At 41.1% G+C, this 144,179-nt stretch overlaps 3 protein-coding genes and 4 long non-coding RNA genes across 7 annotated transcripts; 1 reads left to right on the plus strand and 6 right to left on the minus strand.

Annotated features, from left to right (window-relative positions):
• Window positions 1-11,021: 11,021 nt before the first annotated feature.
• LOC134624214 (uncharacterized) lies at window positions 11,022-19,714 on the minus strand. The gene is made up of 4 exons (XR_010093481.1): window positions 19,617-19,714; window positions 18,648-18,753; window positions 14,080-14,839; window positions 11,022-11,948 (listed from the first exon to the last, which is right to left on the minus strand). It is a non-coding gene; the product is annotated as an uncharacterized LOC134624214 (long non-coding RNA).
• An 8,202-nt stretch (window positions 19,715-27,916) lies between these two features.
• On the minus strand, window positions 27,917-39,143 carry LOC135932612 (protein NLRC3-like). The gene is made up of 6 exons (XM_065470098.1): window positions 38,967-39,143; window positions 36,396-36,516; window positions 36,210-36,311; window positions 34,376-34,477; window positions 29,863-30,080; window positions 27,917-29,718 (listed from the first exon to the last, which is right to left on the minus strand). The coding sequence occupies exons 2-6, from the start codon at window positions 36,482-36,484 to the stop codon at window positions 27,917-27,919; spliced, it is 2,313 nt and encodes a 770-aa protein (XP_065326170.1). The 5' UTR covers window positions 36,485-36,516; window positions 38,967-39,143.
• A 7,832-nt stretch (window positions 39,144-46,975) lies between these two features.
• LOC134620340 (NACHT, LRR and PYD domains-containing protein 3-like) lies at window positions 46,976-70,891 on the minus strand. The gene is made up of 11 exons (XM_065470057.1): window positions 70,693-70,891; window positions 70,474-70,608; window positions 65,471-65,596; window positions 64,651-64,729; window positions 64,287-64,491; window positions 62,344-64,144; window positions 60,270-60,443; window positions 52,599-52,772; window positions 52,160-52,327; window positions 49,347-49,393; window positions 46,976-49,198 (listed from the first exon to the last, which is right to left on the minus strand). Exons 1-11 carry the CDS (start codon window positions 70,779-70,781, stop codon window positions 48,660-48,662), a joined length of 3,537 nt encoding a protein of 1,178 aa, XP_065326129.1. The 5' UTR covers window positions 70,782-70,891; the 3' UTR covers window positions 46,976-48,659.
• Window positions 70,892-86,511: 15,620 nt separating this feature from the next.
• LOC134624224 (uncharacterized) lies at window positions 86,512-87,823 on the minus strand. The gene is made up of 3 exons (XR_010093492.1): window positions 87,792-87,823; window positions 87,629-87,699; window positions 86,512-86,832 (listed from the first exon to the last, which is right to left on the minus strand). It is a non-coding gene; the product is annotated as an uncharacterized LOC134624224 (long non-coding RNA).
• Window positions 87,824-88,777: 954 nt separating this feature from the next.
• On the minus strand, window positions 88,778-90,014 carry LOC134624212 (uncharacterized). Its single transcript, XR_010093479.2, has 3 exons — window positions 89,938-90,014; window positions 89,449-89,633; window positions 88,778-88,988 (listed from the first exon to the last, which is right to left on the minus strand). It is a non-coding gene; the product is annotated as an uncharacterized LOC134624212 (long non-coding RNA).
• Window positions 90,015-90,120: 106 nt separating this feature from the next.
• Window positions 90,121-91,632, minus strand: LOC134624211 (uncharacterized). Its single transcript, XR_010093478.1, has 4 exons — window positions 91,524-91,632; window positions 90,749-90,860; window positions 90,349-90,437; window positions 90,121-90,235 (listed from the first exon to the last, which is right to left on the minus strand). It is a non-coding gene; the product is annotated as an uncharacterized LOC134624211 (long non-coding RNA).
• A 24,103-nt stretch (window positions 91,633-115,735) lies between these two features.
• Window positions 115,736-118,236, plus strand: LOC134620347 (neoverrucotoxin subunit alpha-like). Its single transcript, XM_063466487.1, has 2 exons — window positions 115,736-115,739; window positions 117,379-118,236. The coding sequence occupies exons 1-2, from the start codon at window positions 115,736-115,738 to the stop codon at window positions 117,966-117,968; spliced, it is 594 nt and encodes a 197-aa protein (XP_063322557.1). The 3' UTR covers window positions 117,969-118,236.
• Window positions 118,237-144,179: the final 25,943 nt, after the last annotated feature.

Consider the following 144,179-nt stretch of genomic DNA (forward strand, 5'->3'; position numbering starts at 1 on the left):
TCAGACAGCTGTGTAGATGCTTTTCCCCGATACTCTCTATACTACATGTTCAGATGTACACCACATGTTTGTATGTTGTTGCTAACAGATGGCACATTACTATTAAAAACACTAATTATTTATTGATTACTGATCAGCACTGACATCTCTACTCAGAGAGAAGTCAGCTTCACAATGTTTTCATGCTAAGGAGAAGTGCCTCAGTGTTTGTGTCAGGAAGAGCAGTTTTATATATCTGACATCAAATCTGTACCAAATACAACATGTGGCTGCATCTGTTTGTCACGGTCCTGGGTCATGTGACCCAGCATTTTGAGTTTATTGCTGGATTTGTGATTTCTAAGGTATGTTTAAAGGATGTTAAGTTTTAGTATTGTTAACAAGTTGCCTTCAAGTCTAGTTTAGGTTATTCTCTGTATTCTTAGTTATGAGACTGTTCTAGTATATTACATGGTCTGTCTTGTCCTCAGTGTTTCAGGATGTCTGTAAAGCTCCTTTTCAAGAAATTATTTTCTGCCTGGTCTTGTGTCTCTGTGTTTCTGTAACATCATTCAGAACTTAATAACAAGCTGACATTTTCCTCCTGACACCAACGATCAGCTCGACAGACCCTCATTCTACCTGCATACACTCTGCTCACCTGTCAGCTGGTTAACACCTGCTGCTGATTGAGGAAACACACAGGTTACCTGGTGATAGTTTAATGTGGGCAGCTGCTTTTCAGTATACCACCATCACAATATTGTGCACAAAATAAGTAAATGTAGTTTGTTTCCTGAGCTTAGAGCTGCTGGAACTTGTGTTTCCCTCAGAGTGACTGACCCGAGTCGAAGATGATAAACAGGATTTAAAATGAGGAGCAATGAACACTGAGCAGCAGATCAGCCTACAAGAAACACATGATTTCATCCAGGTTCCTTAAACCTGTATCCAATCTGACTCATCTAATGCTAAGTGCTTTATTTATCAGTGTGAGATGTACGTGTCTTTGAGACAATCATTGTACTTGATTAATTATTATTTATTAATTTATAATTAATTAATTAATTAATTATGATTGATTAAGGTAAAGATGAGAAGTATATTTATTGTTTGAGGTGTCTGTAATGAACTCTCACTCTCAGGATTAAATTTAATTAAATTTAATTAATTTAATTTAATTTTATATTTATTTAAATTTAATTAAAATTAAATTCTTGGCACCCTGAACTAATTTATTATTTTAAGCTATAATAAAACATTACAAATACAAAGTGGTGACGTTTGATATTGACCAGAACACCTGAGATTGATTTTTTAAGATGATTCATTTTTCACAATATCCATCAACTGTCTGCGACCATCACCAGTTAATCTGAGTTAAATAAAATAATTGTTGTGTGAAGAACATAATGATATGTGTCTGCATTTGCACTGGCACAAACTGGAAAGCTTTGTTTGCCAAGGTCTTTAATCAAATATCAGATACACTGACAAACGGAGACAAACGTTCAATGAAAATGAGGAATCTGCAGAGCCGACATCTGGAACACAGAGAGTGAGAAACATGAACAAATGGAACCAGTTCACATAAAAACCAGTTAACATGAAACACTGGTTTGTCTGGTGCAGCAGCTTTTTACTAGTTGATAATTCACTGACAACCAAAACTAAATGAATACTGGCACAAACTGACTCTGAGGCTGTTTCTCAATATGTGGACTTGTGATAATGTCATTCACCCTCAGCTTCCTCACCATGTATGTGGAGGCGTGGCCGTGTTGTTTTCTTGGCTCTCCTGTCTCCTTTGTTTCGACAGTGTTCAGAACCAGCTTGTTGTTTCCACACCATCTGATTAGATGTTGGACGTCCTCTCTGTAGTGAGACTCGTCTGATATCCTTCCCACTATTGTAGTGTCATCACCAAACTTCACTATGGTGTTACAAGAGGACTGGAGGGGTTTGCAGTCGTGTGTAAATACGGTGAAAAGAGCTGGACTGAGAACGCAGCCCTGTGGTACTCCTGTGTTAATGGTGATAGCAGATGATGTAAGGTTGCCCACCCTGACCTTCTGTGGCCTGTTTGTGAGGAAATCCAAGATCCATGAGACAAGTGTGGTGGTTAGTCCCGGGTCATTCAGCTTGTTTACAAGTTTGTAGGGCACAATGGTGTTAAATGGCGAGCTGAAGTCTAAAATACACATATAGCACACAGATAGCATCCTAACATATGTATTGGGATGCTCCAGATGAGTAAGGCTGGTGTGAAGTGTGACTGAGACTCCATCCTCTGTTGATCTGTTCCTGCAGTGAGCAAACTGTAGGCTGTCCAGGTCAGGAGGGATGTTGGTCTTGATGTGTGAAAGAACGAGTCAAAAGACTTCATGATCATTGGTGTCAGAGCGACCGGGCGACAGTCATTCAGACATTTTACTGACTGTCTTTTGGGTACAGGAATGATGGTAGTTGATGTGAGGCATGTTGGGACTGCAGCCTGCTGCAGAGACAGATTGAAGATGTTGGTGAACACCCCCACCAGCTGGTCGGCACATGACTTCAGCGTGGGTCCTGAACCCTGTCTGGTCCTTTCATGATCTGTTCTATTTTAAACAGCTGACGCTTGTTGAGATGAAATTATTTGAAGTGCCTCAATTCTCTGCTTTATATGAACTAAAATGACACGTAACCATATATTGTAGTATTAAGTGGACACGGCCCTGAAAATAAAGGCATTGGACGACGTGTCCTTGGGGGGTAGAAGGATGTAGACTCTCGCTTGCCTGGGAGAAAGTAGATAACAGGGAACCATCTTCTAGTGGAACGTTACTGAGACACGGTTGTTTAGACTAGAATAAGAGAGCTGGTAAAACAAACTGTTAGGGGTGTGTCACCATGTTGAGATCAGCGGCATCGTGTCATGCAGGACGCATCTCCCTTCTAGAAATAATTTGGTGAGAGAATAAAGTGTGAAATGGTCGACTGAGCAGTGTTTTGTCTTCCATCGGATGAAGAATCAAAAAAACTCAGTGAAGTGTTGATATTTAACACTCTTGCATTTAAGAGGAAACATTTCAGCGGGTGTTAATACGTGGAGATCCTGAATGCTGCTCTAAAAATGATCAGATTATGTTCAATATTTGTTCTCTTCCAAACCCCTGCTGTCTATTGTCAGCTTGATTGTCTACTCAAATAAAAATCAAAGTCTTCTAACATCTGTTTGTTTTTATTCAGGCACACATGTGTAACAGGGTTTCTATGCTATTATTGCCACAAATGTCAGTGCAATGGGGGAAACAGCGCCCCCTGTTGGTGTGGCCAGTTATTCGAGGCTGGCTGCAGAAATGACTGTCAGTCTGCTGAAGCTCCACCAGAGTGTGCTGTGCGGAGTGGTGAAGCCATTTATACTGACCCCACACTGTTATATTTCCACTCAGGAAATAAATCTGCACAGATTCTTGCGTTGTTTAAAAATACAACAACGCAGAGCTGAGGAGTTTATTTGGGCCTGTTACAGTCGGGTGAAGCACAAACTGCTTACACATGTGACCATTTTTTGTGTGAACTTGTGAAGTACTGACTAGTGTAACTGTATATTGAAAAAGAGCCGCGTCAGTAAATCCAGAAGCTTTTTACTCTCTAAAGAAGTCTTTGTGCTGCTGCGGACGTCAGTAAATCTGACCCTAAATGTTTCTAACTCAAAGCTGATGTTTCACAGGCTGCTCTCCTTTGAATGACCTGCAGAAATCAGCAGGGTTACAACATGTGCTGAATGAAGATTCAATGAAGAGGTTACTGCTAGAAGACACGAGGTTCAGCCTGTGTTTGAAGCACAAAGGAGACGCCTACAGACACTCTTCACTACACAAACACCTCCTACAACATCCACTCTTTCCACTCTGACTGCTGTGTGTGTGGAAACACTCCAACACACACCGCTGCACATATGAACATGTGTGTGAAGCAGAGCTGACATTAAACATGATGGAGGATTTATTCACAAACACACAACAACATTTACACACACATTACCTCTGCAGGACGACACACGCCTGATTTAATTATTTTAATTTACTGCTGTTTCTGTACAAAGCAACACTTTGTTTCTATTCTGAGTTGGTTACTTTGTTGGATTTCAGTCGGTTTCTGCTTTAATTCACGTTAGAATCAAATGTTTTTATATGTTTCACTTCCTGTTTGCTGAAGTGGATTTTCAGCTGTTTCCAAACCAAAGGCTTGTTTTAAAGAGACAGTTTCACTGGGATTGAGGGAACGACGTGTTTGCAGTTTCTATCCAACAACATCAAGCAGTTAAAGAGTTCATGTTATTAACAGCTCAGCGCTCTGCAGCAGACACAGGCTGGACTTTAAAATCAATGGGACCGTCTGCAGACCAGGTCCAGCAGGTCTTCCACAGATCCTGTTAGAAAAATCTGCTTTTCATTTGCTGCAGCCATAGAAGCTGATTTCAAATATCTCCATCATCCCAAAGAAAAACTGGTTTGCAGGCTGAGCACAAGGAGAAGGAAACTCCAAACTAGTCCAGTCATTTCCAGTGTGCAGGATTATTGATGGTCCTACTGGGAGCAGCACCAGTGTTCCACATGTTTTATAGGATAAAGGAATTCCTCTGGGTCAGTGGAAGAGAAGGCTGCAGATGAAGCTGCTTACAGCTCATGGACTCAATCATTAGATAGATTTAGATTATATTAGCTGAAACTTTATTTATCCCTCGGGTGGGTTACTCTGGGAGATTCAGTTTCCACAGCAGCCACAGAAGAATGTGAGCGAGAGACGCATAAATACATATAACAGGGATAAATCTGTGAATCATTCACAGAGAGCTCGGACCAGAGTCTAGATTTGCAGGAGCAGTTTGTAACTGAATCCTTCAAATAAAAGACGAGTGTGACAACATCAAACACTTCAGTCTGTTGGTTTATGGGAAGTAGAAGACACAGAAATATACCCACAGTTTCCAGAGCACATTCATTTATGACTTACAATCCAAGGATAGACAAAAACAGAAATAAATCTGTCTCCCGTCCACTTCAGATTTAGTTTGATCCTGATCTGTGTCAGCAACAAGTTCAGCCTGAAGGAACTGATCCAGGCTAACCTTCAGCTGCAGCTCTGATCAATACAGTTTCACTCATTTCTAATATCTCAGTATAATTCAAATTGATCCAGTTTATTGTTGAATATTATTGTTGTTTATTCCAAACGAACAGGGACCAAACCAGTCAGAAGTGAGGAATTAAGGGAAATTCTCTGTTATTTTCTCCATAATCTAACTGCACACTCTCTATAGGCTGATGTAAAGCTGAGGACCAAAGAGTTTCATTACAGTTAAATGTGGCTGCTCTGTTTATCTGTTCATCACAATAAAAGCTGAAACTTGAAGCTTTGCTGAGCACCAAAGTCTTTGGACTGTCACTGATATCAGTGCTGTTACTGTTTTACAGGAAAATGTATTGAACATGTTAAAGAGCTAAAGCCTGACGTCACAGATGAAGCAAACAATCAGTCCAGACTGAGCTCTTCATCGTTGGTACCATTGCTTTGTTTTTAGGCAGCAGCAGTGAAACCTGAAGAAAACAAAGTGTAAATGTTGATGAAGGTTAAACTTTGCCAGCACGTCTCCTCTGCTGCAAACGATGCAGAGAGATGTTAGTGAAGTTTAGACCTTTGACCCACAGGAAGGTTTTAAAGACACAATGATCAGGTTAGTGAAGGTGAGCATGATAAACTGAGCTGATCAGTCATTGTTCAGGTTTTTGTCAAACATCAGACTGATTTGTGTTTGTGTTGGATTGAAACATTTGTGAGTCCTCAGAGGTCACAGTGTGACACGCTTGCATCCACTTCCTGTTTGTGTCCAACACGTCACACAGACCTGCAGCTGCCTTACAAATAAGCTTTACTGTGTTCAGGATGTCAGCAGGAGAATCCGTCAGTCTGTAACTGTTGGAGGATCAACATCAGAGATTAATGACATGAAAGTGCTGACAGGTGATCTGCCAGCAGGTGTGAACAGGTGAACCTGTGAGCTTCAGATTTCTGTGTTTTCATCACTCGAGTCTGTTTAAAAAGCTGAAACTCTGATTTATTGCTGCAGTAAAACTCTGAGTATTAAAGTAAAGACGAGCTGCTTGAAGAACAACTTGAGCTCATATTAATATTATACTGTGTACACAGTATAATATTAATATGAGCTGTGCTTCTTATTAACATGAAGCACAGCTCATATTAATATTATACTGTGTACACAGTATAATATTAATATGAGCTGTGCTTCTTATTAACATGAAGCACAGCTCATATTAATGAGCGTGCAGCCTCTACATGTACACATATGTGATCTTATGTGTTCAGTGTGGATGAGCACAGATACTGAATGCTTTCTTTCCTCCATCCTGCTCACTGAGCAGTGATGATGCATATTTGGAATAAGTGCACATCTAAAGTTCACAAACAGTGAAGCTGTGAACTCTGCAGTCACTCCATCATCTAAAGACACTGTGGATGTGACACAGAGAGGACACTCAGCTTTTCTTCCTGCTCTTTGTCTCACTTCACTTTCCTGTTAAACTCTGGAAGCACAAATCAAAGACAGTCAGAGGAACTCAGCCAGACCAGCTGCTGCTCCATCTACAGGTGGAGAGCACCACCCACGTGTCTGTGGGAGAACCAGAGTCACAAAGTAACAGAGTGAAGAGCAGCAGATGAAGCACAGAGGACACAAAAAGGAAGCAAAGAAGGAAACAAGGTCCATCTGTGTCCTTTCAAACAAGCATCAAGGTTTCATATCTATGAATATAAAGCTGGAAACACACAGTTCATACAGAAGTGATTTTATCACAATATATATATCAGGAAATCATTCAGTCTTCATGGATCCACATTGATGACATGGCACAGTTACTTCCTGGTGTCACTGGTGTGTCGGGTTCCTGGTGTTCGCCCAGTGTTTGCACTTGTTTCATGTTTATTCACATTTCCTGTTTTCATGTTTGCTTCCTGTGTGTTATTAGTTCAGTTCTGTTCAGCTGTGTGTCCCTAATCATCATCATCATCAGTGTATTTAAACCCTCAGTGTCTCTCTGCTCAGCGTCATTGTTGATGTTAATGTGCTCGACTCTGTACGTGTGTTCGCTTCAGTCGTTTCAGCTCAGCCAGTCATCCTGTGTTCCTGATAATAAACACCTCGGCTACATTTCTGCTGAGTCAGAGTTTCTATCAGATTTCTCCACCCTGAGGTCAGAGGTCAGCTCTGTCTTACACTCAGCACAAACCACCAGCATCACTCAGTCTGCAGGTGTCACATTAGTCGACTGGTAGTGACGGTTGTGCCGATACAGTGGATTTACCACATGTGAACTTACTGCAGTATTTAGACACAGATGTGCATTCAGATCCAGCTGAGCCTGTCTTGGATCAGCACCACGAGCAGCCCTCTAACATCACACCTCAGCCTGTGCAATATTCACCTGTTAGTACTGAGCTGGAGATAAACTGAGCCTGTCAGCCACAGAGCAGGATCACTGAACTGAAGAGGAAACTGACGAGGAAGCCAAGGATCTTCTTCAGCTCCTCCGAGCCGGGTCCTCTTTGTCCAGGCCAGCATTGGCCAGGTAGCCCTCCAACGTCGCTGGATGGCAGACAGTGGAAAACCTGGAGGAGTAGGAGAGAAACAGCAGCTTGGAGTCTTTATACTGTTTAGTTTTTAGAGCCACAGACTTCTTTTAATGTCATTGCTCAGGATCTATGACTGATTATGTATTTATTGTATTTCTCCATGACTGTGTGACACCAAGTGGAAAAGATCAGCTTTACCTTTGTTGATATGCTTGTAATTTTAATACTGATTAAATTACCCATGAAATAATAGAAAGCTCATATATGAAAATGTATTTTAAAAAAGAAATAATCTGAATACAAAGGAGTACACTCACCTTCTGGTAGATGGAGGTGTAGCGAGCGCTGGTGAACATCCAGACCTCCTCGTAGAACTGATCACTGATTGGATCCAAAACATCGATGGAGGATCTGTGTAAGCGCTGAGGATCGTCCTGATGGACACAGAACAGGAGGAGGGACAAGTGAAGATATATTAAACAACACTGTGAAATGAACTGACCCACACAGAGTTTGATTCAGAGGTGATTGACACTTTATTTGACCACAAGCCATCTTTTCTGGTTTGACGCCGTCTTTGTAGCCAGAAACCAGCTCTCTCCTCGGCTTCCTGCACTACACGCTTCGCCCACGCCAGTCTCCTCAGTCACTATAAAGGGGAGAGTCATGAGTTCCATCACCCTCACCTGTGCCGTCCAACGTCCCGCCACCACCCTCCACTGCAGCAGGCCAGAGACCACGCCCCTGCCACAATAAGTAAAAGTATATCCTTGCTGTACCCTTAATGCTAAATATGCTAAATTAACCACTCCCCTTGCCCCTTTGGGATTACTCTTATGTCACTGGGATGTTGACCTTTGACCTTCACATTAGAGAGATGGGCAGACATAATTAGTGTATGAATTTTAAAGTAACAGGTAATAAAGAGAGTGCAGCAAATGTAGTCAGGTTTATTACTCTGTATCACACATGAGTGCCCGAGGGAGGCACGGCTGACTGGGGAGACACGGGGAACATGGAGACAGGGTGACTCCACATGAAACGATGAAACGTGGGACACGGGAACAGAAACTAAACACTGAGGCAGGGAGAACTTCAGGTTCAGCTCTCCAGCCTGGCATTTGGTTAAGCATGATTCAAAAATTAGATTTTTAAATCGTTTTATTTTGTTTAACTGGTTTTAATTGTCAATTACTTTTTGTGAAGATTTGTTGCGACATTTAAAAAAACATCATTTATTTTCAAAAAGGAAATTTAAAAAATTATTTTTCAAACTTTTATTTGATTTAGAGCATCATATTTGACCAACGTAAATTTTTTAATTTCATATAAAATAACTGAAACAGTGAACTAAATATCTGAAATCTTTCCTTCCTTAAAAGTTATAATCCTACTTAAGTTATAGTGCAAACGCTTAAGCAACAAATATACTTAATGCTAATTAATTAATATTTCACTTTAACGTTGCAACTATGCGGTCACTTCTGTCTTTAAACAAAATAATATTTTCCAGTTACAGAAATCATGAAATCCAAACTAAAGTGTTACTGATGCTATATGCATTTTATATAAATAATCGATGATGGTACTGACATGAAGGAAGAGAAAGTTGCAGGTTTCATCCTTTGACTTTGTCTCTGTGCCTTTGGGCGATTTTCAGAAGGACAGATGTTTCTGTTCTATTCTTAAATCCATTTTTTTCAAACACAAACACTATTTTAAAGCTTCTAGAGAGTAAAATAATAATGATTATAATAACAGTAATAAAAAAGCTCTCAGATCCATCAAACCAAGCAGCAGAAAGAACAATAAGAGAAGAGAAAACTTTAACCTTGTAGACTTCATTATGTTCCAGCTGCTCTACAGACGCTGTGACCTCGAACTTAAGCAGGTCGTAAAGTATGTGCAGCTCAATAACTTCATAATTAGACCCTGTGGTATTTAGGCAGCAGAACAACTAAGAATAACAACTACAAATAATGTTTTTAGGTTTCTGTTGTACTGCAAGGTTCTGTACAGGAGAACCAAACCAAGAGCAAATATTACGTCTCATTTACACAAGAGCCATCAAAATTTATCAAATTGAATCATCTTTGTTTAGATGTAAGAAGAATCATATAGAAATGAAAAAGTATAAATGTAAATCCAGAGCAAAGGTATCCTCTAAATCAGTCTCGTCGCTGTTGCAGATTTTTCTCTCGCTGTTCTGGCTCACAGCGTTGCAAGCAGAAAAATAAATATCGCCAAAGGTGTGAAAGGGAACTAATTAGTAAGAGTATTGTTACTCTCCCCAGGAGTAGTCCAGCAGTAGAAATCAGTCCAATAACGAGGTGTGTAACATCTAGCAGGGTGACAGAAAAGCCCAGGGTAACTTCTAAGGACCTCAACGTCTCTCTCACATTGCGTTTTTTAAACATGTTTCCATTTGTCACTTCAGTCTTTACTCTGAAATACAGGAAGAGAAATCATGGCTGAAACGATTTCTCATGAAACCAGGGCTGTGGTCCAACAGTCAGTTTTGGTGAGGAAGGTTCCTGAGAGAAGTGACCCAGAAGTATCTGTGTAGGAGCCACAATGAATCACGACCATGAGCTTTAACTGATCAAAGTCTATTCTTTCATCTTCTGTATTATTCAGTTTGCATTGGTAAAGCCCATTATTGTAATGCTTTTTTAAGATGATCAAAACTTTATGTTACTTTGGCTTAGCTGGGATAAGTGATGGATGGAGGGAATTTTACTTCAGCCACAGAAATCCTAAACAGGAAGGAGGAGCAGAGTTACAGTGGATCACTATCCAGCAGGGAAACAAGATTTATTTCAATTTCTTGGCTATGAGTGAGATTTACTAAGTGGGCAAATTAGGGTGATGACACCGTTCCAGAGTGATCTCTTAATAGTGCACCAGTTTACATTCAGAGATGAATGCAGCCAGTTCAACCAGGAGACTCAGTGACTCAGTCGTATAAGGGATAAATCTTCTGACCAAACCTGCTGGACTGTGTGAGGTCCTGAGAGTAAGGATTTATCCACAGGAGAGCTGCATTCTTACAAACCACCCCACTGTGTAAACCTGACATCTGTGGAGCAGCTGAGCTGTATGATGTGTACAAGGACACAAAACATTATTGACCATCAGATCCCGAGCCCTCCATGTGTTAATCAAGACACTGCTGCTGTGCTACATCCATAAATAATGAATAAATTAGGAGCTAAAGCTAAAAGGACAGTTTATTTGTACCATCTTCATGTGAACACATTCAAGAACATCACAGATGAAAGAGACATTAAAAACTTCCACACTACATGAAGCAAGAAAAATAGTTTTTCTTTCAGGTGGTTTCAGAAAAACAAAAACATCAAACAGCTCCAAGAGTCTCTTTGAAAGAACTAAAAACCTTTATTCTCCAATCATAAGTGAACTCCCCGATGAAGCCTTGTGTGCTAAAACATGTCAGAGATTTAAAGGTTAAACATGAGTTTCCAAAACGTTTTACTGGAGAACAATGAACTATTTGACTGAGTTTCAATTATTTACAGACGAGCAAAACCAGGACAGAGAAAAAAGGACAAAACTGACTCAGTAAAACGACAGAAAATAAGATCCCATGTAAATCTGTATTATGTAGAAGTTCAGCCCAGCAACCAGTTCAGTTCAACACAAGTTTAAATGATTCTATCTGAACTCTGTGGAGCCTGATCTCAAGCTTTTTGAGTCTGACACTGAAACCAGAGGATCTTTCTGTCTCTTCAGATTCACTGTGATGGGAGTGATTTCAGCCCTGAGTGATCACGCTGATGTTTGCACAGAGCAGACAATGAGGTGAATGTTTGGGCACATTGGTAACAGTGAAACAGTTTATTAGTAACGTGGGATCGTTTGTGTTTGGAGTATGAACTGAGATTCCTGAAGCTCTTGTCACACTGGTCACAGCTGTAGTTTCCTTCCACGTGTGCACGTTCATGATCGTTACGACCATTTGAGTGTGAGAAGCTTTTGTCACAGTGTCTGCACTTGTACGGTTTCTCTCCTGTGTGGACTCGTTTGTGTGTTTTAAGCCCCCACGCAGTGGTGAAGGATGACCCACACTGATCACAGAGGTGCTTTTTAACCCCACTGTGAATCAGTTCATGTTTTTTTAAGTCACGTGATGTGGTGAAGCTTCTCCCACATTCTTTGCAGTATTTCAGTTTGTCTCCAGTGTGTCTACGTTGATGTATTTTTAGGCCGGCTTGCTGACTGAAAGTTTTTCCACAGATGTCACAACGAAAGTCTTTCCCACCACCACAGCGATGACAGGGTTGTGAACTGGATCCATCTGTGTCGCTCTGCTTCTAAACAAAGACACAAACACAGTGTAAGTCAGTCCTTCAACATTTTTATCCTGAACGTCGCCTGAAATAAAGAGCATCTCTGCAGACGTCCAGTTACATTTTACTGTTTCAGTTGAAACACTCAGTTCACTGGGCTGCAATAACTACAATACTACCACCATAATACTACAGTAATACTAAAATCATAACTGACATGAAAATCTGAATAATCACCAGTGATGGGAATAACGGCGTTACATGTAACGGCGTTACTAACGGCGTTACTTTTTTCAGTAACGAGTAATCTAACTAATTACTATTCCTATCGTTACAACGGCGTTACAGTTACTAACAAGGAAACGCGGTCCGTTACTATTTTTCAACAAACAGACGGTTGAAGCTGTGTTCAGCTTACCGCATCTTCTGGACGCTACAGCTTTAAGCAGCTGCGCGCTCCCGCGGACGCTAATCACGAACACTGTCCAGCACAACACCTGGAGCTCAGGAGGCAAAACAATCGCATGAGTGCTGCTGTTTGACTGAGGAAGAATAAAGTAGTCGTGGTAAGTCAATCACATGACCACTTAAAGGCAAAGCAACAAGGTGATATATACCAGTTTTTAAATTGTGTCGATAGGCCACGTAAAACCAGAGTCGTGATAAACAATATATACGCTGCGTTTTTTCCTCAATAGTTTCGCCACGTTAGCGCTAGCAAGCACTCTCTGCTAATGAGCAAAAAACAAAACAAAACAAAACAGGGGAAGTTTTAGGAGTGACGGAGAGAGAGAGAGAGAGAGAGAGCAGGAAAAGAGAGAGAGAGTTTTGAGATGTGAGATTTGTGACGTTTAGCGTGTTTGAAGTGTGTAGTTAATGTGTTGTCTTGTGTAGTTAGTGTGTAGTGTTGTGGATAGTTTTGTGTTGTGTGTCAGAACAATGAGGCGACTGCTGTCTCCAGGTAGAAACAGCAGTGATACACCTGCTGCTGTCAGACCTGCAGGTATCAGGCTGTGATGTTTTCCTTTATAGTGGACAGAAATGATTTTTTTGGAGTGGCACAAATAATTTGTGCGGCATCTTATTGAAGAACAGCTGATTGTTCTGTAAATAGTTTGAAATGGTTATTTAAAAAGGGTAAAAGGTAAATGGATGCAAATAACTTTGTTGTTTGCAAAACTTGTGCATAAGATTTTAAAATTGACAATTAATATTTGCATTTGAAGTTATGAAATATGATTCATTAAACATGTTTATCGTTGTTACAGTAAAAAATATAACCTTTTCTACTCTGATTTTATGTTTTTTGTCTGATTTTAGATCAATTCTGGTTGTACAGTATGACAAAATGAGAACATAACTGTAAATTCAGGCACGTGAGGTTGCGCTAAAAAGAATGATACCAAACAAGGCAAAGTAAATAGTTTTTAAAGGTAAAATGTGGAGAGAAAATCAAGAGTAGTAAAAAAATGGCCAATTATACCCTGGACGCCAGAGGGTTAAACGTTCTTTGTTTTTGTTTTTTAAGTAACGCAATAGTGAATAGTGAACGGCGCAAATCCGATATTTTCAAATCCGATCTGGGTCACTTTCGTATGTGGTACTGAATCCGATACTTATCCGATGTTTTAGAAAGCGACTGCTATGTGAACGGTCATGTCGCATTAAATCCGTCTTTTACTTCACGGACACAAGACAGACGCCAATTATCAGCGCCGGAGAAGACATCGCGAACGCTTCCTGGCCATCCAGTGTAGATGTCAGTGAAACTGTTGGGAAGACAACGTTGGAGAAACGTGAACAGTCCGAAAGTCCGAAGTCTTTATATTAAGGGCCATCAGTCAAACAATATTGTTTGCTCTGGGTCTAAACAGAGCGCGTTGTGTGTGACGTCTTCTTTTGCGCATGCGGGCCGCTTTGAGCGTTCACACTAGAGCGCGTTTGCTGTCGCATTTTATTTGTAGTGTGAACAAGCAGACAAAAAAATCGGATTTGATCGAAAAATCGAAATTGAGCATTAAGACCTGCAGTGTGAACGTAGCCTTAGAGCTGCTTTTCCATGCAGTAGAATTGCTAACATGCTAACACAGTTTAATGAGCAGAGTTGTTCCAAACAGTCAGGCTAACATGACAAGATAACAATATAAATACAAACCTCACAGTAGCACTTGTAGAGTCTCTTTCTGGTGTGGATCTGTTGGTGTCGTCTCAGGGAATGTGGAGATTTAAAAGTCTTCTCACACAGGTCACATTTATAAGGTCGTCCCTCAGTGTGGGTAAACGTGTCGTTGTAACTGTGTGTCTGTAGCAAAGTATTTGCCACACTGATCACAGCAGTACACATCATGTCTGCTGTGAATGCGTCGGTGTATATTTCGGTTTCCTCTCTTGCTGAAAGTTTTTCCACAAATGTCACAGCTGTATGCCTTAATTCCAGAGTGGGTAACTAGATGATTCTGTAAGCTCCCACTTTGAGTAAAAGCTCTGCCACACTGATCACAGCTGTACGCTTTAACTCCACTGTGGATGAGTTGGTGGTTTTTTAGGGAACCCTTCCTGGAAAAAGACTTTCCACACAAGTCACAGCTGAACGGTCTCTCTCCAGTGTGGATGACCTGATGATGTTTTAGTGAAGCCTTCTCAGTAAACTCCTTCCCACACTCATCACAGCTGTATGCCTTAATTCCAGAGTGGGTAACTAGATGCCTCTGTAAGCTACCACTTTGAGTAAAAGCTCTGCCACACTGATCACAGCTGTACGCTTTAACTCCACTGTGGATGAGTTGGTGGTTTTTTAGAGAACCCTTCCTGGAAAAAGACTTTCCACACAAGTCACAGGTGTGTTTTTTCTCTCTCTTTCTTCTGTGAGGTTTGTCGGCCTCCTGAGAGCGCTGACTTCTCGCTCCATGTTGGTCCTGCAGTGACAGAGATACAAACAGAGGCACTGAGTGAAATGCAGTCGTGGAACAAACTGAACCTTCAAACTCCCTCCATTAACACTAGTTTTAAACCTGAAGGTGGAGTGTGGCACCAAACACCTTAACGGTCTCTTATCCCCACCTGCTGGTAGCTCTAACACATTACATCCAACCTGGTGCTAAAAATAATTCATGACTGTTTAAACACTAAAATCATGCCCATCCCTCCTGATTACACACACACACACACACACACACACACACACTTATATGATTTTATAATTTATATTATTTTGTTGTTTCCCATTTCCTATTTCTATATTTTGTTATAGTTTTATATATAATCATTTACTGATAATAAATCCTATGTTTGTTGATTTGTTTATAAAAGGAACCCCATTAGCTTCCCAACAGAGGTTACTCGTCTTCTGTCAAATACAATCACATAAAATATTACACAATAAAGTGGATTCAAGATATCCACATAATTTGGCTCTTACATCCACAGTGAGGTTTCACAATTGTTAAAATATAAGCAATCAATAATAATAATAATTTAATAATAATATCAATAACACTGAAGCACATTACACAAATTTCAAAACAACTAAAAGCTCTGTAAATCGGCTTTTAAGTGTTCATTGAAGTTTTGAATAGTTGCTAATTCTCTAATTTTATAAGGTAATTTATTCCACTTAAAAGTTGCTCTAAATATAACAGTTTTACAAAAAGTTACTTTTAACTTGAGCATTTACTAAATTGCAGTTTGTTGAAAATCGTGTAATATGATTATGTATTTCATCTGGATACTGCAGCTGAGCAGAAATAAATGTGGTGTGTTGAACAGAATTGCTTTCTTTATAACTACAAGTAAGCCGTAGAATAGCTGGTCAGGATCCAGCTGGTCGACCTTAATCTTACAGAGAATGTGATGATTTTGTGGATAATTAAAGTCAGTCATATATCCACAAACACAACAAGCTGAAAGTCAGTGATGCTGCTCGGTTTGCAGTCCTGAATATCACGGCACAAGCAGGATTCACTGCACTGTTAATGTTAGCTATGTTATATTGCTGCCTCTGTTCGGTGGTGTCGAGCCAAACGGACTTTAACGTGTGTTTGAACGAGCTGACGGTTCACTCGTTAAGCTGAAAGAAAGATGCTTTAATCACAGGAGTCACACATGTGTCCACTGGACCATCTGGAACTCTTCTTGTTTAGCACTCGTAATAACACAAACACTAAATCCTCCTTCTCTTGTGCTGTTTTGTAGCAGTGTATACACCTGAGACTGTCACCTGTCTGTCTGTCCTGCTCTCTCTCTCTGTTTCTTTCTCTCTGATTGTGGAATAAAAGTATGAACATGTGTTTATAAGTTACACTTGTGTTTGAATCCTGCAGCTTATCACACATTTGATTTCCATGTGTGACAACTGCAAGTGTCCAGAGTGAGGACAGGCTGAGGGACCCACTGCTGCACATCATCTGTGAGGCTTTGCACCCCTGATGATCCACCAGGACAAACTCAGCAGTGTGTGAGGAAGAGGAGGAGGAAGAGCCAGCAGCAGCTGACAGATGGAGAGAATAGACAGACTGTTCCCTGTTTGTGAAGGACTGCTAGGAAAGTTTAACATAACTAATTGTCTGTCCTGAATCAGTCTTATTAGGTAATGTTCAAATAATGTTATCATCCCAGTGTTTTCAGTGTGGGAGAAAGTACTCAGGGCCTTCAAGTTACACACTATGAAAGGCAGAAACAAGTTTAATATTCAGAAACCTAAAGTATGTATCAGCAGCAGAATGGAGCTAAAAATAAATGTTTGTTTCAGTTCTATGAAGCTTTGAGTATTTTGGATTAGTAGCACTGCTGTGTTTGTTGCATCATATTGCTGTAATTGTTTATACGCTTTATATATTCTGAGCTAAGTTGATCTATAGTGTTACATCATATTCTATAAGGATGTTATGTGTTTGGATGCTTTCTGCCCAGTTTGACCCATTTAGCAGAAGTCAGCCTGTTTAAGGCTCTGATATCTATTCTGTATGACTTAAAGCAGTTATGACATGGTCTGATTTTCTCACCCAATAAAGGAATATTTCATATATCAGTCTACTCTTCATTCTATCAGAAACAGTTATCACAGCTTGTACATTTTCTTTTTACACATATATGTAAGCATTGAGCCAAATGTAATAATGCCAACATATTAGATGAACAATATTTGTCTCTTATGTATAATACATCTATATATACACTGTCAGAGATACTTGAGTGTCTTTGAGTGAAGATTTAAGGTGATAGGAAATATAAATAACTGCAACTTTAATCTTTGACCGAGAGTTCAAGCTCACTGCTGTAATATGTCCTGTAAAATATATGTATGTATATATATATGTATATATATATGTATGTGTGTGTGTGTGTGTGTGTGTGTGTGTGTGTGTGTGTGTGTGTATACCATAATAATCTGACAATACATATAATATTGGCCATTTTATAGTTACATTACCACAGTGAGATGATTTTAGTCTCATGAACAACATTAGCTAATTGTTATTTACTAGCTAATCTTAAAATGACTGTTCAGTACAGAAATGAAGCCCAACTATCATGTTTTACAGTCCTGTGGTCTCAGCCTCAGATACTTGTTAAATCACACAAAGCTCGTGTAGAAACAAATGAACAAAATATGTTCTCCTTCATTTCTGTCAAAAAAAGCTGTATGAGACGTTTTCAGCTGTTAGTATCATGGTTGCTAGGCAACCTGGGCAGCATGATGGAGGCTAGACCGTCCCATTTCACAAGCCTCGTACTTCCGGCCTTAGCGGTCTTTGAGTACGCGGCCCTTGAGGACCGTTGAGGCTGCGTACTTTAAGGCTGCAGAACCTGAATTGGGATACAGGCATGATGATCTCCAGCCTTGTGCTCGTCAACATTCTCACCTGAGTTAAGAAGACGATTACTGAAATGGTCTCAGCAGGTCCTTTAATGACAGCAATGAAATGCAGTGGTAAGGGTTTTTGGGGATTAAGTTCATTTTCATGGCAAAGAAGGACGATGCAATTCATCTGATCACTCTTCAGAACATTCTGGAGTGAATGCAAATTGCTATTAGAAAAACTTAAGCAGCAACTTTTCCAATTTCTAATATTTATGCAATTCTCAAAACCTGTATAGCCTCTTTTTAGGTTTTGTGGATATTATACATGGTTGTGCTCAGGATGTGTCGGCCAATTTCCACTGGAAATGCCTTTTATATATTTATTTTATTTTTACTCTATTTAATTTGTAAAATATGTATATACACACTCACACACACACACACACGTAGACATACATATTAAGTATACACATTCAGTAATATGCATACACTCTTATATTGTACATATATTTATTCATATAATTCTCAGATTTAGCCATCCTTATATCTGCTTGTTTCATATTATTGTATTTTTGCACACCTCTGTTGCTTGTGAAGCTCACACAGAAGAATTTCACTCACATGTGCTGTACCAGTGTACCTGCACATGTGACGTGACAATAAAAGTGATTTGATTTGATTTTACTTAAACTGTCAGCAAGCAATTTGCATTTGCACTGTTAAATTTTTATATAACTTTAATGCATATAAAAAACAGCTGCTTGTTGAAGTGAAAATACATTGATGGATTTTTTATAAAGTTGTGGAGTTGTAAAGTATTTTGTCTCGTGTCAATTATATCGTCAGTTATATTGTTATCACAAATTTTCAATTGTATATGGTGATAAATATTTTTGGTCATATCGCCCTGCTCTGTCTGTCACCTTCTGTGTTGAGCTCATTGTTTCCTCTGTAGTGGCTGAGCTGAGTCCAAGTAGCTGAAAATGTTCCTCTGCTGCTCCGTCAGACTCTTCTCCTCCTGCTGATCAGCTGGGACACAAAACACATCTTTGTTAGGCTCCACACTGAACTGAAGAGTCAAAATATGTTCACCTGACAAGTAAAAGAACACATTTTTGCTTCCCGAGGTGGGAAACTTATTGGAAAGAAACACAAAAGCTTTGAGCACTGATACCTGGCATTGCTGGCATTGAAAGATGCAATGCCAGCAATGAGGATTGTCAAGACTAAAACCAATCATTAAGCAAAGACAACTAACCCCCACCACGATTTTTGGATACGGGCAACCGCCCGTGTCGACCGTATCAAAAACCGCTGCTGTGTGTGTCACAAGTCAGTCTGGCTGTAGGCTATGGTACTTGGCCAGAGGTGGCGCTGGTTGACTCGACTCCATTTGAGTGCACACAAAGTAAATTGCACGCTTTAGTTGTGCAACGAAAATGAAAATCGCCCGTATCAAAAACAGCTACTGCCAATACTACTGTGCTGTGATGTCGCTCGTAAGGGTGAAACTCATTGTGAAACGTTTGAGAACCACTGCTACAGAACAATGGAGATTTCCCTTATATGGTAACACCTGCAACTCACGTGACAATACTGATGCTTGAGAGCGCGCGTGTGATGCAAGTATGTGCGAGTGTTAAGCGCGTGATCAGTGGTGAGAAAAACAACTCACGAAACTTGACCTTTCTATACTCGTGGCTCACTTGCACTTCTAATCTATTCGTTTGCACACTTACACACACACAGCTGTGGTTTCCTGTTTTGCTACACTCTGGAGAGCCTCGCCTTTAACGGTCTTCTCTCACAGAGAGCAACAGAAAACTCCATTCAGAAAACTTAGAAAAACTCAAGATTGACTGAACTCAGTTCAAAGTTACCTTGGCACTTACCTTTAGATGTGAGAGGTAGTGATGGTCCACTTGAAGCTGATGCTCCGGTGCGTGTGTCAAAAAGATCAACTGCTTCAGAAGCACTGTGTCGAGGCTTGATTCGTTTGGCAAGAGTCACGTGATTAGTGACGTCTGAAGCTTCGTTTAGAACGTACCTTTTTTTTAAATTGAACTTTATTGAAACACAATGAGTATACAACATACAAACAGATGAAATTTACAAAAGAACAGAACATGAACATACAAAATCAGGGGTAAAAAAATTATCTTATGAGTACGCGCAAAAATCAACATATATATATTGTTCTGAGAGGCTTTTTGTTGGTTGAGTCTGAAATTGATTGTATGTACAATTCCATATCCTTATAAAAAGGCAGAGAAATGGTGTTTTATTAATAAACTTACATTTATGGATAAAAAATTTAGCTAAAAGTATTAACAAATTTATTATAAAAAACATTTATCATTCTTCCTGGAGAACTTAAAGAAACAGAATAAAACATTTTCCATCATTAAGAAAACTCCCTTAAAATATGGACAATAACAAAACTGCTAAATTCCTTCCAGAATCTCCGTGTAGAGGAACAGTACCAGAAAAGATGTGTCACAGTTTCTGGATTATCCCCACAGAAAGTTCAATTAGTATTTATGTCTCTTTTAAATTTTACATATAGTGACTGGCTGGGTAACATTTATGAAGAATTTTACATGAGATTTCCTTCACCTTGTTTACAATTAGATATTTATGGGCTCATCCAGGTGTCTTCCGGGTGATATCTGGAACATATCGGTTCCAGTAAGATATTATATATATGGGAGAGATACGATATCTTCTTGGAATAAACTAAGTATTCTCTTATTGCTGTTACCAAGTTCCTGTAAATAGCAGATTTTTCCCATTGAGGTAGATATTGAACTGTCAGTGTTTTTATATAATATTAAAGTACCTGAGGGTATGGCACCAAGCACCATTGAGAATTCCCGTACACTGACTGGAAAATTATATAGTGTAAGGAATTCATTGTAAGTAAGCAGTACACCCTCTTTATTAACCAGCTGAGCCACCAATAGGATCCCATTTTGGACCCAAGTTTCCAGGAAAAGTTAGTTATTTTTAAATAAAATATCTCTGTTGTTATGGTTTTTCCATATAAAATTAAAGTGCATGCGGTCAATATCATAATTTTCTTATCCAGATGTAAGGAGAGAGCAGAATATGCCAGTCGGGATATCCCTTCAGCTTTAATAATTAACACTCTACCTTTCAGAGATAAATCCCTTTGCAACCACTGGTTGAACTTTTTTCATGTTTTTTGTATAATCGGAGTGAAGTTTGACGAGCATCTTGACTTTTGGTCTTTGGATATCTAGTAATTCATATTTTTTAGATTTAGACATAAACCAGATGCCTCAGAGAAATCACTAATCACACTAAGGGCTAGACGGATTTGATTTGCATTCTTCAAGAAGAGTGGTGTCATCAGCTAGCTGGCTGATGATGAGCTCCTTATCAGCTATGGTGATTCCTTGTATAACAGGTTTTGATAGCTTTATAGAAAAATGCCAAATTTGTTCAAAGAGTGGAAAATAAATTGATGTTCAATTGTATCAAAAGCCTTTTAAAAATCCAGGAAGAGAATGAAGCTATTGTCAGATACCAAATCAGAGTAATCAAGTAGATCTAAAACCAGTCTAATTAGAAATGTGTCTGTTTCTCATAAAGCCTGATTATGTCTCATTGATAATTGTATCCAAAAACTCTTTAATTCTGTTAGCAAGTACTAAAGCCATAATCTCATAGTCATTATTGAGCAGTCAGATGGGTCTCCAATTATCAATAGAAAGTAAGTCTTTGTTTGGCTTTAGAATAAGTGTTATGAGACCCTGAGTAAGAGTAGGAGGGAGGGTGTTATTCTCTATACTTTCTATGAAAACCTGCAGTAAGAACGGAGCCAGGAGATTAGAAAATGATTTATAAAACTCTGCAGTTAAACCATCTGTGCCAGGAGATTTGTTGGCCTTAAGTGCAGAAATGGAATTACAAACTTCCTCCACAGTCAGAGGGCTGTCACAGTGACTTCTATCTTCCGCAACAAGAGTTTTTAGGTTTTTAATATTTTGATAAACAGTGTTGAGACATCCTCATTATATTTTGAGTTGTATAGTTTAGTATAGAATTTGGCACAAAACTTTGAAATTTCTCTAGGATTGTCAGAGACAATGCCATTAATATTTAGTGGATTTTGGATCTGTATTTTTCAAGCCTGAAAAAGCAGAATTTTGTTCTCCCTCCTCCAGCCACCTCCTCCTGGATCTTACAAAAGCACCCTCAGCCTTGTGTCGATATAAACCGTCCAATTTATTTTGAAGGTCTAGTAAAGTTAATTTATCTTCCTCTGAGAATTCTTCTGGGGATTTCTGGTAATAACGCACATGGAAAAGATATTAGTGGTGCAACGGATCAAAAATCTCACGGATCGGATCGGGTCACGATTTTAAAGTCACGGATCGGATCAATTTTCGGATCAGCAAAAATAGAGAAAAAAGACAAAAATTCTACTCGCTGTTTACTTATTTAAGTATTTTTTGCCTATTAAAAACATTCAACTAAAGACTCATTCCACGCACTTATATAAAAACAAATTAAGGTGCAATGTGGACATTATGGACCATGCTGGGCAGCCTCTGCACACAGCCATAAACAACCAGAGGAGTCTGTTCAGTGACAGGTTGCTTCTCCCAAAGTCAAGGAACAGCAGACTTAAAAAGTCCTTTGTCCCACACACCAACAAACTGTTTAACTCCTCACTGGAGGGGAAATACTTGAAATGTGCCGTTCCCTTGTATTCTTATTCCTATTTATTCTATTTATCCCTTTTGTATTCTCTGTATTTATAAATGTGTAAACATGGTATATTCTGCTCACATTCTGCAACTTCTGTCGGTGCTGTGCTACTGGAAACTGAATTTCAGTTTGAACCCACCCGAGGGATAAATAAAGTTTCATCTAATCTAAACTTTAAAGCGCTATAAAATATTTTTACTGAAAACAGTTGCAAAGTCGTTTTCTCCATGGGCAATCGTGGTTCAAGAGTTGGGAGTTCGCCTTGTAATCGGAAGGTTGCCGGTTCGATCCCCGGCTTGGACAGTCTCGGTCGTTGTGTCCTTGGGCAAGAAACTTAACCCATTGCCTACTGGTGGTGGTCAGAGGGCCCGGTGGCGCCAGTGTCCGGCAGCCTCGCCTCTGTCAGTGCGCCCCAGGGTGGCTGTGGCTACAATGTAGCTTGCCATCACCAGTGTGTGAATGGGTGGATGACTGGATGTGTAAAGCGCTTTGGGGTCCTTAGGGACTAGTAAGGCGCTATACAAATACAGGCCATTTACCATTTTACCATGATTATAATGGGCTTTGGAGAAACTATATGGGACATTGATCACATGAGACGTCCTGAGCCTAAAAGGATTGCAGTGAGTCAATGCAGTCCAAAAAACAAGGAACTGTTTTCCTTTAAAATGATGACGTCATCTTGCTGGTGATGGATACTCGAAGAGCTTGCGCATGAGACTCCATTATCAGCAATATCTGGTATGAATATGTGTGAATGTATGCATGTAACTGGACTGTGATGGACTGACGACTAAAAGTTTTTAACTGACTTGATGCTGAGACAGAAACTGCACCGGCGTGAAGATTTGTAAATGCAGTAAATTTACAGGCTGAAAGTACGTGTGAGATGTGAAATGTGAAAGTGGAGCTGGAAAGAGGAAAGTGAGGGGAAGGTAAGCAACGTTAACGGGAGTCGAGTTTCGGCAGAGAATGAATCAGAGGAAAAGAGTTGGAAGTGCAACCACAAGACTGTGACACGTGGAAGCTGGGATCTGCATCCACCCACGCACGGTGAAGCAAAAAGTCAAGTCAGAATAATGGGCTGTTTCTGAGTTCATAATCTGACATTCAAGCATTTGTCAACTATTATGGGATGAATGCACACTCTCACATGTACATGTGTTCAACTGCCAAAATGATTGTTGAGGGTAAAGGAGGAGAAAGAAGGAAAAGAGGAAGGAAAACAAGAAAAAGGAGAAAAGGGTGTGAAAGTGAACGATGGGAGATACTTTTATTTAGAGGAGAGGCAGAGGAGAATGGCAGAGGGTGTGTCTTAGTAACTCTGTGAGGTAGAACTGGATCCAACATTGTGGATGTGTTGATGTTGGAGCCATTAAGATTCTCTGTAGGATTTCCCTTTGATTCACTGCGGGGGCATTTTGGAGTCTGTCAATGAAACTCTTCATATTTGTGTTTGACACCAGTTTATAGAAACAGACAAATGTGTCATGCTTTTGTTCGGCCTCCAAAAATATACACATTTGTTCATTGGTTGGACTTTTTGGAAGGAGACACATTGAAAACCATGTTAATAAGATCTTGTTGTTTCCTGTGGATCCGACACAGAGAGTGGACTTCAGACAGAAAGCGTGGAAGAGATTTTAGAGGCCGTGTGTGGCAACAGGAAGTTTCTGTATGTTTGCTGATCTTACATGTGGAAAACAACACGTGATGTTTGTGAAGTTCTACAATGATCATTGTTCTGACAGCATTTTGAGTGGGAACAGTTCAAACTTATGGAGTTAAATCAGGGCCATAATGTTTGTGTAGTTAAAAGAAAAATTTGAAATCGAAAATATGTAAACTGAAAGCAAAAGTCACATTTTTAGAGTGAACTTTGAAAAAGAAAGAGTTGGATTTAAAATAAAATCAAACGTTACATTTTTTCAGATTCAGATCTTTTAAATTAATGTACAAAAAAAAATTCTTCAGGTTCGGATTTTTCTCTCAGCTTCAATTTTTTTTTTTTTTCACTTTCAGATCTCTATTTTTCAGTTACAGACTTTTGGCCCTGTTTTGGCGTGGTGGGCGTGGCTAAACAGAGAGGGGCGGGGAATCATGAGTGACAGCAGACCGCTGCAGGCTCAAGATGGTCCATTTTTCATGTTGCCTTCAGGAAACCTGGGAATGAACATAATTTATCAAACACCTCCTGCACTGTATTATTTGATAATGTTCAGAAAACATGTCATGCATAACTGCTAAAACTCAGTTACTAAAGCTCTTTCAAGCAGTAATGTGTACAAATTACGCCGTAACTGATCAATTATGAGACGTTTTCCCAGCCACTACATGAGAAGTGGTCATTTCCCATGCTCTCAAAGTAGCGCGCATTGTATCGGGTGGGGGCTGCTGTTAACTTGTCCCTCAGTGAACGATGGCTGTGTCCCAATTCAGGGTCTGCACGCTTGAAGTACACATTTCAAGTGCGATTACGTCACCGCCACGCGACGACGGCTGTCCCAATTCAAAGTGTACTTCAAATGCATACTCCAAATGCGCCGTCGATTTCCCCAAATATCAAGCGTGGTCCGGTGCACGCTTCGTGGCCCCATATATCCCACAATCCATAGCGCGGCGGTGGGTGTGGATAAGTTTGCCGCAAAACACGGCAGAAGGGAGCGGCTGAAGAGTGAACTGTCAAAAGTAAGTACTGAATATTATGTGACTTATTTATGTGCAAATGTTTAAGAACATTAAAACATTACTGTTGGCCACATGTCGGCAAAGTTATGTGACATTAACGATGTTTGTACTTTCAGCGGTAACTTGGTTTTAAAGCCTCTACTTCTAAATATATATATAGTTGACCTTAATCTTACAGAGAATGTGATGATTTCATGGATAATTAAAGTCAGTCATATATCCACAAACACAACAAGCTGAAAGTCAGTGATGCTAACTTTCTTTTTGTAGCTGCTTGTGGGGTCTCGTTTTAAAGCTTCGTAGGTGTTGTTGTCACTGAGGAGAGTAGTGATCTTTGTGTGGTAATCTGTTGTGTTTAGGACCACGGTGCACCTTCCCTTATCCGCTGGTAATATAGTGATGTTGTGGTCTTTGCTCAGGGAAGCGACGGCCTTCTTTTCTTGTAGCGTGAGGTTAGACGGAGGGACTTTGGCACTGGAGAGGGTGGCTGAGACTTTCATCCTGACAAATGTGTTAAGCCTGTTCTTCAGATGTTTAACAATGACAAGTTAAAAGTAAAAGAAGGGGAGAGTGAGCTGAGCTGAGCTGACCAAAGACATCAAAACAGCAATACTTGACTACATGAACAAAAGCTACAAAGACAGTGTCACAGAGAGACTTGTTGACATGGCTTCTTTCCTTCTTTCCTTGATCCCCGTTTTCATACAGAATATTTCAGTGAGAGTGAAAGCAAAGCCATCAAAGTTCAAGTCATGAGTGAACTAGAGCATCTTGTGTCACACCAGGGTAGCACAGCCACAGGTTTTTCAGAAACACCTCATACATCTACTGGAGACCAAATAAGTCAGGGATCTGTTAAAAAGCCAACAAAGAGTCTCGGGAGTTTTTTGAAGGGACCAGTAAGTGGCAAGATAGAGGTAACTGCAGAGAGGTTATCATTTGAACTGAGCAGTTATGTGAATAGTCAACCAGCAGACAGTGAGTGTGATCCTCTTTCGTGGTGGAAAGTTCACACAGTAAACATTCCCCACATCAGCAGATTACTCTGCATGCCAGCAACTATCTCTGCATCTGAAAGGTTGTTCAGCACAGGTGGAAATGTTGTAACTTGTCAAAGGTCCTCCCTTAAGCCCGCATCTGTGAACATGTTAGTGTTTCTGACAAAGATATCTTAAAACTTGAAATGTAGAAAACTTCCTGGAGCAGTAGCACAATTTATCCATGTTTTTGTTTTTAGTCAAGAGTTTGTAACCATGCATATAACAGGATAACCACTGTTAAATTTTATGTAGCTGTACTGCACATTAAAAAAAGAGCTGCTTGTTTAAACTAAAATAAATTGAAGGGTTCTTTTCCACTAATAAAGTTGTGGAGTTGTATTTTGTTTCGCGTCAATTATATAGTCAGTTATATGATTATCGCAAATTTTCAAATCTATATCGTGATAAATATTTTTGGCTATATCGCCCTGCCCTAGTGTGCATTAGTATTTATGGTTGACTAAAAAACGTTTTCGTTTTAAAAAAAATGTTCCCTGCGTAAATATAAACTTGCTCATTAAATGCAATGCTAAACAAAAGCAAGTGATGACTCCTCATTCTGTGAACACGTCATAAGCAAGTCAGTAGCATTTAGGAATGAGAGAGAAGGCTGGCTCATATTCTGATGAGTGAGGGCTCGTTACTCCAGGATAATGTGAAGATATGATCGAGAGACTGGGAGACCGAACCAGTGAAGTTTTTGTGGAAATGATTTCTACTAAAGCAGATATAGTGATTAGTCCTTCCACCACAGTCATCCGCAAAGCAGTGAGATAAAGTCTCAACTCTCATTCTGCACAGTGTAAATGTCAGTGTCCTCTGGGTCCTCACTGATCATTGCATTCTGTCAAACTGTCATGGTTCACCCACTGTGTTAAGTCAGAAATCAAAGTGCACGACATAGGAGAGATCTAAAAAGTATCAAGCAAATAGATCAGACAACATGAAACCTGAAGAAACACGAGGAATATGATTGAATCTACCAGCAGCTGCAGATCCTTGGAGCTGTACTGGTGAGGCTGACTGTAACATATAAAGGTGAACTCTTCAGCTGAGCAGTGCACTGATGCAGAGCAATAAGACCAGAGGAGGAATGAGGGAGTTGATCACCTATGGCTCCATCACAGTCTTTGAACATCTTCAGTCAGTACAGAAAGATGCTGCTAAGCTTTTAACCAGCACATGAAATAGACTGGGCATTACTCCAGTTTAATCTCTTTACACTGGTAACCAGTTCATGTTAGAGTTCGTTTAAAATCTCAGTCCTTACTTTTAGAGCCCTGTGTGGTCAAGTTCCAGCCAATATTTCTTCCCGTCTAGAGTCCTACAGCTCTTCTCACAGTCTGAGATCTTCCCGTCAAAGGCTGTTACTGGTCCCACTAACTCATTTATTGAGACTCACTTACTCAGAGTGGCATTTGACTAGTTTTAGGCTGTATGATGTTAAATGTTTGCTGTTTAATGTTTTTTATCTTCTGTGTTTTTTATTGCCTGTTTCTATTGTAAAGCACTTTGAGGTTTTTGACCTGTGAAAGCTGCTGTATAAATAAAGTTTACTTAAAGAATGATTCTGGATATGACACCCAGAAATGTTTAAGACACTTTGACACTGACTGCTGCTATCAAACATTAAATAAAATGTACTTCATTTAGTGCTACAATTAAATTTGTTTAAGGGGCCATCACACTGTTTATGTTATCAATAAAAAGACTGATCACAGATGTACTTACAGAGCTTTGTTGGAGGCTTTGACCACTGGCAGCAGCCTCAGAAGAGCCTCCTCTGAAGCAGAGTATTTCTTCAGGTCAAACACATCCAGATCTTTTTCTGATGACAGTAAGATGAAGACCAGAGCTGACCACTGAGCAGGAGACAGTTTATCTGTGGAGAGACTTCCTGATCTCAGGGACTGTTGGATCTCCTCCACTAGAGAACGATCATTCAGTTCATTCAGGCAGTGGAACAGATTGATGCTTTTCTCTGCAGACAGATTCTCACTGAGCTTCTTCTTGATGTACTGGACTGTTTCCTGATTGGTCTGTGAGCTACTTCCTGTCTGTGTCAGCAGACCTCGTAGGAGAGTCTGATTGGTCTGCAGTGAAAGACCCAGGAGGAAGCGGAGGAACAAGTCCAGGTGTCCATTTGGACTCTGTAAGGCTTTGTACACAGCACTCTGGTGCAGAGATTGGAGTTTTGGTTTATCAAATAATTTAGACCATGTAGAGGTTGTTTGTTCTTGCATCAGATTGAGTCCAGAGTTGATGAAGGTCAGATGGACATGAAGAGCAGCCAGAAACTCCTGAACACTCAGATGGATGAAGCAGAACACCTTGTCCTGGTACAGTCCTCTCTCCTCTTTAAAGATCTGTGTGAACACTCCTGAGTACACTGAGGCTGCTCTGATATCGATGCCACACTCTGTCAGGTCTGATTCATAGAAGATCAGGTTTCCTTTCTGCAGCTGATCAAAAGCCAGTTTTCCCAGTGACTCGATCATCTTCCTGCTCTCTGGACTCCAGTGTGGATCTGTCTCAGCTCCTCCATCATACTTGACCTTCTTCACTTTGGCCTGAACCACCAGGAAGTGGATGTACATCTCAGTCAGGGTGTTGGGCAGCTGTCCTCCCTCTCTGGTTTCCAGCACATCCTCCAGAACTGTAGCAGTGATCCAGCAGAAGACTGGGATGTGGCACATGATGTGGAGGCTTCGTGATGTCTTGATGTGGGAGATGATCCTGCTGGCCTGCTCCTCATCTCTGAATCTCTTCCTGAAGTACTCCTCCTTCTGTGGGTCAGTGAACCCTCTGACCTCTGTCACCATGCCAACACAGTCAGGAGGGATCTGATTGGCTGCTGCAGGTCGTGTGGTTATCCAGAGGTGAGCAGAGGGAAGCAGTTTCCCCCTGATGAGGTTTATCAGCAGCACATCCACTGAGGTGGACTTTCTAGGGTCAGTTAGGATTGTAGTTTTGTGGAAGTCCAGAGGAAGTCGACACTCATCCAGACCATCAAAGATGAACACAACCTGGAAGTCTTCGAAGCTGCAGATTCCTGCTTCTTTGGTTTCAGTAAAGAAGTGATGAACAAGTTCCACCAAGCTGAACTTTTCCTCTTTCAGCACATTCAGCTCTCTGAAAGTGAATGGAAATATGAACTGGATGTCCTGGTTGGCTTTGTCTTCAGCCCAGTCCAGGCTGTATTTCTGTGTTAAGACTGTTTTCCCAATGCCAGCCACTCCCTTTGTCAGCACTGTTCTGATTGGTTCATCTCTTCCAGGTGAGGCTTTAAAGATGTCTTCTTGTCTGATTGTTGTTTCTGGTCTGTCTGGTTTCCTGGATGCTGTTTCAATCTGTCTGACCTCATGTTCATCATTGACCTCTGCAGTCCCTCCCTCTGTGATGTAGAGCTCTGTGTAGATCTGATTCAGAAGGGTTGGGTTTCCTGCTTTAGCGATCCCCTCAAACACACACTGGAACTTCTTCTTCAGAGCAAATTTAAGGTTACGATGACAAACTGAAGCTGGAAGTTCTGAATAATAATAATAAAAATGCAACTTCAACAATCAGATTTTACAAAATGCTGATGACAATTTCTGATGAAATGACTGACCACACTGGTGTCACAAGTCTCTCATTTATCCAGCAGCTTAAATCTTTATAGAAATCCTCTTACTGCTCTGCAGACGGTCAGCCAGCTTCTCCTGCTTCATTCTCCTCAGGAAGTCCACTGTGATCTTCACAAATGCCTCTCTACTGTGTCTCCTCTGCTCATCATCCTCCCTCTGAAACTCCAAGCACTGGGGCTTATTCGGACTCAGAGCCTTCTGGATCTTCTTCAACTCGTTCTTCACAAAAGTGATGATGTTGTCCTCCAGCAGCTGGAACAGAATACTTTATGAATGACCCACCACTCTGAACTTCAGTCTACACAACATCCACTTCTTTACGATCATCCATGATTTCTTCACCAATTATAAGTTTGACTTTATCTGATTAACTGAGAGATTCTCCACAACTCCATGATCCCAAAACGTTGATTCTGTTCATATGAATGCAGCGATTTCAGTGGGAGAAACATTGCACTGGTGTTCAGAGCTGAACTACCAACAGGTTGAGAATCGAAGCCAGAAACTTGGAGATGTTATACGTGACTGAGTTGATCATACAGACAGCTGGTCTTAAAGGTTCACTCTGTTTACACATACAGATCAGTGTTTAAGGTTTGACTCTCATCATCCACTGGAGCACAAACTGGGCGTCATCAGGAAGCTACAACACAGAGCGAACAATGTAAGACAATTCTAACACTACAGGTTTTTACATCAAGAAGGCCCTGAGTAAATGTGAACGCTAGTTTGAGGGCGGAGTCAAGGAGGCCATTTACATGAAAAGGGAAAGACCATCTCTGAATGGAGGAGGGGCCTAAGGGTACATCTGTCACGATCTTACAATGCTGTGATTACAGCCATTCCCCAGCTCTCTGTGAATGGGACTCAGGACTATTGATCAGTGGTTGTTGATCAATGGTCCTGACAATATGCGTACCAATGATCAAGCTGCTAGTTTCAGTGATTATGTAAATGTACTGTTTATAAGGTTGGAAACCTGCAGTCAGCTGAGACTAAAGAGGTCACTATGATGATGATGAAATGTTTCTCCCACTGAAAACATCCAGATGAACAGAATCAACCTTTTTGGGATTTACTCACCTGGATGATTGAGCATCAAGACACAACTCTGTGACTTTTCTCAGTTGAATAAATCCTCTCCTCCTGGTTTGTTTACATCTACCAGCCCTGTGGCACTGCCCAGGGACAATAATCTATGTGAGAGGTGTAAACTCATACAGGTGTCTGCTCCTGCCTCAGTTATTTTTATCTACTGTGTGTCAACTGGCTGAATAGGAGACAGCCGCTGAGAGTCCTCCCTGCTTCCTTTTTCTACTAATTTCACTATAAAGGGGTGATCGTGGCTCAAGAGTTGGGAAGTTCACCTTGTAATCGGAAGGATGCTGGTTCGAGCCCCGGCTTGGACAGTCTCGGTCGTTGTGTTCTTGGGCAAGACACTTCACCCATTGCAGAGGGCCCGGTGGCGCCAGTGTCCGGCGGCCTTGCCTCTGTCAGTGCGCCCCAGGGTGGCTGTGGCTACAATGTAGCTGCCATCACCAGTGTGTGAATGTGTGGATGACTGGTTGTGTAAAGTGCTTTGGGGTCCTTGGGGACTAGTAAAGCGCTGTACAAATACAGGCCATTTACAGACCACAAACACGCCCCTTTCATGCACCTGCAGAGGGCCACCAGCAGATGGACCTGTCTTAAACAAATCCATTTGGATAATTAGCTGTAGATGATTTTCTCAGTATGATTTGTTAAGGTTCCAAAATATAGGGAAGTAAACACAGGCGGAGGGCAAGTAACCACACTGGTCCAAAAGGTAAAGACGATGATTTTAATGAAAAGACACGCGTGGGAGAATGAGCTGACTCCGTAAGCAGACAGCCCCACAATCTCATCCTCCTAACATCAAACTACAGTTTTATATGCATCAGAGTATATTTTGTGACGCCCCCTCATTGCGTCAGTACATCAGCTTCAAAACCACAAATGTTCTATTTGACAACTTGAGACACAATTAAAAGAACACTGGCTTCCATCTTCTCCCCGGTGGTTTCCCGCCAGCCCGCTCAGCTCTCGCCTCGTGCACCTGCTTCTTCAGCAAACAGTCACGTACACCAACATAAAACTGCACCCTAGCAAAACAATTTAAACTTTCACCTACAAGTGAACCTCTAACTAAGTGTGTGTGTGTGTGTGTGGTTACGTGTGTGTCTATGTGCTAACCACAATCGCACCCCATTTCACCTGCCGACTATCTCCTGACCTCCCCCAGACAGAGAGACAGAAGCCGCTCTCGTGTATGTAATAACCGAACCAAAACTATGTATGTGTACTCTACTGAATAAATGTTTTCATCAAGAGCCTCTACTGAAAGCTTAATCAAAAGATATAAAAGTATAAAAGATAATAGCATCATCGAAACTGCTCCTCAGACTAACTTTCACTCAGACTCTAGTTTCGGTTTCACTTCCTGCAAAGCATGTAACTTCAAAAGCATGTAACTTCCTGTCTTATTTTGGCACAGAGTTACTCTACGTGGGGCCTTTTCTTTCACCATGCAGTCTGCATATAAACATTTAAGATTATAAATTCAACTCAACAGTTTAAAGTAGTTATAACTGCACCTGTAATAAAAACTTAATTGGGTGCCAATATGTTTAAACATCTAAATGCAATATCACTATTAATAAATGCGTCAATGCAGATGCTTGTTATATGATTATGATGCAATAGCAAAATAATGAAAATAGAATTAATAAAATGAAATAATAAAAATGGCAGAAAAATAACACCTCAATTCCTCACAGATTGTAGGATTTTGAGTTATTCTTCAGATTTATTTAAACTCTTGTATTGTGCACAAGTGTTGAGCGACCCATAATTTCTCTGTACTTTTCATAAGAGCAGCCAGACTTTCAGCTAGTTTTTCTTTTTGAAGTGCTCTGCAGGCTTTATGAAGGTGTGTCAAAGTTGTTCTTTGGACATTGGCTGCTGTTTAAATCATTTTCAGTCCTCGTACAGGAAGATTCTTCAAGCTAAATCCAAGTGTGTTAGACCAGAGTTAACCTGATAGATATGTGTGGGTGTGTAACTCTTAGAAGCTGATTGGCTGCTTTTTATGGGGGCTGGGTCTTTGGAAAGTGAGCAAACCACAGTTTTAGTAACACACCCTAAACTGCACACTTTAACAGACAACATGAGATTTTAACAGTAATGTAAAAATCCTGTGATTCATTGTTGTTAAGCACAAACACATCTATGGCCCCATTTCCACTAGTACCTGCTCAGATCGACTCACCACAGGTCGCCACCACTGGACTGGATCCACTGGTTTCCATTACAGTTTAAGACCAATGGTCGTCTTAATACAGCTGAGTGTCAACTCACATCATTAGTAAGTGCTAATGCTGCTAATTTCCATCATATTTGTCATTTACAAAGTTATTGAAGAAACAGTTATTCAGCTTCATTCCCACTGATCTCAACTACAAACTGTTTCACTTTGGTTTCTGTTTAAAGCCTCGATGTTTAAAACGTTTTCCTGTGATCACATTTGCACCGTCTGATCTCAAAGTTTGTTTTCTTTTGGTCATTTAGTCCACAGAGTCCTTGGTGTTGTGAAAGGGACCTATAAATAAATGTATTATTATTAATATTAATAATAAAGTAGTTGTTGTACATGTACAGACCATAAATATGGAGTCCAGCTGTGTTTGATGCTGCTGGGCAGACTGACCACTGGGAACCTCTGAGCTCTGCTGGTCCACTCTGTGGAGGAACCATGGACACACACACACACACACACACACACACACATACACACACACACACACACACACACACACACACACACACACACACACACACACACACACATACACACACACACACACACACACACACACACACACACACGAAGCCACTTTCATTATTAAAATGTGAATTTAGCCTCTAAAAGCTGTGTTCAATCAGTTTTGCTGCTTCCCTGTGTCTGACCTCACGTATCTGTTTCTGAAAGAACTGTTAAAAATTTCCGTAAAGACTTTTAAACCTGTGAAAAAACCTTTTTAAAACAGTTTAAGCTGTTATATGTTGAACTCTTGGCTGACATCATATTAAGTGCTGTGGATTCAGAATATGATGTCACTCAAGTTTACATGTGTGAAGGCAGACGAGTCAGTACTTTTGGTAATACAGTGTAAAGTTGCACTGATTGATTTCCATGAACAGCACTGTGGTTCAGTGTTGTCCTGATGGAGTAACAGCAGCCAGTATGATCCAGGCTTTAGCTGCTGGGTCTCTGTGTGACCTCTCAGACTGTTTAACAGATCAGACACAAAGAGAATCAGAGCAGCTCTTTAAAGACAAACATGAACCCACTCAGGTCACACTTTCCCCACAGATATGAGCATCACTGTCCTCAAACAGCAAATGACCAAGTCGAACATTTGGATCTTTTCTCTTTCATTGTTTTCTTTTTAATGAATCTTTGTAACAATCTGAGGATGTTTCAGGTCAGATTTATCCAGGAAACACAAACATGTAAAAGAGTCATCACAGCTCTCTGACCTCGTTGCTCCAGGTTCACCACTGAAGTCTGGAGGGTGACCTTTGGACACGTCGCTCCTCACAGATGGACAGCTGGACCCTGCAGACTGTGACCTCTGACCTCTGCAGACACAAACATGATTGAAGCAGCTGTGATCACACAGACTGCAGATGATGCAGCTGTTTCCTGTCAGTAACATCCTCTTAGATTAGAGTTCAGCTTTTTACAGGAAAACTGGACAAAACTGACTCATTTTCATTTCCTCTCAGCTCACAAACACAGTCAGAAATTCAACAAAATTCACATGTACAGACTCGATATCTGATTTAAAACATATGTGAGATTTTTATTGTCAGTTTTATTGTCAGTTTATCCAACGCTACTAAGCGGTCTTTACCTTTAAGCTCTCTTATTCCTGTCCTTTCTGAACTTTTTCCGTCTCTGAGGGAGGTCAGCTCTTTCTTTTTGTCTGTTAGTTTCTCAGCTGATGTTTTTTGAGCTAACAGAAATGCTGCATTTGAAATGACCTGGCACTTTAAAAATGTTTTAAAAATGTTTTCCCTTAATTCTCCTCTTCAGCTAGGTAGATGCTGAAGTACCACGACTGCAACTTATGGACACCTGCAGTCATTCACTGTTCCACTTTTAACCTGCGACTTTAGCACACGTCATCTCTTTTTATGCGACATCTCCTGGTGATAAATAAAGGAACAGAAGCCTTTCATGTGTTTCTATTCAGGCTTAGATGTTTGAAACCTTGTAGTGATGTGAAATAAGAACGTCCTAAAATGTGTTAAACCGTGCCCATGATGCCGCCCTGAGCAGCGAACCATGTCGCCCGTATAAAAAACCAAGCAAGGAAACTGAACCATGATTAAGAAAGAATATTAATGAACCCAGAAAACAGATAAACACTGGGTCACAGGACCGTAATAGTTACTTTCTGGCAAAAAGAAAGTTGCTGGTACTCATGCTGCCCCGACGTCATGCAAGCGCAGTATAAAAGAGGAGCTGAGACGTCCTGAGCGCTCATAACTTAGACCTGTGATGTTATGATGTGTGTTCGCTCTCCTGTATGCATGCAGTAATAAATAGCTTGACCACGACTCTTTCTGTGTTGCAGACTTTATTACAGAAAATTCCACGACAACAGATGATACAGACTTGTAGTTTCCACCGATGAGTTTTCTAAATTCTATCACACACATATACGTGAAAAGTGAGCGCGAGACACTGATGGAGCTCATAGAATCTATTGCACTTCTGCACTGTGTTCAACATAATATTAATTAGCCATTAATTAGAAGAGCTGTGTTGTTGATTTGTCTGCTATTCTACTTAAAAGGTCAAACTAATATATAATATCGACTCATTACATGTAAAGTATTTCAAGCCTTTACTTTTTATAATTTTGATGATGGTGCCCAGGGCACCAAACAGCCTAGGACCGCCCCTGCCTGTGTACGCTCCATTTCTTGTGTCTCTACAGGATTTTGTGGAGTTGTGCGTTCTCCCTGTCTTGTTGTACCTGATTAGTTCCAGCTGTAGTTTAACTGAACTTCTCAGAAGAACCACCTCGAGGGATTAATACATTAATAAAGTTCTGTCTCTGTTTCTCCTCTTTAACCTCGTTACAAACACTACAACTAACAAGTGGATTTTCCTGTTTTAGCTCAGCCAGCAAACAAAGCAGAACCACTTCCTGCTGCAGAGACAGAGAGTGAAAGTTTTTAAATAAACTCATTGCTGCAGCAAAGAGCAGCACAACAGTGAGACAGATTTTTAGCTTCATAAACTAATCTATGTCTATTGGCAGCCAACCAACTCAAAGAGTTCATGTTACTAACAGCTCACCTCTCTGCAGCAGACACAGGCTGGCCTTTAAAATTAATGGGACCACCTTTACATGCGTCACTCTTAAAGGACACAGAGCTGGGTGGAGGTCCAGGTGGGTTCCTGTGAATAATGATGGAGCAGTGATGTGAGTGCTGAGCTGTGACATGGAGAAGAGTCATGGACAGTTAGAGATGGTCATCTCACCTCTGAGCTTTGGTCTGGCTCTCATGTTCCCCACACAGAGTGCTTTTAGAGGGAGGGACTCCCTCCTCTCTGTCCTCACACTGATCCATGCTGCTCAATTCAGCTCACACACACTTTCTACCTGCAGAGGAAACACAAATCATTCATGTGCACATCTATGGGCTCAAAATGTGGTCATAAATATTTTGTACTTGTAAATCAGGATTTGTATGTGTAAAAAGAATTTGTGTGTGGACTTTCTTGGAGTGTGGAGTTTCTCGCTGTTCTCCAGAATAACTCGGTGATGTAATGAGGAGGAATGCGTGTTTCTGTTCCTAATTATTCATAACCATCCAAACCATCACGTTACACATGTTTCTGATGTGACTTCATCCCAGACACACGATGACGAACAGCTTTACTTTAACTTTACATTTATAATTTGGTTTCTCTCAGGAGATTCTAGACTACAACACAAATACCCAGAGCACAGAGCCTGAAACACAGAGACTAAAGCGTTTTTTTCTTTTCTTTTTACAACAGCGACAGCAGAGCGAGCAGAGAAAGAAACGACAGAGCAAATATTCACAGCATGAAAAAAACCTTAAGGAAAAAATTAAAATGTTGATAAATCTGTTTATCTGTAAGACAAAACTTGGCTCAGTTTGTGGAAAGCTGCATGAAGCTGGCATTTGTCTCAAAACTACACGTGTGATGGAGCCAGATGTTTTAGATATTTGTGCACACAGGAAGGTTTTTGATTGGTGAAGCTGAACTTAATAAACTGAGTACAAACGATGAGGATCTGCAGCTGTGCAGCGCTGACGTCAGTGTGCGAAGCTGCATGAAGGAGTTTCTCGCTGTTCTCCAGAATAACTCAGTGACATAATGACGCTGCGGAGGATGTTCCTAATTATTCAGAGAGATTCCTTCCACACCTGTCATGTGCACTAATTTTATCTTACAGGCTTTTATGCAGCTGCAGAGTCTGAAGGTGTTCCCCGTGCAGAAGTAATCGATGAAGATCTGACAGAAGAACAACAACAAAATTACAATGTCATAGCTGTGGACAGCAGTTGTGTTGGACAAGTGGAGGTTGAGGTACCACCTGTAAATGTGGACAGTGGTGATCGGACAGACAGCATCACAGAAGCTAAAGGAAGCATTGTGTGTGCAATGAACAGGGCAGAGCAGAAATAAACACAACACTGCTTGATAAGATTGTTAAGGTTTGCTGTGTTTTGGTGAATATGTGCCCCAGTGTGGTTGTCAAACCAGCGCCAAATGAAACCTGCTCTTGTTGAGTATTCATAAAGCTGTTGTGTTGCATGTGTAGTTCATTGTAAATAATTGTACTTTGTGTGAAGTAGTTTCAATAAAACAGAAAAGAATAGTATACATGTTTTTTTTTTTTATTCTTGATCTGTTCACATGTACTTAGCAAGTACATAAAAATGAAATGCAAACTATTTACATGGCAACACACAGCTGGCATCAATCTTGAACCACAAAATGAAACATTACAGGCTATTTAGAGCAGCACATTGTTTGGAGAAGTATTTCCCAACAAGTTCAGGAAGACACACTTTAAGAAAGAAGTCTTGTGCTTGCTTTAAACGTGGTTCCCAGAAATCCACATCAGGGAAGATGCGTATGACAGAAGGGCTCTCTGTGTCCACACAACAAGGTCACAGTGCAGTTTCATTCAGTCGTTGTGAGTGCAGTACCTGAAACACACAAAAACCACTTTTAATAAAAGGTCTGTAATGAAACAAGGCTAATATAGATGGGTTGGCTGTACGTGCAAATCAAAAACTGTAACAAGGAAGTTGTTTAGAAAGTTATCATGTTCAAACCGACTTACCTTTGTCTTAACGACAACGTACAGTTGTCGCAGCGTGGAGGCATAAAGATGGACAAATCTTGCACCCAGCCGTTCGTGAATTGGATGTGGGCCTCCAGGGATTTATAATTCTTAAACTGGTTTGCTGTGTATGCGCTGACTCCACAGACAAGGTATGCGAAGATATCGGGATAGGACAAAGGCGGTAGGTCGTCTGGGTTTCCACTCCACTTCCTTATTTCATACGGGTCCACATTACCGATGCACGCAATTTTTTTAAAGTACCGTCTCTTGGCGTCTGGGTGCAATCCGTCGCGATACAGCCCTTTGTCTGTGGAGTCAGCGCATACACAGCAAACCAGTTTAAGAATTATGCTTATTATTATTAATAAGAACCTTCAGACTCTGCAGCTGCATAATAAAAGCCTGTAAGATAAAATTAGTGCACATGACAGGTGTGTGATTCATCTGGAAGTTATGTGCGGATTAGTGTACAATGAGAGCAATTTAGTATGTTTTTAGAGGCCCATGAGCAGTGTTGGTGCCCAGTCTGGATTTGTTACATCCATTTCATATGCTGCTTTGCCTGCAATAATGCTAAATCATAAGCTACTCAGTCGACATGATGACATGACGTGGTTCTGCAGCATCACACATTAGCATGTTTTATCTCATTATCTATGACCTCAGCACATTGAAAATAACACTAAAAGCATTTTAATAGTGATATGAATTAATTTAGAACTCACAGGAAAGAAGATGCGGAGACCAAACCAACAAAAAGCTGGGGATTGCACAGAACTCGATCCGCTCGTCTCACCGCTGCAATGCAAGCCTGACGTCTTTGTTTAGTAATATCGGATACATGGCATCCCTCACGTTGCCTCCAGGTTGAAAAACGATGAAAAGAGAGCCCATTATCCAGCTTCTTGCCTTTACGATCGTGTGATCAAACGTTGTAACTGATAACACAACACGTACGAACCATAGCTGAAGCTGTATCCTGTGTCTAGCCTACTGTCATGGCGGAAAGGGGGCGTGGCCCACCTCCAGTGACGTCAACTCCAAAGCCCTATACACATCATAAATATTCATGAGTTTACACTCATGAATAGAAGCTCTGAGGTCACACTGTCAACATGTCAGCACACAAGCTCACACATGACTGCTTCATCAACATGGAGCTCTGAGTGTTTATTAAAGGATCATTGTGTGAATGAGGCTGTAACACAGCTGACTGCAGCCTTTAGCTGTGAGCACACAGTGTCTCACATTTACATTCATTTACTGTCAAATAGACTCAGTGACTTTAAACAGCTGCTGTGGTTCCAGGGCTGAGCCCCCAGTGTTTCCCCTGATCAGGTCTAAGATATCTGCCTGCACTGACTGCAGGGCCCAGATACAGGATCATGTTCAGCTATAAATATGTTTTACAGGGACTGTCAGCACTAAAGGAGGCTGAGGACAAACTAAACAGGACACAAACAAACACAGTTTGTTTATGAAGAAAAAATCAGTCAGTGAGTTTAATTCAAGCTGATCAATAATCTACAATCATGTGGATTTGTCTTCAAACACACGCGTGATTTGTCCTGATATAAGAGCTGAACATGCTTTAGTGTGTAGAAGCTGTTGTTATTCCAGAAGCAGAAGATCAGACATGAAAGTGGAGATAACACAGAAGACCTGCAGCAAAGGGTCAGAGGTCAGACTGGGCCACGTGATTCAACAATGAGCCAATGATCATCAAGTAGTGACTAAAGCAGAGCCCTGACGTTCTGACATTTATCACACAGTTTCTGTACACCTGAAGAGAAAAGAAAGGCTCCAAAAGCTCAAATCTACAAAGGATTCATGAAGTTTCATCCAAGAAGAACATGTTTGCCTTCCACAGTGTGCTGTTAGACACCACTGTACCTCTGCCATTTCAAAAAGAGCAGCTTGGGAACATTTTGGCTCCAAACACTTTGTGTTTAACTTCCTAATCTTTGTTTTCTTTGTGAACAACATCTGGAGCTTTTTGACTCATAGAAACATCATTTTGTTCTTTAGATGACAGCAGATTGGGACTGAATAATCAATCACTATCAAACCAATAAAGATGCTGATTTTACAGGAACTTTGTTGGAGAAGCTGGAAAGACATGAAACTGGTGGAGATCCCAAACCAGTTGATAGTGCTGATTATTCCAAATAAAGCTGTTTTCCATTTGAGATGACTTTCTGTCCTGATATATAATAAAGATGTGAGTTGTTTTTGAGCCCCTGTATTAAAAGTAGATCCAGTTTAAAGTCAGCTTGAGTTTGATGTCTTTATGTCAAAGCTGCTCATGATGTTGAGCTGCTGATGGAATAAAAACAGGTAAAAATCTGCCTCAATATAAAAGCATGTAGTCCAGACTTAAATGGAGCCTATTGTTAGCTGAGGTCCACACACAGTGTTTGACAGTGTAAACTGTGTGAAAGGGCTGCTGGTGGAGCTCACTAGGATGAGCAGGTGACCATGTGCCACGAGGTGGAGAGCAGCTGGCCTGGCTTTGATTCTGACCACGCCCCCTTTCTCTCTCCCTCTGCTTTGCTGTCACTTATCTTCACTGCTCTGTCCAATAAAGCTGAAAAAGGCCCCAAATCAAAGAAATCTGCTGCAGCCTCTGAAATGTCTTCTGTTTCCTTCCCGACGGCTTTTTCACCGTCAGCCCATCAGACAGTCCAGCAGCATTTATGATGATGTCATGATGTTGAAGAGACTGCTATGGTGGCCTCCCATGACCCCCAGCCTCATCTACACTGAGATGCAGACATTTGAAAAGCAGACGACTGAATAATAGTCCAACACAACAGTCTGTGTACAGACACACACTGAGCTTTCATAGAGTCAAAGGAGTCAATCAAACACAGCTAGTTGAGTCATTTCTTGTGTGAGTCTAAAGTGAATCTAGTATTTGAAAGTCCACTTCCTGTATTTGTTGTTGAAGACTTCTTCAGCTTCTTCTCAAGGACATCAGCTGCTTGTTTGGCAGCAGAGGCAGTTAAGAAGCTTCCTGAAAAACACTGAACAGTGAGTTCACTGTGGCATATGACAAATTCAGCTTTCTATGTGCAAATGTGTCTGTGTCAACCTTTCAAATGCTGTTGAATCCAAAACATCAGCGGCTCCTTGGCTGCTCACTTCATGCACTTCTGTCTTTGTGACAGTCCAATGACATCACAGCTGTTTCCACCCCCAGTGTCTCAGGACTGGACACCTTTAAACATGTGGAGGATCAAACAGCCGTCCAGCTAAACATACATGAAACTATCAAAGCTGACAATCATTCCAATAACATCTAATGCTACATATATATAGACACAGGACTACAAGGAAATGGCTCTCAGCATCTGGCTGTGGGAACAAATGATCCCTGTTTGTCTTCAAATTGTGTGCATGTTTTAGACGTGTGTCACATGTAGAAACACAAAAATGACACAAAGATGTGTTTGACACAACTGTGCAGCTGTAAGTTGTTTCTAATGATTCATTGAAGCTCTTCTAACATTCTGGAGACAATCAGTCCATGAATCTGTTCAACACCACAACAATTTGACTTCAATGTGAACGTTTGCCATTAAATAACCTTCTTCATCCAGCTGACAGCATCCTTCATCCTATGATATGAACAGTTCCTCCTGTTGATGACAAACCTCTGACATGATCTGCTTGAGGAGCTTTTTCATGTGAAGCTCTCTGAGCTCAGGGCTAAGTTGCTGTGTTTCATCTTTAAGAGCTGCTGCCTCCTCGCCGTTCTTCTTCTCCTAATGACACCATTTCTGCTTCAGATCTTTCACTGGGCCTAAAACAGATGAAGAGTAGATCTACTGCTGTTCACTGTTTGTGTCAATATGGAGAAATATGAAAGACAAACACAGCACATACAGAGAAATGTAGACAGAATGTGCAGCCAGTGCAGTAAATGGTCTAAATATCAGCTCTTTAGAAAATGATCCTGATGAACATGAAACTAACATCCAATGAGAAACACAGCTTCCTTGTTTCATGTCCAATAACAATAAATGAAGAGCTAATAAAGAGCTATTCTATTGTAAAATGCTGAGATGATTATTAGACAGAAGCCAGCGGCTCACCAAAAGCCTGCATTGCAGATCTATATGAAAGTAATCTATGCTCATATATGGCAAAATCCTTTAAGTGTCACTGTGTTTTTCATCTGTGCTCTTGTTGGTTGGACAAGTTTGTAAATGACAAAGAGCTCAGTGGACTTTGCATCCATCAAATCCTGTTAGATGTTTGTTTTTCCTTCACAGCTTTGTGATGAAGGCTAAAGAACAGAGATATGAACTATTGCCAATATGAATCCTGATGCATGACGTGGGCACAGACCCACCAAAGCAACACTCAGCTCACCTCATTCCAGGCGCTTGTCTGCTGGAGACCATGAGCCTTGTTAGTCACACATTAGCACCGTGGTAGGAAACAGCCTCCATCATTTCATTAGATCTGAATTTGGACTGTTTCCCTCTGGATGAGAACCAAGTCTGTCAAATCTATTGATCCAACACAAACTATCAAACACATTGGCTCACAGTCAGATTGGCTTTGTATGGATGGTGTAACAGGGGCTGGGAAAGGATGCTGAAAGCTGAATATAATACAGAACAATAACAGGACATATAATCATGTAGAAACATGATCTTCAACAGGCACACTTCTATTATTCATGATCACAAAGAACTTGTGCAGCCCTGATATCAGCCCTAATATATGAGTGTGTTTGCCCAAAGATTGAAACAGCATCAACATGACAGCTGGAAGAAATCTTCTCTCAGCCTTGTTTGGCAGAAGATCCCTGCAACAAAGATTGTAGCTGAAAGATGACGTGTGTAAAGTTTGTCTTTGGGAGGGTTGAGGCTGTTTTTAGACCTTTGATAGTTTCAATCCAGTTCTGAAAGACAGAAATAAAAACAACATCATTAAGATCAGATCATGGAGCTGTTTCCTGCCTTGTTTCTAGCTTCACATTACAGACTTTACTACAATAAAGATGCTAACATGTATCTGTAGGAACAACATCATTGAATCTAGAACAACTGGAGCCAAACCAGTGGCTCTGCTGGGATCACTGGTGAGCCAACACTTCCTTGTTGATGCAGATTTCAGGGCTTCCTGTTGCTCCTCCGTTATAACTGTTCTCTCTTCTCAACACATGATGACACAAAGGAATCAGCAGTGACGAAGATGACGCTGAAGCACACATTTCACACATATAACAGAGCAGTCCAGTTACACACACCTCTGCTTGACATTAGGCCTCAAACAAAGACACAAAACACTAACTTGACTCTAAATAGAAGAAACTGGCAGCTTTTTCTGTTCTGTGCTTATATTTGACACACATGCTTCTCTTTGTGCAAACACACATCGCACTATAAGGGTAACCTAGCACACAATGATTGGACAGCACAGTGATGATGCTGGGAGATCCTATACAAAGCAACACAGAAACACTGAGAACTTTAAACATTGATTATATTGAGATAAGCAGCCGACCCAGTCTAGATAAAGGCGAGCAGCTGGGACCGCTGCTGCACCAAAAACAGGTTTCAGTGTGTGTGTGTGTGTGATGTCTTTACTTATACTGGTCTATAGACTTTAGTCAACACATGATTGAAAGGTGTTACACATGAAATAAAAACAGTGTTTCATCTTTATTCCTGTGAAGCAGCTGCATTATAACCAATCTGCTCCTTTGTGGCCTTTAAAACAGCTTAAATAACTGTTGTTATATTTGTTTCTGCTCCTCTTGGACAGACGACTCTTGAAAAGACATTTTTGAATTTCAATGTGACTTTAACTGGATAAATATGGGATATATAAACGTCTGCAACAAACTGATTCCAGCTTCTACCTCATGATAGGAATGTTTTTGTGGCTCAAGATGACCTGATATCTTTCATGATGGAGACATTTGACCCATGTTTCACATATTATAGACCAACAAGTTATTCATAGCAGTTTAAATACGGGGAGTCACTTTTGGGCCCAGCAGATAAAACAGAGCCAATATTTGCTTCTTTATTTAAGTGACGTGTGTCACAGATGTGACCTAGTAAAGTGTAGCTGAACATTAGTAACGTTATTAACACTCTCAGCTCGTCCTTGTTCCAGACCTGAAGATCCTCTTCTTTCATTCAGCAGCAGCTTCAGGTCTCTGATGGTCCAGGCTTGTTGTTGGGAAACAGCCCTGCTGGGATGATGGTGTCCTCACAGAAACAGTCAGTGATGCTGTTGATCTCCATCACAGAGCACGTCCCAGTCTGCAGTCTCAGTCCTGCAGGGCCTCGCTGGCTTCCTGACTCCACCCAGTCAACAACAGGAAGTGTTTGCAGGAACAAAGTGAGGCTGTGGTCAAACAGGAGTTTTTATCTCCTGGCTCTGACTCTCACTGCGGCCCCGCTGCTGTGTCAACATGTGTTTGTGCTAAACAATGATGGAAAGTGTTATAAATGACTTGTTGGCCTCTGATCTGTCACAAACAGCTGAAACGTGTCTCTCATGAGTCACATGAAGGTTTCTGACAGAAAGGACAAAAAGTAGCTGCAGTCAGTTTGTGTCATTTTTATATTTATTCATCTGGGAGAAAAATCTGAGGGACATTAAAATGTGTTTTTCAACAGAGACAAGAACATAAATATATAACGTCACAGCTAAATGAACATATTTCAAGTAAACAGCTGGACTGATCAGGTCCAAACACAGAGTGATCAACAAACAGCTGTCATATCTTTATATATAAGCTCTTTATAAATCCTGTTCACTGCAGTCTGTTTCCTAATAATGTCAAACTGTTAGAAACACAGAAACATGGTCTTTGTTGACATAAAGCTGTCTGGGATCCTTTGTTGTTCTTTTGATGCAGAGTTACATTATAAATATAAAGAGTTATTTCAGAGTCTCATCAGTTTTCCTGCATGTCTTTATTGAACACATCAGCAGGGCTGAAGCTCTCATGTTAAACACACACTGATCTATGGACACGTTCATGTGTTTCTAACAGAACCAGGCTGTTATCAGCTGCACTAACATGATGTCACACACACTGAATGTAACAGTGACATCATCACACAATCAGCTGTGATTGTTTCACTGTCATCAAACTAGTCAACAGGAAGTAGAATCAATAGAAACAATCATTTACTGACAGCATGTCTGATGGAAATAAGTGCAGATTATGTATGAAGTATAACTGCACACAGTAACTGTGTTACAATAAGGACTTAACAGCGCCCTCTGCTGGAGTGTTTCAGTACTGCGTTAACTAGAATACACCACCTCCTCCTCCTCCTCACACCACCTGCTACAGCTCTACTCTTCTATGACTACAGTCATCCACAGCACTGATGTGAGGTCACATGGTTCATATGTAAGGAGCACAGAGACGTGCTAGCAGCTGACCTCAGGTCAGTTTAATGACTGTGAGCAGCAGCTGTATTCTTGTCACTGTGACAGGGAGACACTCTCAGACACAGCGCTCATGTCAGCTTGTTCTCATGCAGGAGGATCAGGAGCTCCATGTTTGTCTTCATGTTTGAATCATGATGTGTTTGTGCCATCAGAGTCTGTCATGAGTACTCAGGGTTTCACAGCAGCTCTTCTGGATGCTGACGAGGACTCCAACCTCATGTTTCACCTCTCTGAGCTTCTGATGTCTGTGAACACTCGTGTTTCTTCTCTGGGCTCATCTGGACAAAAACACCTTTCTGTGTTTGGCTCCAGCCTCATTGTGACTGACAGGAAGTGTGTTATCCATGAGCTTCTTTGTTTCCTGCTGTGTTTCCTGTCTGTGGACAAACACGAGTGTTTCAGCTGAGGACTTGGTTCCTTCCACCTGTCCATACAGGACATCACGCTGTCTTTTCTCTTTAAATGCAGCTCCAGGTCCTTCCACGTGCTGTATTTGTGCAGTTTGTAGTGTGTCCTGGGAAACGTAGCACACATGGTGTTCTTCTGCTGTTTCCTCCTTTCACTGAGTGTGAAACACTGACGCTGTGCTGTTGTTCACAGAGCTGATTCTAGCTGCAGCTGGACTCTGTCATCTAACTGAATGTGTTGGTGCTGATCACGGGGCTCTGAGGGGGGAGCAGCAGGAGGACTCTGGATGCTGACGTCAGTGTATCTGTGGAAGCTCACACAGCGTCTCTGTCATTCAATATTGTGCTATATATTGTATCTATGCAAAGATGAACAGACTGTGTGTTCACTGGTCTCTGTGCTGCTGACTGCTGCAGCTCTGATGTCATCATCACTCCCTCCTCCACCCTCAGCAGTCCCAGCATGCTGCTGTGGTGCACCCCACCCTCACTCTACACCTGAGCCATAGACCACACCCTCCACCTCAATATACACCACAGTTTTCTCTGCTATGGAAATGAGATCAGGAGGAAATCATTATTATTATTATTTAATAAATGCTCACATTAATGTGGGCTTATTTGTTTCATAATAGAATCATTAGTTGAGTGTTTTTAGTATAAAATGGTGAAAGTCCCTCTTTTTGCTCCTCCCCTCACCTGTGGATGGACGGTGCTGTTACCGTGGTGACAGCTGTGATGTGTTTCAGTCCTGCCTGGTTATCACTGCAGGAATCTTTCACATTTATTACAGGTAATAACTCTGATTTTTCTGTGTATTATGAACTAAATGTATCCTGATACACACAGAGATGGATGAGCAGAGGTCACATGATGAAAGAACAAACATGGAGTCTTTGATTTATTTAGATATTTATTGATGAATGCAAACAAACCCTGACACTGAACCATCGTCCAGCAGAACAAACCTGATCACATGACCTGCTGACCCAAACAGTGAAAAGCTCCATGGCAACAACAACAAACAGCCTCACATATGTTAACAGAGGCTGTTAGAAGCACAGAGTCTTTACAGTCTTTCTCCTGTTTGGACACAGATCTCTGCACATCTTCATCACAGTTACTCACAGACGTGCAGAGTGTGTGGATATCAAAGCTAAGTTTCCACCATGTTTGTAGTCTGTACTGGGACTCATGGAGCATCTCTCTATGAGCACTCAGTGCTTTAAACAGTGAGTCCCAGTTTAACCAGCAGCCTTCACACCACACATCACACAGACATGGAAACTTCAAACCCTCAGACTGAAGTCACCGGCAGTCTCTGGCACCAGCGACTGCGCTAACAAACATACAGCAAACAGTGAAGGTTTGGTAGAGAAAGCTGGTTGGGTAATACCAAGTATGCAGCGGAGGAGGCGGGGTTACATTACTAGATGATTAAACATGAAACTATTTTGCTGATAATAATTAAAATGATTAAAGAAACTCGACAAGCTATTTATTCAAGATAATTAATAATTTTATAAACTGGAATGATGAAATTATATTGGCTGGATCTGATTATTGGGGGTCATGACCCCCGTAACCCCCCTGGAAATGACACGCCTGGTCCTGAGGTCAAATCCACCATCTTTGTTTCAGTGCTTCATGTTCTCCCGTGTTTGTGTGCGTCCTCTCTGGTACTCCGGCTTCCTCCCACAGTCCAAACACATGCAGTTAGTGGGGTCAGGTTAACTGTGAGTGGTTGTGTCTCTCTGTGTTATTGCTGCATCATTCTGCTCTGTGCCCCAGTCAGCATCACTGTGTCTCCCAGTGTCAGTGTTTCTTTTCCTGTAACACTCAGCACAGGCTCAGCTGGTATCCAGTGTTGGACTTTCAGCTGCTGTCATAGATCCTCTAACATAGATCAGCTCTGCTACATGTTGTTAGATCAGTGCAGCTGCCTGTCATGTCCTGATGTTTCTCTGGGTCAGCAGCTTCTCCATCAGAGGTTCACATGGAGCTGATCCAGTATCTCCAGTAACTGTGTTCTGTGCCTCACTGGTTCATCCTTCTGTCTGTGTGACGTCAGTCAGATGTTAAACTCTGTGATCTTCACTGTGTCACAGAGTTCAGTGAGTCCCGTTATTCACAGGATCAATCAGATCATCAGAGATGATCAGCAATCAGTGGTGCCAACAGCGCCTCCTGTGGTGAGAGGATGCAATAATGCAATGGAGCATTTTTCCACTCAACACTTGCAGTCATGGAAACTGTCTGTTGGATCTGTGTGACGTTGCTTTCTTGTGTTGCTTTCTTGGTTAGAGTTCCTCACAAATGTCCAGATTATTCTTCTAATGAGGCGTCGACCATGTTTTCAGTTCTTTGGAAGAAAACATCGCCCTTTGACATCCTTACTTTTCTTTGACTTCTTCAAATGCAGCTGAACTCCAGCTGGTATTTGATTGGACTCTGCAGCTGTTTCTGGTCATCAGTTCATTCCTGCAAACCTCTGAACCTGAACAACAATGATGCTGCATTGCTGGCTGATCCCAAAAGCTTGATTCTGTTCATCTGGACGTTTTCACGTTTGCTCACTCAGCACAGGGACACTGAGGCACCATGAGACCAGAGTCTAAACCCAGGATAAAGAGTTTGAGTGAATGTGGTGTTGAAGGTGTGGAGGTGGATCAGAGTGTCAGAGGAGACTCTGTAGAAGGACAGAGTGCCAGCAGGACAGTCCACATACACTGCTACTCTGTGAGAGGCAGAGGAGGAGGAGGAGGAGGAGGAGGAGGAGATGGATGTGTCTATGTTATTGTGCCAGACAGACTGAGGAGCATCATCACAGCAGAACAGACTCCAGGACTGATCATTGAGTCCAAACACACAGTCTCTGCCTCCTTTCCTTCTGATTCTTCTGTAACTCACTGATATACAAACGCCTCCTCTCCACTCGACCTCCCAGTAACAGCGACCAGTGAGGCCATTTCTACACAGCAGCTGAGGAACATCAAATCTGTCTGGATGATCAGGATATGACTGAACCTCCTCCACACGTGTCACCTTCCTGTTGTTGTCAGACAGTTGGAGGTTTGTGTTCACTGTGTTTGTGTCGATTGTGAGTTGACAGGAATCTGATGGAGAGAACAAACACAATCCAGCTGCAGTTATTGATCCATCATCTGTTCATTGATTGACACTTTGATGATGACTCCTGACATGATGAAGATGGTTGAATGTGTGCTGCTTTGTTTTCATGAATCCCATTAAAAACACACTTACACTTCCTCAGACCTGGTCTCAACCATCGGACGCCAGCAGGCTCCACCCTGAAAGGAGGAGGGGTCAGAGCAGTCAGCATGCACACATGGACATTACATGGCTCTCATACACACACTGTTAGACACCGATAAAGGAACAGTCCCACATTTTCACAAATACAATTCAATCCATCCGTGGATCAAACTGCTGATGATTGGACTGATCCTAGATCAGCACATCACTGTATTGAATGAAATATGACTGATGCAAACTGTGACTTTCATTGTCTTTATATTCCTCTTCTGTTTAGGTGGAAAGGACACCTCCCTGCCTTTGCTGCCAGCTAGTTTTCTCCTCTTGGAAACACATTTAACATGGCTGACACTTTATTAGGTACACAGTGGCCACTGTCTCAGGTACAGTACCTAATAAAGTGGCGGTCACTTGTTTATGAGCCATCTCGCTTCAGCTTTTTTAGCCAACCTGTTTACCTCCAACTTTGTATCAGCAGCAGCGAACCACAGACAGAGACCAGCAGTAGCAACAATCAAACCACAACTTCTCCAGAAATGACCTCGTCTGGTTTCATTGAGTTATTTTATGTCCATACAGAACAGACTGGATGTTATCAGCACACAGAAATCACATGAACTTGTGCATTAAAACATGTTAGTGGATTATCCACCAATAAATGAGGAGATATTGGACGTGTTAACAGATGACAGATTAGGCCTGGGTCTGTAATACTGTTAGCAAACACAGAATATTAACCAGGAACAGCTCATTCATTTCCATCATTTAAGTTGGCTAATACAAACCACACCTGATCTCCTAATGCACTGAGCTTTCCTTATCTCTGACTCTAACTGACTGCTGGGTCCATGGTGTTCCTCCCCCTGCTGAGAAGCTGCAAACAGCTGCCTTGTTTGAGTCACATACATCAGTCTGTCCACTGTCATTCTTTCCATGACTTTCCCTGGATGAGATGTTAGAGCTGTAGGCCTATAACCTGAGGTCTCAGTGGGGTCTTTCCCTGGTTTCTCTGAAATTCATCCTTGAAATCATTCAACTGCCATCTCTCACTCCCACTATCCCCAGAATACCAGAGTATTCATCTCCTGGTTTATCATATGGCCTCTTTACATTTTCTCCAATCATCCCTGCTTTTAGAGTCTTGCCCCATCTGCTGGGAGTTCAAGAGAAACTGCCTCTGCCATTTTCTTCTTCTTAATCTTTGATTTTTCTCTTCACTTTCTCCATTGGGTCTTTTTAGACTCACTTTCCAGAAAGCAGCAACATTTTTGTGCCCCATTTTTCAAATTGTACATCTTACTTCAAAACAGTGTTTACTGTTTTGTTTTTACACAGATCATATAAAAAAATGGTAAAATGGTAAATGGCCTGTATTTGTATAGCGCTTTACTAGTCCCTAAGGACCCCAAAGCGCTTTACAAATTCAGTCATTCACACACTGGTGATGGCAAGCTACATTGTAGCCACAGCCACCCTGGGGTGCACTGACAAAGGCGAGGCTGCCGGACACTGGCGCCACCGGGCCCTCTAACCACCACCAGTAGGCAACGGGTGAAGTGTCTTGCCCAAGGACACAACGACCGAGACTGTCGGAGCCGGGGCTCGAACTGTCAACCTTCCAATTACAAGGCAAACTCCCAACTCTTGAGCCACGATCGACCAAAAAAGTGTCTGACATTCAAAAATCCTACCAGAGGCTGGACAAAGTTGAACTTAAAGACAGCACGGGCAATAAATCAGAGCAGCTCATAACACGGTCCATAGAGGCTGGGTTCTACCACACCAGGTGTAGGCTGTGTAAAGAGGCCCTTTTACTCCTAGTGTACTTACACTGATAATCCATCCAGACTAAATCTATAGTATAAATCTATAACAAATTTCCCACGTGTGGGACTAATAAAGGTTATCTTATCTTATCTTATAGTCTCCATCTATGACAGAGTCTGATGGAGTGCATCTAATGCACTCAATCAGACTCTGTGGACAGTAATTCAACTGAATACATTTTAAAGTCACTATCTAAATGTAGTGTGTAGACATTTTACAAACCAGACATCATAACATCAAAAGGATTAGCCACAGCAGAGGACCCTGTGGAACTACATGAATAATGTTAATGTGTGAGAATATTAACAATGTGTTCACTGTGATCAACAGTTTTTAATGCTGCAGTAAGTTGTAGCAGGACAAGCTTAGTGGTAACTCCCCTGAAAAAGTTTCATTTGTGCTGTTTCTGTGTAAATTACTGCTTTATTTGAACAATTTCATCAGCTGAACCATAAATACTCCAAAACAATTTCTTTGTGATTCAGTGTGATTTTGCACTTTGTAATATCAGCATGTCAAACTCTACATTCTCTACACAGATGAGAAATGAAGTGTATTTAATAATAAAAGTTATCTCTCAGAGACAAAGTTAGTGTCTCATTCAGGTCTGTATCTGTGTAGTCTCAGACACATGCAGTGCTCATATTTGCTGTTTTGTTTGTCGCTCAGAACTCTTCCTGTCAGGGGCAGCAATTTCATTTAAAGTCACATTCACTGATACAGGCTGCTGGAGCTCCAACCAGGAGGGTACACACATGATCCAGGGAAAAAAATCTGATTAATATTTTTGTGCTGAAACTTGAACGTATATGTTCTCTTAGATAAATATTAAGAGGTCCTGTGTTTTAGTAAAACACAGGACCTTTGGGTTAGATATAAGGTGATTTGACAAATCATGTCTGTTGAAAATGAGTAAGCCATTTATCGACCTGACTCGGATTTTAAATCGTTATCAGAAAAGACTGAATCCTGACCTGAGAATTGTACACTTTGGACTTTCCACTGCAGAAATTAGAAGATTCAGTCCTGAATCCTGCAGGTTGTTGTTACCCAGGTCCAATTCTCTCAGACTAGAGGACTGGGAGCTCAGCACTGAGGACAGAGCTTCACAGCTTCTGTCTGACAGATTACAGCCACTCAGTCTGAAAAAATGATGACAAGAAGACAGGAAACACTTTTGTTAAAGTATATTCATGGTGCCATGAGGAGCTACTACATTTACAATATTTCAACACTGTTTTAGGACATGCTGGAATCCTTATTGCTTTATGTTACAAAAGAGTGGCAGTTTACTGTAACTTGGGTGGATTCATTTAAAAAATACATACACACAGGGCCAATGTTAATTTTTTCCAAATGAAATTGATTAAATTACATTAATTGATAAAAAACATTGATATCGCTTGATCTGACCTCAGCGTTTCCAGTTTGCAGTATTGACTCTTCATCCCAGCAGACAGAAGCTTCACGCCTGAATCCTGCAGGTTGTTGTTACCCAGATCCAGCTCTGTCAGACTAGAGGACTGGGAGCTCAGCACTGAGGACAGCGTTTCACAGCTTCTGTCTGACAGGTTACAGCCACTCAGTCTGAAATCAAGGGAGACAAGACCAACAAAACAAACCACAGCTTTATTGCTTTTTTGTAGTTTTTAAGCAGAAATCAGTGAGGTGCTGGTAGATTCCCTTCTTTTGGTTTATTACCCAATAACACACACATACACTAATATTTGTGACTTTTGTAATAGTAGCATTTATAATGCAAAGCAACAGCGATCACAGATTGAAGGGGCCTGAACACTACCTTGGTGGTGCTGTCACTTGGTGTTTGCTCGCTCTGCGATAGAGTATCACTTCCTGTTCCAGCTCAAACACGGTGGTGTTTCTGAGTAGCTTATCTGCATAGCAATTTAATTAAAAACGTTTTAAATACATTCTTTTTCATAGTATAATCTTCACGTGCCACACACTTTCTGTGTACTCACTACCTAATTAATAGCCAAAGTATTCACTCACTGTGTCTGTACTGTTTTGCTAGCTTAGCTTAGCTCATAGCGACTCGTTAGCACCATGGCCTCTTCACCTGTCCCTCCTGTACTTTCCTGCTCATTGTGTAAGATGTTTAGTTACTCCTCAGCCTCCTTTAGCAGTAATGATATCGGTAACAAATGTAGCATATTTGCAGCTCTGGAGGCCAGGACTACTGAATTGGAGACTCGGCTTCGCACCCTTCATTCACCCGTAGCTAGCCAGGCCCCTGTAGCTGGTGCAGCCGAAGATAGCCTAGGCCTTGCTAGCTGTTTCCTGGCAGACACCAAGCAGCTGGGGAAAGAGACCGGCTGGGTGACAGTGAGGAGGAAGCATAGTCTTAAACAGAAGCCCCAGGTACACCACCAAATCAAACTCATAAAACTCTGGTAATTGGCGATTCTGTTCTGAGACATGTGAAGCTAGAGACACCGGCAACCATAGTCAATTGTCTTCCAGGGGCCAGAGCAGGCGACATTGAAGGAAATTTAAAACTACTGGCTAAGGGTAAATGTAAATACAGTAAGATCATAATTCACGTCGGCAGTAATGACACCCGGTTACGCCAATCGGAGGTCACTAAAAATCAATATTGAATCGGTGTGTAACTTTGCCAAAACAATGTCGGACTCTGTAGTGTTCTCTGGTCCCCTCCCCATATATGTATATTGCCACGAGGAGCTACTGCATTTACAATATTTCAACACTGTTTCAGGCATAGTTGCCAACCTTGAGACCTCAGAATTAGGGAGACATTCAAAAGGGCTGTTGGGATGGGGGGGTGGTATACATATACATACTCACATATATACATACATATATATACCGTATTTTCACGACCATAAGACGCACTGTACTAAAAGGCGCAGTCACAGTTATGTGTGCCATTACTGTATTTAACACACACATAAGGCGCACTGGGTTATAGGGCGCATACAAGTACCGTACGCGTATTTAAAAATAAAGCGGGAGCAAACCTGAGTTTGGTACTCACATTTCTAATACCGGTAATCGTCATCATCAACAACACACAAGCATACAAGTGTGCATATTTAAAAATAAAGCAGGAGCAAAACTGAGTTTGGTACTCACATTTGTATCATCAATCAAACCCATCGAAGTCCTCATCCTCTGTGTCTGAATTGAACAGCTGCGCTAAATCTCCATCAAACATTCCAGGTTCACTTTCACTTTCACTTTCTTCACTGTCAGAGTCACTTTCCGTGCCGTGCGGCTCCTCGGAAATGATGCCGGCTTTTGCGAAAGCTCGAACAACAGTGCCAGCAGACATGTTAGCCCAAGCATTTACAATCCATTCCCAAATTGTGGCGTAACTCGCCCGGCGCTGCCTTCCACTCTTGGTGAAACTGTGGTCTCCATCGGTCATCCATCGCTCCCACGCCGCTCGCAGCCTTACTTTGAACGGGCGGTTCACAACGATTTCCAGCGGTTGGAGTTCCTTTGTCAGGCCTCCCGGAATGAGAGCCACCTCACCTTAAGTCCGCGGAAACTCAGCTGTGTTTTCTTGACCTGCCGCAGCTTGTTTTTCAGCTTCCTCCACTTGCGAACCATCGATTCGTTAATCTTAAATTCTCTCGCGGCTGCTCGATTTCCATGTTCCTCCGCGTAGCTGATGGCCTTCAGTTTAAACTGTGCTTCATAAGCGTGTCTCTTTGCCATTTTCAGGGTTGTTAAAACAAGGATGTCCTGCATAACGCACATACCTGTTCTTTTATACAGGTATGTGCAATCGTATATACCGCTACAGTCAACGCCCACACTTCACCCTTTAGCGTTCTCATGGTGTTCTCTACTACGTCCTCATTACAACACACAGGGCGCACTGCACTATAGGGCGCGCCGTACTTTTTGAAGAAAATCTAAGACTTTAAAGCCTTATGGTCGTGAAAATACGGTATATACACACATATACACACACATATATATACACACACACACACATATATATATATACACACACATCTATATATATATATATATATGTGTGTGTATATATATATATTCAATTCAATTCAATTCAATTCAATATGTGCGTTGAAGGACATGTCCTGGTCAAAAATGACTCCAAGGTTCCTCACAGTGTTACTGGAGGCCAAGGTAATGCCATCCAGAGTAAGAATCTGGTTAGATACCATATTTCTAAGATTTTCAGGGCCGAGTACAATAACCTCAGTTTGATCTGAATTAAGAAGCAGAAAGTTAGCGGCCATCCAGGTCTTTATGTCTTTAAGACATTCCTGCAGTTTAACTAATTGGTGTGTGTTACCTGGCTTCATGGATAGATAGAGCTGCGTGTCATCTGCATAGCAGTGAAAATTTATGCTATGTCTTCTAATGATGTTGCCTAGGGGAAGCATGTATAATGTAAATAGAATTGGTCCTAGCACTGAACCCTGAGGAACACCATAATTGACCTTAGTGGGTGAAGAGGACTCTCCATTTACATGTACAAATTGGAGTCTATTAGATAGATATGATACAAACCACTGCGATACAGTACCTGTAATACCTACAGCATGTTCTAATCACTCTAATAGGATATTATGGTCAACAGTATCAAACGCTGCACTAAGGTCTAGCAGGACAAGCACAGAGATGAGTCCACTGTCAGAGGCCATAAGAAGATCATTTGTAACCTTCACTAAAGCTGTTTCTGTGCTGTGATGAGCTCTGAAACCTGACTGAAACTCTTCAAATAAGCCATTCCTCTGCAGATGATCTGTTAGCTGTTTGACAACTACTCTTTCAAGGATTTTTGATATGAAAGGAAGGTTGGAGATTGGCCTATAATTAGCTAAGACAGCTGGGTCTAGAGATGGCTTTTTAAGTAAAGGTTTAACTACAGCCAGCTTGAAGGCCTGTGGTACATAGCCGATTATTAGAGATAGGTTGATCATATTTAAGATTGAAGCATTAATTAATGGCAGGACTTCTTTGAGCAGTTTTGTAGGAATGGGGTCTAAAAGACACGTTGATGGTTTGGAGGAATTAATTATTGAAGTTAACTCAGAACGATCAATTGGAGAAAAAGAGTCTAACTTAATATTGATGGTATTAAGAGTAGCTGTAGATAATATTACATCTGTGGGATGATTATTGGTAATTTTTTCTCTAATGATAAAAATTTTATTTGTGAAGAAGTTCATGAAGTCATTACTAGTTAACGTTAAAGGGATGGTTGGCTCAACAGTGCTCTGACTTTTTGTCAGCCTGGCTACAGTGCTGAAGAGAAACCTAGGGTTGTTCTTATTTTCTTCAATCAGTGACGAATAGTAAGATGTTCTGGCTTTGCGGAGGGCTTTCTTATAAAGCAGCAAACTATTTCTCCAGGCTAATTGATGATCCTCTAAATATATATGTGTATATATATATATATACATATATTACAGCAAGCTGTCCATACCAGAGGCCTTGGAAACTGCCAAGCAAAGACTCACAGCCTTGGCCAGCCGCTTGAGGAGGTACACCAGAGAGATAGAAGGCAGGAGAATAAACCAGCTGTTTTCCACAGAACCAGCAAAGGTGTACTCTCAGTGGCAAGGGAACAATAAGAGAACAGCACCACCAAGGCTGGAGACCGAGCAATACTGGAAGAGCATATGGGAGAAGGACGCAACCCATAAAGGCAATGCTCAGTGGCTAGCGGATCTGAGGGCACACCATAGTGCCCTCCCTGAACAGGGTCGAGTAACCATCACAGTGGCAGATATCCAAGAAAGGGTCTCCAGTATGAAGAGTTTGACAGCACCAGGGCCCGACATGGTTTACGCCTACTGGCTGAAGAAGCTGACTGCACTCCATGAGCGTCTGGCAGCACAACTGAACCAGCTGCTAGGTAATGAGAGACACCCGGAATGGCTAACCGAAGGTCGGACGGTCCTGATCCCCAAGGACCCCAAGAAGGGACCAGTCCCATCCAATTACCGACCAATAACCTGTCTCAGTACTACATGGAAGCTCCAGTCAGGCATCATATCGGCTAAGATGAACAGGCACATGGGTCAATACATGAGCGGGGCACAGAAAGGGATTGGCAAGAATACCAGAGGCGCAAAACACCAGCTACTGGTAGACAGAACAGTCAGCCGAGACTGCAAGACCAGACTGACCAACCTGTGCACAGCCTGGATTGATTACAAGAAGGCCTATGACTCAATGCCCCACAGCTGAATACTGGAATGCCTAGAATTGTACAAGATCAACAGGACGCTAAGAGCCTTCATCAGGAACTCAATGGGGATGTGGCGTACAACACTAGAGGCCAACTCCAAGCCCATAGCACAAGTCACCATCAAGTGCGGGATCTACCAAGGAGATGCTCTGTCCCCACTGCTGTTCTGCATAGGCCTGAACCCCCTCAGTGAGATCATTAACAAGACTGGCTACGGATACCGACTACGAAATGGAGCGGTTGTCAGCCACCTCCTGTACATGGATGACATCAAGCTGTATGCCAAGAGTGAACGAGGCATCGATTCACTGATCCACACCACCAGGCTATACAGCAATGACATTGGAATGTCGTTCGGACTGGAGAAGTGTAGTCGGATGGTAACAAAGAGAGGGAAGGTAGTCAGAACTGAGGGGATTGAACTACCAGAAGGCAACATTGCAGACATAGAGGACAGTTACAAGTACCTGGGGATCCCGCAGGCGAATGGGAACCATGAAGAGGCCGCTAGGAAAGCTGAAACCACCAAGTACCTGCAGAGGGTCAGGCAAGTCATGAGGAGTCAGCTGAATGGTAAGAACAAGATCCGGGCCATCAACACCTACGCCCTGCCCGTGATCAGGTACCCTGCTGGGGTAATAGGCTGGCCAAAGGAGGAGATAGAAGCCACTGACATAAAGACAAGAAAGCTCCTGACCATGCATGGAGGGTTTCACCCCAAGTCCAGCACCTTGAGGCTGTACGCTAAGTGGAAGGAAGGGGGCCGGGGACTGGTGAGTGTCAGCACCACAGTCCAGGATGAGACAAGAAACATCCACGAATACATCACGAAGAGGGCCCCAACTGACAGCGTGCTGAGTGAATACCTTAGGCAGGAGAAACCCAAGAAAGAGGAGGAAGGCGAGGAACCATCATGGAAGGACAGGCCCCTGCACGGTATGTACCACCGGCAGATAGAGGATCCAGAAATCCTACCAGTGGCTGGACAAAGCTGGACTGAAAGACAGCACAGAGGCACTAATCATGGCAGCACAAGAACAAGCTCTGAGTACAAGATCAATAGAGGCTGGGGTCTATCACACCAGGCAAGACCCCAGGTGCAGGCTGTGTAAAGATGCCCCAGAGACAATCCAGCACATAACAGCAGGGTGCAAGATGCTAGCAGGCAAGGCATTCATGGAACGCCATAACCAAGTGGCCGGCATAGTGTACAGGAACATCTGTCCCGAGTATAACCTGGAAGTCCCGAGGTCAAAATGGGAGATGCCCCCAAGGGTGATGGAGAATGACCGAGCTAAGATCCTGTGGGACTTCCAGATACAGACGGACAAAATGGTGGTGGCTAACCAACCGGACATAGTGGTGGTAGACAAACAAAAGAAGATGGCCGTAGTGATCAATGTAGCGGTTCCGAATGACAGCAATATCAGGAAGAAGGAACACGAGAAGCTGGAGAGATACCAAGGGCTCAGGGAAGAGCTCGAGAGGATGTGGAGGGTGAAGGTGATGGTGTTCCCAGTGGTAATCGGAGCACTAGGTGCGGTGACTCCCAAGCTAGGCGAGTGGCTCCAGCAGATCCCGGGAACAACATCGGAGATCTCTGTCCAGAAGAGCGCAGTCCTGGGAACAGCTAAGATACTGCGCAGGACCCTCAAGCTCCCAGGCCTCTGGTAGAAGACCCGAGCTTGAAGGATAAACCGCCCGCAGGGGCATGCTGGGTGTTTTTTATATATGTGTATATATGTATATATATAGATAGATAGAAAGATAGATAGATAGATAGATAGATAGATAGATAGAGATATATACACACACATATACATATATACATACATACACACATACATACATACATACATACAACTTGAATTTTACTAAAAAAAAGTTAAATGTCACTGTTATTTTTGTCTGGCCGGAAACAGCGGGGGTGTCCAAATTCAGAGGCTGCATCAACCTGAGGGCCCAGCCTTCGCGGTCTAAGTGGGCCGTGTCCTCTGAAAGCCAGGTAGGCTGGGATACTGTGAAACTGGACGGTTAGAATTACGTCACGAGCTCTCTCGGTGGGCTGAAACTCAGCCGTCTGCTCCCTGGTATCTAAAATATAACTGGACGTTGGCGTAACTTCTCGACCATCTCACACTTCTGTTTAATCAGTTTTTCTATTTGGCATTCATTCAGATGTGTGAAAACCCCAGAGGAATTCTCTTGAGGGATTAATAAAGTTTTATTTTATCTAATCTAATTTAATCTAATAACTTTAATCTCAGCCAAACCAATTTACTCACAAACACATAAAACACTGAAAAAAGCCAAACAATGACATTTTTAAGTTATCTAAGTGACTTATACGTCATGTTTAACCTGAGTAGCGAAAGACCGCGGGGGTTTGCTGTTCTCACCAGCTCAGATATTCGAAGTTTACCCAGTGAAATTTTCGCCTGAAAATATGTTAACGGTTTATTTTGTGACCCAGAAAGAGTAATAAGAGCAATATTAAAACTAAGTAGCTGCAGCCATTGTTGGAAACTGGAATTGGCTGAGCCGCGCTATGAATTCTGGGATATGGTTTTTCTATTTTATTGTCCGGGTGGAAAATCGGGAGAAATACGGGAGAATGGTGGCTCTGGGAGATTTTCGGGAGGGGCACTGAAATTCAAAAATCTCCCGGAAAAATCGGGATGGTTTGCATGTATGGTTTCAGTACATGCTGGAATCCTCATTGCCTCATGTTACAAAAGACAAATGTGGCAGCTTACTGTGACTTGGATGGATTCATTTAAAAAATAAAAAACATGTAAATTTTTTCCAAATGAAATTGATTAAATGACGTTAATTGATGAAAAAAAATCGATATTGCTTGGTCTGACCTCAGCGTTTCCAGTTTGCAGTATTGACTCTTCATCCCAGCAGACAGAAGCTTCACTCCTGAATCCTGCAGGTTGTTGTTACCCAGATCCAGCTCTTTCAGACGGGAGGACTGGGAGCTCAGCACTGAGGACAGCGTTTCACAGCTTCTGTCTGACAGGTTACAGCCACTCAGTCTGAAATCAAGCGGGAAGGGAGACAAGATCGACAAAACAAATCAGAGCTTTATTGCTTTTTTGTTGTTGTTTTTAAGCAGAAATCAGCGAGGCGCTGGTAGATTCTTTTCTTTAGGTTTATTACCCAATAACACACACATACACAAATATTTGTGACTTTTGTAATAAAAGTTTAAGTATCTCGGGGTCTTGTTTACGAGCGATGGGAGAAGGAGGCGCGAGAACAATAGGTGGATTGGTGCTGTGGCTGCAGTGATGCGGACCATGTACCGATCCATTGTGGTGAAGAGAGAGGTGAGCGTAAATGCGAAGCTCTCAATTTACCCATCGATCTATCTCTACCCTCACCTATGGTCGCGAGCTGCTGGTAGTGACCAAAAGAACAAGATCATGGACACAAGCAGCGGAAATGGGCTTCCTCCGAAGGGTGGCTGGCCTCTCCCTTAGAGATAGGGAGAGGAATTCAGCCATCCGGAAAGGCCATTGAAAGGAGTCAGTTGAGGTGGTTTGGGCATCTGACAAGGATGCCTCCTGGGCAAGGTGTTCTGGGCATGTCCCACCGGGAGGAGGCCCCAGGGCAGACCCAGGACATGCTGGAGAGATTATATCTCTCAGCTGGCCTGGGAATGCCTTGGTGTTCCCCCGGACAAGCTGGAGGAGGTGGCTAGGGAGAGGCAGGTCTGGGCTTCTCTGCTTGGGCTGCTGCCCCCACAACCCGGCCCTGGATAAGCGAAAGAAAATGGATGGATGGATTTATTTTCTCTCTCTTTCCTATATTAAATATTTTGAATTGTATTTTTGTAGCTAAAAGCCAACAGCTTCTGTTTTAATCCCAGTACACTGTATATTTTTAAAATAGCTGGTCTCTTTAAATGCTCTACAATTTGAACAAATGTGATTTGTAGTTTTAAAGATGCAGTGAATTCCCATCATTGAAACATAGACAGAAAAACCCGGAGCCTGGATTTTAGTCACTTTACAAAGTTTAGCAACCGTGCTATACAACACTGCCAGCTCCATATTTCCTCCCTCTATACAGGGATAGTACCTGCCTGCAGCACTACTCTGTGTTAAGATTTACTTTTATTTGTGTTGGAAAAGGTTTTCACCCCTGCCACATTTCTCACAACTAGCATCCTGGCAGTTTGTGGAGCTGAAATATCTTCACACATGACTCGCTTATGATCATCACCTAAGTGAGCGAGCACACATCACCTGTGAAGCATTTTTACATCTGTATTTCACACGTCACTGTGACAGGTGGAAGAAGTAGTTCCTACTAATCATTTAGACAATCCCAACAATGCAGTTACTTTCAGCTGTGTTCCTGTTAATAATAAACAAAAAAATTCCACAAATTACTAAAATGTTGATATTTTAATAAATTCTAGAACAGAAATAATATATATCAATAAATAACTATCAACACACCACACCCAGCAGCCTGGACATCCCTGATTCAGGTGAACCAGCCCAAGGCTACATACCGAGAGAAACGACAAAAGAACCAAACTCTCAAAAATCCAAACACAGGAATATTAGCACACATGTGATTCTGCACATGGGTCCATCCTACCAACCAACCTCAGATCTCCACGCATGCACACATTAATGCACATACATTTGCGGACATACAGATTTTAATGTTCTGTTTTTAGAGTTTAACTAGAGTGTTTAATGTGGGTTCATAGATGAAAACATTTTAAGCTCCTTAAGTGTTTAAAGGCTGTATCAAAAGTTCATTCAAGTTACAATATTGTGGTCAAAAGTTCTCCTTTTTTCTTTTATACTATACAACTACGTAGGCTCATGGTTTTAGGACATGGATCTGTCGTGGAAAAAATCTATGACCACTTTTAATCAACATTTTAAAAATAAACATGATCACATATTTCCTTACAGAGCTTTGTTGGAGGCTTTGACCACTGGCAGCAGCCTCAGAAGAGTCTCCTCTGAAGCAGAGTATTTCTTCAGGTCAAACACATCCAGATCTTTTTCTGATGACAGTAAGATGAAGACCAGAGCTGACCACTGAGCAGGAGACAGTTTATCAGTGGAGAGACGTCCTGATCTCAGGGACTGTTGGATCTCCTCCACTAGAGAACGATCATTCAGTTCATTCAGACAGTGGAACAGATTGATGGTTTTCTCTGCAGACATATTCTCACTGAGCTTCTCCTTGATGTACTGGACTGTTTCCTGATTAGTCAGTGAGCTACTTCCTGTCTGTGTCAGCAGGCCTTGTAGGAGAGTCTGATTGGTCTGCAGTGAAAGACCCAGGAGGAAGCGGAGGAACAAGTCCAGGTGTCCATTTGGACTCTGTAAGGCCTTGTTCACAGCACTCTGGTGAAGAGATTGGAGTTTTGGTTTATCAAATAATTTAGACCACATGGACATTGTTTGTTGTTCTTCCAGCAGATTGAGTCCAGTGTTGATGAAGGTCAGATGGACATGAAGAGCAGCCAGAAACTCCTGAACACTCAGATGGATGAAGCAGAACACCTTGTCCTGGTACAGTCCTCTCTCCTCTTTAAAGATCTGTGTGAACACTCCTGAGTACACTGAGGCTGCTCTGATATCGATGCCACACTCTGTCAGATCTGATTCATAGACAATCAGGTTTCCTTTCTGCAGCTGATCAAACGCCAGTTTTCCCAGAGACTCAATCATCTTCCTGCTCTCTGGACTCCAGTGTGGATCTGTCTCAGCTCCTCCATCATATTTGACCTTCATCACTTTGGCCTGAACCACCAGGAAGTGGATGTACATCTCAGTCAGGGTCTTGGGCAGCTGTCCTCCCTCTCTGGTTTCCAGCACATCCTCCAGAACTGTAGCAGTGATCCAGCAGAAGACTGGGATGTGGCACATGATGTGGAGGCTTCGTGATGTCTTGATGTGGGAGATGATCCTGCTGGCCTGCTCCTCATCTCTGAATCTCTTCCTGAAGTACTCCTCCTTCTGTGGGTCAGTGAACCCTCTGACCTCTGTCACCATGCCAACACAGTCAGGAGGGATCTGATTGGCTGCTGCAGGTCGTGTGGTTATCCAGAGGCGAGCAGAGGGAAGCAGTTCCCCCCTGATGAGGTTTATCAGCAGCTCATCCACTGAGGTGGACTTTCTAGGGTCAGTCAGGATTGTAGTTTTGTGGAAGTCCAGAGGAAGTCGACACTCATCCAGACCATCAAAGATGAACACAACCTGGAAGTCTTCAAAGCTGCAGATTCCTGCTTCTTTGGTTTCAGTAAAGAAGTGATGAACAAGTCCCACCAAGCTGAACTTTTCCTCTTTCAGCACATTCAGCTCTCTGAAAGTGAATGGAAATATGAACTGGATGTCCTGGTTGGCTTTGTCTTCGGCCCAGTCCAGGGTGTATTTCTGTGTTAAGACTGTTTTCCCAATGCCAGCCACTCCCTTTGTCAGCACTGTTCTGATTGGTTCGTCTCTTCCAGGTGAGGCTTTAAAGATGTCTTCTTGTCTGATGGTTGTTTCTGGTCTGTCTGGTTTCCTGGATGCTGTTTCAATCTGTCTGACCTCATGTTCATCATTGACCTCTGCAGTCCCTCCCTCTGTGATGTAGAGCTCTGTGTAGATCTGATTCAGAAGGGTTGGGTTTCCTGCTTTAGCAATCCCCTCAAACACACACTGGAACTTCTTCTTCAGTGCAGATTTAAGGTTACGATGACAAACTGCAGCAGGAAGTTCTGAATAAAGAAATAATATCATTTTATTTTTTATAAACACCATACAAAAACCTTTTTGAATACATGTTGATACATTTCTTCACAGATTAGTAAGTGTTCCACTTATTACCAACATCTTAAATCTTTAGATAAATCCTCTTACTGCTCTGCAGATGGTTAGCCAGCTCCTCCTGCTTCATTCTCCTCAGGAAGTTCACTGTGATCTTGACAAAAGCCTCTCTGCTGCTCCTCCTCTGCTCATCATGCACCCTCTGACTCTCTAAGCATTCTGGGTAATCTAGAATCAGAACCTTCTGAATCTTCTTCAGCTCGTTCTTCACAAAAGTGATGATGTTGTCCTCCAGCAGCTGGAACAGAATATTTATGAATGAGCCAATCAGACTGAAATCATGGAGCCAAACATCAGATCCATGTTGGACACACTGACAATCCACTGGTCTACAAAGAGCAGCATGGAGATGACTGAACACAATAGATGTAACAGTAGTTGTTGTACATGTACAGACCATAAATATGGAGTCCAGCTGTGTTTGATGCTGCTGGGCAGACTGACCACTGGGAACCTCTGAGCTCTGCTGGTCCACTCTGTGGAGGAACCATGAAGGATTAGTTCAAGCACAGGATAAAGATCCAGAAGTTTCTGCTCAAATAACTTCATCTGAATCAAGTCTGTCAAGTTTTAAACTCTCAGATTGTGAAAATATGGGTCATTTTTCCTAAGTTTATGGATGTCCTTTCAGTGGTGATGTCAGGGTTGATTTTGAAGAAGCTCATTAAACTGGACCATCAGCAGATCACTGCTTCAAAACCAGAACATGATCCGAGGTCTCCCTCCACCAGAACACCAGCTTTACTAACGTGGTAGATCAGTGTAGTACAGATCAATAACTGATGAGTCATTTGATCAAAATCACTGAGAGCTTCACATCTGACCCTCTGAAGTTTCCGTAGACATTTTGCATATTTAATGAATGTCTGACAGTTTTACATTCATTCTATGAATACAGTGAAATGTTGTGTTATAGTCTCCATGTTTTTTCCAGCATCATAAATTCTTAAGTTCAGAAAATTAGATTCTTTTTTCACAGCTGAAAAACAACAACATTTATTCTCTATTGAAATCTGCATCCTCCACTCCAAAGGTCACAATCTGAAGGTAACATCTGGATTTGTTCCCTGTGATTAAATCTGAGCATCAGTATGGTGGGATTTATCCACTACATCTTGTTTTCTTTTTAATGAATCTTTGTAACAATCTGAGGATGTTTCAGGTCAGATTTATCCAGGAAACACAAACATGTAAAGGAGTCATCACAGCTCTCTGACCTCGTTGGTCCAGGTTCACCACTGAAGTACGGAGGGTAATCTCTGGAGTGGTCACTTTCACAGCTGGATCCTGCAGACACTGCTCTGTCCTCCTCCTCCTCCATCATCTTGTGGACTTCAGTCAGTCTGAGAGGTAAACCACAAACACTCAGTGAGTTCACATTAACAGGAGTCACTGAGTTACAGTCGCTGTAACTCAGTTACATAACATGATATAATCTAGTATATATATATATATATATATATATATATATATATATATACATATATATATATATATATATACATATATATATATGTGTGTGTATATATATATATGTGTGTATATATATACTCTCCTGGTCTGTTAATGCCTCTATCCTGTCTGTGCTAGTACCCGAATTGTACCCTGTTATTGACTTATGTTGAATCTCCATATTACTGTGAAGCACTTTGGTGTGCCTTCGGGTTTTTAAATGTGCTATATAAATAAAATTGTATTGTATTGTATATATATAAGTGAGTGCGAGATCCCTCGGTGCGCAGGTGCGCCTGCTGCTGTTGCTGCTGTGCTGCTGTGCTGAAGTCTCACACACAACCTGTCAAAAGGGGAGGAGGGCAGGCTGCTTCCAAATAGAGCACATTTCATTAATAATATTGTCAATCCAAGCCTGTTATGTATGTTATGTATTAATGATTTTTCCTGGGTTGTGTGAAATTCCAGAAAAAAAAACCCTAAACAAACTGAATCCGTGCACTAAGGTGTAGATCTGGTTGTGTTGTGGTGATTCTCGGGTTGGGGAATGGGTGTTGACACTGGAATGCAAAATAACACCAATGAAAGATGGACAAGAAGAGCTCAAAGGTCATCCGGTGCTCAGTTTAGAAAAAAGAGAAAAGAAGAAAATGTAAGCAGATTTGTCTTTGGATATTAGCAGGTATTATGCAGGGCTCCAGAGTGCGACCAATTTTCAATGGTACGACAAAAAAAAAATCCTAGGTCGCACTGACGAATTATAATGGCTGTTTGTTAGCCAATGCATACTATCTATCTCTGTGTGTGTATGCATGTGTGTACACACACACACACATATACAGGTGAAACTGGAAAAATTAGAATATCATGCAAAAGTTCATTATTTTCACTAATTCAACTTAAAAGGTCAAACTAATATATGATATAAACTCATTACATGTAAAGCAAGATATTTCAAGATATTTTTTTTAAATAATTTTGATGATTATAGCTTGCAGCTAATGAAATCCCAGTTTCAAAATCTCTAATGTAGCTAATATATATGGAGGATTTGCCCAGGGTACCAAACAGGCTAGGACCGCCCCTGCCTGTGTACATGTCCCATGTTTAGTCAGTCTTGTCTTCATGTGTGTTTAATTACAGTGATCAAAAATGTAAGGTCATTTCCGGGGTAAAACTGCAAAGGATTGTAGGAACAAGTGGCTAACGTGCACGGCATTACAAGACAACAGTCACACAGAGATAAACAGTGACACAAAGAAGAAACTGTTGTATTATTAACTGCCATAGCCGGTCGCATGACAGCCACTGGGAGCCGACGGGTAAGGCGATCGGTTTTTATCGGATTCCTTCGTCAAAGAAAAATTGTTCAAGTCATGTTTCCGAATTCACGAAGAGGCGACGGAGGGCTTGGATTGTGGGGTAAGTTCCGAAACACACGGTGGTACTTTCCCTTTCACTGGAAAGAACAGTGACTGTCGCTGCCCCCTCTCTCTTCTAGTACTGCGGAGCGAAGAGACAGACAGGACGGCCGGGGACTTCGCCGGTTTTTTTTTTGCCCTGCTCCAATTTGAGTGGATTTTAATGCTGTGGCTGACGCCACTGGACTTCTATGTTTTTACTGTGCGTTCTCCCTGGCCAGGGATGTTTTAACTGTTTTAAATCTTTTTTGTGAAATAAATTATATTTTAGTAATCAAGTTTGATATTGTTCAATTGCCTTGGCTGCTCTGTCCGTTTTTTGAAGGCCTGCCCTTCACTTACAACAAAACCTGGAGTCCACCTACATATCTGGCTAATTGGAACATGTCAGTGTCCTGTAACCATCCATCGGTAAACTGGAACTGGGCTTGTTGCAGGGATCTGAAGCTACCAAACACTTCATGAGTGTATGCACTCACACTTAGGACCATATAATTATAAATATGAGCGTGATGAAAGCTGGGCAGCACGCTAACGTCTTTAGCCCACTCTGTATGCTGGTATGGGTCTAACTCTTTCACTCCTTTGATTTATTCCTAGTACCTTTTTTTTTTTTTGGCTTTTTTATCAAGTCTGTCTTTGTATGGACCTGCTGTGTTCTCCTTCATTTTGTACATAACTGTCTTGGGGGCAAATAAAATGCAGGTAGGGATTAAAACCGCAGAATTGATGGTACTGGAAATGCTAGCGCTTAATGCAGTGTTTTGATTTTGCTGCCACTCGTACCCACAATGCAACGCGCGAAAGTCATGTGGTCTGTCAATCTCTATTGTCACTGGCTGTATCAGGGTCTGCAGCCTTAAAGGCCGCATATTAAGGCTGATTACGTCACAGCGACGCAACGAAGGCTGTCCCAATTCGAAGGCTGCTCGAAATGCGGCCCTCAAATGCGTCCTTCATTTCCCTGAATTTTAAGGATGTGGTGGTGTAGACTTCATGGCCCAACATATCCCAGACTTCATAGCGCGGCGTTGGTGTGGATAATTTTGCCCGAAAAAAACGGTGGAAGCGGAGCAGCTAAAGACTAAACTTTAAAAACTAAGTACTGAATATTATGTCACTCGTTAAGCTGAAAGAAAGATGCTTTAATCACAGAAGTCACACATGTGTCCACTGGACCATCTGGAACTCTTCTTGTTTAGCACTCGTAATAACACAAACACTAAATCCTCCTTCTCTGTGCTGTTTTGTAGCAGTGTATACACCTGAGACTGTCACCTGTCTGTCTGTCCTGCACTCTCTCTCTGTTTCTTTCTCTTTGATTGTGGAATAAAAGTATGAACATGTGTTTATAAGTTACACTTGTGTTTGAATCCTGCAGCTTATCACACATTTGATTTCCATGTGTGACGACTGCAAGTGTCCAGAGTGAGGACAGACTGAGGGACCCACTGCTGCACATCATCTGTGAGGCTTTGCACCCCTGATGATCCACCAGGACAAACTCAGCAGTGTGTGAGGAAGAGGAGGAGGAAGAGGCAGCAGCAGCTGACAGATGGAGAGAATAGACAGACTGTTCCCTGTTTGTGAAGGACTGCTAGGAAAGTTTAACATAACTAATTATCTGTCCTGAATCAGTCTTATTAGGTAATGTTCAAATAATGTTATCATCCCAGTGTTTTCAGTGTGGGAGAAAGTACTTAGGGCCTTCAAGTTACACACTATGAAAGGCAGCAACAAGTTTAATGTTCAGAAACCTAAAGTATGTATCAGCAGCAGAATGGAGCTAAAAATAAATGTTTGTTTCAGTTCTATGAAGCTTTGAGTATTTTGGATTAGTAGTACTGCTGTGTTTGTTGCATCATATTGCTGTAATTGTTTATATGCTTTATATATTCTGAGGTAAGTTGATCTATAGTGTTACATCATATTCTATAAGGATGTTATGTGTTTGTATACTTTCTGCCCAGTTTGACCCATTTAGCAGAAGTCAGCCTGTTTAAGGCTCTGATATCTATTCTGTATGACTTAAAGCAGTTATGACATGGTCTGATTTTCTCACCCAATAAAGGAATATTTCATATATCAGTCTGATCTTCATTCTATCAGAAACAGTTATCACAGCTCGTACATTTTCTTTTTACACATATATGTAAGCATTGAGCCAAATGTAATAATGCCAACATATTAAAAGAACAATATTTGTCTTTTATATATGATACATCTACATATACACTGTCAAAGATACTTGTCTTTGAGTGAAGATTTAAGGTGATAGGACATACAAATAACTGCAACTTGAATCTTTACTGAAGCTCAGTATTTGACACAGAGTTCACTCACATGAATTTCACTCACATGTGCTGTACCAGTGTACCTGCACATGTGATGTGAGAATAAAAGTGATTTGAGAGTTCAAACTCACTGCTGTAATAACTAATAATGATTAATATAATAACTAGAATATTGGCCATATCATATTTACACTGACTTTAGTCTCATGAACAACATTAGCTAATTGTTATTTACTAGCTAATCTTAAATGACTGTTCAGTACAGAAATGAAGGCCAACAATCATGTTTTACAGTCCTGTGGTCTCAGCCTCAGATACTTATCAAATCACACAAAGCTCGTGTAGAAACAAATGAACAAATGACCAAAATATGTTCTCCTTCATTTCTGTCAAACAAAGCTGTATGACACGTTTCCAGTGGTTAGTATCATGGTTGCTAGGCAACCTGGGCAGCGCGACGGAGGCTAGACCGTCCCATTTCACAAGCCTCGCACTTCCGGCCTTAGCGGTCTTTGAGTACGCGGCCCTTGTGGACCGTTAAGTCTGCGTACTTTAAGGCTGCAGAACCTGAATTGGGATACAGCTTCTTAGTCCCTCACTGTCTCTCCTGTCTGTCTCCTGCCTCTAGTCAGTCTGTGTTGTGTGTGTTTCCTGTTTTATTTTGACAGTCTTGTCTCCCTATCTTGTTCTATCTGATTAGTTCCAGCTGTTGTTTAACTGAATTTCTCAGAAGAACCAACTCAAGGGATAAAGTTCTATCTCTCTGTTTCCCCTCGTTAGTGTCGTTACAAACCCAAACACTACAGCTAACAGTGGATTTTCCTGTTTTAGCTCAGCCAGCAAACAAAGCAGAACCACTTCCTGCTGAAGAGACAGAGAGTGAAAGTTTTTAAATAAACTCATTGCTGCAGCAAAGAGCAGCACAACAGTGAGACAGATTTTTAGCTTCAGTGTTCTTATTCTACACTAAGTCATTGCTTCTGTCACTAATCAGCTAACATAAACTAATTAGCAACCAACCAACTCAAAGAGTTCATGTTACTAACAACTCACCCCTCTGCAGCAGAGACTTTAAAACTAATGGGTTGCTCTGCAGACCAGTCACTCTCTCCGGACTCACAGCTGGGTTCAGGTCCAGTTTCTGGTTCATATTTAGGTTTACGTTTCGTTCTCCTTCTACGTTTCTTCCTGTGAATAATGATGGAGCAGTGATGTGAGTGCTGAGCTGTGACATGGAGAAGAGTCATGGACAGTTAGAGATGGTCATCTCACCTCTGAGCTTTGGTCTGGCTCTCATGTTCCCCACACAGAGTGCTTTTAGAGGGAGGGACTCCCTCCTCTCTGTCCTCACACTGATCCATGCTGCTCAATTCAGCTCACACACACTTTCTACCTGCAGAGGAAACACAAATCATTCATGTGCACATCAACTGAGAGCTGCAGAGGTCGTGTCTGATGTGTTGGACTAACATCCATCTGAGACACAGCTTTCATCAGTTCACTACAAAAAGTGTCACAGAGTCGAGTTCAGCCTCCAAATCCTCCATTACTGTAGTCCTACAAAGCAGCAGGTCAAACACGGCTGCAGAGAGCAGCTTTATGTCATTAACAATGTCCAGGACCAAGCTGACTGCTTACAGAGTTTATGCTCTAACTGCTAGCTGCTCTGCTAAAAAATGTAAGGAAAAAATTAAAATGTTGATCAATCTACTGTATTTATCTGTAAGACAAAACGTAGCTTAGTTTATGGAAAGCTGCATGGAGCTGGCAGCGTGAAATTTGTCTCAAAACTGCACGTGGACATGTGATGGAGCGAGATGTTTTAGTTATTTGTGCGCACAGGAAGGTTTTTGATTCGTGAAGATGAGGATCTGCAGCTGTACAGAGCTGACATCAGTGTGCGCAGCTGCATGAGGGAATTTCTCGCTGTTCTCCAGAATAACTCAGTGATGTAATGACGCTGCGGAGGAATGCATGTTTCTGATGTGACCTCATCCCAGATAAACAATGACAAACAGCTTTACTTTAACCTTACATTTTTCATATGGTTTCTTTCAGGAGATTCCAGATTCCTACACAAACACTCAGAGCACAGAGCTTGAAACACAGAAACGGAAAACTTTTTTTTTTCTCTTAAAATCTAAGCGACAGCAGAGCGAGCAGAGAAAGAAACGACAAACCAAATGTTCATAGCATATTTCCTTTTTTTCGACAGAAACATCTGTTTCCACGTCACTCACTCAGAGCTCAGGGCGGGTCGGCCTCGTTGGTCCAGCTGTGAGTCCGTTACTGTGAACTATGGAGCGGCAGATTTGTGCTGGAACTAAGCTGCACACAACTGATGTTAGCCAGGAAAACATTACACACTGATTCACTTCCCTTCACACGGAGACGATCAGCATCAGGTACAAGCACAAAGGTCAGTACACAGAAACTTTGGGAAAGAAGGAAAAACACAGAGAGGCATTTGTGGGTGTGCCTGAGTGTCCAGAGCACGCCTCCCTCACCAGTGACTGCCTTAAAAAAACAAACTGGCTATGAGAAACATTATGTTCAGGTTTTTTGAATTAATAAAATTAATATTTAAATAAAGTACAAGCTCAAATTTATTAATATTCACAAGCAATTCTGACCAATCACATGTTTCTATTTCCAGCTTTTCCACAGCAGTAAATTTCAGTCTGTCTGTGGTTGTGCTGAGTGTCAGTAACAGTCAGAAAGCTGCACATAAGATTCTCTATTGAAAGTAGAAAAACAGAATAGATTTAGATTGAGTGAATGGACAGCACACGTTTGTGCACAGACCATAATAATAATGAGAGGTGGGTGTTTGTTCACCCTGGACACAGTCTGTTTGACCTGCTCCCCTCAGGCAGGAGGCTCCGGTCCATTCGCACCAGAACCTCTCGCCATAAGAACAGTTTCTTCCCCTCTGCTGTTGGACTCATGAACAATAACCATATGACTGTTCCCACCACTAACACATGACCCTACACTGTGTTCTCTCCATCTGTTCTGTTTTTGCACAGATCATCACTTGCGTACATGTATATATCAATCTACTTAGCACTTTTAATTTTTATGTTTATTTAAGTGTTTGCGTTAAAGTATGTTTCGCAATAAGTACCGCAGCAATTTCCTAATGTTGTAAACCTGCTCAACATTTGGCAATAAAACCCTTTCTGATTCTGATTCACACCTGAACCTGCCTGTGTAAATGAACTAAACTAAACTAAAAAAAAAAGCACAGACAAAGATAAGTGAAAATAAAAAATTCATCAAACAGCTCACCGTTTGAATATTTATAATATCACAGCATTGAAAAACACCACTGGACATCTATTGCAACACAACAGTTATTAACTGAGCTTTATGTAAAAGAAATCTAGTAAATAATCATGAAGGTGCTGGAAAAACAGGAAGTGAACTTCAAATGTCACATAGAGAAGCTGTAAACTGAGACTTGACACCCTCAGAGGGGTGTCGCTGGGCCCAAGCCATCAAGTCCTACTTAATGGCTTAAAAAAAGCCCTCAGAGGTTTCTTTCTTTGAACATGTGATGCCTTCATGCTCCAACAAGACCAACAAGAAGGTATCCATCCTTCCTCAGAGGTGTGTTTAAATCAAACTCAACAGTTTGAACCTTTGAAACAGAGACAATCATCAATCATTTGTCATGTTGGAAGTCTCTTCCCCTCCTGAGTAGGGATGGGTATCATTTAGGCTTCATCCAATACCGATGCCAAACCGGTACTTTTGAAACGGTGCCGGTGCTTAAACGGTGGAGAACACAAAGTTTGTCCAAAAACCTCTTATGTTTTTATTTTTAGCAGTCTTCTTTTTTCTGCAAAATGATAAACACCGTCCAGCCCCACGGGGCAATCCACGCTAACTCGCTAATGGAGCCACACCCGCAGTAGATGTGCTCGGTGTGAGGTCTCGCAGCAAGCTATCAAATACGGTGCATTTCTCGGCTTTAAAAAAAACCCGCTATGCGTCGCCAGGTGTTTCATCAGATTCGAGGTGTTACCTCCTTTGCACAGTATCAGCTTAAAGCACTTGTTGCAGGCTGCTGAGTTTGCATCTTTTGCTGCGAAGTACAGCCAGACTTTTGACCGCTTCGCCTTTTTTAATCTGTAGCTCTGCTCTAAAAGAACGTACGTACCTGGCCCCGCCTACTATCCTTGGAAAGGTAAAATGATTGGCTAGAATCCAAAGTGTATGACATCTCAGGAAAAAGAAGCACTGAAATAAAGCACCGAAATGTGCGCTGCTTTTCGGTCTGGTTACTACCGTTTATGTCAGAACCGGTGCCATCATGGCACCGGACACCCGGTACCCATCCCTACTCCTCAGTCTCCTGGCATGGAAGGAAATTCTTTTTATCTTTATGCAGAAAATAAAATCCTAAAATTTAAACCGTGAGACAAAACAACCAAGAAGTTAACATATATTGACATGAAAGTCACCACTAAGGAACTTTTTCCAGTCCAGACTGAAACTGAAACTAATTGACACTTTAATGCAAAGAAATCCCTGGAAAAGTGTTTACATATAGAACCTGATGAAGATAGAAATTGTTGATTCGAGGAAAACTCCTGTGGAGGTGTAAACAGTGTTCAAGTCTCAGTCATGGTGAATTACCCTTATGTAACAATCACAGAGAAACATAAACCAAACACAGGACCCACAGAGGCACAGAAACATCCAGCATTGACTCTTTAATCTGGGCGGGGGTCACACAAAGGAAGCGAACAATGAAGGGAACTTGGAGAAGTCTGAAAACAGGAAAAGGTCCATATATGAGATAAAAGTTGCTTAGCAACCACATTCCCCACTGTAACCACAGGAAGTGAGACATCCTGTATAACATGCTGTACTGACACAGGCAGATTTGTAGACACAGCTTTGCTCTCTGCAAACAGTGAAATAAGAGCTTGTTCATGTGTTTGTTATTAACTCTCATAGACTGGAGACAATGTGAACTCACAGCAGCAATAATATCATTTATTTATAGTTGGTTTTTCTTGTTTTCATAAAGCATCGACACAAAGATGTGGCTCTGCTGGCTGCAGCAGCAGGTTACAGGAAGAAGGCAGTGTGGGAATCGTTTGATGTCAGGTTGCTGTTTGTGCTGACAGCTTTTCATTGAGCCGATGCTCTCACTGCTGTTCTGCAAGGAACATCCAGCGAGTTGCTGTCTGCCTTCCTATGACTGCTACCTGTTCAGCACTAATAGTGTGCATCAGGACGATGATGTCTGCACAGCCTCAGTGTTCAGAGAAATATTGGAGTCCTTTTGGCAGAGTCACAGTTAGGCTGTATTTCCACTCTGGACTCTTTTCTAGACACACTGATGCTTCACTGGCCTCAGTGCTCTTATTCTGTGAGAGGAACAACATCAAATTCTTTAGCAGAGAATTTTCAGTCCATGATATTAAGGGAGACACAGATCAGAGCAAGCTGTGGCAGCTAAACTGCAGATCTGAACTTCCTTTAACACATCTTCATGACCCTGATTTCTCAATTTCTCTCTTTTCCTTAGAGTGGAGTATTTTTAACAACCCCCATCCCGACCCTGCTGATTGGCCCAGAATAGATCGAGTGTGGTAATTCTCAAACCAGGGCCAGGACTCAAAGGACCTGCCTACCCTCATTACTGGAGAGGCCGGCTCCTCAGCAGGACTGCACTCCTGCACTGCACCACCCCCTGCTGTCCTTTCCATTTCTCTGACTGTGAGAGTAAAGAGCGACAGCACAGACTGATGTAAGCTTTGAAGCTTTGTTGTATACAAGAATTTTTAAAAGCTCGTTGAATTCTGCTTTTATATTTTATGAACTCCCAGGTCTGTTTGAGCCTCCAGCTAAAATAAAAGGATGAAGCTGTTCTACAAGAACACATCTGAGCTGATATTAATGTGATGAACACACATTTATGATCGCAGTGTACAGTGACAGGGCAGTGATGTCATCAGCCCCATAACTGACAAATCAGTGATGTTTGTTTCTGGGTTTGAGGTCAAAGGTCAACTTCATACCTGGATCATGTTATTAGTGTTGAACATGTCACTGCAGACCTGTCAGTATGTGTGGAACTTATCTTTATTCCCTGATGTAGGAACGTCTTTGACTTGTGTGTTTATTCTTAGTTTAAAATGGTAAATGGCCTGTATTTGTATAGCGCTTTACTAGTCCCCTAAGGACCCCAAAGCGCTTTACACACCCATTCACACACTGGTGATGGCAGCTACATTGTAGCCACAGCCACCCTGGGGTGCACTGACAAAGGCGAGGCTGCCGGACACTGGCGCCACCGGGCCCTCTGACCACCACCAGTAGGCAACGGGTGAAGTGTCTTGCCCAAGGACACAACGACCGAGATTGTCCAAGCCGGGGCTCGAACCGGAAACCTTTCGATTACAAGGCGAACTCCCAACTCTTGAGCCATGATCACCTATTGATGATAAATGTTTGAATCCAGCAGGAAAGTGAGAGTCTTTTCAGGTGCAGTTGATGCTGTCCATTATCTCAGCTCCACAAATGACCTTTAGTCTGAGGTCACTTCCTGTCACCGCCCTGACAGAGTCCCTCAAAGGCTGATGACATCACAGCGACGAAGGCCGTCCTGATCCAAAGGTTTCTACAAATGTGTCCTTCTTCTTCTCTGGGATCTGAAGCATCAGGTGTGTCCTATCCTCAGATTCATTGTACGCTGGTGGCAGTAGATCATTTGAATCTGTTTATTCTAGCCAGCATCCAAAGAAGAGCTGTGAACATCCTTCAAGAAGCCTGGAGAACTTTACCTGAAGATCTTTAAAGAGCTGACAGGAAGCTGCCTCAGAGAGATCAGACTGTGCTGCAGGATAAAGCTTTGTGTCTTAACTGTGTTTGTTGTGTTATTTGTGTCATTCGTTAATTAAGAAATATGGAGAAAATGTTGGGAACAGCAGGGACCTGAAATCATATGAGATGTTAGTGGATTTAGGAAGACGTCAGAGATGAAACCAGTCCAGCCAGTCCCATCATCCAAAAGAAGTCATGTGACCTGAGCAGCAGCTCTCAGAGACCTTCCTCCCTCACCTGTACAGGAAGCACTGAGAGCCGAGCTTCAACATTTCCTCTGATTATGAGCTCGTCCATAATGTGCAAACAGGAGGTCACCTGTTTTCCCGAGGACGCCTTTCCACCTTCTACATTTCTAAATGCGACAAACTCGTAAGTTTGCCGTGTTTAGTTTGTGTTTGTCACAGCCGTGATGTGTCAGCTCTGTTTCTTTTGGACCCAAAGGATGATTTTCTACCACTACCAGTGTTGGGTAAGTTACTTTAAATTAGTAACTCAGTAACTCAAAAGTAACTCAGTTACTTCAAGTTACTCGTTACTTTCAAAGTAACTAGTTACTAGGGAAAGTAACTTTGGTTTTACCCAGAATTCTCTTATTAATGCGTTGCTTCCCTAACTGGATACCCAGAAAGGATGCCAGTCTTCTAGCTTGCTTAAGGTTCAGATATTGAGGAGGAATCCAAAATAACCACTGACCCGGCCTGGTGCAATTAGACGACATTTTAATGAATTACACATGTGTGAGCCAATACTGTGCAGATTCAGTATTAAACTATCTTACAATAGTCAGAACAAAGGTTTTATAGGGGTAAGATAGTACAGCCCCCTTTTCTGTTGCCAGGCAGATCCAGTACAGCATACGTCAATGCAAAACCACAAACGTTCAGTTAACTTTGAACACAGTTTTAAAGAACATCGTCTTCGGCTCGACCCCAGGTGCTTCCCCTCAGCTCGTCTTCGCTGTCGCTTATCTCTGGGACATCTGGTGTACTTCCTGGAACAGACTAACACGTATGCACCCAAACTTTGCAGTTATAGCCAAACATAATGTTACGGGTTCGAAATTGAGGATGAGAGCAAAACAATGATAGTCCAGAAGAGGTCGTTCAAACAATTGATTTTAATGAATGCACGCTGCGTGGAGAGGTGCAAACTGCAAAACAGTTGTACATCTCTACCCAAAATACACTCTAGATTGCTTTTATAACATCAGGGTATTGTGACGCCCCTTCTTGCGTTTACAAGCACATAATTTGCATGTACAGAACATTCAGGTATTTTAAGAATTAAATGTAACATAGAGGTTCCTCCTTGTGGCATACTCTTCTGAATATGGTGATGACCTAAGGCCTTTGAGGTCACCCTGGACTGGACATCCTTCCGTCACCTGTAACTAGGCAAACTCAAATACCACAAGAAGCTTTGCTCAGGCCTTTGCTCAGCTTCTATTTTACTGTAACACTATACTCAGCATATGAGTTATGATATATATATTTAACTCAATCATTTTAAAGTAGTTATAACTGCACCTGTAATAAACATGTTAATATTTGATTATGATAACCCCTATAATATAAATTATAACATAATGCCAGCAGCTTCAATAAACACTTTGATGAAATGATAATTAATACAATGTTAAGGATGGTGGTTATATACAGTTCAGCAGTGACCTAATTTCTTTAAATATTACAATTCCCTCTTTTGACGTCTTCCAAAGACGTCACTACACCATTCCCAGGTCCACTACCTTCGCTTTGACCCTCTCTCTGCTACCCCTTACTAACCTACTGTGTTCATCTAAGGTTCCTGTCATTATTCAAAGTTGGTTCACAATATCATATCAGACAAAATGATAAATCCTACTGCCACGTCTGCTTTGTTAAGCTCTTCAGTTAGACTCTGTGCCTGTGTGCCAATGTGTGTGTACATGCGTCTCGACGTTTAATGTCTAAATGTACATTTGGATGTATGTGGACTTGTATGTCTATCGGCATTTATGAGTCAGTAGTTTTTAAGAAAGAAGGCGTTAGTGTGTAAAATGTTTCCTGACTATTAACTCCTGATACTGGAGGGACTTTCCTGTTTGCCCAACCTCTTGGGTTTGGCCTTTTACACTTTTACTAAAGAAATTTTTAATAGAGCCCAAAGAGATTTTTATTTTGCTCCTGTGCTTGACAGGATAAGCCAAGTTGTTTTTTTTTTTTTGTTTTGAAATTTTTCCCTTCTGTGTGTGTGTCTACATAGGTAAGCATATTATAATCAACATAACATCCCTGATTTGCAAATTATTTTCTGCCCCCGCTGCAGGGCAACATCATGTGGTGGTGAGTCCATGTTGGCTAGTTTAATGCAGATATGTAACAGTTTCTTGATTCCATGGCCCACTCATAGTTGCGCAGTGTCAATGTATGTGGAGAGTTCAATACACATTTCTTGGCTAATTATTTTCCCAATAAAAGTGAAATCATACATTACATTTGATTTCACTTATATATTATCATGTTCTGGGCTCTATCCATTATATTAACTTTATTCAATCTCAATACTCTTTATGTGTGTGAGCAACGCTTTTAGTTTTATTAAACACAACCCCAGTAAAATACACACCATCCCCATGTCAGCCTAAATCTCCGCTAAAAAGCACACTTCAAAATTTTCTATCTGGATTTACGCCTCTTTTGGCTTCAAGCATATACATAACATGCAAAGGTTACTGTTAATGCCCATTAGTCAAGTTTCCATTATCTACAACATTTTGTTTCACCCGGCTCACCCTCACACGTTTCCTGTCCACTTATTGCATATTTATCTTTAAGACCTTTTACCTCAGTCGTTGCTAAGCAAAAACAAAGCAACCTGTGGTCCACCTTTACCCTGTAAAATAAACCCCTGTCATGTTTGTGTCTGTAAGCATGTTTTGCTTTCATTCATTACACTCCACGCCATTCCTGCAAGTTAGGAGCTGTAAAGTTGAAAGCTGCATCAAGTCCAGGCGTTTGGCCTGGCCTATATATATATCATGTGTGTTTGTAAGCGTGCATGCAATTAACCTGCTATGTTCTCATCTTCCCTCAACATGTATCACCTGGACACTCTCACCAGTGAAGCTTAAAACCCTTTCGGACGGAACATTAACTCTAAACAAGCACAGTTATGCATTGTGTATAAAATGAACTCAACCTATAAATAAAGACATCACTGTTATGACCAACATCGACCTCTGCACAGCAAGAGCTCTTAAACATTAGAATCATCAACTGTGACTTATATAGTGTTATTTCGGTACTTTATACTTCACACATTTTTGAACGTTGTTTATATGGGGAGTTCCTCTTTTTGTGTCTATATTTATTAATATGCCTTGTGCACTAAAGCTTCCTGTTTTTCAGTCTGGCTGAGCACTTGTTTGTGAGTAAAAACTGGCCTCTACAAGCCTTCATAGCAGATACACATTACAAATGCTTCATATATACAGAGAAAAACCCAATAATCCACATTTCACTATTTTGTTCTTCGGTTCAGATTTGGATTCTGTATTGTTCTTTATTTGTTATTATTTATATTCATGTTGTTTTTTGCTAGTCTTGGTTTGTTGTTGTCTGTTTGGGAGCTGACATAGTCTCTGTAAATAAACTTCTTTTGGTGGAGTAGCATCAGGAGAGAAGCTCCAGAGAGGCATCTTCCATGTTAAACACTAAAATATAACATAAGAGATCTTCTCAACGTGTTGTATATTTTTAATATTTCCTTATTATTTTGTCATAAAATAAATCAACCAAATAACTTAAGCTGTGTGACAGCACCTTGCGTTTACGCCAGGCTGTGAGCTGCCCTGAAGCTACACCCCCTTTTACCCCATTTAATTTCTCAATCTTAGTTTAAACTATTCCTGACCTTCTCCTTCTCTCGTCTGATCATCTCAAGTACGTCCTGTACCAAATTTGCTTCCTCTTTTCAAGTCCCACATTTAATTTCAAGCTCTAAACTCAGAGCTGAAGTTCCCCTTTTCTAATTCTGTATGTTCTACAAGAGAGCAAGTCGGTAAACAAGTTTATCATCACAAAGGTTGTTAGGTACAGGTCACATAGACATTTGCTTATTACCCCTAAAACAGCACATTTCATGTAGCTAATCGCATATATTAACACCCCCCTTTTTTTTAACACATCTCATGTGTTACAAACTCAAAATCCTTCACTCAGGTTTGGGAATTAAAGCAAAAGTTTACTCCTATCGCATTATGTATAAATGCTCCAGAACTTCAAACCTGTGTGTTACCCAGAACATCACCTGTTATACTCACCTTCTCCACTTATGATCCCACCTGTGTTATAAAACAAAAGTTAAAACAGAACAATTATCAGTCATGTGTTCAACCTGAGTCCAGTCTTTTATCAGGGTCCAGTCGGTCCAACCTATGGTCTGCCTGGTCCGTCCATTCACCTGTCCATTCCCACACATTCACTCACACGCATCAACATCCGGTAGTGGTAAACGTCCGCACAAATAATCAGATTTCCACTTTCAGTAAACTCAGTTAATTTATATAATCATTTATTTTCTTTTTAGTTGTTTCTAGGAAAATAGTTCTTTATACTTTTGGACTGGATTGGCTCGCTGCAATCCTTTTAGACAGGGACCCACAATCTGACCCATTGTAATTCAAAAAAGGTCCCCTTACTTTTTGTTCTCCTGAGACTATTGTCGGCGCCGTTATTCATTGTTTTCTTTTGCAGGCCTGCTTAGAACAAAAATGAGAAAAAAGAGAGCTGAGTATTAGCTCATCAAAGTACCAAACAAAATCACCTGACAGGTTTTTTCTTTATAAGTGCACTGTTACAAAACCCCTTAAACATGTCCATGATTATTAAAACTCCCTCTTTAAAAATAAAACAACAACCTCAAATATCTTCAACAATCTTAAATTTCACCCATAGAACACACCCAAAACGTAAAAAACTACACCGTTTCGTACACAATATCCCCCTTTAAGCATTTTACCAAACTCACCTTCAACCTTAACATATAAGCACGTTCTCACAATATGTCAACACTAATTTATACACCTCTTAATCAAATTTGCACCTCCTAACAATCTACCCCTCCTTTAAGGCCTCAATCACACACACAGCAACCTCCTCTGTCATCAGTCACACGAGCTCTCAAACTTTTTGCATACTCAGCCATATCTCCACAATTTAACTTGGCAAGAGAAATACTTTTTTTTTTTAAACCTCATGCCATTATTCAATTATTTTCATTTTCTTTCTATACTAATCCCTTGTTTTCATCAGTCAGTGCAAAGCACTCCTAAGTCACACTTTTAAACTAGTTTAATCAGTTTATTAAACATTCACACCATTCTATCACTCATACAAGTAGCAAGCCGATCTTCATTGTGTATGTTTGTGTGTGCTATTTTGCATATATGGCTTCACAGTCTCACAGACACTTTCCCATTCTCCAGTTAAAGAGTCAGTTTTCTCCGTCCCCGAATCACTAACCCAAATTTTACTTCCCCACCTTAAATCACAGCCCTCCTGGTCTTCCACCACCAGTTAGGGCTTGCTGTCAGGTTCCTGGACACTGTAAACAATTCAACCAGAAACTTGCCTTAACATATCCATTCATGTTAACCTGTAATTTCTTCAGACTCCTTTATCTGGAGAATTGGTGCGGGTCTGCTGTACTCCTGAAAATAACAAACTAAAACATTTTCATTATTATCACGGACGCCTAAACGACCCATTTCTCATTTTCTATTCAAAAATACCAATTATGTCATGTATGTAAGCGTGTTCTTCCTTGCGTTATGTGGTCATGTAAATGCAGTGTAAGCTGTTTTCTTCATTGCATGCCTTCATTGCGTTCTTCATTACATTCTCCTGTATTCATGTCAATATACACTAAGTGTAAGCTGTTTCTTAATTGCCTGCCAGGTGATCATCTTAATTAAGTGTAAGCAGTTTCTTCATTGCATGAGTGTAAGCTGCTTCTTCATTGCATCCTTATGTATTCATTGCATTTTCATGTATTCATATTTAATCTATGCATCTTTTCACTGAGCTCTAGATTCAGACTATCTCACTTCTGATTCGTTTCAAAAATAATCTCACATGTAACAATTTGTATATGTGTGTCTTCTATTCATTAATATAATTGTCAGTTATTTTGATTATCTTTACCTTTTGTATTGTTTACCTCTTTGTTGTGATGGGGTGGACATCCCTAAACGATCCCGAGTTCAGGGTTCAATTTCAATCCAATCATCTCCTATCTTCTCGCAGTCAAACTCGTCCAGCTTCATCTCTCACTGGTCCTTTTCCATTCACAGTGTCCTGTTCGGGCTTCAGAGCTCCAGCAAACACAGTGTGTTTCTTCTCTGTTTTGATCTTTCAGTATTTCCTCTTCCTTCAGTCTTATTTTCATTTGCTCTGTTTTCTTCTCCATTCATTTTTTCTGTCTTTTCTTCCAAGATTGCTCCAAGCTTGGCAAATATGACAGTCAGTGCCTTCAAGCAGACATATCACGCTGTTCTTCACCAGCATGCATATTGCATCACGTGCTGTCTCCCATGCTGCTGGACTCATCAGTCGTTGTCAGTGTTACTGCTTTCGCCTGCACTGTCTTTTAGCTTCCGTTACTTCTTCACGTCCACGATGTTCTATCGGTCTTCATCAGGAAATTGGCTGTCCTTTGCGTTTCTTCTCGGGGTCAAGGACAAAGTGAGAGCTCAAGCTGCACAATTTCCAGCCAAAGACTGGCTTATTTTCACCCAATTCTTTTAATCTACTTTTCTTCTGCTGAACTCAAGGTTGCAAAGTTGAGAGAGTCCACCTGTATTGGCACACTAAAGCATATAATTAGTATCATCTTCATTTTATCTTAAAACCTCCCTTTTGCTTCATCTGCCCCGAGTTAAATCTCTCTCTCTACTCTGAGTGCACACTTGTCACCGTGAGCTTCCCTTTTATGGGCATGCATTTCCTGTCCCAGACACACACACACGGTTTCCTGTTTCTACAGCTTCTGCAGAGACTTCCTTTTAATAATCAGTCTACAAATAATCAGTAATTCTATCTAAAAACCATATACCTTCATTTCACTCACACACATTGAAATAGCGCTCTTTCACTTCTCCACACACATCACCATTCTTTAGGTCAGTTTTGTAGCATCAGTCACACAATCATTTCTTGAGTGGGTGTACTAAGTGCATATACTTATGTGTTTTTAAACAGAAAATAAAGTCAACCTCTCATAACATCACTCAAAGTCAAATATCTTCATAGTCCCAAAAGCAAGCATATTATTTCCCTAGTCAAAAGTCAAACCGTTACTCATAGTAATTTTCATCTCACCGCCTTTGTGTTTTGAGTCATGGTCAGTGGCCCCTATTTCACAGCAAACACGCACCTCTGTTTCAACCGGCCCTGTCTGACCATCCGTTATTGGAGTCAACACAAGACTAAACGTAAAGCCAGTCATATCTCTGCTATCTTCTTCCAAAACTCCATGGTCTGTTTCCTCCATGGAGTGTACAGGTTACATTACAAAACTACATTTGAAAGCCAATCGCACACATGCAAAATGAGACAGACATGTATCATAAAGTAATCATCGTATTTAACAACCGTAATGCCAACAAAGTAGAAATAAAAGCAATTCTTCCCTTAAAACACCAATATACGTCGTCCTTCACCCAGGCTCTGCAGTCAGTCATTAGCCACTCATTAGTAAACAGGAAATGTCACTCTAAATAAGTCACAGGCATCTCATTTACATAGACACAGACACACTCTCAAAATAACCAGCCTGCTGCAGTGCCTGTGGCAGACAGAGCCTATATACAAACATAGAAATTATAACCCAGAGACGTAAAACATCCTACTTTACATCAAAAAAAGAAATATATTTCATACACACTTTTAAATATTCTAACCTCTTTCAGACGCCATGACCCGTCTCACACACACTGCCTTTTCTCTCTCAAACATCCGCTTTCCGCTCACTCAGACAAATCATGCAGAGTCACTCAAATCAAATACTGACAGCATTCACACGGTTAAAATCACTCGAAATACGCTTTCATACGAGTATTTTGGACATGCCTTCCATGTTCAGAAAGAGCAGGTCAAAAGAAAAAAGAAAAAGAAAACTGAAACCTCTCATCGTCCTCACCGCTTCTCCCCACACACACATAACTGAAAAATAAAACACACCAACATTTATGGCTCACGAAATATACATCTATCAAAATTCAGTCATTTACTATACATCCACACTAATCTATTCAAACTGTATTCATACTCTCATAATAAGCAAAACCAACCTCTTATATACAGGAAAATTGGCAAAACGCTCAATACTGTCGAAACTGAAACCACCCTCTCTGCGCGTCCCCACTGCTCATTTGCATTTACACACACCATCAGTGCACATCCGGCTGTGCATTACTGACCCAGAGACTGATCCTACTCATAGATCTCATATTTTATATTACAGACGTCTTTATATTTACAACTGCACAGATTTTTTAGGCCTTTAAAACACCTACCGAATTTCGACAAATTTAATAATAACCGCCCTGCGGAAAACTCCCTGAGTTTTTTGCGACCAATTTAGCCATTATCCCGTCCCCGACGGTGGCCCGATTGCTAGTGTCCTACCTGAATTTAAAAGCGTTAACCAACCCAAACTTTCCCTGAAGCTCTATTTGTGGCATCTCACAGCCAAGGCTTTCTCGAAGTTTTAAGTTAAAGTTACACGCCCGAAACCGGGTTTCTACTGACCAAAAAAGTGCAAACCACCGTCCCGGACGGCAAAGTGGTCCAACCACTAGTTATTCTGGAGTGCCCCAAGCTCCACAGTGACCAACTGACTATCCCTCATAGAGGACGGAATCTGAGCGTCCCCGACTCCGGCAAGCGTTACCTCTGAGCGATGCACTTGTTAGACTCCCAGAGTCCCTTTCTATACAATTTAATTATTTTGAAGACACCCCAATAATCACAAACCCACCATATCGGTGTCCAAGCCCGGCTTTATATTCAATTGAGACTTTATTGTCACAAACTTCACCAATTACCTATTATTCTAAATCCTCTTTATTCTAAATCCTCTTTATTCTAAATCCTCTTTATTCTTATTCCTTTGGGACTTTAACCCGGTACCTTTAGTGAGACTCTAACTCACTTTTACTCTTTTTCTTATCATTACTTCAACTTCAACTTCTCATGAGATTTTCACCAAAATCAAAACAGACCTTTACCAGTAATTTTCAGTGAGTAGACTTTCAATTTGTTTTCAGATCCAATTCAGCACTGTTTGGAAATAATTCAACAGGTAGTGCCTTACCTTTAAATAAGCCGGCTTATGTCCACTCACTTCGACCACTGACTCGTGTCTGCCTGTTTGAGCACCTTGGACCCTCTCAGTCTCAACCTCCAACTTTCTCCCTCAACCCCGGGCCAATGCACCAAATGTTACGGGTTCGAAATTGAGGATGAGAGCAAAACAATGATAGTCCAGAAGAGGTCGTTCAAACAATTGATTTTAATGAATGCACGCTGCGTGGAGAGGTGTAAACTGCAAAACAGTTGTACATCTCTACCCAAAATACACTCTAGATTGCTTTTATAACATCAGGGTATTGTAACGCCCCTTCTTGCGTTTACAAGCACATAATTTGCATGTACAGAACATTCAGGTATTTTAAGAATTAAATGTAACATAGAGGTTCCTCCTTGTGGCATACTCTTCTGAATATGGTGATGACCTAAGGCCTTTGAGGTCACCCTGGACTGGACATCCTTCCGTCACCTGTAACTAGGCAAACTCAAATACCACAAGAAGCTTTGCTCAGGCCTTTGCTCAGCTTCTATTTTACTGTAACACTATACTCAGCATATGAGTTATGATATATATATTTAACTCAATCATTTTAAAGTAGTTATAACTGCACCTGTAATAAACATGTTAATATTTGATTATGATAACCCCTATAATATAAATTATAACATAATGCCAGCAGCTTCAATAAACACTTTGATGAAATGATAATTAATACAATGTTAAGGATGGTGGTTATATACAGTTCAGCAGTAATAACCTAACTAGAACTATATATGTAATCTACTGAATAAATGTTTTAATCAAAAGCCTCTACTAAAAGCTTAATCCAAAGATATAAATGCAGTATTACAACAGTTTTACAAAAGTATAAAGTATAAAATTCTCCCCAAAGTAGCAAAAAAATAGAATAAAATAAAATAAAATTGTGCACAAGTATTAGTCTTTTTTAAGTCCAAATGGTACCGGTGGGGCCCATGACAAATGGGTGTATTGCAACAGTTCGTCCAATGAGGAGTGTGTGTGTGTGATTGTCTATCCTACCGTACTACTTGTACAGTAGAGGATTGTAGTCCATTAATGTGCAAATGAGTGTGCGTGTGTATGTATATCGCCTCCTAGGATCTTGGGTTGGCTCGCCATCCAGTGAACACTGGAACGCTCTGGGTTCTGGTTTCGCTGACCTGTTCCTTGGATTCGTCCCATATAAAAAACCTGACCCATAAACAATGGTCAAATATATGTCACATCCACTTTTAAGAATAACTCTCACAAATTAAACTAAAGTAGTGTCACAATGCAGTAATCACTATTCAGATCAGCTATCACCAATTCAATCATCATCAGTTCAGTCATGTTGTACAACATTAAAATATCAAGTTTCAAAGTATCAATGTATCAATATCCAAAATTCACAGCTGTAACCTGCAGTAATATTAAAGATTATCTACAGGGTTTCAAACATTCAGGAATTATAGTCAGCATATAATTCACGTTCATTGTAAACATTAATTACATTCATCAGAATAAACTCACTGTACATATATATCTAATCACAAATAAATAAGTATATTACCCCTTTTAAGAAATGGAATAATATGCAAATGTTTATCAGAAATTGAACAAAGTGCAAACAATCAGGTTCAATAACATGTAAACACAAAGACTCAGTCCACAAATAGGAGTATTAAAATAGACGTGCTTAATCCTGCTTGTACCATAGGCCTACTAGTACAAGTGGAAATACACTAAAAATTACCTCCAAGTATTCAATACTGAGTATTGTAAAACAACAGATTGACATCAAAATTAAACAGGAAGCAGGATAAAGTCTGCTTACAATTATCTCTCACAAAGCTATTTTTAGCTGCTTTAACCATTTACAGTGTTTCACATGTTAAATGACTTAGTTAACGATCTAACTAACAGAACAGCAGTGCGTTTCAGAGACATGCAACAACTGTACCCACACTCCACACATCACGTGTCTGATTAGCCACATTTAGCTTACCGCCGTCGAGTGTATGCTCAGCGTTTACGTGAAGCCACAGCTCAGTAAACCTTCCGGTTTCGCTCTGCCCTCTACGACAACAAATGCAAAACCATATTTTGTGAAAAATATCAGTTTAGATGGTAATTTTTTAACTCGTTAGATGTTAATTTCTCCAGCTTACCGATAACAAAGTTTTAGTCTGCCTGCTCTGTTCAGCTGTAGAAGCAAGAGACTGCAAACTTGGGAGCTGGCACTAAGGAGGGACAAGAGCTGTCTAGAGCTTCACCGATTGGCTGACATGTGAGGAGTGGAGTAAAACAATAGGCTCTCATCAGAGCTCATCAACCCTCTGAGAAAACTTAACCCTTGTTTGACCAGAGCACATCATATATAAATCTGTGTCCCTTTTATGTTTAAATAAATATATTGATCTAGCTCCACTTTCATTAACAGGGACAAGTAAGAACAATGAACATTAAAGGTTTTACTTTTTCTTCTCTTTTGTTTGAGAAGATTTTAGGAACTGGGTTACACCAGCAGCAGAAATAGCAGCATAACACGTTACTCCCACCTGACACCTGCCACAAGTACACTGTGCCACCTAATGGCCTGAACCTAAAATGGTTAAAATGGCAGTGTAGTAGTGTGAGGGCAGATTAATGATGAAATGAATGAAACTAAATTAAAATAAACTAAAATAAGTTTGTTTTATGTGTCACTTTTTAATCTGTCTGTTTTAATCTATTTCTATCGTTTCAACCCTCTACAAATGCAAACACATCATTTTGGGGTTGTTACATCAGTGTTATAAATCTAATCATTGTACATAGTATCACTAGGAAGAAGCCCAGATAGCAAGGAAACATTGAAACAATGTTGAGTCAATATCAGGCGACGTCATTGAAGCAACGTTGAAGTGTGACGTTGACCCAACATCACTCTTGCACCCATTTTTAACGTTGAAACAACGTCAGGTTTTGATGTTGAATCAATGTTGAAACCTGACATTGATTCGACGTTATATTTTCTAACACTGTTGACATTGAAACAATGTCAGATTCTGATATTGAAACACTGTTGAGATATGGTATTGATTTTCCACCTCTTTCGCACAGTTGCTTTTTATTGAAAAAAAACAAAAAACCAAAAAAGGTCAATAGACATGTATCATTTGCAAAATACTTTATTAAAAGACAAAGTTTCCTATTTACATTTCTATGTTTCACGTCACTTTTTATTATTTACTCCGGGATGGGGATGGATGATGTGCTTCCTGCGCCACCCGTACGATCTGGAGCATATCTGAGCCATTTCTGGACTGCTTGAGCAAAGACCAACTCAGACATAGAGTTCGCCCCTACCTGCTGCGCCAGGCCATCTAGGACAAAAAATAGACACACACACAAAAAAAGGGAATTAGAGCACATGAATAAGCTCTTGTTAATTGTCTTCAGCAGGGAGAAAGTATGTAAACTCCTAGGCTGATAAACATGAAAGTCACCAGGCGGAAATCAGCAAACTGCCGCATTTGATTCCCAAAGAGCTATAAGCTGAAAATGCGATATGTCTTAGCATGGTGTGCCGTGTATCCTTTAAAAAAAAAAAAAAGAAAACATGGGTCCTCGGGCTGTACAAAGTGTACAACCCGAGGACAAAACAAGCCGAAGACCAAAGACTCCATCTCCAGATTAACCGGACATGAAAGTCTTGTTATTAAGAAAGACAAAGTAATATAGCAAAAAACAGACATAGGAAATGTGAAACGCACCCAGCACATCAATTGATCCCTTTATTGTTCACTTTAGGCTCATAAAACTACAATAAATGTTAAAACTTACCAAATATGCATCTGCACAGCGCTGTCTCTTTAAATGCCCTTTTTTGCTTTGTCTGGTCCTTGTTTTTTTTTCCCCTGTCCAGTTGAGTACAGAGGCCAGCTCCTTTGTAATGGCATAAACCATTACACGGCGGACTCGCACCTCCAGTGTGGTCCAGCAGCACCAATCAACGCAAAGCGTCTCACCTATAGACACATTTTATGAGATGGAATTAGCGAGTCTCATGTCTTAAATGTGTATGCAAGTGCTTGTGTGTTTACTTCATGTAATTGATGATAGAAACATGTCATTTAGTTTTCCCTAAAGCCTGATTTTCAAGTCATACAAAGAATAAACCAAAGTATTGGCAGTGCAATGTATTTCTATTCCCTTTTGTTGGATATTCATTTGTTAGTTCTTGTAACTGCTAAAAGTGTTTACTAGTTTTTGCCTGTCACATATATTTGTTATACCATGTAAACTGTGAAATTCCAAGATTTTCAAACTTGCCTTGTAATAGTGGCCTCACAGAGTCTCTGGAATCTACAGAAAAAAAAAATCACAACAAGATGACATTCAGGAGTATAAACTGGTGTTTTGAAGATAAGAGTACAATGACATTGTGATGCAGCTTTAAAGCTTTTTTAAAAGCATACCGTCTATAGGGAAGACATCAGACTCTGCATGCTGGCGAGATCGCAAAGCTGTGTCGGTTTGTGCCGGAGTGGCGAAAGGTGCCGGAAGCTGGGTGGGGCATTATGATGGTTGCTATCAGTGGGCTGGGGGGCAGACTGCGGAGTGATGAGGGCTGTTTAGAAAAAGATAATTTTTTAAGTATTTAAGAATACAGACAACTTGTCAAAAAAGTTTCCTCGTGTCAGACACAGATATGTACACAGACACTAGACAGTATTTTATTACCTGGTATTTTCACTCGAGGGGCCTGGGGAAACCGTTTTTTTGTAGGCTGCTCATCCTCTGAGTCCGTATATGTGTACAGGGGATTTGGTCTAAAGAAAATAAATTAAAAACGGTCCTAAGTAATTGTAAATATGCTTTTGGCATATTGTTTCCTAAAGTTAGTTTGATTTCTAACAACACACACAGGAAACAGAGACGTGCAAGAAGGTACAGCATACAATGAATTTTTCAAGTGCACAAGTGTACACGGCTTTGCATTTTTAAAAAGTTTACAAACTTCCACTTTTTGGACTATATTATGTGGTGATATTGCAGTATGCAAGCACCACAGATATGTATAAAAGACAAGATCATAAATTCTTAACAATCAAAGATATGTTTGTGAATAAAAAGGTTTTACTTGTGCTTTCTTTTAAGACTGGTCTGGGTTTCTTCTTCGGACTGAAGGTCAGACGTATCACAGCGTTCACGTGGATATCTCTGAAGACTGCGTTCTGCTTCGTGAAATGTGCCTGGAAATACAAACACAATGTATGGCCAGACATACATTACGTGTGGACAAAAGGTGCAAACGCATAGAAAAATCAGCGGTTTCAAAAATACGCTGGTACGTGTGGACGTAGCCTTATTCATTATTCAAGGCACAAACGGAAAGTCATGTACGCGTGCAACGTAAAGTTAGTTGAGCGTGCAACGTACAGTCACGCATGCTGCGTGAGCTTTCAAACTGAGTCTAACGTTTTCGTGTGCGCATTGAAGCGAGTGCTCTCCAATCATCAAAAGTAACAAAGTCATTGAACACGTTTATACAGTTAACTTTACGTTTATCAATCATATATCACAGATTTAGAATTTTTTGTAGTACTAAGTAACTACAGAGCGAAAGTCTGGGTCAAGCGCCGAGGCGACGGCAAGAACAAAGGAAACCTCGAAGCGTTAAAGCTAGCTTTGTAAGGGAATATAACGAAGAAATTATGAAACGAAAATGTTTTCTTTGTTGATATACTTTGTTCGCAGTGCAATTTATTTGTTGCCGGATTGTAAGAAGTAGACACAATTTAAATAACAGTTAAAAAAAAACTCGTTAATGTACAACATTAACAAGTTTTTTTTTACTGTTATTCAAATGCAAACATGGAAATACCGAGTAGGAAAAAAAAATCATTCATTCTTACCTTATACTAATCGTGGTGCAGGCCAGTGCAGTGCATGAACTGATGCCTTCTCCGGTCAATTCCGCTGAGAGTAAATTAAATGTCCCGCTCTACTGTAGAAGACAATGAATACCGGGGGGGGGGGGGGGGGGGGGGGGGGTGTACCAATGTGAGAGGGGTGCTGTGGAATAGTCCAAGTGATCGCTGCTTTAATTTCCCGGTCAACTATACATAAATTGCACGTAGACACGATTTTTTAAAGCTGGTGAACTAGACCAAGTCATTGATAACAAATGAACAATAAATCTACTTTCTCTGGTACTTTATACCCGATCAGTTGCAATGCAATTTAATGCTCAACTACAAATCGATGGTTTTTGATGGTGACCGGAGCCGAATGATCGTCAACTATAAATAGACGTTTTCTCGATGTTGTTGTTGTCACCTGGTCGACTATAAATAGATCAAATATCAATGACAAAAAAACAACGGTGAATCAACATCGTTACAACGTCTCTATAGTAAGACCGTCGGTTTACCACAGTATTTCAATGTTGTTACAACATTGGCATTTCAACCCCGACCATATACGACGGTTCGGATGAAAAATCAACATAGATTCAATGTCGTCTTGCTATCTGGGAGCAGTGGATCACAAAACACAACAGAGAGAGATATTAGGCCCCTTGTGTCAAACAGAGTGATTTATGGCCCCAATAAATTATTCATGAGCTTAGGAAGTAATAAAGTAATAAAGGAAGTAATAAAAATATGATATTCATAAAAAATATGATATTCATAAAAAGTATGATTTTCATAAAATTATGGTATACATCCAAAATATGCTAGTTCATAGCTCATTGCTGTTTCTTCCCCCCACCCCCCAAAAAGAACTAATTGATTATTTAGAATCCGTCTCAGCTCCGGCGGATTTTGGGGCTATGCCTCAGAGAGAGCGAAATCTATTTCTATCAACCAAAAGCAGGTAAAAGTTTTGGCCTGCTAACACCTCGGATTGCCTTTACTTCGGCTGATTGGGGTGTTTTGAGCCCCATCGCGACGCCCGAAGTGCAGAAGAGCCTGCGGGAAACGAGCTCGCAACAACTGCAAACCAGGGATCAACAATAACTCGCCTCGCTTTCCCTATGTGCATATCACTGGGTAAGTGTTAATCTTCCTCTCTAACTACATTTTTGCATTTTCCTTTTGACCATTCTGTCAATCCTTTTCATTTCAAAAAAATATCACAATGGTTTGTAACACGTACAATACACCATCCATCCATCAATTCGCTTCCGCTTATCCTTTTTTCAGGCTCGCGCGGGGTGCTGGAGCCTATCCCACGTACAATACACTTTAAAAATATATATAAGCTCGACTTTAACTCCCGTAAACGTTTATACATTACATGTCTACATCACCTATCATGGCCTCATCAGGTATCTCATATCATCTTGTTATTGTTATGTTATGCTCCTTTGATATTTTGCTAGTTTGGGTGTTTTAAAATCTCTTTTTGTTTTTCTTTATATTTTTACACTCTGATTTAAGCCTGATGTGTTAACCTGATCCCTGCGAAACACCAGCTCTGCGTGGATTTTGACCGCGAGCGACCGGATGTTGTTTCCGGCCTGAGGTTGCCTGAAATGCCGTGAGGCTCGTTTGAAAGATTGCGCCCGAGACCAACTCCGCCTCCAAGGCGTGCCTACCTTTAGCTGCCACCAGTGAGAGCTGGGCTCCACATATCCAATCAGGAGCACGAGGAAGACAGCTTTTGCAGACTCTCCAGAAACATGCAAGTCCTGACCAACTGCTCTGCAACCCAGTGTTTCTGGTCCCCTCACCAACTTCGCTTTTTGAGATATTTTTTATGAACCACCAAAAGAGCCATTTTACCCCCCAGTACAGAAGACTGGATCTGAGGGCAGCAGCGCGGACAATGACTGTGAAGAAGCTATGGCCATTTCATGTCTGGTCTTAGATAATCGTGAGTTATGGTAAAAAGTACATAGTTTTTGCAAGAGGCATACAAGCACTGTGGAAAAAGTAATCGTGTTTAAGTCCTCTAAAACTGTTTTTGTGAACACTTTGCTCCCTACGTTATGCTTTAAAAAATGTGATACATGTAATGTGATCATCAAAGAACATGATTTTCTTATGCTTTTAATAATGTTTCTCCTACACCATGTGTAATTTTTATAGACACCTTGTTCATTGTATCAATGTGTAATTATGTATCTTTGATAAATAAATAAAATATTTAATCTTGTATTTGTGTACTTTCTGGTGATCCAATAAAAAATTAGTCACATATCGCTCTGATAAACACAGATGGCTGAAAGAAATGTTTGATGGAACAAAGGAAACAAGTGTCTTGCTGCTAAACTTTTAAGTCACCATGGTTTAAATGAGAAAATGCTACTAGGAAGCTAGCAGCCCTAAGTCTTTATGTAAAACATGAAAAACTCCGTATCTGTGATATCTACAAAGGTGTACTCATTTCTTTGTTATGGTACTTTACTGTTCCAATGAAACAAAAAGAAAATCTCATTTTAAAGTACATTTTTCGGCCATCCTGACCTATTTTCAGGGGCAAGAATGTTCATGTTAGACTGTGTTTTAAATCAGGTTGTGATCTTAAACTAACTATCACAGCACTGATTTTACAGTAATGTGCAACAGTTGTAATCTCAATTAGAATCCCAAAGTGGCTTTTCTCCAGTCAGTGTTATGGTGAAATTTAACTTGTGCTTTTGTGTAATTGCACATGGCCCATCACAGGGCCCCTTAGTAAGCTGTACAGCAGAGGTTTTCAATTCACTTTTGTCAGAAAACTTCACATTATGAAAAGTTACAGCACAGTTCCTCCAAATGTGTGCTTCTTTTTCAGTCAGCATGCTTTTAGAGCATCTACATCAGTGGCGGAGCGGGGGGGGTGGTTTACTGGGCTTAAACCTGGGTTGTTTTTTCAGAAGCCCGGGGTCTTTTGGAGTGTAATTTTTTCATAGTTAGATGCCTGGCTGACAACTGTATAAAACAAAAAACTACACACAATATTCGAAGCACATAGTGCACATTGTGGGACTTTACGACTGTGCGTAAATCCCCCCTAATATCGGTATGATCCAAGCTCAGGCACTAAGTGGGGCGGGGCAGCTGCTGCCTGCGAGTGCGCTCAGAGAAACGGAGCCAGACAGACAGAGGAGAGCTGAAGTTTGACCAGGTACCAAAGCAAATCATTCGTACTGTACAAATGATGTAAATATGATGGTGTATCACAAAAGATTGATATCAAACTGATCACTTGACCCATGTTACGTTACTTGCTCTTCAAGTGAATCAACAAATGGCGAAATGAAAAGCCGAACAACAACAATGCTGTTTCTTTAGAGAGTCTTAGCTTACATGTGTGTTTATTTCATATTTTCAGTTGTTACCCTCCACGGCTAAATAAATCGGTTTCAGTAATGCACTGATATGCAACAATGGACATAAGGAGCTTCTTTCAAAGAAAAAACTCAGGTAGATGTTATTTTATATATTATGCTTTGTATGTTGTTCAGTATATTTCTATGCAAAACAAGAGGAACTTCAATACACAGCAGTATATTCACAGTTTAAACCAGATATTGACATACACTTTATGGAAAACACAAGAACATTTTTTTACTGTACAACATCAACTTAGAGTAAACTTGTTTTGTTTTGGATAAATAAATATTGAAATATCTTTTGAATTAGTTAAATGTCAGAATAAAAAGAGGGAGCTGTCTATTTTTTTATCACTTTCATCAAATTTAGGAGTACATATACACTAAGGTTATTGTTAATTTATAAGAAAACTCCAGACGATTCCATTCTGAGCTGAAGAAGCTTCTGATAGGTTAGTAGAGTCCATGTGAGTAAATTGGTGGCACAGCTGTGGATGCATATAAGACAACACACAGAGCCTGTTTCTGTGACATGGGAAAATCAAGAGATGTCAACCAAAACATCAGGAAAAGAATTGTTGAGCTCCATAAGTGTGGCTCAATTTTGAATACAATTTGGTGCCATTTGCAATTAAGAAATACAGATAGTTTCTCTCTTTACTCTTAAAGTTAACAAATATGTTTTTTTTATATTCATCAATCTAAAAAAAGTAAACATTTAGTCTGATTTGATGTTACAATTAAATAAGTGTTTGTGTTTTTATCTGAAGAGTTTATAAATATCTGGTTTCAACTGTATATTTGATGATTGTCAGCACAGAGAGGGAGAGAGAGGAACAGAGAAGGAGACGGAGAATGAGGACAGAACAGAGATGGAACAAGAGCAGGTGAGACACACATGTTAGTCAAATGGTTGTTTACCAAAAGTATCACCGTATCATAGGTACTCATGTATCTCGTACCTAGTTTTTCTTTTTAGGTTTATTATTTTTCAAATTCTATATTTATTAAGTTATGCAGGCTTGTTTGCACAACAAGGCTAAATGATTATATAAACTTTTCTCAATCTAAATAGTGTACTTCGGTAGAATTAAAAAATAAGTGTAGTGCAGGTCTATGATGATTTTTAGTGCTACTATCATCTAGTTCTGATTCTAGTTCTGTCTTGGTGAGATCCTAAGTAATCCTGATTTTGAACTGTTGTAGTCCTGTTTTACTTCTGGATTTGTTCTGGGTCTGGTTGACACCCCCCCCTCCCTCCTTTATTGTACACTGTGAATCAATGCAAGTCTTTCTAGATAGACAGATCTTTAATAATCCCTCAGGTAGGTTCCTCTGGGACAGTCACAGATAGAGACACCAATTCTGACGTCCTTTGAAAGTTTTCATCACTCGTCATGTACACAGATGTTAATTCTACATATTCCTAGTACTGAACTCTAAATCAATATGAAGAAAATGCTCCTACTAATCTGCATATATATTGATATCAAATCCTTTTCCAGCACATGGATAAATCTCTATAAATCTTTCAGTCTGATCAGAATGGGCACAGTGTTGTTATTGCAGCACTCCCTGATGTTTAAAATGGACATTTAGCTTTTCAAAGTGCTTGTGTGTAGGATTGTGTTTCCTTCCTTTGTGCAGTTCTTACAGTAAACATGTTTGAATGTTTCCTGTTCCCCTGATGCTTCTTCCAGTTGTATAAAGTTGGTTTGAATAACATGTTCTTATAGGTTTCAATGAACTTCAAACTGGGATCCACTTACAAAACTGTCTCATTTTATTGGAACGATCCACATTTGCATCCATTTACGGTACATTTGACATCAGGTCTGAACTCGTTTGTACACTACACTGACCCCACTCGCCCCATTTCTTCATCCACTTCTTGCTCTTGTGGTTTTTTACCATCTAAAGGAGTCTTTGTGCTGCTGCAGGCATCAGTAAATCTGACCCCAAATGTTTCTTTTTCTTTAAACTCAAACCTGATGTTTCACATGCTCTTCTCCTATAAACGACCTGCAGAAATCAGCAGGGTCACAACATGTGCTGAATTAAGATGCACATGTTGGGTTGTAGTCCATCTTCTGCATATTGTAGTTTCAACATGGAGGACATTCTGGATCACTTTGTTAAGGTGAGACTAGTGTGAGGCTGTTTGGATTCTCAGTCCAACACTTTTTTGTTTTCCAAAATCTTCTTATCACTTCTGTTTGACGTTTAGTCAGCTGTATAAAAACCAAGGAGGAACCCACTCGGGGGATTAATAAAGTTTTATTTTATCTAATCTAATCTAATAACTTTAATCTCAGCCAAGCCGATTTACTCACGAACAAACAAAACACTGAAAAAGCCCAACAATAACATTTTCAGGTTGTCTCAGGTACTTATATACTACGTTTAACCTGAGTAGCGAAAGTCCGCAGTGATCTGAAAATGATGTGCCGGGAGTTGTGCCGTTGTAAGCGGCTTCAGTGACCCTCGAGCTCCCGGCTCGCTATCGAGCTGGTGGGTAGCAGACATCTCCGAAAACGTCAAAGCACTTTTACAAATATGCGATATCTTGATAAACCGAGCAGATATTTGATGTTTAAACAGCTACTTTCTCACCTGAAAATATGTTACAAGTTTATTTTGTGACCCAGAAAAATGAATAAGAGTAATTTTAAAACGTAGTACCGGTCGCCATTGCCGGTAACTAGAGTTTGGCTGGGCGGCGCTATCAATTCTGGGATATGGTGGGCAAAGAAGGATACATCAGACCCATCCTCAAATTCGGAGAAAATGAGGACCCATTTGTCGGCTGCATTCGGAGCAGCCTATGAATTTGGACAGCTTTTGGCGCGTCGCTGTGACGTAATCGGTCTACAAATGCGGCCTCAGGAGGAGGCAGCCCATCAATATGCAATTGATTATATACCTCTAAGCATCTCCGCTGGAGAGACTCTAAGCTCTGGTTCTTTATATTTACAAAAACAGCAGGAGACAGAGAGCGGACTTTGTAAATGAATATTTTTTATAGATGTGTGTTAAATATAAATACAACATGTCAGTCTTAAAAATACTGCGCCACAAACTGTTGGCTCTGCTCCAACTGGTAGTAGTATTACAGAACAGATAAACATCATTGTGGTTCACAAAAACTTAACTCAGAACTTAAACCAGAAAAAAAGTTAAAATAGAAATAAAAACTGAATAAAAAAATTAAAATACATTATTCAGAATGATCAGTGAAATGATTTTGGAAAACTCAAACTGAATAACATTTTACAGGAAATGTCCTGTTAGTGTTTTTTAGTTTGGCTAAAAAAAAAAAGGAATAAAAATGAAAAACTTGCCTTATTATTCTTTGATAAACATTTATTTAAATGTTGGATGTCTCTGTGAGTCACTTTCAAAGAGTTCAGTTTTTATTATAAAATCTGCATTAATCTAAATCAGTCTAGCAAAACTATAGCAACTGCTGTCTGTGGATATGTTTTGGGTTTCAGCTGCCTCAGATGTCTTCCTTCATTTGTCTGTCAATCACTGAGATCGTTTAAAGATGTGTATGTAGCTTTCACAGTGTTAATTTAAAGATCTCACCCTCTTTGTTTTCAGAGACAGCAGATGGAGGGAGAGCAGAGGACTGTCTGATTTAAATGAACTGCTTAATGTTGATTCAACACGTCAGGCCTCTGTCAAAAATATAATGAACTGTTGGCTCTGCTCCAACAAACTGTTCACACTGAAACAAAGATGGAAGATAAAACAGGTTTTACGTTTCTCAGACTGAAGAAAAGTTACTATATTAAATTTAACACATTTTTTAAATAAATCAATAAAGGTGCTTACATATCAGTGACAAGTTTTATATTAATAGTATAAGTTGAGCAGTGACATTAAAGAACTTTTGCTTTTTTCTTGGTGAGAATAACATTTTGAAGAAAGAAATATCAGTTTTTAGTTTAAGTTACATTAACATGTAGATATTGTTTGAAGGCTTTTAGAAAGGTGTCCTCAAATAAAATGCGTTGTTGTTGTTGTTGTTGTTGTTGTTGTTGTTGTTGTGTCGTCTGTGGAAGCGGGGGAGAGGAGCTGCTGCTCTCACTGACACACTGAATGCAGCAGTAACTTAACTGAACTAACTTCAGTAACAGTTACTGAAGTAACTGCAGCAGTAACTCCACAGTAACTGCTATCAGATTGACAAATCTGTTTGACCATAACAGTTATAGTGTCAACAGCTGTTGGAGGTCAGGGTTCTTTATAATTACAGTGCAGGTGTATACATGTAGTATAGAACTGAATTAAACATGCTGACTTCTGTCTGATTAAAAATCCTCATTTACAAATATTGGATCTGCTTCAATATGAAGTAATTATGACAACAACACAAAGGTTGTTAGATCTGATATTCAGACTGACTTAATTAGACGAAACAAAATTATTATATTAAATGACTGAAAACATTAACAGGTAATTAGTATAGGTGTGTCAACAGGCAAAGTCAAATGTTGAGACAGAAGAAATGTGGTGTTGATGTTAACATCATTTAACGAGATTAACACTGACAGCACTAGATAATACAAAATACCAGTTATTGGTTTCTGTTTGTACACAGACATAATTTGAGTCAAAGTGCAGATTTCAGTGTCTCTCTGTGTTCAAAGTGTTTGAGCTTAGCTGTCCCTCTGATAGACTCATTTCTAATTGTGTCCCTGTTGGTCACTCCCAATGAAAATCTTAGCATCTCTAACTGCCAATTCCAGCTTTTGTGGAGAGGGGAGGCAGTACGGATCAAAGATCTGCAACTCCTAAACTTCTAATCCTCTTTAAATTAAAGCTACGCAGTCAACTGAAAATGAAAACAAACTGCTGTTATTGTGAAAATCTGCTCTCCTTTGGTTTGCTCTCCACAATTGTCCAGAAATTACAGAAACAAACTGTCACTTCTTATTTTTCTTGTTAACAGTGAATCTCGGTGTGTGTCAGTGAATGCATCGTGTGTGCTTCAGGCTCCATCTAGTGGACTGATAGCAGAGCAGCTGATGGCAGCTTCCTCTGCCTCACACTGCTGTCTGACTGCATTCAGCTGACACTGAGATGAAGCAGGAAAGAAGCAGCTGATATTTGGACAGCACACATGATGAAAGGAGGATTTCAGTTGATGTGCACATGAATGATTTGTGTTTCCTCTGCAGGTAGAAAGTGTGTGTGAGCTGAATTGAGCAGCATGGATCAGTGTGAGGACAGAGAGGAGGGAGTCCCTCCCTCTAAAAGCACTCTGTGTGGGGAACATGAGAGCCAGACCAAAGCTCAGAGGTGAGATGACCATCTCTAACTGTCCATGACTCTTCTCCATGTCACAGCTCAGCACTCACATCACTGCTCCATCATTATTCACATAAACCAACCTGGGCCTGAACTGTGGCAGGAGTCTAAAGAAGACCTCTTTGATTTAAAAGTCGAGCCTGTGTCTGCTGCAGAGAGGTGAGCTGTTAGTAACATGAACTCTTTGATGTCAGTTTGGTGTCTGATTTAAATGAACTGCTTAATGTTGTTTCCTGATTTCTAAACTGCATCTCAAACGAAGTCACTACAAGGAATACCTTTATCCTATAAAACATGTCCAACTTCTACAGCTTACTGTATGACCATCAATAGTCCTACACAGCATAAATGACTGTTTATATCTGGGTGGCGCTCTGTTCTTACACTGTCAACACTAGTTTGGAGTTTCCTTCTGCTCATGCTCAGCCTACAAACCAGTTTCTCTTTGAGATGATGAAGCTATTCTAAGATTCCATCAGCTTTAGTGGCTGCAAACAAAAACACATTTTTCTTCTCTAACAGGATCCATGGGAGACCTGCTGGACCTGAACCTGGACGCAACTGTATGTCTGTCATGTCCCCCAGATTACCTTACGTCTTTAGAAGAAATGCGGTCTCTGAACTAAGGAGGTGAGCTGTTAGTAACATGAACTCTTTGATTTAACTGTTTAATGTTGTTGGATATAAACTGCAGTGCAAACATGCCATTTTCTTTAATCCCATTTTAACTGTCTCTTAAAAACAAGCCTTTGGTTTGTAAACAGCGGAAAATCCACTTCAGCAAACAGGAAGTGATGCTCGTGCTCATGTTTTCTTCCATCAGTCATGTTAGGCTGGATGTTGGAGAAAGTTAGGGTAAACTCAGTTAAGTAAAAACACTTACACTCAAAACTCAACCTGACCATCAGAACTTGCTTCTTAAATTGCATTCAGTCTGAACGCTAGTTTTCAGAGAAAAGCATGCTGTTGTTTGGCTTTAATGCAAAGAAGACAGGTTTCTATCAGGAAATTAAAGCACGAGACAGTTTCTAAAGAAATTAAATATCAGCTGTTTCAATACACTCAGTAATGCATAATTGTGTGGATGTGTCTTTAAACACAAAGGAATCATCTTCTGCTGTTCAGTTGGATTAGTTACCTTTGATGCTTGAATCAATCCAATTATCAGTACTAGGAATTCAATTCTTTTTTTGCCCTGAAATGATCAAGTGTAAGCTTGTTCAGTTTAGATATGTTTGGACTATGGGCCAAATTTAATAAAGAGGCAAAAATAATATGCATGTATCATCCCAAAATAGTATTTATAGGTTTGGCTATTTTTATGAATGATTTACAAAAGTTTATACTGTTTTCTAAACAGAGACTCAGACAGGTCATCTCAATATGCATTTTGAGTTCAAGAAAAAAAAAAAAAGTTTTTGGGGTTTTTGCTTTGTTAAATATTGACAGAAGCAGTAACCTGCATGCTACATATCATAGTCAATTTGTGTGCTTGATTCATCTCAGGTCATCGTAGTCTAAAGAAGTTGTAAAGAAAAGCATCTGGACTTCCATAAGTTAACATAAAGAAGTCCAGAAACTTTTCTTTTCAAGCTCCATAGATTTAAAATCTCCTCCTTATATTTTGCTCTTTAAGGAGCTCTGAGTAATATATATGCAACATGGTCGGTCACAAAAAACTTTGACTCTTACATGATTACCTCTTGCATCCAATTATGGCCAGCACATGCATGGTTTTAAATAAAGGTTTTAAATAAAAAAAAATAACAAAGCACATTAGTCCCTCGCTATAATGCGCTTAACCTTTCGCAGCCTCGCTGTTTCGTGGAATTTTTTGTCTGCAATTTTGCATGCTTTTTTTTTCTTTTACAGAGCATTGTGTTCTGCATCTTGGCTGGAGACCATTGTCAATCAATCTTCTTGTTACGGGTTCGAAATTGAGGATGAGAGCAAAACAATGATAGTCCAGAAGAGGTCGTTCAAACAATTGATTTTAATGAATGCACGCTGCGTGGAGAGGTGTAAACTGCAAAACAGTTGTACATCTCTACCCAAAATACACTCTAGATTGCTTTTATAACATCAGGGTATTGTGACGCCCCTTCTTGCGTTTACAAGCACATAATTTGCATGTACAGAACATTCATGTATTTAAAGAATTAAATGCAAACACAGAAGTTCCTCCTTGTGGCATACTCTTAAGAATATGGTGATGATCTAAGGCCTTTGAGGTCACCATGGACTGGACATCCTTCCGTCACCTGTAACTAGGCAAACTCAAATCCCACAAGAAGCTGAATACATTCAGGCCTTTGCTCAGCTACTATTTTGCTGTACCAATATACTCAGCATATGAGTTATGATACATATATATTTAACTCACTCATTTTAAAGTAGTTATAACTGCACCTGTAATAAAAATGTTAATATTTGATTATGATAACCCCTATAATATAAATTATAACATAATGCCAACAGCTTCAATAAACACTTTGATGAAATGATAATTAATGCAATGATAAGATGATGGTTATGTAAAATAATCCATGTAATTCCACAATTCCCTCTTTTGACATTCCAATCAGGAATGTCACCACACTTCGTGTTGCATCACTCCCTGCTCGGCTCTATGGGTTCTAAGTTCATCCTATAGATGCCCTCAACCCAGCCAGGGTTCACAACCCATTACCTTTACCAACAGTCCTCTTACACAAGGAATGATACAACAACCAGCGATGACCAACATTCCCAAAAATACAGCCAATGAACATATCACTGACATAGCCACACCTTTCCCTTGTCCAAACACAGATGTCATCCAGGACGCCAGCGGATTTTCGATACCTGAGTGCTCATGCATTGTTTTAAACAAAATCTTCAGACCCACGAGAGCTCAGGTTACTGAGCCATCTTGGGCAGTATTAATATCGATAAAAGTGCCGCACATGTCTCCAAACATGGCGCATACGCCTCCCCTCTCACATCAAGGGTCATTTGATTTTACACTCCTATCAGCAAACTCGGACCCAATTGTTCTTCCAACCCCATCATGGCGTCCCTGGTGAGGTTAGAGAGTCTCAGCAGGTTTTAGTGAACCAAATGCGGTCAAAATTTTGATTAGGCGTTACCCAAAGAAATATACTCTCAAATCCTGCAGCTATCAGATTTACCAGCTTGTACTCGTCTGGAACTCCCCTAGGCACTCCTATGGAGTCTACCCAGGTCGGTGAGTTTAGGCCAGGATCATAAACATGTGTACTCTAGGTCCCTCTTTTGGCCAAAATCTGTCTCTTCTGTCTGGCAGCTAAAGTTCGCGAGTTGTGTTATGGAATAGTCTTTACCTGGTTTCTAATCAGCATGAGTGGAGCTCCCAGTCGCTCTGTAGACAAACGTGGCCTGGCTAAAGCACAGGCAACATAATCAGATACATGTTGTTCTCTAGCATTTCGAGCCACCCAATCAAGCCAGAGGTTACTGTCCTTGAAACCAGTGACACGCTCGATTAAATCCTTAAGCTCCAGTCTAGAGTAATCTGTGGTCAGAAATACTCTCCCTTTTGGTTCCTGTTGCTTTTGAGCTACTGCTCTCAAAGTTAGCATCTGATCAGTCAGAATGGTGATAGAACTTTCTGCGAGCGGCTTAGACTTTGGATCAACTAAATTTACCTAAGCATATCATGGGGTGATTGCAGACCTGTACATCATACGCTCTCCAACTACTATTATCTCCTGTACACTTAATGACGTTACACAAATCAAACGTGAATGAGCTGGTAGACCCTTTAACATAATTCAACTCTATGCCATTATTGCTGCTGAGACACTCATCACCTTTACCTGACACCTCGCGCTTTTGTCTTTTTACCGATCCCGTTTTAGCAACTACAGTCTCAGGAAGTGCTGGACTGGACTGGCCTCCGTGTTCAGACAAGGGTCTGGAGTACCCTGCAAAATATAAACAGTATACAACACAGCCATGGTTAATATTATTGCATACAATAAACATGTAGTGGTAAGGAACATTTTAATAAGTTTCTTAGCCCATAGAGATTTTTATTTTACTCCTGTGCTTGACAGGATAAGGGAAGTTGTTTTTTGTTTTGTTTTGAAATTCTTCCCTTCTGTGTGTGTGTCTACATAGGTAAGCATATTATAATCAACATAACATCCCTGATTTGCAAATTATTTTCTGCCCCCGCTGCAGGGCAACATCATGTGGTGGTGAGTCCATGTTGGCTAGTTTAATGCAGATATGTAACAGTTTCTTGATTCCATGGCCCACTCATAGTTGCGCAGTGTCAATGTATGTGGAGAGTTCAATACACATTTCTTGGCTAATTATTTTCCCAATAAAAGTGAAATCATACATTACATTTGATTTCACTTATATATTATCATGTTCTGGGCTCTATCCATTATATTAACTTTATTCAATCTCAATACTCTTTATGTGTGTGAGCAACGCTTTTAGTTTTATTAAACACAACCCCAGTAAAATACACACCATCCCCATGTCAGCCTGACTCTCCGCTAAAAAACACTTCAAAGTTTTCTATCTGGATTTACGCCTCTTTTGGCTTCAAGCATATACATAACATGCAAAAGTTACTGTTAATGCCCGTTAAACAAGTTTCCATTATCTACAACATTTTGTTTCACCCGGCTCACCCTCACACGTTTCCTGTTCACTTATTGCATATTTATCTTTAACACCTTTTACCTCAGTAGTTGCTAAGCAGAAACAAAGCAACCTGTGGTCCACCTTTACCCTGTAAAATAAACCCCTGTCATGTTTGTGTCTGTAAGCATGTTTTGCATTCATTCGTTACACTCCACGCCATTCCTGCAAATTAGGAGCTGTAGAATTGAAAGCTGCATCAAGTCCAGGCCTCTGGCCTGGCCTATATATAAATCATGTGTGTTTGTAAGCGTGCATGCAATTCACCTGCTATGTTCTCATCTTCCCTCAACATGTATCACCTGTAAATAGAGACATCACTGTTATGACCAACATATTCAATACTATTAAAATAATACAGTACAACATATTATTAATACAGCCATCCTAAGGCAGATTATATGATAGCAATAAAAAATCTCTAAATCCCCAATCCCAACAGGTCCTGCTTTTAAATCTTCCCTGACTTTCCCTTCAAATTCTGCTTTCTTAGTACAATAATTAGGTCCTCCTAATCCCATTAAATCTGCCATATTGATTCCTTCATGTGTAAGTGTCAGATTTCGAGCATCTAAAACTTTACTCAGTCTCTGTTGTGCTAATGACGTCATAGTGAACGCCTGCAAGTTCACCTAAGCCACCACACTATGTGTAGTCAGAACTTTTAGTGAGTGTTCTCTCCCTACATGTACTGTTTCCTATATTATTTTGGCAACCCCTGCTGCATGCTGTGCACATTTAGGGTGCCTTGCTTCTGTTGGACTCAACCTCATGCTATCCTACATAAATACCTGTCTTAAGAGAGACCTCTGCACAGCTCAGACGCCAGTTGCAAGAGCTCTCTAACATTAGAATCATCATCTGTGACTTATATAGTGTTATTTCGGTACTTTATACTTCACACATTTTGAACGTTGTTTATATGGGGAGTTCCTCTTTTTGTGTCTATATTTATTAATATGCCTTGTGCACTAAAGCTTCCTGTTTTTCAGTCTGGCTAAGCACTTGTTTGTGAGTAAAAACTGGCCTTGCTCGACAAGCCTTCATAGCAGATACACATTAGAAATGCTTCATATATACAGAGAAAAACCCAATAATCCACATTTCACTATTTTGTTCTTCGGTTCAGATTTGGATTCTGTATTGTTCTTTATTTGTTATTATTTATATTCAGATTGTTTTTTGCTAGTCTTGGTTTCTTATTGTCTATTTGGGAGCTGACATAGTCTCTATAAATGAACTTCTTTTGGTGGAGTAGCATCAGGAGAGAAGCTCCAGAGAGGCATCTTCCATGTTAAACACTAAAATATAACATAAGAGATCTTCTCAACGTGTTGTATATTTTTAATATTTCCTTATTATTTTGTCATAAAATAAATCAACCAAATAACTTAAGCTGTGTGACAGCACCTTGCGTTTACGCCAGGCTGTGAGCTGCCCTGAAGCTACACCCCCTTTTACCCCATTTAATTTCTCAATCTTAGTTTAAACTATTCCTGACCTTCTCCTTCTCTCGTCTGATCATCTCAAGTACGTCCTGTACCAAATTTGCTTCCTCTTTTCAAGTCCCACATTTAATTTCAAGCTCTAAACTCAGAGCTGAAGTTCCCCTTTTCTAATTCTGTATGTTCTACAAGAGAGCAAGTCGGTAAACAAGTTTATCATCACAAAGGTTGTTAGGTACAGGTCACATAGACATTTGCTTATTACCCCTAAAACAGCACATTTCATGTAGCTAATCGCATATATTAACACCCCCCTTTTTGTGACACATCTCATGTGTTACAAAATCAAAATCCTTCACTCAGGTTTGGGAATTAAAGCAAAAGTTTACTCCTATCGCATTATGTATAAATGCTCCAGAACTTCAAACCTGTGTGTTACCCAGAACATCACCTGTTATACTCACCTTCTCCACTTATGATCCCACCTGTGTTATAAAACAAAAGTTAAACCAGAACAATTATCAGTCATGTGTTCAACCTGAGTCCAGTCTTTTATCAGGGTCCAGTCGGTCCAACCTATGGTCTGCCTGGTCCGTCCATTCACCTGTCCATTCCCACACATTCACTCACACGCATCAACATCCGGTAGTAGTAAACGTCCACACAAATAATCACATTTTCCACTCTCTGCAAACTCAGTTTATTTATATAATCATTTATTTTCTTTTTAGTTGTTTCTAGGAAAATATTTCTTGATACTTTTGGACTGGATTGGCTCGCTGCAATCCTTTTAGACAGGGACCCACAATCTGTCCCATTGTAATTCGGAAAAGGTCACCTTACTTTTTGTTCTCCTGAGACTATTGTCGGCGCCGTTATTCATTGTTTTCTTTTGCAGGCCTGCTTAGAACAAAAATGAGAAAAAAGAGAGCTGAGTATTAGCTCATCAAAGTACCAAACAAAATCACCTGACAGGTTTTTTCTTTATAAGTGCACTGTTACAAAACCCCTTAAACATGTCCATGTTTATTAAAACTCCCTCTTTAAAATAAAACAACCTCAAAAATCTTCTACAAACTTAAATTTCACCCATAGAACACACCCAAAACGTAAAAAACTACACCGTTTCGTACACAATATCCCCCTTTAAGCATTTTACCAAACTCACCTTCAACCTTAACATATAAGCACGTTCTCACAATATGTCAACACTAATTTATACACCTCTTAATCAAATTTGCACCTCCTAACAATCTACCCCTCCTTTAAGGCCTCAATCACACACACAGCAACCTCCTCTGTCATCAGTCACATAAGCTCCTTAACTAATTCTCATATTCAATCACATCTCAACAACTTAACTTGGCAAACGAAATACATGATTACACTTCATCACATTATTTAATTATTGTCAATTTCTTCCTATACTAATCCCTTGTTTTGATCAATCAGTGCAAGAGCACTCCTAAGTCACCCTTTTCAACTATTTCAACCACTTTATTAAACATTCACACCATTCTATCACTCATACAAGTAGCAAGCCGATCTTCATTGTGTATGTTTGTGTGTGCTATTTTGCATATATGGCTTCACAGTCTCACAGACACTTTCCCATTCTCCAGTTAAAGAGTCAGTTTTCTCCGTCCCCGAATCACTAACCCAAATTTTACTTCCCCACCTTAAATCACAGCCCTCCTGGTCTTCCACCACCAGTTAGGGCTTGCTGTCAGGTTCCTGGACACTGTAAACAATTCAACCAGAAACTTGCCTTAACATATCCATTCATGTTAACCTGTAATTTCTTCAGACTCCTTTATCTGGAGAATTGGTGCGGGTCTGCTGTACTCCTGAAAATAACAAACTAAAACATTTTCATTATTATCACGGACGCCTAAACGACCCATTTCTCATTTTCTATTCAAAAATACCAATTATGTCATGTATGTAAGCGTGTTCTTCCTTGCGTTATGTGGTCATGTAAATGCAGTGTAAGCTGTTTTCTTCATTGCATGCCTTCATTGCGTTCTTCATTACATTCTCCTGTATTCATGTCAATATACACTAAGTGTAAGCTGTTTCTTAATTGCATGCCAGGTGATCATCTTAATTAAGTGTAAGCAGTTTCTTCATTGCATGAGTGTAAGCTGCTTCTTCATTGCATCCTTATGTATTCATTGCATTTTCATGTATTCATATTTAATCTATGCATCTTTTCACTGAGCTCTAGATTCAAACTATCTCACTTCTGATTCGTTTCAAAAATAATCTCACATGTAACAATTTGTATATGTGTGTTTTCTATTCATTAATATAGTTGTCAGTTATTTTGATTATCTTTACCTTTTGTATTGTTTACCTCTTTGTTGTGATGTGGTGGACATCCCTAAACGATCCCGAGTTCAGGGTTCATTTTCAATCCAATCATCTCCTATCTTCTCGCAGTCAAACTCGTCCAGCTTCATCTCTCACTGGTCCTTTTCCATTCACAGTGTCCTGTTCGGGCTTCAGAGCTCCAGCAAACACAGTCTGTTTCTTCTCTGTTTTGATCTTTCAGTATTTCCTCTTCCTTCAGTCTTATTTTCATTTGCTCTGTTTTCTTCTCCATTCATTTTTTCTGTCTTTTCTTCCAAGATTGCTCCAAGCTTGGCAAATATGTCAGTCAGTGCCTTCAAGCAGACGTATCACGCTGTTCTTCACCAGCATGCATGTTGCATCTCGTGCTATCTCCCATGCTGCTGGACTCATCAGTCGGTGTCAGTGTTACTGCTTTCGCCTGCACTGTCTTTTAGCTTCCGTTACTTCTTCACGTCCACGATGTTCTATCGGTCTTCATCAGGAAATTGGCTGTCCTTTGCGTTTCTTCTCGGGGTCAAGGACAAAGTGAGAGGTCAAGCTGCACAATTTCAAGCCAAAGACTGGCTTATTTTCTCCCAATTCTTTTAATCTACTTTTCTGCTGCTGAACTCAAGGTTGCAAAGTTGAGAGAGTCCACCTGTATTGGCACACTAAAGCATATAATTAGTATCATATTCATTTTTATCTTAAAACCTCCCTTTTTGCTTCATCTGCCCAGAGTTAAATCTCTCTCCCTACCCTGGGTGCACACTTGTCACCGTGAGCTTCCCTTTTATGGGCATGCATTTCCTGTCCCAGACACACACACACGGTTTCCTGTTTCTACAGCTTCTGCAGAGACTTCCTTTTAATAATCAGTCTACAAATAATCAGTAATTCTATCTAAAAACCATATGCCTTCATTTCACTCACACACATTGAAATAGCGCTCTTTCACTTCTCCACACACATCACCATTCTTTAGGTCAGTTTTGTAGCATCAGTCACACAATCATTTCTTGAGTGGGTGTACTAAGTGCATATACTTATGTGTTTTTAAACAGAAAAATAAAGTCAACCTCTCATAACATCACTCAAAGTCAAATATCTTCATAGTCCCAAAAGCAAGCATATTATTTCCCTAGTCAAAAGTCAAACCGTTACTCATAGTAATTTTCATCTCACCGCCTTTGTGTTTTGAGTCATGGTCAGTGGCCCCTATTTCACAGCAAACACGCACCTCTGTTTCAACCAGCCCTGTCTGACCATCCGTTATTGGAGTCAACACAAGACTAAACGTAAAGCCAGTCATATCTCTGCTATCTTCTTCCAAAACTCCATGGTCTGTTTCCTCCATGGAGTGTACAGGTTACATTACAAAACTACATTTGAAAGCCAATCGCACACATGCAAAATGAGACAGACATGTATCATAAAGTAGTCATCGTATTTAACAACCGTAATGCCAACAAAGTAGAAATAAAAGCAATTCTTCCCTTAAAACACCAATATACGTCGTCCTTCACCCAGGCTCTGCAGTCAGTCATTAGCCACTCATTAGTAAACAGGAAATGTCACTCTAAATAAGTCACAGGCATCTCATTTACATAGACACAGACACACTCTCAAAATAACCAGCCTGCTGCAGTGCCTGTGGCAGACAGAGCCTATATACAAACATAGAAATTATAACACAGAGACGTCTGATAAATTAAATAATATTTACAAGGCCTTAAATTGCACAACCTACATAATTTAGACAAAATTTGAATTAACCCTCCAAGGGACAAACTCTAAGTTTTTGATAATCAATCACAGTCTCAGTTCCAAACTGTATCTGGTCTAATCCCTAAATATCCTAAGTAAATTTAAAAGCATCCAACGCCCAGCTCCAAGCTTTACTGCCCAAAAAAGTGCATAAACCGTTCCAAACGGCAAAGTGGTCCAACCACTAGTTATTCTGGAGTGCCCCAAGCTCCACAGTGACCAACTGACTATCCCTCATAGAGGACGGAGTCTAAGCGTCCCCGACTCCGGCAAGCGTTACCTCTGGGCGATGCACTTCCTAGAACTTCCCACAGTTCCGTCCTACAGAAATTTACTTGTATTTTAAAGACATCCTATGAAACCACAAAACCGACTGTATTGATGTCCAAGCCCAGCTTTATATTCAATTATAACTGTATGACCATATACAGATTTCAAATGACCTATATCCTAAATTCAGTAGTCCAACTACTTTTAACTTGTCCTTTTCCTATTTCCGTTACTTTTACCTATTCCTATTTAGTAGTCCAACTACTTTAAATTCTCTTTCCTTAGCAGTCCAACTGCATTTCCTTTAATCAGTACTGTCACTTAACCTTACATTATCATTACTTCAACTTCAATTCTCATGAGATTTTCACCAAAATCAAAAAACAGACCTTTACCAGTAATTTTCAGTGAGTAGACTTTCAATTTGTTTTCAAATCCAATTCAGCACTGTTTGGAAATAATTCAACAGGTAGTGCCTTACCTTTAAATAAGCCGGCTTATGTCCACTCACTTCGACCACTGACTCGTGTCTGCCTGTTTGAGCACCTTGGACCCTCTCAGTCTCATTCTCCAACTTTCTCCCTCAACCTCGGCCAATGCACCAAATGTTACGGGTTCGAAATTGAGGATGAGAGCAAAACAATGATAGTCCAGAAGAGGTCGTTCAAACAATTGATTTTAATGAATGCACGCTGCGTGGAGAGGTGTAAACTGCAAAACAGTTGTACATCTCTACCCAAAATACACTCTAGATTGCTTTTATAACATCAGGGTATTGTAACGCCCCTTCTTGCGTTTACAAGCACATAATTTGCATGTACAGAACATTCAGGTATTTTAAGAATTAAATGTAACATAGAGGTTCCTCCTTGTGGCATACTCTTCCAAATATGGTGATGACCTAAGGCCTTTGAGGTCACCATGGACTGGACATCCTTCCGTCACCTGTAACTAGGCAAACTCAAATCCCACAAGAAGCTGAATACATTCAGGCCTTTGCTCAGCTACTATTTTGCTGTACCAATATACTCAGCATATGAGTTATGATACATATATATTTAACTCACTCATTTTAAAGTAGTTATAACTGCACCTATAATAAAACTGTTAATATTTGATTATGATAACCCCTATAATATAAATTATAACATAATGCCAACAGCTTCAATAAACACTTTGATGAAATGATAATTAATGCAATGATAAGATGATGGTTATGTAAAATAATCCATGTAATTCCACATTCTACACAGTACATAATGCGTTAAGCTTCTGTTAAGCTTGTCAAATTTACATAAATCTTTGATCGCTAGCAGTGTGACTCTGAAGTGCTGTACTGTATGTTTGTAAGTTTTCTCCCCAACAAATACAACAATGTCGACGAAATGTTTCTCACCCCCAAAGGCACCTGCGGTAGCACCTAAGAGGCAGAGGAAGATGCTAACCATAGCACAAAAAGTTGGACTTCTGAACATGCTAAACGAACATAATACTTAAAAAGTGTGAAAACGTTCATGCCTGTCTGAGAAAAGTGTATAAAGCATGTAGTTAAGGGTTTTATAGTCTTAAAACATCTATAATAATTGTAAAAGAATAAAGCTGGCTACTTCGCGGATTTCACCTATCGCAAGTTATTTTTAAGAACGTAACTCCCGCGATAAACGAGGTACCACTGTAGTTTAATTCTTTGCGCTGTATGTCTCTGTCCCTTGATGCAAGTTCCCTCTTTCCAAGTTAGTAATGCACAGACTCCTGGTAATTGTGAGTTTTATTAATAAATTTACAGATAAATTTTAGTATCAATCAATAATATATTGCATCCATCCATCCATCCATCCATCCATCCATCCATCCATCCATCCATCCATCCATCTTCTCCTGCTTATCTAGGGCAGGGTCACAGGGGTAGAACCCTAAGAAAAAAAGACCTCCCTCTCCCCAGCCACCTCCTCCAGCTTGTCCGGGGGAACACCAAGGCGTTCCCAACCCAGCCGAGAGATACAATCTCTTGTCCTGGGTCTGCCCCTGTGCCTCCTCCCGGCAGGACATGCCAGGAACACCTCACCCAGGAGGACTCCAGGAGGCATCCTTGTCAGATGCCCGAACCACCTTAACTGGTTCCTTTTGATATGGAGGAGCAGCGGCTCTACTCTGAGCCCCTCCCGGATGGCCGCACTTCTCACCCTATCTCTAAGGGAGAGGCCAGCCACTCTTCGGAGGAAGCTCATTTCCGCCTCTTGTATCCATGATCTCGTTCTTTCGGTCACTACTATTGACCCGATTCTTTTAGTCCTCAGGCTGGACAGAGAAGACGCAGACTCAGTGTAAAACCTTCCGGAAGGGAGATGTGCACCGCGCAAAGCCTCCGGCAGATCTAATGCATTACAGACAGGATGTGTGTTATGTAGTCTACACCCCACCCCTCATATCTAGTTTCTACGACCCAAAGGTCCTCTACTGTTGTTATCGTCTACCGGTGCCAATGTAGGTGATGTTCTCTGCAAGGTCTGCACTAAAAATCCTTTTTATCACAGTTTCATGTCGCCAAGCAGACTAATGACCCAGAGCACAGTGTATAAACCTTCAAAGCTGGCCTTCAATATACTGGCCTGTTATTGAATGCATAAAAAAGAGTACTTAGCAAATAGGTACTTGGTTTATGTTTTATGACAATTCCCCCTTTTGATCTCTCCTAATGAGAGATCAACTAATCCCAGATTTCAGTCATTAACACGTCCCGCATGTGCTCCTCCGGGTCCCCAGCAAACAGAGGCATCATGGGCCCCTGACCTTCCGGCACTGGGTCCATGATGCCTCTGTTGATGAGACACACCACCAACGCTCTAATGGAGGGAACGCAACAATACACACATGTGACAGCGATAGCTAAGAATGTAGCAAGAGAAACCATAATAGACAAAACAAAACCTTTCCATTGCCCAAACACCAATGTCATCCACCCCTCTAAAGGATTGTCAATTCCAGAATGCTCATGCACTGCTTTGGATAATGTTTTGAGGCCTTTCATTTCCCTCATCATCTCATGTGTGTATTCAAGTCCTCAGTCTTCCTGAATTGAGTGTCACGTCGCCTTGGTGAAAGCCCTCCGCCACTTGGCTACGCCTAGAAATTCTGTCCATAAAAATTATGAACAGAATCGGTGACAAAGAGCAGCCCTGGTGGAGCCCATCACCCACCTGGAACGAGTCCGAATTACTGCCAGCTATACGGACCAAGCTCTTGCAACGGTTGTATAAGGACTGAATGGCCCGTAACAATAGGCCAGACACCCATTACTCCCGGAGCACCCCCCACAGGACCCCCCCAAGGGACACGGTCGAGTGCCTTCTCCAAGTCCACAAAACACATGTAGATTGGTTGGGCAAACTCCCATGCACTCTCAAGAATCCTTGAGAGGATGAAAAGCTGATCTAGTGTTCCACGACCAGGACGAAAACCGCATTGTTCCTCCTGTATCTGAGGTTCGACTGACAGAAGAACTCTCCTCTCCAGCACCCTGAACTAGACTTTCCCAGGGAGGCTGAGGAGTTATTCGAATCCATTTAAAATATTTTTAATCGATGTCAGGTTTGACTTTACATTCTAATCAAAAGATTAGAACAACAAAAGCTTACAGAATTTTTCTTGTAAGATAAAAATGCACAATATTAGAGAAAGAAAACAACAATTAGATTATCCACTAAGAACAGCACTTGGTGACAGTGGGGAAAAAACCTAACTTTTAACAGGAGGACATCACTAACAGAACCAGAGGATGAGAGTCTGAGAAGAGTAGAGAAAAGCTTCACTGGAAAATGACTAACTAATATTCTTTTCTCTCTATCTGTCAGTGCTGAACAGATTTCCTTGTGGTATTCCTCTCCTCTTTGCATCAAGAACGTTTCTGAAATAGATTCCGGCTATGGATCCATGGGAAGTGTTCAGTGCAAGGACTCCTCAGTGTCCTCTCCTCCAGACATGTAAGCTGTAACTAAGTTGTGGATGTGACATTCATGCATCAAGAGTTGCTTTTCATAAAGTTTCTGAACACAAACAGCATGACGTTGTTTAGTGTTCTTCTTATAAATCAGAAATCTGTGAATCAGAATCATAGTCACAAACTTCAGATTGGTAAAGTGTCACAAACAGAGACACTGAGAGGCAAAAATTACATTTATGTTTATTAAGGCTGCTAACAAACACAAATCAAAAGAGGATGCTCTGCTTATTAAAACAAACAAACAAAAAAAATGTTCATCAGCAATTCCAGGTCTAAAATCTAGCTTCCAGGTCTAAAATTGTCACCGGCGGGGTGCACCGGTGTGATGATGAGGTGGACCCAGAAGCAGACACGGTGTAGACAAAACTAAATTTCAAAAATATGAATAAACAAAGAAATGGCAAACAAGACTCAACTATGAACAACACTATGACTTTTTAAACTGTGACCATGATGAGGAATACATGGGGGTATGTAGGTAGACGACGTGACACTCAATTCAGGAAGACTGAGGACTTAAATACACTCTTGAGGTGATGAGGGAAATGAAAACACATGAGAAAACAGGTGACACTAATGAACACAGAGACATTACAGGGAAAAGTAACTCTAAGAACAATGAACAAAGAAACAAGACCTTCAAAATAATACAGGAAACATAACGAGACACAGACATGACTCAAACTTGACAACAAAAAAACCTTGGACATGAAACACGACAGATAAACACACGTAGACTCAACACGACGAACTAACACGGGAAACTTAACACAGGGATGAGACAAAAGGGAAGCTTGATAAACCATGAACTTAAACTGTAACCTGGGCATGACAGAATGTAACTAGATAAACTAAAATGAAACTAGACATAAATGAACAACAAAACATCAAGAAACTCAGAACACTGAGTCATACGACCCAGGACCATGACAGTACACCCTCCCCTAAGGGCCAACTCCCGAGGGCCGTAACCAAAATAAGGGAAAACCAGCCATGGGTGGGTGGAGGGGCCAGAAACAGACCCATTCCAGAAAACCTAAAATCCCAACTTGGAACCCCAGAGCAAAGACTGAACAAATGAGACCAAAAGAACATAACTCTGGGGCCAAGGCACAAAGTCCAAAACTCTGAGTTTCAGGAGGCCGGCCCGAAGGCTGGCAGCACAAGAGTACGTTATTACTCAGTTCGTAAGGTCGACCCGGAGGTCGACAGCTTAGCAGTCCATGACCATAAGGACCTGGCACCTGCCGTGCCGCACAAGGGGCTCCTCGGACCCTTCAGCTAACAAGGCATGATGCTGGACAGGCTCCTCTGACCCTCTGAGGTAACATATAAGTGCTTCCATAACCTCACTGAAATCTTCCATGGCATGCATTTTTAATATCTCTTTCCTATTGGGCTGATTATGAAAACAAAGAATCACCAGATTTTTTTAAACCTGTTTTCTGTTTCAGACAAAAATGAGATGCACATGTGAGGACATTCATTTTAAATTTCAATAGAAAAGTGGCAGTATAATGTATAAAAGTGGATATCAGGCCACTGCTACCATCATCAGTGCATCATCAGTGCAAAATTTAGTCTTTTGGTCTGGACAACCCAGGTCCTAAGAGGTTAAGTTTCTATTAACAAATTCAGAGATGCTGCTGTTGTTCATTTGATTGTTTTCAACATTGTATGCTAACCAACAGCAGTCACAGTTTAATATGTATTGTTCTATTTTGATGGAATAGAATAAATGTTATAAAATGAATGATTTTCTACTTCCCAATTTGTCTTCATTGAGTTGTCAGTCATATGGCAATAACTCAGACTGGAAGTAATCATAATGGCAAATAAATTTTCAGACGTTCAGAGGACAGAAGGAGACTGACAGGTGACTCTCTGTGATGTCAGCTGACAACAGAATGATTCAGTGCACTAACATGAGGATCAGAGTGTTTGCTGAGGAAATACACTGGTCCCTTAAGAGTTTCAACATGAAATAATTAAAAAACAAATATATGGTCCACTGTTTGTGTGACAAAGACAGAAATGTCTCTGTGTGCATGTGGAGAAATCTGCTGTTAAATCAGAACATCAACAGGTTTCAGGTGGCATTAAAACTCATGAAAACAACACTGCACTCACTCAGAGGTCAGAGATCATGTACAGTAACCACACTGACACCAAGAGGAGAAAAACAGCTGGCAGCAAAGGCAGGGAGGTGTCCTTTCCAGCTAAACAGAAGATGAATATAAAGATAATGAAGGTCACAGTTTGAATCAGTTACATTTCATTCAATACAGCGGTGTACTGACAGATCCAGGATCAGTCCAAATCATCAGCATTTTGATCCACATGTGGATTGAAGTGTATCTGTGAAAATGTTGGACTGTTCCTTTATCAGTGTGTAACAGTGTGTGTGTGTGTGAGAGAGCCATGTAATGTCCATGTGTGCATGCTGACTGTGCTGCTCTGACCCCTCCTCCTTTCAGGGTGGAGCCTGCTGGAGTCCGATGGTTGAGACCAGGTCTGAGGAAGTGTAAGTGTGTTTTTAATGGGATTCATGAAAACAAAGCAGCACACATTCAACCATCTTCATCATGTCAGGAGTCATCATCAAAGTGTCAATCAATGAACAGATGATGGATCAATAACTGCAGCTGGATTGTGTTTGTTCTCTCCATCAGATTCCTGTCAACTCACAATCGACACAAACACAGTGAACACAAAGCTCCAACTGTCTGACAACAACAGGAAGGTGACACGTGTGGAGGAGGTTCAGTCATATCCTGATCATCCAGACAGATTTGATATCCATGAACAGCTGCTATGTAGAAATGATCTGACTGGTCGCTGTTACTGGGAGGTCGAGTGGAAGGGACATGTTTATATATCAGTGAGTTACAGAAGAATCAGCAGGAAAGGAGACAGTTATGACTGTTTGTTTGGATACAACAAGCAGTCCTGGAGTATGTACTGCACTGATGATGGTCCTTGTTCTGTCTGGCACAATAACAGAGACACGCCTATCTCCTCCTCCTCCTCTTCCTCCTCCTCTTTCTCCTCCTCTGTCTCTAACAGAGCAGCAGTGTATGTGGACTGTCCTGCTGGCACTCTGTCCTTCTACAGAGTCTCCTCTGACACTCTGATCCACCTCCACACTATCAACACCACATTCACTGAACCTCTTTATCCTGGGTTTAGAGTCAGGTTTCCTCAATCCTCAGTGTCCCTGTGCTGAGTGTCAAGAGTGTCTCCTGTTAGAGAAACACTCTGACTGTTGAACAGTTCAGTCTGTACATGTCTGTCTCTTTCACTCACAAACACGTTTTCACATTCATGGATTCAATCAGTTGATGTTTGAAACTCTTCTAAATGATTCCTTGTAAACTTCTTCCTCTTCAGTCCTTTAAAGATGGAAGCTCCCATTATTCCAGGATCCACATGTTGTTTTCTGTCTTTTTCCACTCAAAGCTTCACAGTGAATATCAGTATGTTGTGTTTCTCTGAAGCTCCGTTCACAACCAGCTTCTCTGCATTTTCTGCATGTCTGAGCTCATTGAAATGAATCCAAATGTTTGATTTCTTTTTCTTAATGGGATGTTTCCATCATGGCTGAATAAGTGAACATCCAATAGTACATGGTGTATCAAATATTAAAGACATTCAGCGTCTCTCATGTTTCTGTTGTTACGTTCCCCTGAGGGGTCTAGGTGGTGAGGGGAAGTAACAAAAAGTGTCCGGGTCAGAAAAAGGAGTCAAGGAGGCAAAAGGGTTAAATTAAAGAGTTTTATTAAAGTAGCTCAACTAAAAGAGACGGACAAGCCGCTATCACCATTATTACTACAACATTACACCATCACCATAAGTGTTTACAAAATGTTGTATACTATCCAAAAGTTCTTTGCAATGTTACATTGAGAAACATTATCCTTAACATATTTGACCCGCATAAAGTACTATGGCCGTCACACTGTCATTTATAACTGTTTAAATAACTTGTGTCTTAAGTCATCCCATTATACAGAAAATAAAAAAGCTGCGTGGTTCACTTTTAGTGCGTAGTGCGCATGCGTCAACCAGCGTGCAGCCTGTTACAGTCGCTCCAGCCTTTTCTTTTAGTTTAGCTCTTTTTCTTACGTATTCTTTTTTTTTTTCCTGACTTGTATTTTCACCCGTTTATTATATTTTACTCAATCATGTGGATTGAAAGAGTTTTTCTTCTTCTGGTGGTCGTGGAACTGCTACTTTTATCAAGGAACAGGACCGCGGCACATCTCCTACACGCACGGACTGTTTACTCCAGAGATCAGCTGATCGCCCTGATGCCAGCTGGCTCACTGGCCAGGCCCGCAGAAGTACCAGCTGAAATTTGGAGGAAAACACATCGGGGATGCAGAGGTCAAGGACAGAAGAGAAAAAAGGAGACAGTGAGACAGCGGAGGCTCGAAGTGAGGAGGAGGTATAAACCGTGTCTGCCGTCTATCGTGATGGGAAATGTGCGGTCGTTATCAAATAAAATCGACGAGCTCGCAGCACTGGCACGGAGTCAGAGGGAATACCGAGAGTGTAGCCTGATGTGTTTCACCGAATCATGGATGCACCAGGATATTCCCGATGAGAATGCTTCAGTGGAAGGCTTCCACACTGTTCGGGCGGACAGGGACAGCATCGCTAGCGGTAAACGGAAAGGAGGTGGGCTTGCTGTTTTAGTTAACAACCGGTGGTGTCACCCTGCCAACATAACAATCAAGGAAAGGATTTGTTGCCCGGACATTGAACTGTGTGCTGTTGGACTCAGGCCGTATTATTTTCCCAGGGAATTCTCTTTTACGTCATCTTGGTGGCTGTTTATGTTCCTCCCTCTGCTAACCCCACAGCTGCATGTGACAATATCCACTCTGCCATAGCCCGGTTACAGACTCAGCACCCGAGTGCCTTTATTGTGATCTCGGGTGACTTCAACCATGTATCACTGGACAATACACTTCCAACATTCAGACAATATGTGGACTGTCTGACCAGGGGAGAGAAAATTCTAGACCTACTGTATGCTAATGTCAAGGATGCATACAGCTCCTCCTCCCTCCCCCCACTTGGTAGGTCAGATCATAATCTGATTCACCTCACCCCCCGCTATGTGCCAATTGTGAGGAGGGAACCTGTGACCACGAGGAGTGTTAGGAGGTGGTCAGAGGAGGCCTTAGCGGAACTACAGGGCTGTTTCGAGGTGACCGACTGGGAGACACTCTGTGAGCCTCACGCTGAGGACATCAATGGGCTTACTGAGTGTATCACAGACTACATAACTTTCTGCACCGACTCCATTGTTCCAACTCAGACTGTTCATTGTTACCCAAATAACAAGCCGTGGGTGACTAAGGACATCAAAGCCCTCGTCAACGACAAGAAGAGGGCTTTCAGAGGGGGCAATAAAGAGGAGGTGAGGAAGGTCCAGGTGTTACTAAAGGACAAGATCAGAGAGGCTAAGGACAATTACAGGAAGAAGCTGGAGTGGAAACTCCAGCAGAACAGCATGAGAGAGGTATGGAGGGGCATGAAGACCATCACTGGATTCAGGCCAACCAACAGCAGGGGAGCTGAGGGAGGTGAGGATAGAGCTAACGAGTTGAATCTGTTTTTCAATAGATTCGACACCACAGTGTCTGCTCACACCCCCACAACCTCACCTGTAGTCAGCCTGGAACCCAGAGCCACACCACTGTGCCAGCCTCTCTCTTCCCATAGCACTGTTGCCTCCTGTCGGATTCCTGACACCCCTCCCCCACCCATCACCTTCACTCAATACCAGGTGGAGATGCAAATGAGGAGACTTCACTCAGGCAAGTCTGCTGGACCGGATGGAGTGAGTCCCCGCGTCCTGAAGACCTGTGCCCCCCAGCTGTGTGGAGTCTTTCATAAACTGTTTATGCGGAGTCTGAGTCTGCAGAGGGTACCAGTGTTGTGGAAGACATCATGCCTCGTCCCTGTACCAAAGACGCCACGTCCCAGTGGCCCCCAGGATTACAGGCCCGTGGCACTGACCTCCCACATCATGAAGACCCTGGAAAGGCTCATCATGGACCAGCTGCGACCCATTGTCAGACCACATCTGGATCCCCTTCAATTTGCCTATCAGCCTCGTCTCGGAACAGAGGACGCCATCATCTACCTGCTTGATCGTGTCTACACCCACCTGGACCAGCCAGCGAGCACTGTGAGGGTCATGTTTTTTGACTTTTCCAGTGCTTTCAACACCATCAGGCCGACCCTGCTGGGTGATAAGTTAACAGGTGGATGCTTCTCTGGTGTCCTGGATTGTTGATTACCTGACAGGAAGACCACAATATGTACGTCTTCCACAGTGTGTGTCTGACAAGGTGATCAGCAACACAGGGGCACCACAGGGGACTGTCGTCTCCCCCTTCCTCTTCACCCTCTACACCACGGACTTCAGCCACTGCACAGAGACCTGCCATCTTCAGAAGTTTTCTGATGACTCAGCGGTGGTTGGATGCATCAGCAGGGATGATGAGATGGAGTACCGGGCTGTGGTCGACTCCTTTGTCAGGTGGTGTGAGCAGAATCACCTGCAGCTCAACGTGGCAAAGACCAAGGAACTGATCGTGGACTTCAGGAAGACAAGGAAACACTTGACCCCTGTTTCAATCCAGGGGGTCAGTGTTGACATTGTGGAGGACTATAAATACCTTGGAGTCCACATTGACAATAAACTGGACTGGGCTAAAAACACCAAAGCACTCTGCAGAAAGGGCCAGTGTCGTCTCTATTTTTTGAGGCGACTGAGGTCCTTCAACATCTGCCAGAAAATGCTCAGGATTTTCTACGAGTCTGTTGTGGCCAGTGCGATCCTCTATGCTGTTGCATGCTGGGGGAGCAGGCTGAGGGTCGCAGATGCCAACAGACTCAATAAACTGATCCGTAAGGCCAGTAATGTTGTTGGGATGGAGCTGGACTCCCTCAAGGTGGTGTCGGAGAGGCGGATGCTGTCCAAAATAAAGACAATGTTGGATAACACCTCCCACCCACTCCATGACATGCTGGTCAGTCACAGGAGCACGTTCAGTGAGAGACTGAGATTACCGAAAAGCACCACTGAACGTCACAGGAAATCATTCCTGCCTGTGGCCATCTCCCTGTATAATGCATCTGCTTAACATACTGGTTACTGCCACAACTACACGGTTCTTTCCCGCTATTTATTGTTGTGTGATTTATTATTGTGTGACTTATGTTTCTTTCCTGCTATTTATTATTGTGTGACTTATGTTTCTTTCCTGCTATTTATTATTGTGTGACTTATGTTTCTTTCCCGCTATTTATTATTGTGTGACTTATGTTTCTTTCCTGCTATTTATTATTGTGACTTATGTATATATATATATATATATTGTACTATTCTTAGTTAGCGTGTTGTCTGTTTTGTTAATGTTGGTGTATAATGGAGCACTGTAACAAAGAAATAATTTCCCCCAGGGATCAATGAAGTATTCTCATTCTGATTCTGATTTTACATCACAAAATGTTAGAAATATAAGCCATTCATAACAACCTGAAAGGTTGGGAGTTGAAAATGCAAACCAATGGAAGCAGAAGTAGAAGATTATAATGTCACAGAGCACACGGTGTCTATTACTGTGCAAACATTTATAAATAACAGCTTAATAAAGACGCTTCATTTCTTAAGAAATATGCATGTGGAGTGATCTTTATCAAAAGTAGAAGTCACATCTGTGACTAATCCATTGTACACCACAACTTTAAAAATCTATAGTGTGTGAGGCTGTGCAAATAAAGGGGGCCTTGTCCTTCTTGAACCTGCTGTTGTGTTGCTTTTTGAGTGTTTGAACCCAGTGTGTGACAAACCATCTGTTTGGGGTTGTGGATTTGACACCTCAGCATTGTTAAAGTGGGGAAACACACTTCCGGCTGAGCATAAGATTTCTGCTTACAACGTAGAATCTCAGTTCTAAATGAAATTCAAAATGTTTTTTGTAAGTGTGGCTAATGTATACTTTGACTTCTAAAGCACACACACACACACACACACACACACACACACAAGAACAACAACACAGAGAAAAAGAAGAGGGGGTAGTTTACTACGCATCATAAAAACACAATCATTCATCTTCCAACTGTATCTTTCTGAGTCCTTGTTTGTTTACTGAGCCGTACTTTGGGAGTCATACTGTTGTGATACTGGAGAGAAAAGGGTAAGGTGTGATAGACTAAACCGTTACACACAAAACTTCAAAAACCTAAAGAGTGTGTGAGACTGCTAGCTGTGTTGTCCAGCAATAAACTTATCTACAATGTGTTAGGAAAGAGTGAGTTGTACTGCTGTCCCATTAAGCAACGTTTTAACAAATTTCACTGCAAACTATAAAAGGAATCTGGGTTTAAATAGAACATAGTAGTGTTGGATTAGGTGTAGGAAACACTAGTATAAGGTGTCTATGAAACAAATCTCCTTCACCATTCACAATGACCAAAGTGAGGACTAAAGGCATTTCTCTCAGTCAACTGATTGTGTTTAGGGAAAAAGCAGCTAAATACACTGAGATTGCTCCACGTTGTTTGTGAGCTGTGGGTTTCGTCAAACTTGGAGTGAACAAAAACAGAAAAACAGTAAAAGATTCGGACATTGAAATTCTGGTTTATTTCATGAATACAATGAAACATTTTAGTCCACAGAGCAAAGTAGCATGCATGATAAATAGATACACATAACACAGACAGTGAGAAGTAAAACTCATTGTCATACCAGATGTTATATTCTGTAAACTTAAAATAAACCCCAGAAATTAGAGTTTAGTGTTTTAAGTCTTCTATTAAAAAACATGAGTCAACACTTCTTTCTCCTGGCAGCATTGCTGAAGTGACACTTTAACGACGCTTAAATTCACAGTCGTTATGATGATAAAACATATTCTCTCATTAACAAATGTCTGCACTGTCACTTGTCATGAAAATGTCCAGAGCCAGGGTTCAAGCTTCCTCTTCAATCACTGATCATTGTTAGAGCCCACAAAAGATTTTTCACATTATCCCCATAAACAACATGCGTTTATAGAAATCATTGTGACAGAAAGATTTAGATTCTTGTTTCACAATGTGCATGAACTTAAAATCTTTAGAGTTTCATAGTTATAAAGTATAGAAAAGATTTCATTTGTTCCAATGTATGAAATACACTTGTTGTAAAACAAAAAAAGTTGATTCAAAATGCATTAAAAAAAAGCTCCTGCCATCACCTTTCTCCTGTACACACACACACACACACACACACAGCATTATGCACACCCACTCACTCACACACACACACACACACACACACACAGGGAGAGAGAGAGAGATCATTAATACAAAAGATTGCAGCAGCTTTTGGATTTTCACTCTTTAATATGAACATAAAATTCATTCCAATTTTTTGCCTTTGCTTCAGTGAAGATGTGTCTTTAAATCTACGATACCTTTCCTGTTCAGAAAGTTTGCTGACATAGTAAAGAAGTGCTTAGGGAACTCAGTAAGTATGAACAACAATAGCTTAGGGACACTTTCTCAAATAAAGACGATTTCATCATCTGCAGTTCATGAAAAAAAAAGTGCCACGTTAAAAACAAATCAGCAGATCCGCAAATTATGGTTACAGACTCTTTTCAGCTTTAGAGGTAATTAAAGGCATGCATTAGAGTGCATTGGTGCACACTTGGGCATCTTTTATTTAACATGTTTATACCACTGTGAATTTTGCTATATAAATATGCTCAAGAGTCTAGAGTGTGACATCCAGCTAAAAATCGAAAATATATATTTTTAAATCAGTAACTTTGCAAATTTAGAGGAAATGTTTTTGGTCAACAAATGAGTCGCCTTTTAAACAGGGTTTGAATAATTAGCGCTGACAGACAGACATACATACATACCGTGTGAAAGGATGTCCTGGAGCAGAGAAGCACGCTGTACTGTTGCTTTTCTCTTATGCATAAGCAACGTCAGCATGTCAGAAACGCTCTGTGCGGGCAAAGCTGGTTCCGACGCTCGTCGAGGCATCAACTGGCCTTTCTGCCGGCTGGCTGGACCCTCAGCTTTCATGCTGGGATCTGCAGCACAACTTCGCACTGGCCACTGGGGCAAAACTGATTCTAAACTTTGAAGTACTAGTTTGGTTCTTCACTACTCGCAGAGAAGTAACAATTAAAGAAAGCGATCCAGCACGAAACACAATTCAAACTGCACAGTCGGTATTGTCCGCAACCGCGCTCAGTTTCACAAATAAACAAAATGCTTGCACCACCATAGACACAGGACGGAAAACTTCCCAGAAACTGACATTGTAATAAATTAATCACGCTAAAGTCCAAAAAACACGCTAAAGTTTTTTGGAAAGAGCCTTTATACATAGCATATGCCAAGCAGACTTAGTGCGAGATAAATAATATGTAGCCTTAAAATTTAACATCTAGAGCTTAAAGTTTTATCAGTTTTATCAACAGAGGACCCATGAATCGAGCAAAGCTGACAGGTCTGAAGAGCACGGTGCATGCTCTCATGTCACAAGTTGACCTACATTTTCCAGAAAGACAGAAAGACCACACAGTTAAAACCTGTAAAAATACTAAATTAAGAGTTTCGCACTATGTTTCACCAAGTTAAAAAACAAATCCAACAAAGCTGCTTCTACCAAAAGCATTTATCTTTCAGATCAGTGTCTAAAAAGCACCATTAAAAAAATGTGATCCTGCATTTACAAAAGTACCTCATTCATAGTGAAAACCAAAACGCACACAGCGTTTGATAAACAACATTAAAATAATGTATTGCACATCTATGTTTTAAAAATTACATCAAAATTCAATGCGTATTTTCTCTAAAAATTTACGGTCGAATACACAAACTAACGTGCGGGTGTCAGCCTCAAGGATAGAGTTTGCTGGCTTTTATAAACCTTTATGCCTCTTCCCCCACCCCAAAGCACAGACCTCAAATTCACCTTAACTATCCCCCTCCCAAAGGGCAGTTGTTAAAAACACACAAAATCTACCATTTCGGTTAGAGTGTGTACACTATTGCAAAAGTAACTCCTGTTTGTATATATTCACACTGAAAACAAAAATACGCGAGGGCTTTCCCAGACATTCTTTAAAACACAGATGTGCAACGCATTATTTAATTAGTGTTTATCAGCCGATGCGTTTTAGTTTTAATTATTTTAAATTTTAACTGAAAATTAATGCGAACTAACGGCGCTGTTCTGAGGTGAAAGGTTTTTTTTTGGGGGGGGGGGGGGGATGCAGTTATTTAATGAAAGGGATAAAAGTTTGGTCTCTCTCCACATCCTTATTCACCATTTCTTGAGATAAACAGCGTCTTAAAGTCTGAAACAGCCGACAATGAGTTGATAGAAACAATGCAACAAGGTTGGGGAGTCGCTTAACTAACTGTAGAAAATCTGCTTATAAAACACACTGCCGTTTCAGATCGATTGTCTGACAACAAAAGTCTTTCTATAGAATAAAAAGACAAAGTCATTCCTGTTTGTATAGATTTACCATGAAAAGCCAAAATGCCTACAGCGGCTGATGAACCTAATTAAAAAACACCCTGCTAGGAGAAGACAGAGCATGCGCAGTGGGACCGCATGGCCACAGGAAGTGCCCCTTTTCGGAAGAGTGAAAGCGCGTGCATGCGCGCGTGCCCGTACGTGCACAAGATGCCAGTTTTTAAGCTCGGCAAAGGGGGTGTGGGGGGCAATCCCCCCAGGCAAAAACCCCCACCCCTCCCCTGACCTCTGACCCCTCTTGTGCTGCCATGATTAGTGCCTCTGTGCTGTCTTTCAGTCCAGCTTTGTCCAGCCACTGGCAGGATTTCTGGATATCAGCCACCTCCTCTATCTGCCGGTGGTACATACCGTGCAGGGGCCTTTCCTTCCATGATGGTTCCTCGTCTCCCTCCTCTTTCTTGGGTTTCTACTGCCTGAGGTATTCACTGAGCACTTGGTCAGTTGGGGCCATCTTCCCAATGTATTCTTGGATGTTCGTTGTCTCATCCTGGACTGTGGTGCTGACACTCACCAGTCCCCGGCCCCCTTCCTTCTGCTTAGCGTACAGCCTCAGGGTGCTGGACTTGGGGTGAAACCCTCCATGCATGGTAGGGAGCTTTCTTGTCTTGATGTCAGTGGCTTCTATCTCCTCCTTTGGCCAGCCATTTACCCCAGCAGGGTACCTGATCACAGGTAGGGCGTAGGTGTTGATAGCCCGGATCTTGTTCTTACCGTTCAGCTGACTCCTCAGGACTTGCCTGACCCTCTGCAGGTACTTGGTGGTTGCAGCTTTCCTAGCGGCCTCTTCATGGTTCCCATTTGCCTACGGGATCCCCAGGTACTTGTAACTGTCCTCTATGTCTGTAATGTTGCCTTCTAGTAGTTCAATCCCCTCAGTTCTGACTACCTTCCCTCTCTTTGTTACCATCCGACCACACTTCTCCAGCCCGAATGACATCCCAATGTCATTGCTGTATAGCCTGGTAGTGTGAATCAGTGAATCGATGTCTCGTTCACTCTTGACATACAGCTTGATGTCATCCATGTACAGGAGGTGGCTGACAACCGCTCCGTTTCGTAGTCGGTATCCGTAGCCAGTCTTGTTAATGATCTCACTGAGAGGGTTCAGGCCTATGCAGAACAGCAGTGGGGACAGAGCATCTCCTTGGTAGATCCTGCACTTGATGGTGACTTGTGCTATGGGCTTGGAGTTGGCCTCTAGTGTTGTACGCCACATCCCCATTGAGTTCCTGATGAAGGCTCTCAGGGTCCTGTTGATGTTGTACAATTCTAGGCATTCCAGCTGGTGTTTTGCGCCTCTGGTATTCTTCCCAATCCCTTTCTGTGCCCCGCTCATGTATTGACCCATGTGCCTGTTCATCTTAGCCGATATGATGCCTGACAGGAGCTTCCATGTAGTACTGAGGCAGGTTATTGGTCGGTAGTTGGATGGGACCGGTCCCTTGTTGGGATCCTTGGGGATCAGGACCGTCCAAGCTTCGGTTAGGCATTCCGGGTGTCTCTCGTTAACTAGCAGCTGGTTCATTTGTGCTGCCAGACGCTCATGGAGTGCAGTCAGCTTCTTCAGCCAGTAGGCGTGAACCATGTCGGGCCCTGGTGCTGTCCAACTGTCCATACTGGAGACCATTTCTTGGATATCTGCCACTGTGATGGTTACTGGACCCTGTTAAGGGAGGTCGCTGTGGTCTGCCCTCAGATCCACTGGCCACTGGCGTCTGTTGGCCCGCTACTGCTGCTGCTGCTGGTGTCCTACATCCTCATCTCCACTGTGACCATTTCTACATCTGCCAACCAGAGCAAGCGTGAGAATGTGTCTCTCAATAAACTAAAAGAAAACAAAGAAAAACTTACAAGTGCACTAACGCGTGGTTTAGAAAAGACAGAAGACATCAAAAATGTTGGTCAAACTTGTCTAACATTAATCAAAGACATTGGGGATCTGATGAAAGGTTTGTCAGACGTTAGTTCTGATATATTTAAAGTTGCTCAGTCTATGGTTAATGTTGTGCCAGTAGTAGGTTCTGTTTTTTCCTTAATAATGACATTAGTGATAGTGATAGACAAACATGTTAATGACAGGTCATTACTGAAAGATATCAAGGAAGAATTTGACAGACTCGATGCTAAGCTTGACCAGTATCATATGGAACAGAAGTGGAACATCTGGGCAGCTGGTGTTTACCACAAGCCAGAGCTGGACATCAGGCTCGCCTGGACTGAATACAAAACACTGCTGGGCAGTCTCACAGAGGCAAAAAATGATGATGAAAAGAAAAAACACAAACAAAGCTTTATAGAAGACTACTCAAAATATGAGAAGGCTCCTCGGGAAATGGGAGAGTTACTGAAAAAACACAGGGAAGAGCTTCATTAATAACCTCGGGGACGAACTGGCCGAACATGTTAAATGTCACGAGAAAGAAATCTTAGAATATACGTTTCTCATTCTTACACTTATCATCAAGGGCAACATGATGAACGAATACTGCTACACACTGAAGGACATAGAGTCTAAAGCAAGACATGATGAGATGATGAACAATGTGTATGAAGTAATGGCAGCAATGTTTGATATCCAGAAACGATGCATTGCCAACAGTATGACTTATGTATTACAGGACGTGAAACCACTTATTGATAAATCTGAAAAACGTGATGTCTTAGCAAAGGAAGTCTGGTCTTTTCTGCAGGAGACATATAACGGGTATGACTGGATGGTTGTTGCATTCATAACCAAAAACTCAAACCATAAAATATTTAAAACCCTGAACAAACACGTGCTGACAGGATTTCATAATGTGTCAACACAGCGCATTACTGTGGCTGTAGCCAGACAGGTGAAAGGGACTCACAAGAATGCACAGGAAGTCAGCAAAGCCATTAAGAACTGTTTTCCTCAGAAAGTTCCGTGTTATAAGGTGGCAGAGACACTCAGCGCATGTACACAAGAGGTGAAAGGAATTCCAGTGTCTAAGACTTACACAGCAGTGCACGCCTATACTGATAAAGATAACCCTCACCAAAGCATTGAGGCACAGGAAGCTAACCCTCCTCCTAAAAAGCCTTCAGCTCAGACTCCTTACATTTGCACAGGGGACTGTGCAGATAGTGGAAAGTTTGTGGTTTTGATTAAAAGTGATAAAGAAATGACGGAAAAAGATCTGTGCTCCAAGATGAACTGTGGGGAACAAAAACCCAGAGGAACCTGTATTCCAATAGAAGACATGTTCCTCGCTATGTGTCAGTGTAATTATCCACACTATGGGCAGTACTGTGAGAATGACATAAATGATTATAGGAAAGAATTAGAGACAGAAGCAGCGACATACAGAAATATAATCATAGTGAAAGACTCGAGGGTGCAAAACAGGAAGTGAAGCAGCAGAAACAGACTTCATGAAGTGATGTGAGCTTGTTCTCTAAAATGACACTGAAACATTCAGTAAATCCTCTTTTTTTTTCAGACTCAAAGTATCTATGAAACCTAAAGCACGTTTTAAATGATCGCCTCCATATGTCAGTGATGTGCTGACCGTCACTGAGACTAAAGCTGGTTATAGAAAAGCACCACAGTGGGCTCTGATTGGTTTGAACCTCCTCTGAACAACCAAAGCCAGTGTCCGAGCTCACGTTCACTTCATGAGATGTTCTGTTGTTCGTGTTTCTGAGAGCAGCAGCTGATGATGTGTGAACCTCTGAATAACAATGAAACATCTGTGTGTTAAACTCACATGAATGAAATGGAGATAAAAATTTGTGTTCATGTGCCAAACTGAAAGACTGAAGATCATAAATCCTGAATTATACATGAAAGACATTTAGAGAGAAAGTGCACATCAGAGAGAGGCTGAAGCTCTGTGCACTGATGAATCAAACATCCTCGGCCTGCATCTCTTACAGCAACAGGAAGCTGAGTTTAAGGAGCTCAGTGAGGATCAGTGCAAAGAGCTGAGCACACAGCCTCTACGTGGAAACACCTCCAATAACAAGCACGATTCACTCCCTGATAACCTGCTCAGCACACACAGCGTGGTCTCATCTGCATACAGCTGCACCTGGAAACCAACCAGGAATAACACTGTTTCACACATCATCAGTTGCTAGCTAGATCTGAGCTGAAACGCAACCTGCTAAGAGAAGAGAGCCTCTTTCCACAGACAGGAGGGATTATATTTATTTAAAAATGTAAAAAAGTAGAAACAAAGACAATGAACCTCCAACAGAAACGACTGAAATAATGTGAGAATGATTTTGATTAAAGTCAGATATGATCTGTAATCATTAAGATGTTCTCCCCTTCACTGGATCACATGACCACCTGCTGTCTGTCCGTGTGATCTCATTGGAAAGAGTTGAAACCAATGAAATACTTCTGCTGTAAGCGTCTGCCCTGAATAAAGCTTCTGCTTCGCTGTCATACGTGTGTCTCTGGTTTGAATCTCACTTTACATCCTGTTACATCCTGTTAGTGTGTAGAGTCGCTCATTCTAAAACACACTAATATACACTTTCAGTGTAGTCTGTGCTGCCCCCTCCTGGCTGGGGGAGCAGAGATTTCTGAGGAAATCCTGATTTTTATTTTGGATCAAGGGACCCTTAAAAGTTCAGTTCACCTAAATCAGCTGTAGGTTACAGTGCATTAAAAACTCCCAAAACACCAACCTTCTGCTGACACGGTGCTTTCTGATTAAAGGTGCAGCCAATTCATTTGAACAATGAGCAGATGGAGGCGGAGCAACAGCATCCTAACTATTACAAAGAGTAAAACACTGAAACTAAAAAAAAAACGGAAGCCCTAACACACGGACCAGTACCTCCTCATTGACTCCCATCACCCTCTGGAACACATCCTGGGCCATCTGACCTCAGGAAATTACATAATAGGGTGGGGCTAGGTTTCACAATGAGCTCACCCGAAACCTTGGCTGATTGTGACCCACACCCACTTTCACACCTTGGCTCATGTGATTAAGTAGAGGATCATTAGGGCGTCCATTGTCCCCTCTCGGGTGGTTACTCCCACAGGGCTTAAATCTGGGACTCTCCACCATTTGACCCTAGAACTGAAGAAGCTTTTCGGATGAGAGGTGAAACGTCTTCAAGCAACTTAAAGACGTCCAGACGCTTTTCTTTCCAAGCTCCTTAGACCATTTCCTCTTCAGCTTACGAGTTATCTGCTTTAGGCTACGTGTTTGAGAATTATACCACAGAGTCAGGCAATTCTGATTTGAGGCCTTAGTTTTCACAGGAGCTACAGTATCCAGAGTCGTACGTAGTGAGGAGGTAAAATAATTTCTTTCATCAGCTGCTTGGGGTCTGGCTAGCTACGGGTGAATGAAGGGTGCGAAGCCGAGTCTCCAATTCAGTAATCCTGGCCTCCAGAGCTGCAAATATGCTACATTTGTTACAGGTATCATTACTGCTAAAGGAGGCCGAGGAGTAACTAAACATCTGACACAATGAGCAGGAAAGTGCAGGAGGGACAGGTGAAGTAGCCATGGTGCTAACGAGTCGGCTACGAGCTAAGCTAAGCTAGCGAAACAGTAAAGAGACAGTGAGTGAATACTTTGGCTATAAATTAGGTACTGAGTACACAGAAAGTGTGCTTCGGATGAAGCACGTGAAGATTACACTATGAAAAAAGAAAGTGTCTAACAGTTTTTAATTAAATTGCTAAGCAGATAAGCTACTCAGAAACACCACTGTGTTTGAGCAGGAACAGGAAGTGATACTCTACCGCAGAGCGAGCGAACACCAAGTGACAGCGCCACCAAGAGGCGCTGGCAGAGGTAGGAGGGTTCAGATGTTAATTGGATTTATTTGCTCTCTCTTCTGCTTAAAAATGTTTTCAATGTTAGTTATAATTCAGAATTGGCAACTGAAACAGGTATGACACATACGAACATCAGGAAATAAAAAACAATAAATATAACCTCAGTAAATGAAGTCAGTGTACAGCGGAGGTTATGGCAGCTGTGTACCGGGGCCTACACTTTGTTGGTGGTAATAACAGCTCAATTGCTTGAGAGGCGAGCAGGTCTATCCCACGCTTTGTCGTGAGACTGGGCTGGGCAGACATCTCCAAAATCATTGACGCACTTTTACAAAGAGGCTCTATCTTGACAAACCGACCAGATATCTGAAGATTAAACCACTACATTCTCGGCTAAAAAATATTAAAATGGTATTTGGTGAAACACAAACAGGGTTTCTGTTTGTTTCTACATACTGTTTGTTGATGTGCAGAAACACCGTCTAAAAACAATGGCCAACAGGCCAAAGCAATGGTTTTGACTCGATCAGCGTTAACCCGGCCCTCTGGGTTTGATGGGTGAAGTTGACAGATAAAATTATTTCATGGTGAGACCTGAAGGAGTCAACTGTCCCAAAATGAATTAATTAAATAGACCATTAAATAATTATTTAAATGTGGCATAATTAATTAAAATGTGAAAGAAATAAATAGGTAATTAAATGTGTCAATAATTATGAATTATTTCCCATTTTAATTAATTATTTCCAATTTTCATTAATTATTGCCAGATTTAATTATTTAATGGTCTATTTAATTAATTCATTGTGTCAGTCCTGGCATTCCATATGAATGTAGAGTTTATTAGACTACATCATGGTCACACAAATTTAGAGTGGCGCAAAGCAGCCTTCTTAGAATTGGCTGCCCACCTTGTTAGAAAGCAAGAGAATGGTATTAGCATTAGTGTCTAATGTTAACTGACCTCAGATTAGCATTAGCCTCTAACAGCGCTAACTAGAGCACTAAACCCTGCTAATGGCCCCAAAGAGCTGTCCCACAGTAACTTTACCCTGAGAACACTTCAAATAAAGCCTACAGTTAAACTGAGAGTGATTAATGTTTGGCAAAATATGCTTTGCTACTAATCATCTACAGCAGTAGAATTAGGATAGTGTCGTTAGCTTCCTGTTAGGTAGCAGTGAGGGATGGCACTATGGTCTGTCACAGAGAGAGAGCGAGAGAGAGGAGATTCAAACGTATCAGGTGATAATATTAAAATTACTCAGCTCCTTAACTGTCATTGGCTGTATCAGATGAGCTGTTGAGTTACCATGGTTACATGAGCTCAGAAAGCAGAGCTGTTGAATGGAGAGTTGTGTCAGTGAGGTTCATAAAGTGGGATCTTCATGTGGATCATGCAGACTTCAGATAGTTCCTGAAGTGCTGATTGGAATATGTGAACATAGGGAGACAGAGCTCTGTTTTTAGGTCATTACTAGTCAATTAATGTATTGATCCACAATACTGTTTGTAATAGAGTGAATTGTTGCCCCCCCAGTGGTAAAATACAGAGGTGCCTGTTACAGGGGTAGTTCTTGGTTGACCAACGTATAACAAAAAAAGGGTAGTTTGTGCACCGCTAAGAAAAACAACAAGTTAATGTGTGATGTCCTGCTGTTCAATAAAGCACGTATCCACGTCCTTCTGTTCTGATCTTTTCAAGACCCTAATCAAGAATATCGCAGTGTTTATACCACAGCGAAGTGTATGTAGTTAAGTCTTTGTATATATAAATATTCAATGATCAGTGTTAGCTGCCTTCTTCACATATTTAAGTTTGTATTAGCACAGTCAGAGATGCTGCTGTTGTTCATTTGATTATATTAACTTTGTATGCTAGCCAACAGCAGTCACAGGTTAATGTTTCTTGTTCAATTTTGATGGAATAAATATTGTAACATGAATGATTTTCTACTTCCCAGTTTGTCTTCATTGAGTTGTAAATAATGTGACAATAACTCAGACTGGTGGTAATCTTAATGACAAATGAATGTTCAGACTTTCAGAGGACAGAAGGAGACTGGCAGGTGACTCTCTGTGATGTCAGCTGACAACAGAATGATTCAGTGCACTAACATGAGGATCAGAGTGTTTGCTGAGGAAATACACTGGTCCCTTAAGAGTTTCAACATGAAATAATTAAAAAACAAATATATGGTCCACTGTTTGTGTGACAAAGACAGAAATGTCTCTGTGTGCATGTGGAGAAATCTGCTGTTAAATCAGAACATCAACAGGTTTCAGGTGGCATTAAAACTCATGAAAACAACACTGCACTCACTCAGAGGTCAGAGGTCATGTACAGTAACCACACTGACACCAAAAGGAGAAACATAGCTGGCAGCAAAGGCAGGGAGGTTTCCTTTCCAGCTAAACAGAAGAGGAATATAAAGATAATGAAGGTGACAGTTTGTCATGTTTCATTCAACACAGTGGTGTACAGACAGATCCAGGAACTGTTTTATCAGTGTGTAACAGTGTGTGTGTGAGAGCCATGTAATGTCCATGTGTGCATGCTGACTGTGCTGCTCTGACCCCTCCTCCTTTCAGGGTGGAGCCTGCTGGAGTCCGATGGTTGAGACCAGGTCTGAGGAAGTGTAAGTGTGTTTTTAATGGGATTCATGAAAACAAAGCAGCACACATTCAACCATCTTCATCATGTCAGGAGTCATCATCAAAGTGTCAATCAATGAACAGATGATGGATCAATAACTGCAGCTGGATTGTGTTTGTTCTCTCCATCAGATTCCTGTCAACTCACAATCGACACAAACACAGTACACACAAAGCTCCAACTGTCTGACAACAACAGGAAGGTGACACGTGTGGAGGAGGTTCAGTCATATCCTGATCATCCAGACAGATTTGATGTTTATCATCAGCTGCTGTGTAGAAATGGTCTGACTGGTCGCTGTTACTGGGAGGTCAAGTGGAGAGGAAACATTTATATATCATCAAGGAGGATCATCAAGGACTCCAGTCACCCCAGCCATAAACTGTTCAGACTACTTCCATCAGGAAGGAGGTTCTGCAGCATCCGGTCCCGTACCAGCAGACTGAGAGACAGCTTTTTCCACCAGGCCATCAGACTGCTGAACACTTCATAGGCACCCCACCCTCACTACTGGAACTTCAACATTATGCACTCCATACTGTACATCAATGCCACTGTTTTGCACATACCAACCTCTGTATATTTTATATATCTTATTTTATTGTCTACTTTATTTCATTTGTAAAACATGTATATACACACTATATACACACTCACACACACATACATGTAGAAAAACATATTTAGTACACACACTCAGTAATGTATACACCTTATATATTGTACATATATTTATTACTTCAGATTAGCCATTTTATATTTTGCTTGTTTTACGCTATTGTATTTTGCACAACTCTGTTGCTTGCGAAGCTCGCACACAAGAATTTCACTCACATGTACTGTACCAGTGTACCTGCACATGTGACGTGACAATAAAAGTGATTTGATTTGATATATCAGTGAGTTACAGAAGAATCAGATGGAAAGGAGGCAATGATGACTGTTGGTTTGGACACAATGATAAGTCCTGGAGTCTGTTCTGCTCTGATGATGGTCCTCATCATGTCTGGCACAATAACAGACGAACGTCCATCTCCTCCTCCTCCTCCTCCTCCTCCTCTGTCTCTAACAGAGCAGCAGTGTATGTGGACTGTCCTGCTGGCACTCTGTCCTTCTACAGAGTCTCCTCTGACACTCTGATCCACCTCCACACCTTCAACACTACATTCACTCAAACTCTTTATCCTGGGTTTTGGGTCTGGTCTCCTGGTTCCTCAGTTTCCCTGTGCTGAGTGGAGTGTGTGGAGATCCAGAAATTCTTTTATTGCTGCCATATAACCTGCATTATTATAATTGCATTAATAATATTCTTTACAGCATTATTTTATTAATAATATTTCTTACAGTATTGATATTGCATTGAAGTTGTTTATTGAAGATGTTCATTTAAGGATCTTTTTTATTATGTTAACTTTTATTACAGGTGCGGTCAGAAGTATTTCATACGCATTGCTTAGTATTTGTGCTTATTCAGAGTTCATGTTCGGTCTATTAAAGGTTTTAAGCTTGACTGGCGTGACTGTCCAGGCGATCCATGGTGTGGGAGACCAGAACATAGAAGGATAATTGCATACACGCTTACAAAACACACACACATATAATACATATAATCTAGGAACAGGCCTGAGGCCTTAACTCATTCAGCTTCTTGTTGCAACCATTTTGCAACCATTTGGCATTTTGGTCTGCTTGGAAACAGATAACCCTAGGCAGCGGTGCGGGATCTCAGAGCGTCGCGGATGGTTTGATCCACCCACGGCTTCTGGTTGGGAAACGTTCTGATAGTCTTTTTCTCAACCGTATCATCCGCTAGTTTCCCAATGAATCCCACAACCGCTTCCGTAAACACGTTGACGTCATCATCGGAGCTGTTTCTGAACATGTCCCAGTCTGCGTCATCGAGAGCTTCCTGTAACGCGGCCACTGATTGGTCCGTCCTGCATGCAACCTTCCTCTGAACCGGAACTTCCTGTTTCAGCCTTTGTTTATATTTTGGCATGAGGAAGATGGCGGCGTGAACGGATTTGCCAAACGGAGGGCAAGATTGTGCCTTGTAGCCATAGTGTAGACCGTAGTGTAACAGTGGTCCAGTGTCCTTTCACCCCTGTTGGGGCAGGTGATATTTTGATGAAAGTTCGGCGCTGCGCGTTTGAGGTTGGCACTATTAAAGTCCCCCGTCACAATAAGCGCGGTGTCCTGGTGTTGTGTCTGGTGCTGTGTGAGTGCCTCATGCAGCTCACATAAGGCAGTGATCATGTCCGCTTGTGGTGGAATATAAACAGCACTTATAATGACCGATGTAAACTCCCGAGGTAGATAAAAAGGACGACACATGATGGACAGTAGTTCCAGATATGGTGTGCAACGCTCGCACTGTTGCACCAATTGTTGTTCACCATTAAACACACGCCACCTCCACTTGACTTCCCCGAGTCCCGTGTCCTGTCCATGCGGTGAACCGAGAAGAACTCGGCCAGCTGGATGGCGTGGTCCGGCACCACTGGGTTCAGCCATGTCTCGGTGAAGCAGAGGAGATTGCAGTCCCGAATGTCTCTCTGGAACTTTATCCTGGCCCTGAGGTCATCAAGCTTGTTCTCCAGTGACTGGACGTTGGCGAGCAGGATGCTAGGCAGAGGTGTGCGGTGTGCACGAGCTCTCACCCTGTTCCTGACGCCGGCTCGTTTCCCTCGAGGCCGCCGCTTCGCGTCGCGTCCTTTGTTCTCCCTCAGGATTTCACTCGGCCAGCTCAAATCCAGAGTTAAAAACTTCAAATTGTGAGTACATTGTATACCAATAGAAACAAGAGTGTCTCTGTCATACCTAATTTACTCAATGGTGATGATTTTGCCGATTTAAAAATGCTGAAAACTAACTTAAAAAACAAAAACAAAGAAAAGGTGGTCAGAGCAGTTGTGACGGCAGCCGACCTCACCGGCGCCATCTTCACATCTTCACATGTCTGTGTGATGTGTGGTGTGAAGGCTGCTGGTTAAACTGGGACTCACTGTTTAAAGCACTGAGTGCTCATAGAGAGATGCTCCATGAGTCCCAGTACAGACTACAAACATGGTGGAAACTTAGCTTTGATATCCACACACTCTGCACGTCTGTGAGTAACTGTGATGAAGATGTGCAGAGATCTGTGTCCAAACAGGAGAAAGACTGTAAAGACTCTGTGCTTCTAACAGCCTCTGTTAACATATGTGAGGCTGTTTGTTGTTGTTGCCATGGAGCTTTTCACTGTTTGGGTCAGCAGGTCATGTGATCAGGTTTGTTCTGCTGGACGATGGTTCAGTGTCAGGGTTTGTTTGCATTCATCAATAAATATCTAAATAAATCAAAGACTCCATGTTTGTTCTTTCATCATGTGACCTCTGCTCATCCATCTCTGTGTGTATCAGGATACATTTAGTTCATAATACACAGAAAAATCAGAGTTATTACCTGTAATAAATGTGAAAGTAAAGATTCCTGCAGTGATAACCAGGCAGGACTGAAACACATCCAAGCTGTCACCACGGTAACAGCACCGTCCATCAGACTCTGATGGCACAAACACATCATGATTCAAACATGAAGACAAACATGGAGCTCCTGATCCTCCTGCATGAGAACAAGCTGACATGAGCGCTGTGTCTGAGAGTGTCTCCCTGTCACAGTGACAAGAACACAGCTGCTGCTCACAGTCATTAAACTGACCTGAGGTCAGCTGCTAGCACGTCTCTGTGCTCCTTACATATGAACCATGTGACCTCACATCAGTGCTGTGGATGACTGTAGTCATAGAAGAGTAGAGCTGTAGCAGGTGGTGTGAGGAGGAGGAGGAGGTGGTGTATTCTAGTTAACGCAGTACTGAAACACTCCAGCAGAGGGCGCTGTTAAGTCCTTATTGTAACACAGTTACTGTGTGCAGTTATACTTCAAACATAATCTGCACTTATTTCCATCAGACATGCTGTCAGTAAATGATTGTTTCTATTGATTCTACTTCCTGTTGACTAGTTTGATGACAGTGATACAATCACAGCTGATTGTGTGATGATGTCACTGTTACATTCAGTGTGTGTGACATCATGTTAGTGCAGCTGATAACAGCCTGGTTCTGTTAGAAACACATGAACGTGTCCATAGATCAGTGTGTGTTTAACATGAGAGCTTCAGCCCTGCTGATGTGTTCAATAAAGACATGCAGGAAAACTGATGAGACTCTGAAATAACTCTTTATATTTATAATGTAACTCTGCATCAAAAGAACAACAAAGGATCCCAGACAGCTTTATGTGAACAAAGACCATGTTTCTGTGTTTCTAACAGTTTGACATTATTAGGAAACAGACTGCAGTGAACAGGATTTATAAAGAGCTTATATATAAAGATATGACAGCTGTTTGTTGATCACTCTGTGTTTGGACCTGATCAGTCCAGCTGTTTACTTGAAATATGTTCATTTACCTGTGACGTTATATTTATGTTCTTGTCTCTGTTGAAAAACACATTTTAATGTCCCTCAGATTTTTCTCCCAGATGAATAAATCTAAAAATGACACAAACTGACTGCAGCTACTTTTTGTCCTTTCTGTCAGAAACCTTCATGTGACTCATGAGAGACACGTTTCAGCTGTTTGTGACAGATCAGAGGCCAACAAGTCATTTCTAACACTTTCCATCATTGTTTAGCACAAACACATGTTGACACAGCAGCGGGGCCGCAGTGAGAGTCAGAGCCAGGAGATAAAAACTCCTGTTTGACCACAGCCTCACTTTGTTCCTGCAAACACTTCCTGTTGTTGACTGGGTGGAGTCAGGAAGCCAGCGAGGCCCTGCAGGACTGAGACTGCAGACTGGGACGTGCTCTGTGATGGAGATCAACAGCATCACTGACTGTTTCTGTGAGGACACCATCATCCCAGCAGGGCTGTTTCCCAACAACAAGCCTGGACCATCAGAGACCTGAAGCTGCTGCTGAATGAAAGAAGAGGATCTTCAGGTCTGGAACAAGGACGAGCTGAGAGTGTTAATAACGTTACTAATGTTCAGCTACACTTTACTAGGTCACATCTGTGACACACGTCACTTAAATAAAGAAGGAAATATTGGCTCTGTTTTATCTGCTGGGCCCAAAAGTGACTCCCCGTATTTAAACTGCTATGAAGAACTTGTTGGTCTATAATATGTGAAACATGTGTCAAATGTCTCCATCATGAAAGATATCAGGTCATCTTGAGCCACAAAAACATTCCTATCATGAGGTAGAAGCTGGAATCAGTTTGTTGCAGACGTTTATATATCCCATATTTATCCAGTTAAAGTCACATTGAAATTCAAAAATGTCTTTTCAAGAGTCGTCTGTCCAAGAGGAGCAGAAACAAATATAACAACAGTTATTTAAGCTGTTTTAAAGGCCACAAAGGAGCAGATTGGTTATAATGCAGCTGCTTCACAGGAATAAAGATGAAACACTGGTTTTATTTCATGTGTAACACCTTTCAATCATGTGTTGACTAAAGTCTATTGACCAGTATAAGTAAAGACATCACACACACACACACATGGAAACACTGAAACCTGTTTTTGGTGCAGCAGCGGTCCCAGCTGCTGGCCTTTATCTAGACTGGGTCGGCTGCTTATCTCAATATAATCAATGTTTAAAGTTCTCAGTGTTTCTGTGTTGCTTCGTATAGGATCTCCCAGCATCATCACTGTGCTGTCCAATCATTGTGTGCTAGGTTACCCTTATAGTGCGATGTGTGTTTGCACAAAGAGAAGCATGTGTGTCAAATATAAGCACAGAACAGAAAAAGCTGCCAGTTTCTTCTATTTAGAGTCAAGTTAGTGTTTTGTGTCTTTGTTTGAGGCCTAATGTCAAGCAGAGGTGTGTGTAACTGGACTGCTCTGTTATATGTGTGAAATGTGTGCTTCAGCATCATCTTCGTCACTGCTGATTCCTTTGTGTCATCATGTGTTGAGAAGAGAGAACAGTTATAACGGAGGAGCAACAGGAAGCCCTGAAATCTGCATCAACAAGGAAGTGTTGGCTCACCAGTGATCCCAGCAGAGCCACTGGTTTGGCTCCAGTTGTTCTAGATTCAATGATGTTGTTGCTACAGATACATGTTAGCATCTTTATTGTAGTAAAGTCTTGTAATGTGAAGCTAGAAACAAGGCAGGAAACAGCTCCATGATCTGATCTTAATGATGTTGTTTTTATTTCTGTCTTTCAGAACTGGATTGAAACTATCAAAGGTCTAAAAACAGCCTCAACCCTCCCAAAGACAAACTTTACACACGTCATCTTTCAGCTACAATCTTTGTTGCAGGGATCTTCTGCCAAACAAGGCTGAGAGAAGATTTCTTCCAGCTGTCATGTTGATGCTGTTTCAATCTTTGGGCAAACACACTCATATATTAGGGCTGATATCAGGGCTGCACAAGTTCTTTGTGATCATGAATAATAGAAGTGTGCCTGTTGAAGATCATGTTTCTACATGATTATATGTCCTGTTATTGTTCTGTATTATATTCAGCTTTCAGCATCCTTTCCCAGCCCCTGTTACACCATCCATACAAAGCCAATCTGACTGTGAGCCAATGTGTTTGATAGTTTGTGTTGGATCAATAGATTTGACAGACTTGGTTCTCATCCAGAGGGAAACAGTCCAAATTCAGATCTAATGAAATGATGGAGGCTGTTTCCTACCACGGTGCTAATGTGTGACTAACAAGGCTCATGGTCTCCAGCAGACAAGCGCCTGGAATGAGGTGAGCTGAGTGTTGCTTTGGTGGGTCTGTGCCCACGTCATGCATCAGGATTCATATTGGCAATAGTTCATATCTCTGTTCTTTAGCCTTCATCACAAAGCTGTGAAGGAAAAACAAACATCTAACAGGATTTGATGGATGCAAAGTCCACTGAGCTCTTTGTCATGTACAAACTTGTCCAACCAACAAGAGCACAGATGAAAAACACAGTGACACTTAAAGGATTTTGCCATATATGAGCATAGATTACTTTCATATAGATTTGCAATGCAGGCTTTTGGTGAGCCGCTGGGTTGTGTCTAATAATCATCTCAGCATTTTCCAATAGAATAGCTCTTTATTAGCTCTTCATTTATTGTTATTGGACATGAAACAAGGAAGCTGTGTTTCTCATTGGATGTTAGTTTCATGTTCATCAGGATCATTTTCTAAAGAGCTGATATTTAGACCATTTACTGCACTGGCTGCACATTCTGTCTACATTTCTCTGTATGTGCTGTGTTTGTCTTTCATATTTCTCCATATTGACACAAACAGTGAACAGCAGTAGATCTACTCTTCATCTGTTTTAGGCCCAGTGAAAGATCTGAAGCAGAAATGGTGTCATTAGGAGAAGAAGAACGGCGAGGAGGCAGCAGCTCTTAAAGATGAAACACAGCAACTTAGCCCTGAGCTCAGAGAGCTTCACATGAAAAAGCTCCTCAAGCAGATCATGTCAGAGGTTTGTCATCAACAGGAGGAACTGTTCATATCATAGAATGAAGGATGCTTGTCAGCTGGATGAAGAAGGTTATTTAATGGCAAACGTTCACATTGAAGTCAAATTGTTGTGGTGTTGAACAGATTCATGGACTGATTGTCTCCAGAATGTTAGAAGAGCTTCAATGAATCATTAGAAACAACTTACAGCTGCACAGTTGTGTCAAACACATCTTTGTGTCATTTTTGTGTTTCTACATGTGACACACGTCTAAAACATGCACACAATTTGAAGACAAACAGGGATCATTTGTTCCCACAGCCAGATGCTGAGAGCCATTTCCTTGTAGTCCTGTGTCTATATATATGTAGCATTAGATGTTATTGGAATGATTGTCAGCTTTGATAGTTTCATGTATGTTTAGCTGGATGGCTGTTTGATCCTCCACATGTTTAAAGGTGTCCAGTCCTGAGACACTGGGGGTGGAAACAGCTGTGATGTCATTGGACTGTCACAAAGACAGAAGTGCATGAAGTGAGCAGCCAAGGAGCCGCTGATGTTTTGGATTCAACAGCATTTGAAAGGTTGACACAGACACATTTGCACATAGAAAGCTGAATTTGTCATATGCCACAGTGAACTCACTGTTCAGTGTTTTTCAGGAAGCTTCTTAACTGCCTCTGCTGCCAAACAAGCAGCTGATGTCCTTGAGAAGAAGCTGAAGAAGTCTTCAACAACAAATACAGGAAGTGGACTTTCAAATACTAGATTCACTTTAGACTCACACAAGAAATGACTCAACTAGCTGTGTTTGATTGACTCCTTTGACTCTATGAAAGCTCAGTGTGTGTCTGTACACAGACTGTTGTGTTGGACTATTATTCAGTTGTTTTCAAATGTCTGCATCTCAGTGTAGATGAGGCTGGGGGTCATGGGAGGCCACCATAGCAGTCTCTTCAACATCATGACATCATCATAAATGCTGCTGGACTGTCTGATGGGCTGACGGTGAAAAAGCCGTCGGGAAGGAAACAGAAGACATTTCAGAGGCTGCAGCAGATTTCTTTGATTTGGGGCCTTTTTCAGCTTTATTGGACAGAGCAGTGAAGATAAGTGACAGCAAAGCAGAGGGAGAGAGAAAGGGGGCGTGGTCAGAATCAAAGCCAGGCCAGCTGCTCTCCACCTCGTGGCACATGGTCACCTGCTCATCCTAGTGAGCTCCACCAGCAGCCCTTTCACACAGTTTACACTGTCAAACACTGTGTGTGGACCTCAGCTAACAATAGGCTCCATTTAAGTCTGGACTACATGCTTTTATATTGAGGCAGATTTTTACCTGTTTTTATTCCATCAGCAGCTCAACATCATGAGCAGCTTTGACATAAAGACATCAAACTCAAGCTGACTTTAAACTGGATCTACTTTTAATACAGGGGCTCAAAAACAACATCTTTATTATATATCAGGACAGAAAGTCATTTCATCTCAAATGGAAAACAGCTTTATTTGGAATAATCAGCACTATCAACTGGTTTGGGATCTCCACCAGTTTCATGTCTTTCCAGCTTCTCCAACAAAGTTCCTGTAAAATCAGCATCTTTATTGGTTTGATAGTGATTGATTATTCAGTCCCAATCTGCTGTCATCTAAAGAACAAAATGATGTTTCTATGAGTCAAAAAGCTCCAGATGTTGTTCACAAAGAAAACAAAGATTAGGAAGTTAAACACAAAGTGTTTGGAGCCAAAATGTTCCCAAGCTGCTCTTTTTGAAATGGCAGAGGTACAGTGGTGTCTAACAGCACACTGTGGAAGGCAAACATGTTCTTGTTGGATGAAACTTCATGAATCCTTTGTAGATTTGAGCTTTTGGAGCCTTTCTTTTCTCTTCAGGTGTACAGAGGCTGAGGAGGCAGGTGAAGCAGGTGGAGCTGTTGTAATGCTGGCAGAGGGTGTGTCTTAGTAACTCTGTGAGGTAG

Source organism: Pelmatolapia mariae, linkage group LG3_W (genome assembly GCF_036321145.2).
Source record: "Pelmatolapia mariae isolate MD_Pm_ZW linkage group LG3_W, Pm_UMD_F_2, whole genome shotgun sequence".
NCBI classification, from domain to species: domain Eukaryota; kingdom Metazoa; phylum Chordata; class Actinopteri; order Cichliformes; family Cichlidae; genus Pelmatolapia; species Pelmatolapia mariae.

What these genes read in the sequence shown, in the direction of transcription:
- LOC134620340 (XM_065470057.1), bottom strand. Translation starts at nt 70,781, where the DNA reads ATGGATCAGTGTGAGGACAGAGAGGAGGGAGTCCCTCCCTCTAAAAGC. An exon ending in AAAGTCTCTGCTGCAGAGGG is followed by an intron (nt 65,597 to 70,473) that starts GTGAGTTGTTAG and finishes TTTACCTCTCAG; the next exon opens with ACTGACTGAAGTCCACAAGA. An exon ending in TGCAAACTGGAAACGCTGAG is followed by an intron (nt 52,328 to 52,598) that starts GTCAGATCAAGC and finishes TCATTTTTTCAG; the next exon opens with ACTGAGTGGCTGTAATCTGT.
- LOC135932612 (XM_065470098.1), bottom strand. Translation starts at nt 36,484, where the DNA reads ATGGATCAGTGTGAGGACAGAGAGGAGGGAGTCCCTCCCTCTAAAAGC. An exon ending in CCTGTGTCTGCTGCAGAGAG is followed by an intron (nt 34,478 to 36,209) that starts GTGAGCTGTTAG and finishes TTGTGTCTGCAG; the next exon opens with AGGTCAGAGGTCACAGTCTG. An exon ending in GGCTGACCGTCTGCAGAGCA is followed by an intron (nt 29,719 to 29,862) that starts GTAAGAGGATTT and finishes ATTATTATTCAG; the next exon opens with AACTTCCAGCTTCAGTTTGT.